The sequence below is a fragment of the Coregonus lavaretus genome (genome assembly GCF_964263955.1).
Source record: "Coregonus lavaretus genome assembly, chromosome: 21".
Classification (NCBI taxonomy): domain Eukaryota; kingdom Metazoa; phylum Chordata; class Actinopteri; order Salmoniformes; family Salmonidae; genus Coregonus; species Coregonus lavaretus.
The window spans coordinates 31,909,261-32,053,439 of NC_140008.1; the positions used below are offsets into that span (position 1 = coordinate 31,909,261).

Here is a 144,179-nt window from a genome sequence, read left to right on the forward strand (position 1 = left end):
CCTGTTTTAGCGTAATTCTGACTTTCAGACAGTACCTACCCTGATATGGGTCGCACTGCCATTTCTGGTAATTTCCTACTTTCACAATACTACACCTGTCCTTAAACTGTGTATGGAGATTGACCGGTAGTGTATACAGTGGGGGAAAAAAGTATTTAGTCAGCTACCAATTGTGCAAGTTCTCCCACCTAAAAAGATGAGAGAGGCCTGTAATTTTCATCATAGGTACACGTCAACTATGACAGACAAATTGAGGGAAAAAAATCCAGAAAATTCACATTGTAGGATTTTTAATGAATTTATTTCAAATTATGGTGGAAAATAAGTATTTGGTCACCTACAAACAAGCAAGATTTCTGGCTCTCACAGACCTGTAACTTTTTCTTTAAGAGGCTCCTCTGTCCTCCACTCGTTACCTGTATTAATGGCACCTGTTTGAACTTGTTATCAGTATAAAAGACACCTGTCCACAACCTCAAACAGTCACACTCCAAACTCCACTATGGCCAAGACCAAAGAGCTGTCAAAGGACACCAGAAACAAAATTGTAGACCTGCACCAGGCTGGGAAGACTGAATCTGCAGCTTGGTTTGAAGAAATCAACTGTGGGAGCAATTATTAGGAAATGGAAGACATACAACACTGATAATCTCCATCGATCTGGGGCTCCACGCAAGATCTCGCCCCGTGGGGTCAAAATGATCACAAGAACGGTGAGCAAAAATCCCAGAACCACACGGGGGGACCTAGTGAATGACCTGCAGAGAGCTGGGACCAAAGTAACAAAGCCTACCATCAGTAACACACTACGCCGCCAGGGACTCAAATCCTGCAGTGCCAGATGTGTCCCCCTGTTTAAGCCAGTACATGTCCAGGCCCGTCTGAAGTTTGCTAGAGTGCATTTGGATGATCCAGAAGAGGATTGGGAGAATGTCATATGGTCAGATGAAACCAAAATATAAGTTTTTGGTAAAAACTCAAAGAATGCTGAGTTGCATCCAAAGAACACCATACCTACTGTGAAGCATGGGGGTGGAAACATCATGCTTTGGGGCTGTTTTTCTGCAAAGGGACCAGGACGACTGATCCGTGTAAAGGAAAGAATGAATGGGGCCATGTGTTAAGTTGCGTCAATTCAAATCTGGTATTAGGAACAAAAGAGGTCAATACACGTCTTCTAAAATAGACTAGTATTTTAATTAATGCAAAACCTTCAATGGTAAATATGATGTTCGTATATACGGGTCCACTGAAATACCGCGCAGGGCACTCAGAGAACTGATCCATTGTTCTAAGTTCTTCTTCAAATACTCTGACAGAGATAGTTCCCGCTCCCTGCTGGCCAATCAGGGTAGAGACTGAGCGTGGTTTAGACTTACTCAGCCAATCGTTGGCGCACAGGCTGGTCCCAGACCCTTGGCACTTTACCGTTGCACACTGTTGCCAGGCATAAGTTGTTATCATCACACCCTGTCTCGAGTCAGCACCCATAGACACCGTTCCCCTGTACTCTTTGTACCTACGTCCTTGGACGGTTCACAGATCACAAAGAGGCAGTGTTCGTGTATGTGAGACACAAGTTCTTATCTCCCCATACTCCCTAAAACAGCTCCTCACATTAATCACAGCTTGTTAGGTTAAACAATTTATATCAGTACAGTACAAACCTTTTATGTTTAATCATTAATGCATTCTTTCTAAGCTAGGCATCACATCCAGTTACAAGAAAATAGATCCCCACAATCCCCCCTTTCACACCCACTGGGTGTGAACCCAAAATAAGAAAACCCAAAATAACACATTTCAGGGAGATTTAGGATTCCCCCTATTGACACCCTCTAGGGTGTCACTCATTAAAATACAATACAAACAAAAAGAATCACACTTTTATTAATAGGCAATAATGATAATAAAAAGGCCTTCAGTCCTTCCATCTACACCCAACTTGTACCAGGTTAGCAACCAGCCACCCAGGAACTTCAAACCTTCACATAAGGAAAGACAAACATTCACAATGGTTAACTTGATTAATAAAGCATAAAACACAGGATTAATAACACAAAACACATTATTAAAACATAAAACACATACAGGGAAGTACATTTTGGCCCCCTTTAGACACCCTCTAGGGTGTCACTCCACCAAGCCTGGTAGGTCATATCCGTCATTCCTTAGGTCGGAGTCCGGGATTGGGCCGTATCTCACCATCTGTTGGGAAACCGCCTTCTCCATCGCCTTTCTCACCAACCCTCGGACACAGGGAATAAGACAACATCCACAAAGAACAAGTATACCCATAGAAGCTATAACTTCACCCAGAATAGTTACAACAATAGTTTTCCATTTACCAAATATGTTATCAAACCAACCGTTTAGGGAGCTATCAATACCAGAGTTCTCAGCCAGTTTGTTTGCCGGCGTGGTGAGTCCCTGAAGCGCTTTGGTCACGGACCCGTCCGGTGCTGTATTGTTGGGGATGAAAGTATAGCACATAGATCCAAACAGAAAACAAACTCCGCCCCCCTCAGCCAAAAGCATATCTAAAGCTATTCTATTCGGCCATGCCATTAAGCTAGTTGCCGCTGTCTGCTCAGCCAATCCCTTTATTGCATCACGAGTGTGGTTTATAAATCTTTGCTGGTTATAGTAAATATAATTTATCCAATCTACGTTTTTATTAATTGTTGACCACCAGAAAAGACTTGATTCAAACCCAGCTGCGATCTGATTCCTAGCTTTGAATTCTTCTGGAACCCCTCGAGGTACTCCTATCCCATCAATATATATCCTTTCATCAAAGGATCCCGGGAGGAGGTCCCACTTTCTACGTGACAACTCACCAGTCTCTGACACGTTTGATTGTTTGCGTATGTAGGTGAGTTCACAATCTGTTATCACCACACAACCATCAGATGTAAGCACGGGCCTGGTTTTGGTTCCTAAAATCCTCTGGCTGCAACAAAGAGGAGAGATTAGTCATGGTCTATTTAGTTGTGACATTCTCTGTGTGGGAGCAGGAGTTAAGATGCCCTAACCTGTATCCTATCTTTTTAGTCCTAGAAAAACAATAATAAGAATCCCCTGAGACTTCAAACGGAGGCAACCTAGGTCGGGGTGACTTTGTTATCGGGGGATACAGATAGTGCAAGTTACTACAAGACTCCTTCACCACATTCCCAGGTGGCTTGAACAATTTAATCATGGAGGATAAACCTGACAGAGAGTTAAAGCCTGTCAAGGGGAACGGAGTAGTTGTTAACCTTGGTTTGCCTTCCCACAGGCATAACAGTCCTCTTTAGACATAGTTATTGCCATATACTGAATCCATTCCAACAACAGGTTAGGATCTCTATACCCCGTCTCCACCTGTACTAATTCCTTCAGGTCTATAGTTTGCACTATCTTCACCACAGCCCTGGTCTCACTACCTCCCTCAGAGAGGTTTACTCTATAGGGTGCACCAGTTGAAGATGATATCTCACTTGTCAGGTCTGTAACCTGTTTTAGTGTAATTCTGACTTTCAGACAGTACCTACCCTGATATGGGTCGCACTGCCATTTCTGGTAATTCCCTACTTTCACAATACTACACCTGTCCTTAAACTGTGTATGGAGATTGACATAACAAACTTCAGACGGGCCTGGACATGTACTGGCTTAAGGAGGGGGACACGTCTAGCACTGCAGGATTTGAGTCCCTGGCGGCGTAGTGTGTTACTGATGGTAGGCTTTGTTACTTTGGTCCCAGCTCTCTGCAGGTCATTCACTAGGTCCCCCCGTGTGGTTCTGGGATTTTTGCTCACCGTTCTTGTGATCATTTTGACCCCACAGGGTGAGATCTTGCGTGGAGCCCCAGATCGAGGGAGATTATCAGTGGTCTTGTATGTCTTCCATTTCCTAATAATTGCTCCCACAGTTGATTTCTTCAAACCAAGCTGCTTACCTATTGCAGATTCAGTCTTCCCAGCCTGGTGCAGGTCTACAATTTTGTTTCTGGTGTCCTTTGACAGCTCTTTGGTCTTGGCCATAGTGGAGTTTGGAGTGTGACTGTTTGAGGTTGTGGACAGGTGTATTTTATACTGATAACAAGTTCAAACAGGTGCCATTAATACAGGTAACGAGTGGAGGACCGAGGAGCCTCTTAAAGAAGAAGTTACAGGTCTGTGAGAGCCAGAAATCTTGCTTGTTTGTAGGTGACCAAATACTTATTTTCCACCATAATTTGCAAATAAATTCATAAAAAATCCTACAATGTGATTTTCTGGAAAAAAAATTCTCAATTTGTCTGTCATAGTTGACGTGTACCTATGATGAAAATTACAGGCCTCTCTCATCTTTTTAAGTGGGAGAACTTGCACAATTGGTGGCTGACTAAATACTTTTTTTCCCCACTGTAAATTACCCTCAACTTAGTAAAATAAACTATCTTAAAGTCCTCCTCTCATGCCTTTAGAATTTACTAGTGTGGATGATTAATTAACACCAGAAGGTTAAAACAGAGTTCAGAGGCAATTGAAATTATTCAACGAACTGTTCCATCCCATAGTATACCAAACATTACCATTATTCTAAATATTTCATAAATGTTACTTATCCCAAGTGTTCATTAAGTCCTCATGACATTCATTCTCATAAGAAATCATATATACCCCAAACTCAGCCAAAACCGAAAAACTCCATAAAATTCACTGTGCGTGCTCCTCTAAGACCTATCACCCTTGACCTGCTGAAAACCCCCCAAAATTGAAACAACAAGGCTTTATAAACATCATACTAGGTGTGTTGTTTTTTGTTTGAAAAACCCAATTTGAAAAACAACAACCACAAATAGCCAGGCCTCACTTAATTTGGTATCTCACTTTTATGACCTAAATACTGCCTAACTTCACTACTGCTCCCCCTAGCCCTGGGCAACATTCCAATGAGATAAGCTAATTCTCTTTCTCCTGGTTATAATTTTTGTTAACCTTCAATTACCATCAGTAATCTAAAGATGGTAGTACACACAAAACATGATACAGATATCCCCAGTCCTAACCCATCAATAATTGTTTGTATCAATCTAATTCCTCATAACTAATCCATAAAACCACTCAAAATTCCCAGAGTATACAATGATTATTTAATTGATTACCCTAACTCTGCTACATGTGATCTCATCTCAAATGATCCATTATCAATTATTTGATCAACCCCCTAGGAAAATCTGTCTCCCCTTCTATTGTTCCTGTCCCCCCTGTAAATGTAATTTCATTTTTTTAGCCAATACAATCACGGTTACATCAAATGTTCCCTCCTTTGTTACAGTTACTAACTTTCTGGTCCTTTTTCTCATTTGTTAGAGATATTACCAATATCTTCACTATTTTCTGGGAACCTTCTCTTCATGATTGCTACTGGTGATCCTGCCATCTCTACTTCTGGTGTGGTCTAATGTCTATATTAGGGTGTAAGGTAAATTATTCCTGTTGTGTTTTTCAGCTAAACATTTTATATCCCTCAGTTAATGGTATTTTCTCCATAATATATCTTCATACTCTTCTTCTTTCCCTAAATGAGATTTAATCCCTTGCCTTTCCTCTACTATCCTTCTATCATTACTGGATCAATGATAATAACTGTAATAACTATTATTAATAATTGTAATAACTATTTCACATTAAATTGTGCCTTTTTGTGATAATGTTATAATTGTAGCCTATTGCATTACTATAGTTTAAAATATAAGTTTGTTTATTTAACAAATCCAGAACCCACCACAGGCTGGCGCTATTCCCCCAGCACAACAGCCAAAGCCACTTGCATCCCCTGGTCCCCGTAATGAAAATAAATTATCGTTCTACAATTTACCAACTTATTTGTATACACCACTCGTGTTAAGCAACCTATCGAATAAAGTAATAACAATTAGAATTTATCAAAGCACTGCCTTCCAGTCCAGCATTCAGACCTCCACTTGAAATCCCATAGCTCAACCCAACTCGCTTGACTGTCTCTATTATATATTTTTTCCCGCTAACCAGAGCCATAAATTACTCTCCTTTGTCCTCAACTCAATTTTCACAGCTCTATCGCCATTTCAGTTCGCTATTCAATTTCTTTAACTGTTCTCTCTGGTTAGGCCCTAATTAATAAAACAAATACTTGCTATAATTTACCAGCACACATTTAATTCATATCCCTATCATTTTTTAACTACGGGGAAGGCGCGGGGACCTTGTAACATATTTTCATAGACCTTTCTAGAATACTTCTACTTAAGCTATCTAATTCAACCTTTCACATTTCTCAATCCACATAGTAATCTAGGTCTATAGCCCCAATGCGAAAGCTTTACCCACTGTCCCTACCTGTGTTCGAACCAGGGACCCTCTCCATACATTGCCAGTCACCCCACACATTCCGCGATGCTTTCAAAGTACGCCAAACAACCACTTCCATGTCGCACAACCAGCCACGTCATCACTCCCGACTAGCCAGCCCTTTCATCTCAAACACCCTAGTAGCAAAAATAAAACACACTCTAACAGCATTCTGCATTTACCTCTATCATCGGGTTTAAAAACTAACGTAACAACATTAACCATCCTCTATTGCTGTAGTAACGTCTTGTTTAGTTCAGTTTATTTATTACGGAGTGTCCATAATACTATAATAATACATAATCAAATTCCCCTCATACATACAGATTTCACCTTATGCCATTGAAATGCCAAATAAACCATAATAGTTCAATGGAGCCCCCTATTGGCTCTCCACTATTTATACATTACCCATTACACCTTATCACATGATCAAACAACGGCACAACCTTAAACTCATATGGGGCGGCAGGCAGCTTAGTGACCAATAGCGCCGCGCCAACAACCGAGAGGTCGCCGGTTCCAATCCCCGAGCCGACCAGGCGAAAAATCTGCCGATGTGCCCCTGAGCAAGGCACCCAATCCCAATTGCTCCTGCAAGTCGTTCTGGACAAGAGCGTCTGATAAATGACCAAAAATGCAAATGTAAATATTCTCTACTTTCTCACCCATGATGTACGTCTACGTTCGGGTGAGCAAGTTCATACGTATATATCGTTAGAAATTTATAGGTACCTCTCTAACAATCGCTTCGTGGTGTTTTTAGCCAATTCTCAATCGACACAAATCACCCCCCTGTCTCTCCTGACTCTCCAAAGCCACACTCTCGCTGTCTCCAGACCCTCCCCTCCTGTGTCCAGTCGGAACAGGCTTTGTCTGCTTTTCGTTTTAGCGTTTCCAATATTCTGCCGTTATTTAAAGTACGTTAGTCTATTTATTTAAATCAAATTATTCCCACCTAATTAGTTAAAGTCGGTGCATATTTATATTTCAACGATAAACCAAATTATTTCAGTCTAATTATTTAACCAATATTTTGCAGGGTCAAACATCAAACGTTAAATCAAATAATAAACCAAATTGCCTCAACATAATTATTTAAAACCAGTATTATGCTATGTTAAACATCAAACGTTAAATCAAATACTAAACCAAATTGCTTCAACATAATTATTTAAAACCAGTATTATGCTATGTCAAACATCAAACGTTACAGTTCAGTTATATCAGTTCAAACGTTTCAGTTTAGTCATACTAGTTATTCATTATTTTACCTTTATGTTCCCAATTGTTATTAACGGGTTATACGGTTTAAGCAACCACAAACCCAACAGTTATTCACAAATTATACAGTTTGGACAGCCACAGACGTCTTTAATTCCTAATTAGTTTTCTATCAAGGTATACAGGTTTATTAATTTTAATAACCCGCATTCCCTCTTTTATTTCGTCTGCAAACACTCTATTACACTGGGATCATTCACACGCTCATGCATACGACACCCTATACTTTAAAGTGCTCCTCCGATCTGGGTGGTACCCCCAAGTACAGCTCCCTGCCGAAGCGCAACACTATAGTGTACTTTAAAGTGCTCCTACGATCATAGCCGTACTAGTTACGGACCTTGCCATAGCGCAACACTATCTAAAATTTCCCGAACCTAGCCGTACCCTCGAAGTTACGGACCTTGCCGGTGTAATTCTTCGAACCTAGCCGCACCCACGTAGATACGAACCTTGCCGATAGCAATTACTTAAGTCAATTATTCCCTGTATCTTCGAACCTAGCCGTACCCTCGCAGTTACGGACCTTGCCGATAGATGTCAGTATTTTCTCCGAACCTAGCCGTACCCTCGTAGTTACGGACCTTGCCGGTAGAACAATACTCTATGGTACCATGGTTTAACATCACATTCACCAAAGGTTTGCATGCCACAATATGGTGCTTATCTACTCATAATAATTCCATAATTTAGTTACATCAAACAGGTGTTTCACAAAATTAATTTGGATAAAGCCAATGTGCAGAACTTTAGTTATATAACAATAGGTGTCTGCTTACCTGTTTTTAGTAGTCCGGACTCTTTGTGAAACACACCGTTCAATGACAGAGATGTCCAATGGGCCGGACAATACCCAGCGAAGTCCCTTCTACCAGATCACAGTCGGTGGTCACCAATTGTTAAGTTGCGTCAATTCAAATCTGGTATTAGGAACAAAAGAGGTCAATACACGTCTTCTAAAATAGACTAGTATTTTAATTAATGCAAAACCTTCAATGGTAAATATGATGTTCGTATATACGGGTCCACTGAAATACCGCGCAGGGCACTCAGAGAACTGATCCATTATTCGAAATTCTTCTTCAAATACTCTGACAGAGATAGTTCTCGCTCCCTGCTGGCCAATCAGAGTAGAGACTGAGCGGGGTTTAGACTTACTCAGCCAATCGTTGGCGCACAGGCTGGTCCCAGACCCTTGGCACTTCACTGTTGCACACTGTTGCCAGGCATAAGTTGTTATCATCACAACCTGTAGAGTCAGCACCCATAGACACTGTTCCCCTGTACTCTTTGTACCTACGTCCTTGGACGGTTCACAGATCACAAAGAGGCAGTGTTCGTGTATGTGAGACACAAGTTCTTATCTCCCCCTACTCCCTAAAACAGCTCCTCACATTAATCACAGCTTGTTATGTGAAACAATTTATATCAGTACAGTACAAACCTATTATATTTAATCATTAATGCATTCTTTCTAAGCTAGGCATCACATCTAGATCCCCACAATGGACATCATGAAAATGATCGGAGGAAGTTCAGGAGTAAAAACAAACAAAATATCATTACTGACTGTGTCCATAAAATGTATATAGTATGTATAAGCATGAAGTAGAGGCCTAAGCATTGTTGATCACTAGTGGTGGGGTTGAAAAGTAATAAAGGGAAATATATATATTTTTAAAGGATATGTATGTATGTATATATGTATGTATGTGTATATATTTATGTGTATATGTATATATGCAAGAAAAGAAAAAAATTACAATGATGGAAGTTACAATCTATCTGCAATATTTAAGCTGATCTACCCCCTAAAAATAAAAAAAATAAAAAAACATTACTCGCCATTTATTTACGGAGAGCAATTTCCGTTTTATAAAAGGTAGTGTCTATTTATTTAATTATTGCTTTCTTCAGTGGAAATACAGAATATGGATAAAAACGCCAAATATACCTAAATCTAAATCAAGCAGTGATTTACGACTATTTAACCATGGTAATCATTACTGAAACATGAAAACATTTAACCAGTTAAAGATAATGAATACATGACAACTAGATACACATATTTTAGAAAAAATAATTCATACAAAAGTCAAGAGTTGGTTATAACATGAGTAGAAACAAAGTGAGTGTGTGTATATGTGTGTAAGTGTGCGTGTGTGTATTTCCCATCATATAAATGTATCCCCATTCCCCAATCAAATACCTTCATCAATACCAACAACAACAACAGAAAATCTATATTGTTTTCTCCAATCTGGCAACCCTCATAAATTCGACATAGCCTTGTAAAAAATGCATTATGAAAGAAATGGTGTAATGTACATGAAAAAGTGGAGCCTTGTATTAAATGCATTATTTAGAAAATTGTGTAATGTATGCTCCACGAAATATGAAATGCGTCATGAAGAAAATTGTGTAGGCCTACTGTAGCCTACACGAAAAAAGGGCCTTTCTGAGTACAAGTGCACCAGTATCCCAAAGTATTAAGCGAAAACAAGCATAGAAAACAATATTGGCATTATTCTTTTTTTAAACAACATAAGGCTACTATTGTATTATAATTATTTAGGTGACAACCTGGTTGATTAACAATATTGGGTTGTTAAGATGTTTGTTTTTTATATAAATAAATGTGGCACACAAAACAAAAGGCAGTGTATAACGCCATTGCCCATCATGCATTGCTCTAATAACTTTCAAAATATTGTTCAGAAGTTTGCCCCCAAAAACTTTTAGAACTAGAAAAATTGCTATGAATGAAGTCACACAAATATGAGTGTATTTTCACACTAATTAAGCCACACAAAAATGCACGAAATCTGCTGAAATACTTTTGGACATATTTGCACGAATTGAGTGTGAGATTGTGTCGTTGAATTCAACAATGTTTTGCATTTACTTTTCCCATGACCTAATATGCTGGACTGGCCACGAATTCTGAAATTGTAGAAGCTACTCAAAACAAATGTAAATTACTGTAGGCTACATACAGTAGTGTCCTAGCATACATACGTCAAAGTAAAAGATAAACTGAATTGATGTTCACCAGTTTAATTCGTCTGTAGGCTATAAACCATGCTGCTTATGGGATCACACACAGCAAAACTTGAAATACATAGCCCATTTGTATTTACATAGCCCCAATTAAATGAGAGATGCGCATGGTTGTTTTCTGGCTGGCTACTTCAGGAATATGAACCCATCAAGGCCAGAAAAGGTGATGAATGTAGTATTCTGCAATGGTTATGAAAATAAAATAGGAAATATATTCCTGTCTAATTATTTTTGATTCCAAAATTAAAACAAACTCGATTTTCACTCATCTCAATAATGGCAAATGGCTGCACCTTATTTTGATTTGATGAATAAGCGTGTCGTCATATTTCCCATTTGCACAAAATACTTAGGCCTACTTGCAATACTTCAACCAATAGAAGATGTGGGTAAACATGGTCTAAATCAGTGGTCACCAACTTTATATGAGTCAAGATCACTCATGCACAAATTCATGTTTTTCCTATGACCAGAGAAAGTGAAATATTTCTCGATATTAAAATAGACACCATGAGCTGCTAATAATAAAAACACAGGGCTATCAATATACTTGGCTACTCATTCATTGCAGCGCGAGCGGAAGTACAGAGAAGCACGTTTTGTGTTGAGAAAAAACTGTGTTGACAGAGCTGAATAAAAACTTAAACCCACTCATAAAAACAGCAGCTCTGCTGTATTCTATGGACAGTCTCTCTGTGGTCATGGTTTTAAAAGTGATTAAATCTTACGTAGAATAGTAGCCTATCAAACATTGCTGTGGCCAGGTTCGTGGAAGCTCTGGAGGCAGTCCAGTGTTGCCAACTCTTCAGTAAGGAAAGTAGCTATTGGCTGTCCTAAAAGTCGCTAGATGTCGCTAAATGACGTCATCGCCTAATTTGCATAATTGGCCATGTGCATGTAATTGTGATGGACGTTGTAGGAGAGGAATAACGTTGTGGGAGAGACAAAAAGTTAGTAAAAAAACACCCTACATTTACATGCCGCCCTGAATGTAAGCCAGGGCGGGATCAGCCAGCGGCGGCTTCCCGCATGCGCGATTGATTTGCAGTCTGGACGCGGAGGGGTGAACATCTCCTGCTCTGACTGCTGCGCGAGGACTGGGCCGCCTGTGAGTGCTTTGGGATGGGGTGGGTCCCACGGCAGCACCCGCTGCTCATTGAGAAGAGTAAAAACGATATGTGCTTTCACGTCAGAGTCACCAAAAGTCTCCGTTATTCCTCTCTCATATAATCACAATTACATGCACATGGCCAATTATGCAAATTAGGTGATGGCGTCATTTAGCAACTTCTAGCGACTTTTAGGACAGCCAATAGCTACTTTCCTTACTGAGGAGTTGGCAACACTGGAGCGGAAGTCTTTGTCGTTGGCTTTTCTACAAAAAATGTTGGTGACCGACTAAGAATGCCTTGAGGATCGACCGGTTGGCGACCCCTGATCTAAAGCATTTTAACTTGGTGTGGCGGTATGCTTATTTAAGACCAGTTGTTGGAAAAAGTACCCAATTGTCATACTTGAGTAAAAGTAAAGATACCTTAATAGGAAATGACTCAAGTAAAAGTCACCCAGTAAAATTCTACTTGAGGAAAAGTCCAAAAGTATTTGGTTTTAAATATACTTAAGTATCTAAAGTAAAAGTATTAATAATTTAACATTTCTTATATTAAGCAAACCAGACGGCACAATTTTCTTGTTTTTTTAATTTACGGAAAGCCAGGGTCACACTCCAACAATTTACAAACAAAGCATGTGTTTAGTGAATCTGCCAGGTCAGAGGCAGTAGGGATGACCATGGATGTTCTCTTGATAAGTGTGAGAATTGGACAATTTTCTGTCCTGCTAAGCATTCAAAATGTAACGGGTACTTTTGGGTGTCAGGGAAAATGTATGGAGTAAAAAAGTACATTATTTTCTTTAGGAATGTAGTGAAGTAAAAGTAGTCAAAAATAAAAAATAGTAAAGTACAGATACCCAATAAAACTACTTTAGTACTTTACACCACTGTTTAAGACAGTGGCACTTTTTTTTAATCTAAAGATAGTTGGATGTGACACAGTTGCTGGTGTACAGTCACCTCTTAATAATACGTGCAATAGAGTTCCGTGTATATTTGTGACATCGTAGGCAGCTCTCAATGATTAGGTCAAATAGGGAGAGCTTATATTTGTCCTGTTTCACACATGTACAAGTATGGTGTGAAATGGAAAAGTGTTTTTTGCATATCCCACTACCCCTGAGATACCCTTGGAGAGTTAGGTCATAGCCAGGGATCAGCCATTATTGACGGCTACCCTGGAGCAATTAGGGTTAAGTGCCTTGCTCAAGGGCAGATCGACAGACTTACATGGTCAGTTCGGGGATTAGAACTAGCAACCTTTCGGTTAGTGGCCCAACAGTCTAACCGCTAGGCTACCTGCCACCTTTTTCCCAGCAACTATTAAAAACTACACAAACACACTTGACCATGTAGGCAACTATGATGGAATGCAATCAACAATAATTCTACAGCACGTTCGAACATCTAAACATTTTATTATGAAAATAAGACAGGTCCATTTAAACATATCTTTCCAGGCATGCGTTACAGCGGAGGGGTAGACCTGGGTGGGACAGTCAACACAGTTCTTTTCTGTCCCACCGCCTCTGCTCGTGTCTGGGGGGGGGGGGGGGTCCATGGCCCTTCACACGAATAAGACGACTGACGAGTGCGTGTGTTTGTGCTCACTTTGCTTCCTGGACTTTTTTGGCACTCTGCTTCTCCTTTGCCTGGGGAGAACACACAAATACATTAATTAGTTTAGTGCCAGTGAGCAGGTGTCTATGATAGGTTAATACTACCCTCTAGTGGACATCAGTTGAATATCAAACACTACACTCAAATTAGTTCAGAACAGGGGTTGGAACCGTAATTATTTACCGTTAAGGGGGTGTTCTGACATGGCAGAAAAAAACATTCTGAACCGGTTCGAACCACAAAAATGTTAAGGTTAATATATTTCCTTTTCGTTCATTTTTATTTACCTGTGAAAACATTGTTTTTACATTTTGCTCATTAATTTACTCCACCAATTAGCACAGATAGAGAAGCTTGCTGTCAAACAGGTAAGATAGCTTACATGTTTGATTGTTCAGAAAAGTACAGGCGCAAGATGCGACTGAAATTTCATGGATGGGGAGAAAGCGAGAGAGGGGGGGTGGACATGGAGGGGGCTTGGCTTGAAGCGCTGAACATCATGGCGTGAATTGGAAAGTGTTTAGACTACTCCTAGCATTATAACTTCACCGATTTACATACTAGACATTAGGAATATTTTTGGAACTAAAAATAACATTATTAACCGGTTCTCAAGACTGGAGTGGTGCCATGAAAATATCCTCTCCCTCAATGTCAACAAAACAAAGGAGCCGATTGTGGACTAAAGGATACATAGGGAGCACACCCCCCACCCACAGACAGGGCCATGGTGGAGAGGGTCAAATGCTTCAAGTTCCTTAGCTTGCACATCACTGAGGACCTGAATGGTCTCACCACACTGACACTGTGGTGAAGGTGCAACAGTGCCTCTTCAACCTCAGGCAGCTGAAGAAATTCGCCATGGTCCCTAATACCCAGTGTTAAAGGAAGCCCAAGAAGATCATTAAGGACTTTGGCCACTCGAGTCACGGTCTGTTCACTCTGTCTGCTAGATGGTAGCGGAGAAGGTACAGGCGCATCAGACTGTTGAATAGCCATCACTAACCGGCTACCCGCCCAGGACTCTGCCCTACACCTTTTGTATTTATTAGGGATCCCCATTAGCTGCAGCAGCTACTCTTCCTGGGGTCCAAACACATTAAGGCACTTACATTACACACAAAAAAGATTAAACAGTACATCATATAAACATTACACCACTACATATCTACAATACAAAATGTAAAAAACCACCATACAACAATATTACAATGCATGTGTGTGTAGATCTCCTCACAGTCCCCGTTGTTCCATGAGGTGTATTTTTATCTGTTTTTTAAAATCTGATTGTACTACTTGCATCAGTTACATGATGTGGAAGAGAGTTCCATGTAGTCATGGCTCTAGGTGGTACTGTGTGCCTCCCATAGTCTGTTCTTGCCTTGGGGATTGTGAAGAAACCTCTGGTGGCATGTCTTTTGGGGTATGCATGGGTGTCCGATCTATGTGCTAGTAGTTTAAAAAACAGACACTTCAGTGCATTCAGCATGTCAACACTTCTTACAAAAACAAGTAGTGATGAAGTCACTCTCCTCCACTTTGAGCCATGAGAGATTTACATGCATATTATGAATGTTAGCTCTCAGTGTACATTTAAAGGCCAGCCGTGCTGCCCTGTTCTGAGCCAATTTTCAGAGGTCCCTCTTTGTTGCACCTGACAACACGATTGAACAGTAGTCCAGGTGCAACAAAACTAGGGCCTGTTAAGGCAGGGCAGCGCTTTATTATAGACAGACTTCTCGCCATCTTAGCTACTGTTGTATCAACATGTTTTGACCATGACAGTTTACAATCCAGGGTTACTCCAAGCAGTTTAGTCACCTCAACTTGCTCAATTTCCACATTATTCATTACAATATTTAGTTGAGGTTTAGGGTTTAGTAAATGATTTGTCCCAAATACAATGATCTTAGTTTTAAATATTTATGACTAACATTCCTTGCCACCCATTCTGAAACTAACTGCAGCTCTATGTTAAGTGTTGCAGTCATTTCAGTCGCTGACGTGTATGGTGTTGAGTCATCCGCATACATAGACATACTGGCTTTACTCATGTCATTAGTCAATTTTGAAAAAGGTAAGGGGCCTAGACAGCTGCTATGGGTAATTCCTGATACTACCTGGATTATGTTGGAGAGGCTTCCATTAAAGAACACCCTCTGTGTTCTGTTAGAAATGTAACTCTTTATCCACAATATAGCAAGGAGTGTAAAGCCATAACACATACGTTTTTCCAGCAGCAGACTGATCGATAATGTCAAAAGACGCACTAACAAAACAGCTCCCACAATATTTTTATCATCAATTTCTCTCAGCCAATCAGTCATTTATGTAAGTGTCATGCTTGTTGAATGTCCTTCCCTATAAGCATGATGAAAGTCTGTTGTCAATTTGTTTACTGTAAAATAGCATTGTATCTGGTCAAACCATTTTTTCCAAAAGTTTACTAAGGGTTGGTAACAGGCTGATTGGTAAGCTATTTGAGCCAGTAAAGGAGACTTTACTATTCTTGGGTAGCAGAATGACTTTTGCTTCGGTCCAGGCCTGAGGGCACACACTTTCTAGTAGGCTTAGATTGAAGATATGGCAAATAGGAGGAGTGGCAATATCACCCCAGTGGCTTGTCATTGTTGGTAGACAATAATACATTCTCTTTCACCTCTTCCACAATCACTTTACAGAATTTAAAATTACAATGCTTGTCTTTCATTATTTGATCAGTTATACTTTGATGTGTAGTGTCAGAATCTGTTGCTGGCATGTCATGCTTTCGTTTGAGGCTAATGCCCCATGTACACTACCGGTCAAAAGTTTTAGAACACCTACTCATTCAAGGGTTTTTCTTTATTTTTTACATTGTAGAATAATAGTCAAGACATCAACTATGAAATAACACATATGGAATCATGTAGTAACCAAAAAAGTGTTAAACATATAAAAATATATTTTATATTTGAGATTCTTCAAATAGCCACCCTTTGCCTTGATGACAGCTTTGCACACTCTTGGCATTCTCTCAACCAGCTTAATGAGGTAGTCACCTGGAATGCATTTCAATTAACAGGTGTGCCTTCTTAAAAGTTAATTTGTGGAATGTATTTTCTTCTAAATGCATTTGAGACAATCAGATGTAAGGTGACAAGGTAGGGGGGTATACAGAAGATAGCCCTACTTGGTAAAAGACCAAGTCCATATTACGGCAAGAACAGCTCAAATAAGCAAAGAGAAACGACAGTCCATCATTATTTTAAGACATGAAAGTTCATTAGAGTTACCAGCCTCAGAAATTGCAGCCCAAATAAATGCTTCACAGAGTTCAAGTAACAGACACATCAACATCAACTGTTCAGAGGTGACTGTGTGAATCAGGCCCTCATAGTTGAATTGCTGCAAAGAAACCACTACTAAAGGACACCAATAAGAAGAAGAGACTTGCTTGGGCCAAGAAACACGAGCAAAGGAAATTAGACCAGTGGAAATGTGTCCTTTGGTCTGGAGTCCAAATTTGAGATTTTTGGTTCCAACCGCTGTGTCTTTGTGAGACGCGGTGTGGGTGAATGGATGATCTCTGCATGTGTATTTCCCACCGTAAAGCATGGAGGTGGTGGTGTTATGGTGTGGGGGTGCTTTGCTGGTGACACTGTCAGTGATTTATTTAGAATTCAAGGCACACTTAACCAGCATGGCTACCACAGCATTCTGCAGCGATACGCCATCCCATCTGGTTTGGGCTTAGTGGGACAATCATTTGTTTTTCAACAGGACAATGACCCAACACACCTCCAGGCTGTGTAAGAGCTATTTTACCAAGAAGGAGAGTGATGGAGTGCTGCATTAAATGACCTGGCCTCCACAATCCCCCGACCTCAACCAAATTGAGATGGTTTGGGATGAGTCTGACCGCAGAGTGAAGGAAAAGCAGCCAACAAGGGCTCAGCATATGTGGGAACTCCTTCAAGACTGTTGGTAAAGCATTCCATGTGAAGCTGGTTGAGAGAATGCCAAGAGTGTGCAAAGCGGTCATCAAGGCAAAGGGTGGCTATTTGAAGACTCTCAAATAAAACATACATTTTGATTAGTTTAACCCTTTTCTGGTTACTACATGATTCCATATGTCATTTCATAGTTTTGATGTCTTCACTATTATTCTACAATGTAGAAAATAGTAAAACTAAAGATTGACCCTTGAATGAGTAGGTGTTCTAAAACTTTTGACCGGTAGTGTATATAGAGACATTGAACACTGGTCACTTCATATACTGACTGTATGCATGTACAGTGCATTGGGAAACTATTTAGACCCCTTGACTTTGTTACGTTACAGCCTTATTCTAAAATTGATTAAAATGTTGTTTTCCAATCAATCTACACACAATACCCCATAATCACAAAGTAAAAACTGCTTTAGATATTTTTGCAAATGTATAAAAAAAGAAAACAGAAATACCTTATTTACATAAGTATTCAGCAAAGGGTCTATGAGACTTGAAATTGAGCTCAGGTGCATCCTGTTTCCATTGATCATCCTTGAGATGTTTCTCCAACTTGATTGGAGTCCACCTGTGGTAAATTCAATTGATTGGACATGATTTGGAAAGGCACACACCGGTCTATATAAGGTCCCACAGTTGACAGTGCATGTCAGAGCAAAAACCAAGCCATGAGGTTGAAGGAATTGTCCATAGAACTCAGAGACAGGATTGTGTCGAGGCACAGATCTGGGGAAGGGTACCAACACATTTCTGCAGCATTGAAGGTCCCCAAGAACAAAGTGGCCTCCATCATTCTTAAATGGAAGAAGTTTGGAAGCACCAAGACTTCCTAGAGCTGGCCGCCCGGCCAAACTGAGCAATCGGGGAAGAAGGGCCTTGGTCAGGGAGGTGACCAAGATCCCAATGGTCACTCTGACAGAGCTCCAGAGTTCCTCTGTGGAGATGGGAGAACCTTCCAGACGGAAGCCACTCCTCAGTAAAAGGCACATGACAGCCCGCTTGGAGTTTGCCAAAAGGCACCTAAAGGACTCTCAGACCATGAGAAACAAGATTCTCTGGTCTGATGAAACCAAGATTGAACTCTTTGGCCTGAAATGCCAAGCGTCACGTCTGGAGGAAACTGGCACCATCCCTACGGTGAAGCATGGTGGTGGCAGCATCATCATGCTGTGGGGATGTTTTTCAGCGGCAGGGACTGGGAGACTAGTCAGGATCGAGGGAAAGATGAACGGAGCAAAGTACAGAGAGATCCTTAATGAAAACCCACTCCAGAACACTCAGGACCTCAGACTGGGGCAAAGGTTCACCTTCCAACAGGACAATGACCCTGAGCACACACCCAAGACAAACGAAGAGTGGCTTCAGGACAAGTCTCTGAATGTCCTTGAGTAGCCCAGCCAGAGCACGGACTTGAACATCTCTGTAGAGACCTGAAAATAGCTGTGCAGCGACACTCCCCATCCCACCTGATAGAGCTTGAGAGGATCTGCAAAGAATGGGAACAACTCTCCAAATACAGGTGTACCAAGCTTGTAGCGTCATACCCAAGAAGAATCGAGGCTGTATTCGCTGACAAAGGTGCATCTACAAAGTACTGAGTATAAGGTCTGAATACTTATGTAAATGTGATATTTCAGTTTATTAAATTTTCAAAAAATTCTAGAAACCTGTTTTTGCTTTGTCATTATGGGGTATTGTGTGTAGATTGATGAGGGAAAGAAACTATTTAATCAATTTTAGAATAAGGCTGTAACGTAACAAAATGTGGCCTTAGCAGTTCCTCACCTTTTCCACCAACGGTATCAACTGCTGGTATTCTGCCAGTGTCTTCAGTAGTTCCATGATGAAGGGTAGGTAGTTATGCTTTCGTCTGATGTTTTCGATCTACAAAAAAAATTAAGGATACAATGTTCAAGAAAACCATCAAGCGTTATAATATGGTATTGAAATAACTACACATCTTCTAAAATGCCCATATTATATTATCTGACGGCTAGAGACCCACGGTCAGCGAGCACACCTTGTATCGTCTGAGTTTCTGATTCTCCTCATCGATCAGCAACTGATACTTGGCGATTTCTGATTGGATGGAGCTGAGGAGGGTGCTGCTCTGGTCTGTGTCCATTGGCTCTTCCTGGAGAAAGGGTGAGTCAGAGTTTCCGGTCGGTCAATTGTCCAACCAGAGTTTAGTTTGCCGGACAAATGCGAGATTTACCAGCCATATCAAATAGAAATCCATTTGAATCCCACCACGTGTAGGGAAATGTATATTAAATATATATACAGTGGGGGAAAAAAGTATTTAGTCAGCCACCAATTGTGCAAGTTCTCCCACTTAAAAAGATGAGAGAGGCCTGTAATTTTCATCATAGGTACACGTCAACTATGACAGACAAAATGAGAAAAAGAAATCCAGAAAATCACATTGTAGGATTTTTTATGAATTTATTTGCAAATTATGGTGGAAAATAAGTATTTGGTCAATAACAAAAAAGTTTCTCAATACTTTGTTATATACCCTTTGTTGGCAATGACACAGGTCAAACGTTTTCTGTAAGTCTTCACAAGGTTTTCACACACTGTTGCTGGTATTTTGGCCCATTCCTCCATGCAGATCTCCTCTAGAGCAGTGATGTTTTGGGGCTGTCGCTGGGCAACACGGACTTTCAACTCCCTCCAAAGATTTTCTATGGGGTTGAGATCTGGAGACTGGCTAGGCCACTCCAGGACCTTGAAATGCTTCTTACGAAGCCACTCCTTCGTTGCCCGGGCGGTGTGTTTGGGATCATTGTCATGCTGAAAGACCCAGCCACGTTTCATCTTCAATGCCCTTGCTGATGGAAGGAGGTTTTCACTCAAAATCTCACGATACATGGCCCCATTCATTCTTTCCTTTACACGGATCAGTCGTCCTGGTCCCTTTGCAGAAAAACAGCCCCAAAGCATGATGTTTCCACCCCCATGCTTCACAGTAGGTATGGTTTTCTTTGGATCCAACTCAGCATTCTTTGTCCTCCAAACACGACGAGTTGAGTTTTTACCAAATAGTTATATTTTGGTTTCATCTGACCATATGACATTCTCCCAATCCTCTTCTGGATCATCCAAATGCACTCTAGCAAACTTCAGACGGGCCTGGACATGTACTGGCTTAAGCAGGGGAACACGTCTGGCACTGCAGGATTTGAGTCCCTGATGGCGTAGTGTGTTACTGATGGTAGGCTTTGTTACTTTGGTCCCAGCTCTCTGCAGGTCATTCACTAGGTCCCCCCGTGTGGTTCTGGGATTTTTGCTCACCGTTCTTGTGATCATTTTGACCCCACGGGGTGAGATCTTGCGTGGAGCCCCAGATCGAGGGAGATTATCAGTGGTCTTCCATTTCCTAATAATTGCTCCCACAGTTGATTTCTTCAAACCAAGCTGCTTACCTATTGCAGATTCAGTCTTCCCAGCCTGGTGCAGGTCTACAATTTTGTTTCTGGTGTCCTTTGACAGCTCTTTGGTCTTGGCCATAGTGGAGTTTGGAGTGTGACTGTTTGAGGTTGTGGACAGGTGTCTTTTATACTGATAACATGTTCAAACAGGTGCCATTAATACAGGTAACGAGTGGAGGACAGAGGAGCCTCTTAAAGAAAAAGTTACAGGTCTGTGAGAGACAGAAATCTTGCTTGTTTGTAGGTGACCAAATACTTATTTTCCACCATAATTTGCAAATAAATTCATTAAAAATCCTACAATGTGATTTTCTGGATTTTTTTTTCTCAATTTGTTTGTCATAGTTGACGTGTACCTATGATGAAAATTACAGGCCTCATCTTTTTAAGTGGCAGAACTTGCACAATTGGTGGCTGACTAAATACTTTTTTTCCCCACTGTATATATATATATACACACACTTTTTTTAAGAGTGTCCACTGCCGACTGTCACCACATGGAAGTGACTGCAATAATTAGGTAAGGAAGAATGTTAGCCGACGAAGTAAATGGTGGCTCCTTGAACAATGCACGTCTCCCTCTGTCCATCTGGCTTGTAAAAACCCTCAGTTTCAGTGTCAATTTATCTTTCCACTTGTATGTGCCTTCATCCTTGGTACAGTTGCTAGTTAACTAGATAACTTGAGTTGTACTGTTTTTGGCATTTTTAAGATAGCTGCTCAACCAGATTTTAGATTAGAGGAAGAGAAGGAAGCAATATCACTCCATCTAAATACTCCTCGGTGGATATTTCTGTAAATTGTCTTTTAGGGAGATTAATCTAGCAAAATGTCACAGAATACCCGAAAATGTGTCCCCTGCCTGCATACAGCCATGTCTGTCACAGACTCACTGGTGCCGGGAAACTTTGCGGGCCGGCAGGCATAGTAGAGAGACGATGCGATTGAAATACAACCTGACCCAACACCCATGTATAGCCAATTAGATTTATAGAGGATATTTATTCATCCTAATTATTATTTGTCGGTTTTTATGTATTTATATCAGCCAAAAGCATAAATAACTGGCTAACGGAAATTCTGGGATGACAGTAACGTTACTTACCGCAGGTTGGATAGATGTTTCATCATAAGCAGACATTTTAAAGGACTTGATCAATGGCAGTGACATGGGTGGAAGTCTATCCATGGCCTTGGAGGGCAGGTAATTGTATAGTCCTGGCCTGAAGGCTGCCCCATGGATAACTGCGACACCACTTACCTCTGCTAGCTGGATCTGTAGCTCAGCTATCTTCCTCTCGTAAATCATCTTCCTGTCTGATACGATGGCCATCAGGTTGAAGCGGATCTCTCCCTCACTGTACCTGATAACAGGGACAGAAGACGCATTTTTTCTTCTTCTTGTAATCGATTCAGGTAGAAGTTGCGTAGCACAACGAGCAAGCATAAACACAAACTATATGGCACACTTATTTACCGTGGGAAAAATGTTATGGAAACAAAATATTTACTTTTGTATTCTTTTCTCAATCACTGGCCGAACTGCGTTGATCCAATCGTCCTGGTTGCATACACCTGAAACACAAAACAAGAGGGGAAGAAACAGTAAATAACGTTATCAAATAAATGTATATTTCATGCTAGAGGCGTGACTAGTCATACAACCAAAGACAAAATGTATAGATCAATAGCCAACAAGCATATAGTGTAAATCAGGGATCATCAACTAGATTCAGCCACGGGCCGATTTTTCTTGAGCGGATGGTCAGGGGGCCGGAACATAATGACAAATAATTTGTAGACTGCAAATTGACCGCAAGAAGCCCAAACAGATATCATATTTGGCTAAAACATCATTTCAAACCTTGCATTCATTTGTATATGATCATGTCTCATGTGTGGGAAAACTTTGGAACAGATTCCAAAATTAAAATCACTTGGAGCTGATTTGCTTGTGTTTTTATAGTATTTTATGTCCAACAATAAAATCCACCAGGTGGGGAACCCTAGTGTAGATAATCATCAAGGGTGTTTATGAAGCATGTGTCAGGTTCAACATGTGATTGACTGCACTACTGGCCACACACTCAATTTACTAGAAAGAAAAAATGCTTAATCATACAACTATATAAAAACTAAAATAATCTGAAACAGCTTATTTCGAATTCATGAGGCTAACTAAAACTGCTACGGTGAAACACTACAAACATTTAAACTGTGGTAAAATTATATGTAGGACAAAATAGCAACTTTACATCTCTATAAAGCTAAATATCTGAACGGTGTGTGCGTACCGAGGTCGATGGGTCCTTCACGTAGTCCGTCCAGCTCATAGAGCCTGCCGTTGACAGGGACGTAGCTCACAAAGTGGAACGCTTCCTCATCCTTCGCTGAAGACTTGGCGTCAAACTCAAACATCTGCTGTCTGAAAACAAACACAATAAAAATATGACAAATGACAGTTTTAGCTTTCATTAGCAGAGCAACTAACATGGTATTAAACCCAAAGCCTTTTTTCTCTTCATTTTGAGCTCTGTGGGTAATGTCTTATGAAAAACCACATTCAATCAAATGTGGCAGTTTGTCTGTTTAGAGCCAAGCCTTCGATTCATCTAGTGATGTTAGCGGTGATAAACTATCCCTCTGAAATGAAAAGTCAACTCACCTGGCAAAGCTGTTGTGAACTTGTCGAATAACTTCAGAGTTGCTGAGAGCCAGACCTTTCATCTTTATAGAAGAGAAGAAAGAATATCATCAATGTGTGAGTTTTATGTACTCTCCTGACTTTAAAGTCTGGAGAGGCTGTTTGATGTCTGCACGATGCGTCAATAATGAAGGGGGCTGTGATATTACTGTGGATGGTTCTCCTCTCTGTTTCTCTCACTCAAACACCTACATATACAGCCACACATCTCCCGAGGGTCACCCCTTCTAATACAACTGTTGCATTTTCAAATCCAAACAACTCGAGTTCTCAGACCCCAGGGGGGGGGGGGGGGGAAACTTTTGAGAGAACCAATCAATAGTCTCTCAATGTCTGGGCGAATATTACACCAACAAATGCCTCCTGTCCAGACCAGTAGGTCACAGCTCTTCTTCGCTGTATATCACGTGGGTCACGTCAACCAGGCTAGGTGTTATGCACATCCCAAGGACAAAATCTATAATTTTTTTAAAGCCTGCAAAAACTAAATGCTGCCAAAATAACCAGAATCAACTTACAGCTGCATCGAAGCTGAGTGAAAACTCTCTGAACTCTGTGAGTGTCTCTCCCAGTAGCATGTCAGAGTGGGTACAGTTCAGCAGCACACTCACAATGGCCTGGGTAGCACATGCATTGTTTATCACCTGAAACAGCACACACAGCAGGTTGACATTTATTTACGTTTATTGTCATGAGTCTTTCCCTAGAGGCAGAACTGAGCAGTTTCCACTAGATGGGCCAGCTGCAAAGTCAATATTGGCTTTATCGTAAAAAATCATGAAAATACAAATTTGCTTTTTGGTCTTAATTTAAGGTTAGGCATTCGAGTTAGCAGTGTTGTTAAGGTTCTGTTAAAATCTGTTCTTTATGACTTTGTGGCTGTGCCAGCTAGTGACCACTCTCCACAGCAGCCTCCAGTACATGAGTAATCTCAATAAATACCAACCTGCACACACATAAACAGGAGAGACATTAGACATCAAATGAGATCCTGTAATTTTACATTTTAGTCATTTAGCAGAAGCTCTTATCCAGAGCAGACAGAGTCAATGCATTGAACTTGAAGTTTTAAAAAACAACCACATCACAATAATAATGCACAAGTAGACTCTTCGAAATAGCCGCTATCAGCAGAATCTGTGCCAGGACGAAAAACAAGTGACTTCTGAGAATACTTCAGAGAGCAATTTGGATATGTGCTAGCTATCTGCAATACATACAATGAATAGAGATGTCAAACCAAACCATGTACCTGCTTGGCAAAGAAGATGTTGTCAAGCCTTGAATCCTGAACGATAGATCCTCCTGGCTCCTCACCTGGTTGCCACTTGAACAGGAAGATCAACCCATGAACTGGTCTTGAAGGAAGAAAGAGAAACCTAGTACCACTGCAATACTATGTACTTAAAAGTAAAGTGTTTAGAAGTAAAGAGATTAGGGCATGGGCCATGGCTTACTTCAGGTTTTCAAAGTTCTCTGGTTCCATACTCCATATTTCTTCCACCTGAGCTCCTTTACAACCTGGGTTAGTAGAAAGGAGAAAGCTGGGTTAACTACAACATAATTACATAAACCAGGGATGGGAAAACTGGCGGCACGCGGGCGCATGGCCCCCCTTTTGTAGGCCCACTAACCCCCCAAAAAATAATCAGTCATGGTCTCAAATTACTGTTGAGGGTTATATAACAGAATACACAAGGTGCAATTTCGAAATTTGGTTGTGCATCAGCAGTCACTAAAGTCAGCAAATGTTTTTTAGATTGGTACATTTGCTGGCAACTAGACAATCTAAACTTATAGTAAGCAAGGTTGAATGAATTACCGACCGGGGTGTGGCCCATTGATCATCAGTTGTCATTAAAAACTGCAAACATTTGCCTCCACCCTATGGCAAAATGTGAAGAATTGCAGGAAATTAGCTGTAAAACTGCAAATGTTTCTTAGCTGTCACGGGGGTATCTGGCTGTGGGTATGCAGACCCACGAGCCACTGCGGCCTCACATGATGAGGTCCGTTTTTGTTGTGGCCCCCACCTCCATCAAAGTTGCCCATCTATTACGTAAACCATTAGTTAGTGGACAGGATTATCCGTCTAACGTTTGTTAGCTAGACTAAATTTTCCATTTCAATTGGCAGAGGATTGCACAAACAAGCTATGTTTATCCATCTAGCTTATCGTATTGCGTACAATATTCAATAGAAAGGCATGCAGTAAAATGTATTTCAGTTTCTAAAGGAATTTCATTAGTGTCAGCTAGCTAAACTAGTAACCCCCGATACCTACACACCTAGTGAGTGTCGTGGTAGCATGCTAATTCTATCTCATCATTATCGCGCAATGGAATCAACGACGCCACCTGGCTAGCATGTTCGCTGCTGTAGCAGATAACTAGCGTGTGTTGAATCTGGTTCGCAAATAGAATCATGAAATTTGCTAGACTGCAAACTAGCACTAACAAAATGATATGCATAGCCAAGGCTGCACAGACTTGGCAAGAGCTTGTTGTTGGCAATCGAGCTAGCGACCACTAGTAGACTAGCTAACTAGTTAGCATAGAGCACACTCACCAAAACCTTTGATCAATTCTGTAAAAACACCAGGATCACTTTCCATAAGACACCATTCTCCTGCGCTTCCAGACATTTCTATGTTATGATTTTAAAAGAGACTGTAGGGCATGTGATTTTACTGCAGCCTTTTTATAGTAGTCTATCTAATATTCGTAGTGGTTAGTTAGCTTAGCTACCTATCTAACAAAATGAATCAATATGTGGTGTAAATTGAGGTATAATAAGAACTGGAGACTGCGTCCAAGATGTCCGCCCCTTGTTTGAAAGGTAATCTATTCACGTGCGCAGACGCCTATATCCGGGTTGCATCCGGTTATATGTACCAACAGCACATGCGCACTAGCACTCAGAGCGCAAAGGGAGCAGGACGACGTCATCACGTCATCCAGAAACAAGGCAGACATTGGTTGAATATAAAATGTTAATATCTTTGAATGTGAGCGATGAAAAAAAGAATTGGACTCAGCAACAATTATTTGAATAATTCAATTGATGTTTTGCAAGGGTGTGCCGAGTAGTTGGACAAAACATGAATCGTAACGGAAATGGGCAATTTTCTAGATATAATTATGATCTGAATATTTTTGTAATTATCCATGATCGGAAAAAATATATATTTGCAGGTGCCAGCAAGCATCTTTCTCATGTCAGTCAGTCACAGAGCTTCTAAACCATACTGTACTGTCTTTTAGTCAGTCATGTGCATGGTCTAAAAGAGTGTTTCCCAACCGGGGGTACCCCAGGGGATAGGTGGGAAGATTTTAAAAAATGTATTGAAGAAAAATATTGGCAAAAAATATTACCAAAAAAGTTGTTCCAATCTTAATATGCAGGAAAATATTTACTGAAGCCACTGGTGTGAAATCTCTAGTTATTTTATATTTATAGGCTTACTTTTTTACTTTAGTTTCGGTGTGTGCGCATTGCTCTGTCTACCTGGCCTCTACCCACCTGCCCGTTGGCGCAATGATTGATCCTCTGCTTGCGCCAAGTGCACGTGATCATTTGCTCCGCACGCTAGAGTGCCTGCTGCTGTTATACTCTCAGAAACTATGATTGTTAAGACAGCAGCTGATGCACAGAAGACTGTACCATTGTCAAATAACACGGTGTGCCGTAGGATCGACGACATGGGCGTTAATTTTCTCCATAGTTGGACGATTATACTGATGTCAGTGGGGAAGCCCAGTTGATTGCGTTTGTGTGATAGAGAGACATTTCGGAAATTAATTAGCACATTCTGTTCTGCAAGAAGCTAACGGGGAGGATGTGTTTCACATTATTGACAGCATTTTCTCAGAGCACAATCTGGATTGGAAATCATGTGTTCATGTGCGCATGGATCATGCTGCATCAATGCCTGGGAGAGTGAAAGGATTAATTGCCCACATAAAGAAGGTAAATCCCACTGTATCATTCACAGAGAGGCATTGGCCAGCAAGACAATGAGTCCTGAGTTACATTATGTTTTGAATGACGCAGTGAAAGTGATTCACTTATCCATCCAGTCAAGGCCTCTGAATCATCGACTGTTTGAAAGGCTCTGTGATGACAGTGGGACTGAGCACCAGCAGCTACCGCTTAACACTGATGTCCGTTGGGTATCTAGAGGGAAAACGCTACAGAGGCTTTTTGAGCTGCGAATTGAAGTAATGATTTTCTGTCTGAGCACTCACACCCCCTTGTGGCTGTGTTCGAGGACACAGACTGGGGAGCCCGCCTTGCCTATCTTGCTGATGTGTTCATCAAACTGAACAACCTGAATCTAACTCTGCAAGTTAAAGACAAACACATTCTAAACGTATGACAAAGTGTGTGGATTCATGAAGATCGAACTCTGGGAGAGGAAATGTGAAGGTGGGGATATACTGTAAGTTGTTTCCAGCAGCTTGACACCTACAGTACCTTTCTACAGGTGATGTTGATAGAGCTCCTATGGTCCAAATAGTAAGCTCACATTTATCCAAACTCAACAGTTGAGTTCAACTCCTACTTCCCTGACATTGAAAACAAGTCTGCCAAACTTGACTGGGTGCATAAAAAACAAACAATTTATAGCTAATTTAGGAATCATGCCTGTCGCACGTGCATGAGGGGGTACTTCAGGCAGGTCAAAGTGTTTTAGGGGTACAGTACCCAAAAAAGGTTGGGAACCACTGGTCTAAATAGCTCAACTGGCTAGTTTGCCTGTCTGTAAAGGTACGTTGATCCTGCTGCATTGAAACTGTATTTCTCCATCCACTCGCTTCATAATTTCAGCCGATCGCTTTTCCTCGCATGTTTTCATTCTAATCATTTAGATGTATTCTGCCTGCTACTATGATCAATCACATAGAGAGGAACTTTGCTATCAAGCTATCAATGTGCATAATATCTAACAAGTGGGGCAAGGGTAGGTTGTTCACACAAATTATGTTTAAAAAAAAATGTACCTACACACTGAAGGCTGCAAAGCCAAAACGTATGTGTACACTATCCCTGATGCAGTGAAAATAATGAAGTAAGCTTTATGCAACATATTTTTATCGCTTCATTTCAGTCATATTTCTCACACCAGACAGTCAGTTGACCCATCATACCTTTTGTTTAGGGAAAAAAGATGAAACGCTAATGCACATTCTGACTGAGTTACAGCAAACTTGGCTGCCTCCTGCAAGTTGAGGACACACAGACACACACACAGACACCCACCCCTCCGCAAGCTGCTCCTAATCTGCAGCTTTTTTGTAGTGAGAACGTGCATAGAGGTATTTTGCCAACACCTATTTAGGCATATTAAAACACTTCAGTTTTTCCGATCACGAGTATCATCAACTGTCAATTTACGGATACGATTACGAATACGAGTATGGCCATGTCGGCACACCCTTAATGATTTGTGCACAAAGGTGATGACTAAAGTGTCTTATTAGGAATTTTCTAACCTGACTTCTCTATGTGGCCATGTATAGAAATTGTATTTCTGTGCCGGGCGTCAGTTAAACTGCAGTACCGAAGCAAAACTGTAGGAGCAGTCAAAACCATGCTTCAAGACCGAAACCCTGGCCCCTTGAGGTTGTGTATGGGTTGGTACTAGTTACCACAGCCACAAAGTCATAAGGCCTGCCTACTTGACCAATCAGATGAGGGAGTGTGATGACACGTATGCTGGTTTACGGTTCTCGGGCAACGACCAATCAGACTAGGGGGTGTGATGATGCGTATGCCGGCTTGCGGTTTGTGGGAAATGACTAATCAGATGAGGGAGTGTGATGACGTGTATGCCGACCGGTTTACAGGGGCATACAAGAGATGCATTTCTTTCAAGACAACTGTGAACTCGAAAAAAAACTAGGTCAAATCACGACGTCAGTGATCTTCAGGTCGGAAAGTCGGAGCTCTAGAAAATTGCCAGAGTTTCCCACTTGGAATTCCGAGTGGATGACCTTTCAAAACGATTTTTCCCAGCTGGAGCTAGTTTTTTTTCTGAGTTCCCAGTTGTCTTGAATGCACTGAAGTCAGAGATTTCTGAGTTCCCAGTTGTTTTGAATGCAGCATTATTAGCTATAATAAAACCAAACGATCTAAATGCGAAGTGATAATCGGATGTCTTATTCAAACTCAGCTTGCAACCTTATCATGATGTTTGCCCTTCTTGTCAAAATAGGTTTACTCCAATAGCTGCATTGTTTTTAAAATGGCATGTAGACAAACACATTGACACACAAAATCCACAAGTAAAATGTACACAGCTTCACAGAAATGTAAAGTTCGGAAATTGGCTGATTTCCGGCTGATTTTAGATGAAAACTACAACCCTGTTACTTTATTTGGCACTTACTATAGTAATTTTTTTAACATATTGAATTGAGAAAACATGTTTTTATTAAGTTGAACAGAATGTTCAAATTAGGCCTTTAGTGGACGAAGTAGCCCATCTTGGAAGACCATTTATCAACCAGGGCCAGTGGAAGAGGTAAGGACTCGTTACATAGACATACACAACAATAAGACTATTCTTTCTGAATTATTAACGGAACTGACTAACTGTTCTGTCACTTAAATTTAGATTGACCAGGAAAATTTGAAGGAGCAGCAATGTTGGAGTCTCTTGTGCCCTCCTTGATCTTAAACATGACATTTCTTATGTCACTGTCAGTCGGGTAATACCGCCTGTGAGTAGGTGACTGCTCTCTATGGAAAAGCTACAACTACAAAGGTGTTTAGATGACGCTTCATTTCAGTCATCTTTCTCACACCAGACAGTCAGCGGCTGTATCTTCTCTCGGCCTTGCTTCTACAGCTTCCCTAACATCAGCTGCCTGTTGGATGTATACTGAACAAAAATATAAACGCAACATGCAACAATTTCAACGATTTTACTGAGTTACAGTTCATAAGGAAATCAGTCAATTGAAATAAATTCATTAGGCCCTAATCTATGGACTTCACATGACTGGGCAGGGGCGCAGCCATAGGCCCACCCACTTGGGAGCCAGGCCCACCCACTGGGCAGCCAGGCCAAGCCAATCAGAATTAGTTTTTCCCCACAAAGGGCTTTATTACAGACAGAAATACTCCTCAGTTTCATCAGCTGTCCGGGTGAAGAGCTGGATGTGGAGGTCCTGGGCTGGCGTGGTTACACGTGGTCTGTGGTTGTGAGGCCGGTTGGACGTACTGCCAAATTCTCTAAAACAACATTGGAGGCGGCTTATGGTAGAGAAATGAACATTACATTCTCTGGCAACAGCTCTGGTGGACATTCCTGCAGTCATCATGCCAATTGCACGCTTCCTCAAAACTTGAGACATCTGTGGCATTTGACAAAACTGCACATTTTAGAGTGGCCTTTTATTGTCCCCAGCACAAGGTCCCATAAGTGGGTAAGGGGTAACCTACTCAGCATTCATACACACATATATATATATATATATATATATATATATATATATATATATATATATATATATATATATATATATATATATATATATATATATATATATATATATATATACCAGGCCAGCAACTGCATGTGCGCTACAATCAGAGAGAGAGGGGAACCTGACGCAGTAGACAACCTCTGCCTTCACTAAGCAGGGTTTTTCACTTAGTGCTGACATCAGAGCTTGGGAGGTCTCCTTTTTAGAGCGAACTGTACTTTCCTCAATCTAGACATCAAATAATGTAGTATTTGTTACATGTGTACTGTTATTATGTACAGCGTTAGGCTGTGTTTACACAGACAGACCAATTCTGATATTTTTTTCACTAATTCATCTTTTGACCAATCAGCTCTTTTGCCCATAATTGAAATTGGGCTGCCTGTGTAAACAGAGCCTTAGACTTTGGCCAACATTAGGCCTAGACCTTTATATACTTTTTCATATTTACCTTAAAACCAGGATAACGTGGGAGATGTCTATTATAGCCTTGCAGTCCATCTTTTGTGGTATTTTGTACCAGTTTCCGTCTCTGTACAAAGGCATGGTCTTCAAGCTAGGGAAGATAGCAAAACATTTAATAATAATAATAATAATAATAATAATAATAATAATAATAATAATAACTGATTGGACTTACATGGCACTTTTCTAGGCATCCAAAGCTCTTTACAGTGTAGGGGAACCCGACCCCCTCTTGCAATAAGTGCCATGGGCTCTTTAGTGACCACATAGTTTGAACACCCATTTAAAGTCCCATCTTCAATTTTTATGAGGAACGTTCCATTGTTAGTTAGTAATTCAACTTTATTAAAATCAAATTAATGTCGTAAAAGTGTATGGTATAAATTACCAGTAGTGGTGCGTGGGTAAAAGCACTGGGTAAGCCAATCCAGAAAAAAAGCCATGTTACAACCTGTGTTGTGATAATGGCATTATTTGCTCTATAATTAGTTAATATGCCTTGCACTTGATGTCGTTATATATAGGCCTATGGCTGAGACAATAAGAAGACACAGTGGCAGAATAAATTCAACCACACATTTGTTTCATTACAAAAACCGGAGAGCAACATCTGTCCGGTGAAGTCCACAAAACATATTGCATGTAACAAACTGTTACGTGACCTACAGCATGGTCAAGCAAGGTAATGTTTCCGACATTTTCGGACTACTAAACAACTATTGATTTAGAACCACTGAGAGTTACCAAGTCGCAAAGAAAACAGGAGCTGCCTCCATTATTCCAGCACCATTATACGTCATCTAATCACCTATGCTTATTCTAATAAACTAAAAAATACAAAAAACTATATAGTCCAATCAAAGTAAGCTAAAAATGATGTGGCTGTCCATGGTACTCATTTCAGTCTGTCTGTGTGTGTGTGTGTGTGTGTGCATGCATGCGTGCAAGTAGAAAAAACATGTTGACTCACCCTACTTGTAGAGAAATGCCAATGCCATTCTCCTCTTTCATGTTGCTTAAATGGTCTATGACTCTGTCATACAGTACACGCTTTTATTTTTTGTTGTCCTAGGCTACGTGGCTAAAATGCTTGCTCGCTAGCCTAACTTCTATTCATGCGCAACGTTAGCTAATTAACATTAGCCTTCTACAGCTAGCTACATATTGAACTTCCATCCTCTCAGGCCAGGGGCACAACAATGTATGAATTAATGGTTGGATCAGAATCGCCTTCATAATCATTGGCAGTACGGATAATTAAGTAAAACCACAAGTCCAAATCCCTATCTCCACCCATAGCTAATTTAAGAAAGGGACAATTTTAGCTAGGAGGACCACAAAACAATGAGATGCAACAATACACGCTTTTCTGTCAATGACGTATGCTCTCAATGGGATTTCATAGTAGTGACACCAAATCCAAGATGGCTTCCCTTTACACTTTCTTTTGGTGCGCCAGGACCATTCACAGTTGAGCTCACTCAGTTTAGCTCAATGCTGATTGGCTAATTTGTTATACTTTTTTTTGTCAAGGGAGGCCTACACATAAAGAGACAGAGGGGCGCTGTTTTACTTGCTCGGATGCTTTCTCCTGTGAGATACATTCAGCCTCTTGCGAATTGAAAGAACTTTTTGAAACAGAGAGACAAAATATCAATTATTTTATGTTTTAAATATTTTTATTGGTCAATTCTTGGGGGAAACCCTGCTTCTCTTGGCATCCATTAATAAATGCCACCTAGTAGGCCTATGCTTTTTGCCATTTTCTTTAATAAAAGTTAGGCTTATGGCATACCCTCTCATTCCCCCTCAATTCGAGTCCTGGGTTTACCTTAACAGCCCTTCACTGACACGGAGATAGGCTTTTTAAAGAGTGCATGGCGTTTGGAGGAATTGTCCAAAAGATGTATGGATAGCAGCCTATAGCCTAATTTTGTCTGTCAAACAGGTAGGCACAGGGGTGCAACTTGGTTTTAGAAGTGTGGGGGACATCATTTTTTTTGTTAGTTTTTTTATCCAGTCCGATAAACAATACAACTGGTCCTAAAGCACACCGTTGCCGCGTTTTGTATCACATTCCAATGATAAAACTGGGGGGTACAAAAATGCTGTTTCAGAATGTGGGGGGGACATGTCCCCCCATCCCTAGTGAAAGTTGCACCCCTGGGTAGGCATACCTCTTATTTCTAAAATAGGAAGAAATATGCTCATAAAGCCCTCTTGTTGTTAGTAAAGTCAAATTAAAATGAAGACATTTTAAATGAATTATGCCTACTCGAATGTTCCTCCTTTCAGCACCATGATTGTTTCGATTGTGGCACAGCTTCCGCTTCAAATTTCAGCACCAAGTTACTTGAATCTGGCTTATTGTGAGGTCAATACCTCTGATAAATACATAAATGGGCAAGAAACATATTGTTTTTATTGAAATCAATTATGATGGTAGCAACCTATCAATGTTGACCTCCGGTCCTCCTGCTCATATTCATGCTCTCCTTCTCAAACTGAACAGAACGTATAGGCTTGTCTGCGAGCACGATATTGCATTTTTTTGGACAAGGCTTAATTAAAAATGATTTATTTACAGCATCCGAGCAGCGCAAAAGACTCAGGAAGGAAGTACATTTTCTTAGAAATATAACGTTGCTCTGTGCTTCTCCGAGCATGCTCTTCGTATAGCCTATAGGCTATGGATAATTGGATTGAGACTACACTAAATAGCCTATAGCGCACTTGATATTGCGCGCCCAGCAGAGAATGAGATGAGGGACGGCATCTGGAACACATCGATATATATAGCCTAATAAGCAACTAATTATAAAACACTGAGAAATATTGAAATGTAATCAATTACAAATTATTTGGCCCTCCCCTGGACTAGATTTTTTTAAAATCTGAACCCTTCCCCTGACTGAAATTTAAACAAGCATGACCCTCCCCCATTTTTCTTCAGGTAACCATTATGTAAATGTAAGGGCATAAAAACTACAATCTGTCTCCTGAATTAGCCTAGTGTGCATATGCGCTCAGCTGTCTAGCTGAACTATGCTAGTTTTCGTCCTCATTGCCAAACTTCATAAATACTGCAACCTCAACTTCAAAACTCCTTTGCTAGTTATACAATCATGTAACTAAGACATTAGCTGGAAAGAAACTTAAATTATGTATTGTTTTATTAAATAGTCATGACTGGGTCGAGATACACTACATTACCAAAAGTATGTGGACACCTGCTCGTCGAACATCTCCTTCCAAAACCATGGCCATTAATATGGAGTTGGTCCCCCCTTTGCTGGTATAACAGCCCCCACTCTTCTGGGAAGGCTTTCCACTAGATGGTGGAACATTGCTGCGGGGACTTGCTTCCATTCAGCCACAAGAGCATTAGTGAGGTCGGGCACTGATGTTGGGTGATTAGGCCTGGCTTGCAGTCTGCGTTCCAATTCATCCCGAAGGTGTTCGATGGGGTTGAGGTCAGAGCTCTGTTCAAGCCAGTCAAGTTCTTCCACACCGATCTCGACAAACCATTTCTGTATGGACTTTGCTTTGTGCACAGGGGCATTGTTATGCTGAAACAGGAAAGGGCCTTCTCCAAACTGTTGCCACAAAGTTGGAAGCACAGAATCATCTAGAATGTCATTGTATGCTGTAGCGTTAAGATTTCCTGTCACTGGAACTAAGGGGCCTAGCCCAAACCATGAAGAACAGCCCCAGACCATTATTCCTCATCTACCAAACTTGACAGTTGGCACTATGCATTCTCCTGGCATCTGCCAAACCCTGATTCGTCCGTAAGACTGTCAGATGGTGAAGCGTGATTCATCACTCCAGAAAACGTGTTTCCACTGCTTGAGTCCAATGGCGGAGAGCTATACCGAGGACAGACAATTTTTACACGCTATGCTCTTCAGCACTCGGTGGTCCCATTATGTGAGCTTGTGTGGTCTACCACTTCGCGGCTGAGCCGTTGTTGCTCCTAGACATTTCCACTTCACAATAACAGCACTTACAGTTGATCGGGGCAGCTCTAGCGGGGCAGAAATTTGACAAACTTACTTGTTGGAAAGGTGGCATCCTATGACGGTGCCACGTTGAAAGTCACTGAGCTCTTCAGTAAGGCCATTCTACCTCCAATGTGGAAATTGCATTGCTGTGTGCTCGATTCTATACACCTGTCAGCAACGGGTGTGGCTGAATCCACTAATTTGAAGTGGTGTCCACATACTTTTGTATAAAGAGTCTATCTGAAGTTCTATGTTTGGTACATTTACTCATTCATGCCACTTATTTATCAGGTAAAGGAATTCCAAATATTCTGGCCCAAGGGTGCAAGAACAGAATATCTGACTACCGGAGATGTAGCTTCATCCAACTCACTGTACTTCTCCACAACCCTGATCTGTACTTCTCCACAACTTTGTCCCTGACCTGTTTAGAGAGCTCCTTGGTCTTCATGGTGCCCCTTGCTTGGTGGTGCCCCTTGCTTAGTGGTGTTGCAGACTCTGGGGCCTTTCAGAACAGGTGTATATATACTGAGATCATGTGACAGATCATGTGACACTTAGCTTGCACACAGGTGGACTTTATTTAACTAATTCTGTGACTTCTGAAGGTAATTGGTTGCACCAGATCTTATTTAGGGGCTTCATAGCAAAGTGGGTGAATACATATGCACGCACCACTTTTCCGTTATTAATTTTTTAGAATTTTTTAAAACAAGTTATTTTTTTAATTTCACTTCACCAATTTGGACAATTTTATGTATGTCCATTACATGAAATCCAAATAAAAATCAATTTAAATTACAGGTTGTAATGCAACAAAATAGGAAAAACGCCAAGGGGGATGAATACTTTTGCAAGGCACTGTAGCTCTAGAAAGAGGTCCGAGTTCCGGATTTACAATTCCGAGTTGGATGAACGTTCAAAATGTATTTTCCCAGTCAGAGCTTGTTTTTTCCAGACTTCCCAGTTGTCTTGAACTCACTGAAGTCAAGTTTTCATAGTTCCGAGTTAACAGTTGTTTTTAGCATGGCACAAATCATGCTTCATTGACAGCATAGCCAATTTTGAATGTTTATCATTTTAAACTTGGAAAAGAGAGCCCAGATTTGGGACCACACAGCAACTCCACTGAATATCAGGCTAGTGATTGCTTTGCAATGCTTGCAGTTAGCCACTGTCACTGATTCCTTCCAAACCACTCATTGTTGAATTTGCGATTTCCAACTTGTTGTGTAATGTTTATGTCCAATGGCCGATGAGCACCGATACATTTAGTCTATAATTTCTCTTCATTATTTCTCTTCATATGACACGGATTAAAAAGGATTTGCTAGTAGATTGTCGACTTGTAGTCCCGTGTAGCTCAGTGTAGTCCCGTGTAGCTCAGTTGGTAGAGCATCGCACTTGCAACGCTAGAGTTGTGGGTTCGATTCCCACGGGGGGCCAGTATGAAAGAAAAATGAAAAAAAGTATGCACTCACTAACTGTAAGTCGCTCTGGATAAGAGAGTCTGCTAAATGACTCAAATGTAATTCATGATGACTACAAGCTAAGATTTTGAAAGTATGATGTTGACATGATCAGTCCAATCAAAGCTACTGTGTATAAATAATGTGATTTGATGTCATTTTATCTGTTGCCAATGACCTTGAGCCTTCTTGGATGGGCACTTCTAATGTAACTATGGCAGCACCCAAGGGGCTTGAATTTTCGAGCTCTACCCTGACGAACTGTCCCCACGAGTGACAGAACACTGAGTTAATCATGGCGCAACTGAAGAACATTACCAACACCTACGCTACGCATTTTCCGCTGGCTGCCCCCCCACCACAGAAATCACTGAGCTAGGCTGAAACAGCTGCATTTTGGAGCTGCCTTACTCAAGAAAGCAAAAAAGAGACCATGTTTGTGGCTTTATTAACTCAATGATATACTTTTTTTTTTTTTTTTTTTTACATTGTTTGCAAACTGATATGTGACATGTATTAATGCCAAAATAACATGCAAAACAGGCAAGCCCAGAAATGTGGGGCTCAAAACAGGTGGGGCCCATAGGTGATTCATTGAGAGCCCCATTATTGCAATAATTAATCAACATCAAATAAAGATTAATTGTTTGAAGAAATCACAGTCTCTCTCACTTGATTAGAATTTCCACAACGAGGATGGGATAGTTTTATTAACAGAACAGACCTGTATTGTCTCCCCTCATCTTTGCTTCTGTTCAACTTGGTCACACAGTCAAGAGAAAGAGCATCTGAGAGTGACCACAGTTTTTCAGTTCATCCTGTCTTTTACTATCTTCCAATGGCACAGATGTGTGGAGATATGAGGTGAAACGGAACTAACGTTATCACTTGTTTGTGTACTATGACCCGATACACATAGTCACATGAAGAAAACAAGGTAGCTCCCGGCCTGCCTATTGGTCTGCCTAAAGTCTTTATTTTGCTCCCACTCTCTTCTTCCCATGGGTTGAAGTTGGAGTCACTGTTGATACAGGCAAGGTGTCTAATGTTGACCCATAGCATCCTGTCCCCCTCTCTTGTACTTGTCCTGCCTGTGACTGAGCCCCACACAGGCAAGGTGTCTAATGTTGACCCGTAGAATCCTGTCGACCTTCCCTCTCCAACGTCCACGATGACAGAGGAAGATGTGGGTTGTATAACGCAACATTCTGGCTTCCCCACAGTCAGCCTGGATGTCAATGTGCTGTGCTATGTGACAACATGAGTAACATCATCATTTCCATTTCTGTCTTTCTCCCTCTCTCTTCTTCTAGGAACCTGAATACCACCTCAGTTCAACATCAGCCTTCTAATGTCACGCTGCCATCAACACACCTGTATCCACACCAGTCTTCCATGCAGTAAGTATTGTTGTTATCATATTGGTAATATGTGGTGTCATAATATGATTCAAAGCCTATGTTTTAAATTATGTGAGAACTTGAGTAACATCCTACTTTCTTTTTCTTTCTTTCTCCCTACCTCTTCCTCTAGGAACCTGAATACCACCTCAGTCCAACATCAGCCTTCTAATGTCATGCTGTCATCAACACCTGCATCCAGCCCTAAGCGGATTCCTGTCTGTCTGCTAGAGTAGATCTGTATCTGTCATTAGTTGGTTTTTTTTACACAGAGTTGTTCCTCCTCTGCCCATGTTTACTTCCCATTACTGAGCTGAGATAATTTGATAAGAGTAAGCAGCACTTTGGGCCTGTAACAAGACGTTGGGCTCCTTGAGCCTCCAAAATACCAAGCACTGCACGTCTCTGCTGCTGCCACCAAGCTTTCAGAGTGGAACTCGTTCATCCATAAAGAAATGTACAAAAATATCTACAATTATTTATTGTATTTCTAAATGTTATTTTTATTGCTATTGTATTTTAAATATAATTATTATGTGTACTGTGGCCACTAAGTGAAATGTGACAGACCCATGACAAAGTGATGTACCAGTATTGGTATAACATATATTTTCTATAACTTAATAAAAAGGTAAAAACATGCTTGAATTCTTTTTATGGTACTTGAAGCCCATAAAGGGCATGTTCTCCTAATTTGGGAACCTATTTATTATCCCATTAACTGCACACACTGGAATTGGCACATGGTTGTACTATCCCAGATAGCCCCAATTCCAGCTGATGAATTGCCTGAAGGCAACTGTCTGAACTTTTGAAAAAGAAAGGGAAAAAGTGTATTACTATTTGTAAGGGGAGTGGTTTAACATGATTTGATTTCATTATTGCATTAGATTTGTGAGGATTCTATTTATAGATTAACTAACTTGTGTTGAGTATGTACTGTCAGGTCCTTGGGCGTAGTCCTGCCGGTAGGTATTGTAGGCTGTGTGCAGCACATTGACATCCAGACAGACCGTGGGGAAGCCAGAATGTTGCTTTATACAACCCACTCCCTCCTCTGTCATCGTGGACCCGGTGTTCCTGACAGCACACAGACTCCATGGCTGTTGGCATGGCAATACACCTGCTGCACGAGCACCTACAACAAGTTATTTTTACATGACTCAGCCGTAGTTACGAAGGATGTGACATTATAGGATGTATTCTCAGCAGCAAACTAGCTAGCCATATTACCAATCAACATTCCCCACACGTGGAGCCACATTCTGCACTACAAGTCCAGCACCAGCGCGCTCTCGGTGCCTTGCTTCGGGATCAAATCGGGAAAGTAATCAATGACTCAGCTGCCTGCTTTAGCACTACCTTGACTTTATCAGATTCTCCAAAAAGGTCAGGCCCAGGGGAACAGAGTTCCTGCTATGCTCGGAGTCGCTGCTTTTGTCTGACATTTTGACATTTCATATCTGGCTGAAGTTTCCTCTGCAGTGATATGCTAGCTGGCAAGCCTAGTTAGCTGGCTAAAATAGCTAGGCTTCTCACAACAGAAGTGCCTCTCTCCCTGGCTCTTGCTTTATTTGGTAGCTAACTCAGCCTACAGTCCTTACCATGATGGGCCCCAGCCGTCAATATGTAAGTCTCCGCTCTCTCTTGGCATTTTTCTTTATCTGCTGGAGGCAGTTGTGTTCTGTGGGTTACTGCCTGTGTTCACTGATCTTCATTGATGTAACATTAGCTGGCTAGGCTAGCTATCTGGCTCAAATAGCTAACGTTAACTGGCTGGCTAATTTGCTGGCTAAGATAACATTAACTGCATATAACATTCTTTGATAACTGGTTAGATGTGGTTATTTATTTCAAAAACGTTGGTTTACTTTAATGTAGCTGTAAGCTAGGTGTTGATAGCAACTGGCCAACTCATGCAGTGCTAACATAATGTTAGCATGATGGTAGGGCTAATGTTAGCAGGCTGGTTGGGCTAAAGTTAGCAGGCTAGTTGGCTAGTAAACTTGCAAGCTGATTTGTAATAATATATTCATAATCTATTTGCTTGTAAATTGGCTGAACATTTTATTGAAACCAGTAGTCCAAACGATTTGGTTTAATTTGAAGTTATTTTTGTTGGAGTTTACATTATAGGGAATAGGCTGGCTTGCCGGGTCCTCCATATTACATCTCCCCCCCAGAAAAAAATGTCTGGCATGACTTAGGCATTCTTCTAAATTCTGATCAGTTTTATGTAATAACTCGGAAAATAGAAAAGTGAGGTGTAACTTTGCATTGGGACTTTTAATGCGTATACTAATGCAAATCAATATGTTACATGTGGTTAAGTTTATGCTACCTACACTTTAACGTTGATGCTTTACATGTTGTCACGGAATATAGCTAATTGTAAGGTATTTGTTGATATCTATCTCTCGCGCTCTCTCTCTGTGTGAGTGAATGAGTGAATATTCCGAATATTCTAGAAATACTCAGTACCACATTGGAGGGCAAAGCCATTGTGGCAAGCCCCGAGAGGTTTGGAGAAACGTGAGTGATCTAGTTACATCATTAATGACAGACTTATCTTCAAGGATGCTTGGTACACGCAAGGATGACGCCACCGTCCTTCTACTGGTTTCCTTGAGGAACGCCTCAGGAACCTGAGAAAGCGACTTTGGAGACCAGGACCAGCTTCAGCCGCCGAAGATGACAGACCAAGCAGGAGTCCTGACTTGCCTGGTAAATGTTTCAGTATATGGAGTGTGTATACAGACACACAACCTCCCGAGAGGGGAAGATATTAATAGACAGACCAGATCGGCTGTGTCAATTCTGTTATTATTTGTTGTTACCGAGAGCTTTAATTTATTCAAATAGATGTAATTATATTAGGGTTAGGGTTAGGGTTAGGATAAGATTATATGCATTTTTTCAACCACTTAATATTAAAGGTAATATTCATATCCACAAAATCCAATAATTGCTGAGGTCTTCGTTTTGTACAACATCCCTAATTTTTACGTCACCACCAACGACTTAATTGATGGCAGTCTGACTGAAGTACATAGCGAACGATAGAGAAGCGGAAGAACACAGTTTCAGGCAAATTCGCGTCAGTCAGTACATTCTTCATGCATCACAAACAGGAACCTTGAACTAACTACAGTACAGTCGTGGTCAAAAGTTTTGAGAATGACACAAATATTAATTTTCACAAAGTCTGCTGCCTCAGCTTTTATGATGGCAATTTGCATATACTCCAGAATATAATGAAGAGTGATCAGATGAATTGCAATTAATTGCAAAGTCCCTCTTTGCCATGAAAATGAACTTAATCCCCAAAAAACATTTCCACTGCATTTCAGCCCTGCCACAAAAGGACCAGCTGACATTATGTCAGTGATTCTCTCGTTAACACAGGTGAGAGTGTTGACGAGGACAAGGCTGGAGATCACTCTGTCATGCTGATTGAGTTAGAATAACAGACTGGAAGCTTTAAAAGCAGGGTGGTGCTTGAAATCATTGTTCTTCCTCTGTTATCCATGGTTACCTGCAAGGAAACACGTGCCGTCATTATTGCTTTGCACAAAAAGGGCTTCACAGGCAAGGATATTGCTGCTAGTAAGATTACACCTAAATCAACCAGGATCATCAAGAACTTCAAGGAGAGAGGTTCAATTGTTGTGAAGAAGGCTTCAGGGCGCCCAAGAAAGTCTAGCAAACGCCAGGACCGTCTCCTAAAGTTGATTCAGCTGCGGGATCAGGGCACCACCAGTGCAGAGCTTGCTCAGGAATGGCAGCAGGCAGGTGTGAGTGCATCTGCATGCACAGTGAGGTGAAGACTTTTGGAGGATGGCCTGGTGTCAAGAAGGGCATCGAGGAAGCCACTTCTCTCTAGGACAAACATCAGGGACAGACTGATATTCTGCAAAAGGTACAGGGATTGGACTGCTGAGGACTGGGGTAAAGTCATTTTCTCTGATTAATCCCCTTTCCGAATGTTTGGGGCATCCGGAAAAAAGCTTGTCCCGGAGAAGACAAGGTGAGCGCTACCATCAGTCCTGTGTCATGCCAACAGTAAAGCATCCTGAGACCATTCATGTGTGGGGTTGCTTCTTAGCCAAGGGAGTGGGCTCACTCACAATTTTGCCTAAGAACACAGCCATGAATAAAGAATGGTACCAACACATCCTCCGAGAGCAAATTCTCCCAACCATCCAAGAACAGTTTGGTGACGAACAATGCCTTTTCCAGCATGATGGAGCACCTTGCCATAAGGCAAAAGTGATAACTAAGTGGCTCGGGGAACAAAACATCGACATTTTGGGTCCATGGCCAAGAAACTCCCCAGACCTTAATCCCATTGAGAACTTGTGGTCGATCTTCAAGAGCCGGGTGGACAAACAAACCCCCACAAATTCTGACAAACTCCAAGCATTGATTATGCAAGATTGGGCTGCCATCAGTCAGGATGTGGCCCAGAAGTTAATTTACAGCATGCCAGGGCGGATTGTAGAGGTCTTGAAAAAGAAGGGTCAACACTGCAAATATTGACTCTTTGCATAAACTTAATGTAATTGTCAATAAAAGCCTTTGACACTTATGGAATGCTTGTAATTATACTTCAGTATACCATAGTAACATCTGACAAAAATATCTAAAAACACTGACGCAGCAAACTTTGTGAAGACCAATACTTGTGTCATTCTCAAAACTTTTGACCATGACCATAGATCGCAGTCAGAAATAATGGAAAGCCGAGGACCACACTAGGGATGCGTTCAGGTCGATTAAACGTTTTCTAGGTTGCTTTACGGTTTGCACTGAACGACACGTTTCCCCCAAATGTTCTTGAACAGACTTTAGGTACGTTTTCTCCATTTGGTAGGGGTCCATGCTATTTGGGATCCTTGGGACATCTCTACCCAATTGAAGTCGAAATGTACAATGGTTATGGTCAGGTAAGGTTTATGATTAGGGTTAGGATAGGGATTAAGGTTTAGGGTAGGGACGGCCAAAGGATAGCACTACCCGTTTGGTGGGTGTGGTGGGGTGTGGCTTGAAGGAATGAGTGACGTTTTTAAGGGCAGCTGCCATGCTGATAGTGTTCTCCAAGCCTCACGGTTTTTCATCTGATCGTTCAGAACAACACAGTTTACATTTAATTGAATGTTGCACACCGTTTTTTCGTAGGCCTATTGAACACCATGCACAGATCAACAAGGACATGATCGCCGCTGCACTAAAAAAAACACCCATCGACGTCTTCTATAGAACCTAGGCTTTCGGACGGACATCACTAGGGGTAAGGCACATTTTGTTATTGTATTATTGTATGATTGGTTGTAACGGTCCATGTTGTTTACGATATGCATTTCGTTACATTGTCTGTGACTGTATTTGGGTTTTACTGTAAATTGGCTCACACATTGTTGCCGGTAAGCGATCTAGATAACTTTCGCCTGTGTATAGCCCATGTAACGCGATCCTCCTGCATAGCTGGCACCGCTACTGAAGAGTGCTAATATTGAGTTGTAGCATACGCCACATACCGTTTTTTTTTTTGTACACACACAGCCTAGGTTTTATTATTTTGTTTAAAGACTAGAAATAGTGAAAGTGGTGGCGATTTCTCAAGTTTGGATAATGATATCACATATACCCCCATCTCCTCCCAAAAATAAAATAATAGAAAATGAGTTGTAAAATATTATTCTCCACCCCATGGCTTCACAGGCCATATGAATAACTTGTTAGCAGTAGGCTATGAGGGCCTATGTATGCAAGGCAGATCATTTACACCATAGATTAGCCTTATACTCTATAGCCTAATTCACTAATGGCTTTGAGTTTGTCAATATCCTGTCTAGAGGGGATGGTTTATGGTTGTTTTTTGGGAAAGTTTTGTGGCCTATTATGTGGTTTGAAGTTGAGCAAGGAGAAAAGTTGGCTCTAAGGTCAGCCAATAGGCTCAGCAGTTTGTATTATGCAGTTCAATAATATTTACCAGTAGTAGCCTATAAGATATGTTGGGTTTTCATTGTATAAGTTATTGTTAAAAGATGTCCTACGTAAGTCTGGCGTTATTGTTATAATTTAAGACCTATTGTTACAAGTTAACCACCCGATTCTCTCAAAGTGACCCTGGAGTCTAATATTTTCTGCAGTGTTTTTCCATGGTCCTTATGAATAACTAATCTTGTACAGGATGTGTTATCCTGGGGACTGGGTGTGAACTATCCAGATATGCATGTATGTCCCAAATGGCACCCTATTCCCTATATATTGTACTATTTTTGACCAGGGCACAACAGGGCTCTGGTCAAAAGTAGTGCTCTATATAGGGTGCCATTTGGGATGCAAACATAGTCTGTTTAGGGCAGTCCCAGTGACTCCAGTGTGTTTTAGAGATCTGCAGAGTTTCCTGTCAGGAAGAGCCAGGCATAGGATAAGACCCGGGCTGCCAGGCCAGCTCACTGTGGTGACAAGGAAAACGACTCATCTAGGCAAGGGAGGAACCGTTTTCTAAAAATAATCAAAAGCCCCAGCCTGTAGTTAAATTCAATCCTCATACAGTTCTTTCTTTGATAGAGTATACTGTTTGGTACAGTAGGCTACAGTTGCATTAATAAACCATCAGCCATTGAGACTTCATATAGAGTTGAAGTTATGAGGCAGAGTAATTTGTAAACATTCACCTATTGAACCTGAAGTGTCTGTCTTCCATCTTTCTTGCCAAGGTACATTCAATATTTCCATGAGACTCAGGAACTCCTCAAATAAACTATGTTGTGATGGACAATTAGAGATGTTAGTAGTACTGTATAGTGAAATTATGAGAATCTGTCGACTTTCAGACAAAGTTGTATGCTGACCAACCCTGGTTAAAGATGGTTGTTTGTTACTGGCACGGTGGTCTATTTAAAATGAAGTCCAAGTCAAAATCAAATTTTGTTTGGCACATGCGCCGAATACAACCGGTGTAGACTTACCGTGAAATGCTTACTTACAAGCCCTTAACCTACAATGCTGAAGTGTTTTATTTTTTTTAGTTAGAAAACATTGGCAAAAAAATTATAAAATTAACAAAAGTAACACAATAAAATAACAATAACGAGACTATATACAGAGGGTACCGAGTCAATGTGCGGGGGTACAGGTTAGTTGAGGTAATATGTACATGTAGATAGAGGTAAAGGTACTATGCATAGATGATAAACAGCGAGTAGCAGCAGCATATAAAAGGGGGTCAATCCAAATAGTCCGGGTAGCAATTTGATTAACTGTTTAGCAGTCAAATGGCTTGGGGGTAGAAGCTCTTAAGGAGCCTTCTGGACCTAGACTTGGCACTCTGGTACCACTTGCCGTGCGGTAGCAGAGAGAACGGTCTATGACTAGGGTGGCTGGAGTCTTTGAACATTTGTAGGGCCTTCCTCTGACACTGCCTGGTGTAGAGGTCCTGGATGGCAGGAAGCTTGGCCCCTGTGACGTAAAACAGTGCAGCTGTGTTATTGTAAGTGCTAAAATATTGAGACATGTTTTGATAGAGGTTGTTTAGTGCTGAAGACTGTGTATACACATTCATTAAGAGTGATTCCATCAAGGATCTGTAAAGATTCTGTATGGAGGAATGGTCTAAGATCCCTCCCAACATGTTCACCAATCTCATAAAACATTTTGGGAAAAAGGCGGATTCATTATCCTCTCAAGTGGAGGGTGCTAGAGTGTTAAACAGGGGTGACCATAATTTTGACCCCTATCTTTTTTAGATTTTTTGTTTATTACTTGTTAAACAGTCTCTTTCTCTGAGCTATTGTATTAGTATAAAATAATATAATTTCCCTATTATTTTGTTGTTGCATACAATATCTTAGTAATTGTATTATTTATTTTATACAGTCTTTTTTCCTCATCTTTTTCAAGGGTGCCAATAATTATGGACCTGACTGTTAACCATCTCATTGGATTTAGGGTAAAAAGACAATCACGAAATTCCTTTACATTGCTGGCCTTTTGCAAATCCAATCAGTTTTCCACATTGATTCAACATCATCACATTGAATTATATTGTTGAAAGACGTTGATTCAACCAGTTTGTGCCCAGTGGGTTCCCAGTTAGCAATGAGCAATCGGGAGGCCGGCGTCCCTCCACAGTGGTCGCGCGCCATGCAACTGCTTTTTTGCCCATTGCCTCACTCACGGGGCACCCGCGATATGCCACTTTGTCAAGCGGCAGCCATGCTCCTACCGTTCACGTGCAGTTTTCCTCACGCAGCCCGCCCGCCCTTCTCCTGACCGGAGACACTACAGCTGCCAGTCGGAAGCAAGACTCATTTTCAGAGTCAAGTCAGCGGCGTGCCTACTCCCTTTCACCACTTATTTTTATTATTTAAGATACATTGGATGCCATGGCCATTTGAAAAAAGGTTTGTGATTTCCTATAAGTATTTTAAAAGTACTGTAAATGATTGTGTGTGTGTGCAAAATATATCAGATAATGAGGGCCAGACATGGTTCCCTGGATCAACAGGTGACAAAAAATAAATCCTGTCAAATCAACAACAAAAAGTTATTGGAAGGCTTCTCACACAGTGAAATGGCAAAAGTGGCATAGTAATCAAAGTGACATATAAAAGGAATCAAATAAGTGACACATTGTAAATATACAAAAAATAACTACAGTGCATTAGCAGTGTTCTGCCCTCACAATGTTTAAGCTACAACGCTTGGCAGACAGCTTACACTCTTCCAATAAAGAATCAGGAGGCATTGGTACCATTAAGAATCTTTAGTAGAATATATTTTGTTTGTAAAACTGTAACAGATACAGAAAGGAGAAAATGTATGAGAAAATGTCACTATATACATTAACACAAATGGATACAAAAAAAGAACAGCGTCGCTATCATGAGTTAGCAACAAGACAACAAGCCTAGCTAGCCAACATGACCGTGCAGAAATGATGACAATTTATATATATTTATATATATTTATTTTTTTAACCTTTATTTAACTAGGAAAGTCAGTTAAGAACAAATTCTTATTTACAATGACAGCCTACCCTGGCCAAACCCTAACCCGGACGATGCTGGGCCAATTGTGCGCCGCCCTATGGGCTCCCAATCACGGCCGGTTGTGATACAGCCTGGAATCGAACCAGGGTCTGTAATCCAGCACTGAGATAGAGCTGATTGTTCTGACAGGAAATGGCTCTGAACCGAAAGTTAGCTAATTAAAAGCTACAGTACCCAAATTCGCCAGTAGATGACATCATAGGACAATATAATACTTTGTACAGCTGTCAGAACAAGCAGCATAGAATTATAATTAAAGTACAGTATCTCTACATAGTGCAGTAAGGTGACACAACTATTGCATTGGTCTGGTAGACTAAAGTGATTTTAAGTGTGTCTATGAATAAATGGTAAGTGTGTGTGGTAGGCTGCAGTAGTCAGCCCAGGGTTCAGCTGTTGGATCAGTCTTGTGGCTGGCTTTGAGATAGGTGATCCGAGACTTGATGTTGACCCTCACAGCAGTGGATCCCTCTCCCCTGTGCGCAGCCTTCTTCCACCTTCACAATCGGAGGCCCTTTTCAGGTAACTGGTGATCTGAATCTGGACCACTTAATCCATGGCATCCCGGGTTGCAGGGTTCTTCCGAATGGCTCCTATACACAAAGAAAGAACATTGAGTTACATTTAAATTGCACAAGGTCTTACACAACTATTTTTTTTAAATGACTTAAGTAACACATTGAATAATATAAACACTTACTGTGAATAATAGTTTTTAGAAACAAGCCATTGAAACAGTTCTTATCCCCTGCAGCAGTTCAGGTTGTGCCGATGGCAAGCCGGTTTGACAGAATGCAAGGTAGCATCCGCCACACTGTCGTCTTCAGGTCCTTGGCGCCCTTTACAAACAGACATTTAAAGTACAAATGTAAAAGTATTAGAAATGACACACTATGTTAACATAGTTCCCTCTCCAACCCCCTATATTTTAAATACATTTATTGTGAGCATCTGTAAAGACCGATGTCAGATTTCCAATAAGTATTTACATGTAATATAAATGCCTTATGTTAAAATTCTGAGCGGAGGTATTTAGAACATGCTGCTGTCACGTCAGGTTACAACAGTCGCAACAACCAGGTCAAAGTTGAATGTCTCTTGCTTCTTCCCGGAAAAAGCAATGGCTATATACAATTCTGAGCACACTTACAAGTCTCTTCTGGAGCTTGGTGTCCTGCTTCAGCCTGGTCTCCAGGAGCTCCAGGCCTTGCCGGTCCTTCATCAGGAGATTGAGATCATCAGGCAAGGACACATCTCCAACCGACCCATTGGCCTGTTGATAGGCTAACAAGGTATTCATGTTATCCATCTCAAGTGTCCGAAACCACCCGAACCTATAGGGGGGAAAAAAAAGTTGCAGTTAATCACTGTCACATTCCTGAAAACAATTATACACCAAAAATAGATGTGCAAGTTATGTTCTCACGTGCTTGCCCACTCCTTAGCGCCTTAACTTCTTCCCACAGGGCTCTGTTTTCTTGCTGGAGTCTTTGCATTTCTGCCCTGTCTTCCTTCAGTGATTTGTTGTCCTGCCAGTCATTGGATTTCTACCCTGAAAAATAAAACCACATTTTAAAAGGTTACAAGTTACCCTTGTGGAAAATTACAGGTTACTTTTCAATACAATAACATATTGTGCAAAACCGGACAGATAAGCATAGTCCCATTTTAGGCTAAGTGAATGTACTACATCCCTCCATGGCTGTCATCCACATGCTGCTGTGGTGAAAATGATGCTGGGGGTGTCCAGTGTCCTTTTTGAAAGACATATTACATTAATAAAGGGTCTTGTTTATTTAGCAGGATTGAATACATCCTACAAAATATTTTTATCATGAATAACGCTTCTCTTACTTGTATTCGGACTCTTGGCCCCTTGAAGTGGATCCGTGTTATAGGGAGACGACTAATTCTAAGAAGAAAAAAGACATTGCTGTTAGCTAGCATCTAACATTAGCAAGCTAGCTAGGTAGGTAACTCAGCTAGCAAGGACACAAGCAGATAGTAAGCTAGCCAACTTAACACAACAAAACCGTTTAGCAGCTAGCTAGCTAACATTAGGCTAGCAACGCCACACAAGCTGCTAGCTAGCAAGCTAACATACAACCACACTTACGTTAGCAACTTGTGTTAACGTTATTGTCCTTAAAAATAATGCGGTGAAAAATGCCAGCTAAATTAGCATGTACTTCATCGTCGAGCTTACTATAAAATAAAGGGGGTTGGAGAGGGAAATATGGTAACATAGTGTGTCATTTCTAATACTTTTACATTTGTAGCTTAGGTTTCTGCCTGTAAAGGGTGCCAAGGAATATAAGATGAGTGTGGCGGATGCTACAAGTGTGGTGGATGCTAGTTTAACACATTAAGGTTACTCTTTGAGCAAACATTATAGACAAACAAATGTCACTTGAGGCCGATACGTAAAGCTTATTAAAGAGCAGTGATCCTATCAAGAGCAGTGTGCGGGTTTCTTCTTTTTTTCTCATCTTATTCAACTTTTACCATGCACCTGCAAAAAAGATAGCTCAGATGTGTGAGTGCCTTTTTGAAGTTTGAAAAACAATTGTAGAGATCCTGGTTCGAATCCAGGCTCTGTCGCAGCCGGCCGCGACCGGGAGACTCATGGGCGGCGCACAATTGGCCCAGCGTCGTCCAGGGTAGGGGAGGGAATGGCTGGCAGGGATGTAGCTCAGTTGATAGAGCATGGCGTTTGCAACGCCAGGGTTGTGGGTTCGATTCCCACGGGGGGCCAGTATAAAAAATATGTATTCACTAACTGTAAGTCGCTCTGGATAAGAGCGTCTGCTAAATGACTAAAATGTAAAATGTAAATGTAATAAAAGTTTGCATTAGCTATGACAATAGTTTGATAACATGTAACACAAGAAGGAAAGCTGTAACGTTACTTACTTGAACAAACATGCTGAGTCGCAGTAAAAAATTACTTGTAGAGAAGGTATACAATGAAAATGAATGGATTGGCGTTGACGATAAAATGGACGCTACAGGCCCGCTAACCAATCCCAGTAGACCTTTTCCTTTCTGCACGGTAACATTGGTGGGGTTTTGCTCAAGGATCAATGCAATTTCCCAAATTAGCTTCAGTTGCAAAACGAATATAACTAGGTCATAAAAATATATTTGTGAAAAAGATACTCCATTATAAGGACAAATTATATATATTCAACAGACTTTGCATTCCAATCTGGTGCATGAACAGATTAGTAAACTAGAAACTTTTTTCTAATGAGTTGGTAAAAGAGGTCCATCTCCGGCAAGTTTTTACAAAGACAACATGAATCGCTCTCAATGATTCAAATTCCAGGCCAGCGAGTTGGTGCTCCATTTATATTTTGACAAAGTGTGCCACTAGTGTACCTTCGGTATTTTAAAACGTTCACTGGTGATAAATACAAACAATTTAAAGTTATTTTGTTCCAAAAGCCTACCATTGCCATTTTTCTATAGCTACTAACACGTTACTAAATACCTGTTGATGACATTGGGCTTTCCGGCTTCTTCGATGCGGTTTAATGGCGGTTGGCATCCAATAAATGTTGCGTGGCGGTAATGCCACAATAGCATTCTCACATTTTTTGTGAGAATGCTATTCATTGACTACAGCACTGCGTTCAACACCGTAGTGCCCTCAAAGCTCATCACTAAGCTAAGGACCCTGGGACTTAACTCCTCCCTCTGCAACTGGATCCTGGACTTCCTGATGGGCCGCCCCCAGGTGGTAAGGGTAGGTAACAACACATCCGCCACGCTGGTCCTCATCACGGGGGCCCCTCGGGTGCGTGCTCAGTCCCCTCCTGTACTCCCTGTTCACCCATGACTGCATGGCCAGGCACGACTCCAACACCATCATTAAGTTTGCCGACGACACAACATTGGTAGGTCTGATCCGACAACGACGAGACAGCCTATAGGGAGGAGGTCAGAGACTTGGCCGTGTGGTACCAGGACAACAACCTCTCCCTCAACGTGATCAAGAAAAAGGAGATGATTGTGGACTACAGGAAAAAGAAGAGGACCAAGCACGCCCCCATTCTCATCGACAGGGCTGTAGTGGAGCAGGTTGAGAGCTTCAAGTTCCTTGGTGTCCATATCACCAACAAACTAACATGGTCCAAGCACACCAAGACAGTCATGAAGAGGGCACGACAAAACCTATTCCCCCTCAGGAGACTGAAAAGATTTGGCATGGGTCCTCAGATCCTCAAAAGGTTCTACAGCTGCACCATCAAGAGCATCCTGACTGGTTGCATCACTGCCTGGTATGGCAACTGCTCGGCCTCCGATCGCAAGGCACTACAGAGGGTAGGGCGTACGGCCCAGTACATCACTGGGGCCAAGCATCCTGCCTTCCAGGACCTCTATACCAGGCGGTGTCAGAGGAAGGCCCTAAAAATTGTCAAAGACTCCAGCCACCCTAGTCATAGACTGTTCTCTCTGCTACCGCATGGCAAGCGGTACCGTAGCGCAAAGTCTAGGTCCAAGAGGCTCTAAACAGCTTCTACCCCCAAGCCATAAGACTCCTGAACATCTAATCAAATGGCTACCCAGACTATTTGCATTGCCCCCTCAATATTTTACGTTTATTATCTAGCCATATCTACCTACATGTACAAATTACCTCGACTAACCGGTGCCACCGCACATTGACTTGGTACCGGTACCCCCTGTATATAGCCTGGCTATTGTTATTTTACTGCTGCTCTTTTTAATTATTTGTAACTTTTATTTCTTATTATTTTTATGGGTATTCTTTCTTAAAACCGCATTGTTGGTTAAGGGCTTGTAAGTAAGCATTTCACTGTAAGGTCTACACCTGTTATATTCGGCACATGTGACAAATTACATTTTGATTTGACCTACTAGACTGGAGTACAACTCCCTTATACTTTGCTTGAAAATAATAATCATATATTTTTACAAATACCCTACCATCTAACACTACACTCACAAAAAAACATTATAATAAAATAACACCACCCTACTCCACTATTTAAATCTATTTAGTCCTACCTCAGGCCAACAACCTGAAAGGATGGTACACCACCACTTAACACACCCTGTCTCGCTCACCCAAATACCTCTCTGCAGCTGCCACCACAACCTCAATTTTCTGCGACTTACGTTCCATCCCTGCAGTACAGTTGATAACCATTGCTAAAAATCCAATCTTACTGAAACATATATCACTTGTTAGCCTATCCCTCTGTACTGGTACAGATCTACTACTCACATCACTCCTCTCAGGATCCCTTCATTGGACACTGTGTTAACAAACCTCCAAACGAGCTTCAATGCCATACAACACTCCTTCAGTAGCCTCCAACTGCTCTTAAACACTAGTAAAACTAAATGCATGCTCTTCAACCGAACGCTGCTTGCACCCGCCCACCCGACTAGAATCACTACTCTCGACGGGTCTGACCTAGAGTATGTGGACAACTACAAATATCTAGGTGTCTGGTTAGACTGTAAACTCTCCTTCCAGACTCACATTAAGAATCTCCAATCCAAAGTTAAATCTAGAATCGGTTTCCTATTTCGCAACAAAGCCTCCTTCACTCATGCTGCCAAACATGCCCTCGTAAAACTGACTATCCTACCGATCCTTGACTTCGGCGACGTCATTTACAAAATAGCCTCCAACACTCTACTCAGCAAATTGGATGTAGTCTATCACAGTGCCATCCGTTTTGTCTCCAAAGCCCCATATAATACCCACCACTGTGACCTGTATGCTCTTGTTGGCTGGTCCTCACTACATATTCGTCGCCAAACCCACTGGCTCCAGGCCATCTATAAATCACTGCTAGGCAAATCCCCACCTTATCTTAGCTCATTGGTCACCATAGCAACACCCACCCGTAGTCTGCGCTCCAGCAGGTATATCTCACTGGTCATCCCCAAAGCCAACACCTCCTTTGGCCGCAATTCCTTCCAGTTCTCTGCTGCCAATGACTGGAACAAATTGCAAAAATCTCTGAAGCTGGAAACACTTATCTCCCTCACTAACTTTAAGCATCAGTTGTCAGAGCACCTTACCGATCACTGCACCTGTACACAGCCCATCTGAAATTAGCCCGCCCAACTACCTCATCCCTATATTGTTATTTATTTTGCTCATTTGTACCCCAGTATCTCTATTTGCACATCATCTCTTGCACATCTATCATTCCAGTGTTAATACTAATTGTAATTATTTTGCACTATAGCCTATTTATTGCCTTACCTCCATAACTTGCTACATTTGCACACACTGTATATATATATGTATTTCTGTTGTATTTTTGACTTTGTTTTGTTTTACCCCATATGTAACTCTGTGTTGTTGTTTTTATCGCACTGCTTTGCTTTATCTTGGCCAGGTCGCAGTTGTAAATGAGAACTTGTTCTCAACTGGTTTACCTGGTTAAATAAAGGTGAAATAAAAAATAAAAAAATAAAATCCCTCCCCCTTGACCCATCTTCCTCTACTTTCTTCACTGCCTCAGCATATGACAACTTCTGCACTACTCTAATCCTGGAAACCTCAACCTGCCTCTCTCGCACGGGACATTTCTGATCCCCAGCCCCATGGGCACCCCTACAATTAACACATACCACTACTTTCCTCAATGCTACACATTCCTTTGTCTCATGCCTTTCTGCACACTTCTCACACCTAGGAACCTCCCTCCTACACACTGCTGCCACATGCCCATAAACTTGACACCTGTAACAACGTAATGTATTCGGCACAAAAGCTCTTACAGGATAACTTTTATATATCCTAACATCCCTTTGTCGGGCAAAGACTCAACATCAAAACTCAAAAGAACAGACAATGACTCTTCTGTTTCACCACTCATGCCACCCTGTCTGCGTCGCACCAAACGACGAGCATCACAAACACCGGGAATCTTCCCCTTCAGTTGGTCAACTTTTACATATACTGCTACCCCAGTAATCTCTCCTTTCAATGGCACCCTTTTCTTGAGCGCAAAACAATTCACATCCCTTGCCCTCATTCGTTTAATGCGGAGCGCCTGCTCCCTCTGACGAGCAGAAACACAAACAATTATCACAAGATCACTTCTGGTTACCCTCACTGATTCCACTGGATCAGCCAAAAGACAAGGTTCCACTTTTTCTAAAAACTTCACCCCTACTGTCACAGACTCATCTTTATCCTGACCCTCGGTCCAATCCTCGGCCTACAAGAACTTCACCACACCTACCACCTCCGATACTTCGCCCTCATTCACTTCCATTTCTCCTCCTGTCTTCAGCTCACTCTGATTATACTTTCTACCATTCTTCTTTAACAAACGTCTCCCTTTTTTCTGCCATTTTTTTACCAACTCAATCTCACCATCTTCCTCCCTCTCTCTCTTAGACCTCCTCTGCCTCTCTTTTTCCCTCCATTCTTCCTCCGTATTCCAAGTCTCCTTATGATAATACTGCGCTTCTCCTGACATACAGTGGGGAGAACAAGTATTTGATACACTGCTGATTTAGCAGGTTTTCCTACTTACAAAGCATGTAGAGGTCTGTAATTTTTATCATAGGTACACTTCAACTGTGAGAGACGGAATCTAAAACAAAAATCCATAAAATCACATTGTATGATTTTTAAGTAATTCATTTGCATTTTATTGCATGACATAAGTATTTGATACATCAGAAAAGCAGAACTTAATATTTGGTACAGAAACCTTTGTTTGCAATTACAGAGATCATACGTTTCCTGTAGGTCTTGACCAGGTTTGCACACACTGCAGCAGGGATTTTGGCCCACTCCTCCATACAGACCTTCTCCAGATCCTTCAGGTTTCGGGGCTGTCGCTAGGCAATACGGACTTTCAGCTCCCTCCAAAGATTTTCTATTGGGTTCAGGTCTGGAGACTGGCTAGGCCACTCCAGGACCTTGAGATGCTTCTTACGGAGCCACTCATTAGTTGCCCTGGCTGTGTGTTTCGGGTCGTTGTCCTGCTGGAAGACCCAGCCATGACCCATCTTCAATGCTCTTACTGAGGGAAGGAGGTTGTTGGCCAAGATCTCGCGATACATGGCCCCATCCATCCTCCCCTCAATACGGTGCAGTCGTCCTGTCCCCTTTGCAGAAAAGCATCCCCAAAGAATGATGTTTCCACCTCCATGCTTCACGGTTGGGATGGTGTTCTTGGGGTTGTACTCATCTTTCTTCTTCCTCCAAACACGGCGAGTGGAGTTTAGATCAAAAAGCTCTATTTATGTCTCATCAGACCACATGACCTTCTCCCATTCCTCCTCTGGATCATCCAGATGGTCATTGGCAAACTTCAGACGGGCCTGGACATGCGCTGGCTTGAGCAGGGGGACCTTGCGTGCGCTGCAGGATTTTAATCCATGACGGCGTAGTGTGTTGCTAATGGTTTTCTTTGAGACTGTGGTCCCAGCTCTCTTCAGGTCATTGACCAGGTCCTGCCGTGTAGTTCTGGGCTGATCCCTCACCTTCCTCATGATCATTGATGCCCCACGAGGTGTGATCTTGCATGAAGCCCCAGACCGAGGGTGATTGACCGTCATCTTGAACTTCTTCCATTTTCTAATAATTGCGCCAATTGTTGCCTTTTCACCAAGCTGCTTGCCTATTGTCCTGTAGCCCATCCCAGCCTTGTGCATGTCTACAATTTTATTCCTGATGTCCTTACACAGCTCTCTGGTCTTGGCCATTGTGGAGAGGTTGGAGTCTGTCTGATTGAGTGTGTGGACAGGTGTCTTTTATACAGGTAACGAGTTCAAACAGGTGCAGTTAATACAGGTAATGAGTAGAGAACAGGAGGGCTTCTTAAAGAAAAACTAACAGGTCTGTGAGAGCCGGAATTCTTCCTGGTTGGTAGGTGATCAAATACTTATGTCATGCAATAAAATGCAAATGAATTACTTAAAAATCATACAATGTGATTTTCTGGGTTTTTGTTTTAGATTCCGTCTCTCACAGTTGAAGTGTACCTATGATAAAAATTACAGAACTCTACATGCTTTGTAAGTAGGAAAACCTGCAAAATCGGCAGTGTATCAAATACTTGTTCTCCCCACTGTACATCTTGTTCTTGCCTTCTCAAGGGACACCATTTAACCGGCTGTCACAATCTCCGTACAATCAGCACGAACCCCTCGGGATGTAGCGCTCAACAGTGCATCCCACAGAGCGCATCTTGATGTTCTTCTTTATCAATAGCTACCGCGACGCTTTTCCATTTCAAATAAGTGCGCTCTTCCATCCACCATCACTCGGTACGCTCTGTGTCGCCCAGTACTCTCTCTCTCCTGAGCTGTCACTTCACTCTGCCTCTCACAAGCCTCAGTAGCCATGCACTCTCTGAGCTTTCCGGCTTCTTCTGTGAGGGTTTTAGAGGTCCCGCCACCTACTGTAAGTAGTGTGCATTTCTCTTTTTTGGCAAGGTTGTAGGAGAGTATAAATCATAGACTGTAGCAGCCTATCTGTGGCAGTCAGTGGCGTTTTATGATGAGGGAGGACCATTTTCTTTTTTTTTTCATGAGCATGGCCTTATTTCTATTACAGCATGTTGGATGACTGTCATTCATATTCCATTCACTCAGTTCAATGTAACATCAATAGTTTTAGGCTACTACATGATACTCTAATTTTCCCTGTACCCATCATGAGTTTGCTACAACCTAGCCTATGAATGAAAGTTTACAACGTAGGTGCACACAGGTCGCAAGAGAAATTTGAGATGACAGACATTGACACATGGACAGACAGTGACACATTCAATACCGTCTTGCACACTCTTCCCTGCATCTAGCTTATCTAGGGTGTAATCATTAGTCCAACAGTTGCAAACAAGGTTTTCTATTGGACAAATTCAGGTATTTTGATCCCTGTTTCGTTTGCTTCCATTTAATAATTTTTTTTCAACAGAATTGGTGGAATGAATACACTCCTGATCACGCATAACACAGTTCCTCCTCCATGCACTCTCCTCCTCTCACCTTAGCTGTATGTGACCAGTCGAAAAAACCTTTCCAAGCCACACCATGTCATAACCGCTACACACAGCCTACATCGTTGTCCCCATATTAGCTAAAGTAACGTCCTAGTCAACATAGCTAATAGAACTATTGCGTTAGTAAACCTGCTACAATCATACAGTAACGTTACAGTGTATAGTCAGTAAGCAGTTACTCCGGCGGGCCCCGGTGGCAATAAATTAATAAAACCAAAAGCGTACCTTGACTTGGAAGAGTTCCAGTGTTGTGTTGGATAGTCATCACTAGCTAGCTAACATAGCACCCCTCTGTTTGAGCCGGGTGTTTGAGTAACTAAACTAGCCAGCTGCATTTGCTAGCTAAGTAAGTGAAAGTGGGAAAAAAATGACAATCACGCTCTCTCTTGCTTCTCCTTCATTTTTTAAGAAATTAATTAGTTGACAACTGTTCAACTATTGTCTTTCTCTCTCTCTCTCTTTGAGTCAACTACTCACCACATGTTATGCATTACAGTGATAGCTAGCTGTAGCTTATGCTTTCAGTACTACATTCATTCTCTGATCCTTTGATTGGGTGGACATGTCAGTTCATGCTGCAAGAGCTTTGATAGGTTGGAGGACGTCCTCCGGAAGTTGTCATAATTACTGTGTAAGTCTATGGAAGGGGGTGAGAACCAAGAGCCTCCTAGGTTTTGTATTGAAGTCAATGTACCAAGAGGAGGACTGAAGCTAGCTGTCCTCCGGCTACACCATGGTACTACCCTACAGAGTGCTGTTGAGGCTACTATAGACCTTCATTGCAAAACAGTGTGTTTTAATCAATGATTTGGTGACGTGAATATATTTAGTATAGTTTGATCTAAAAATTATACCTTTTTCAATGTTTTACTATTTTTATTTTTATGAAATTCACTGAGGAGGATCGTCCTCCCCTTCCTCCTCTAAGGAGCCTCCACTGCAGCCTATGTATATCTAATTCAAATAAAATGACTTGGTAAAGGAGGGTAAAAAGGGAGTAGTTTGAGTTGACCCTCCACTATCTGTGGTCTCAGTTCAAAAGGCTGACATTCCTGCAATGAAATGGCTATGGGTTCCTAAAGTTTAGCAATGCAGGCTATTCATTTAAATTTACATTGCAAGTTGCAACATTGACTGTGGCTTCGATTTGAACATAGTTTTAAGCAATAAACAGGTCATGGAATTAAATGTACATTGGAATGTAGGCTATTTATTAATGGCCTCAATACAATAGACTAGAATTGGCTTCATGACCACAGACAATTGCACCCTTAATGACAGTGATCAACACTGTGTGAAGTGGTTTAGGGAGTGGCATCTCTTTAACAAAGCAACTGGAACAGTTGCTAGGCACAGTTGGTATTGCCTTTAAATATAGCCTAGTACATAAAACTCGTGAAGAAAAATGCTATAAACTGTAAATGATTAGTTGTATCACTTTTGTGTTATCCTCAATTATTTTGAATGCATTGTGTCCTCGTGTTTTTTTTGGGGGGGTTGTTTTGTTTAAATTGGCAAATAAATCAAATTGACATCACAAAAAATGTAGGCTAAGGTTTATAGATCACAACAAAAACCGCTTGTAGCCTCTGGCTGGCTGTGGTTAGCTGGAAGGTGGCAGGCCTAATTTGAGAGAAGAGAAATTCCTGGCTATTGTCTTTCAAATTAACTCATGGCTAGATGGCTTGCCTAGGGCGTATAGCTGTCCTCTGAGTGGAGGCTAAACGCCAGAGATTCAAAAGCGGCCTGCCAATGGCTTATAGCAATCCTCTGAATGGGGGCTACCCACCGGAGATGCAAATCATGTATTGAGCTGCAAACTCCACTTGCTCGCTGGTGGTAGGAATTTATAGCCATGGGCGTAGCGACAGTGGGAAATAGCAAGCAGGGGAACCGTTTTTGCTATCTGGGTTACTATTCTGAGTTGTATTGTTTTACATTTGCACTAAAGTGCAGACAGTATAGAATCATGCTCATGATGTAAGAACTTTCCAAATACATTCTCTTTGGAAAAACATTTGACATCCTTTTGTCTTGTTTTTTGAAGAATGTTCTTCTCCCACTGATAAGACCAGATGGATACCCAATAGAGGATATTTAAGGGGGCAATCCTTTGGTTGTGGATGGCACTCCTCAGAGAAATAGAATCACAATGGTGATCAGAATAGTGATTTATATTTCTATGGTATCCTCTCTAGAACACCAGTCAGTTACAGTGAGGGAAAAAAGTATTTGATCCCCTGCTGATTTTGTACGTTTGCCCACTGACAAAGAAATGATCAGTCTATAATTTTAATGGTAGGTTTATTTGAACAGTGAGAGACAGAATAACAACAACAAAATACAGAAAAACGCATGTAAAAAATTTTAGAAAGTGATTTGCATTTTAATGAGGGAAATAACTATTTGACCCCCTCTCAATCAGAAAGATTTCTGGCTCCCAGGTGTCTTTTATACAGGTAACGAGCTGAGATTAGGAGCACACTCTTAAAGGGAGTGCTCCTAATCTCAGCTTGTTACCTGTATAAAAGACACCTGTCCACAGAAGCAATCAATCAATCAGATTCCAAACTCTCCACCATAGCCAACACCAAAGAGCTCTCCAAGGATGTCAGGGACAAGATTGTAGACCTACACAAGGCTGGAATGGGCTACAAGTCCATCGCCAAGCAGCTTGGTGAGAAGGTGACAACAGTTGGTGCGATTATTCGCAAATGGAAGAAACACAAAAGAACTGTCAATCTCCCTCGGCCTGGGGCACCATGCAAGATCTCGCCTTGTGGAGTTGCAATGATCATGACAACGGTGAGGAATCAGCCCAGAACTACACGGGAGGATCTTGTCAATGATCTCAAGGCAGCTGGGACCATAGTCACCAAGAAAACAATTGGTAACACACTACGCCGTGAAGGACTGAAATCCTGCAGCACCCACAAGGTCCCCCTGCTCAAGAAAGCACATATACAGGGCCGTCTGAAGTTTGCCAATGAACATCTGAATGATTCAGAGGAGAACTGGGTGAAAGTGTTGTGGTCAGATGAGACCAAAATCGAGCTCTTTGCCATCAACTCAACTCGCAATGTTTGGAGGAGGAGGAATGCTGCCTATGACCCCAAGAACACCATCCCCACCGTCAAACATGGAGGTGGAAACATTATGCTTTGGGGGTGTTTATTTCTAAGGGGACAGGACAACTTCACCGCATCAAAGGGACGATGGACGGGGCCATGTACCGTCAAATCTTGGGTGAGAACCTCCTTCCCTCAGCCAGGGCATTGAAAATGGGTCGTGGATGGGTATTCCAGCATGACAATGACCCAAAACACACGGCCAAGGCAACAAAGGAGTCACTCAAGAAGAAGCACATTAAGGTCCTGGAGTGGCCTAGCCAGTCTCCAGACCTTAATCCCATAGAAAATCTGTGGAGGGAGCTGAAGGTTAGAGTTGCCAAACGTCAGCCTCGAAACCTTAATGACTTGGAGAAGATCTGCAAAGAAGAGTGGAACAAAATCCCTCCTGAGATGTGTGCAAACCTGGTGGCCAACTACAAGAAACGTCTGACCTCTGTGATTGCCAACAAGGGTTTTGCCACCAAGTACTGAGTCATGTTTTGCAGAGGGGTCAAATACTTATTTCCCTCATTAAAATGCAAATCAATTTCTAACATTTTTGACATGCGTTTTTCTGGATTTTTTTGTTGTTATTCTGTCTCTCACTGTTCAAATAAACATACCATTAATATTATAGACTGATCATGTCTTTGTCAGTGGGCAAACATACAAAATTAGCAGGGGATCAAATACTTTTTTCCCTCACTGTATGTATGGCATTTCCCGCAGTTAAGCTGAAACTTAGTACACTCTGACGTAATGGGCTTTATACAGTCAATTGTGAATTATATGGTAGGCCTATTTGTGTTTACAAAAGCATTGCTGTAATACTTCATCATTTTGGATAGAGTTCAGAGTGATACCCATAGTAAGCAGATTGCTAAAGCTGACCAGAGGGAGGGAGGGACAGAGACGAGCAACATCAGTGTAGAAAACCCTCTCTCTGGCCCTGGGACACAACTTTGGGATTTCTAACTGCACCAAGTAGGGGTCCCATCCCCACTAGAGCCTAAAGGGCCATAAGCTTGCATTTCACACCTCTGTTGCTAGGGGAGGTTGCTATGGTTGTCTTATCACACCATGGGGTCAGCCAATCACAGGCAGTCATCTGAGGTCACAGATCCCCAATTCCTGCCTTTTTCATCTTCAGAAAGCAATGGCAGAGTGAGGAACTCTGATAAACTTCTGCCCTGCACACCAACAGCTTGGCCACAACCAATGGACCTTTCTCCTGAAGCCCTGGACTATGACAACACACGCTAGTGTTAGTGCGTCCATGATATAGTAAGTGGACTTCACTGGGTTTGGGTGTATAGAAACCTGCTTGTTTATGTTTAGACCAGCCAGTACAGGCTCAGTCGTTGCTACTATAGGCCTCAAGATGGCCGCTGTGTTGTTATGTAACCTAAGATAGCTGCTCCCTTGCAGGGCTGTGCACAGACCTTTTGGGGGGCATGTGCTAAAACAAAACAAAAATACTCATTGGGAAATATTACAAGAAGAGGGGAAAGCAGCACAATCTGATGAGTAAAGTATTTAGCAAAGTATTTTGAACTTTAATAAATGCTCCACTTATTAACAATGACCAACAAAACTCCTGTTAAATATATACTGTAGCCTACCATTACTATATCCAACCCAACTCAATTTTTTGCTACTATCATGTATCCCAGTGGATGACCCCCAAAAAGGAGTGGCACAAAACATGTGACCACCCCCCAGCATGTGCGTGCAAATGCACGTGTGCACACACAATCGCTGTGCAAATGTAGCCTGTCATTACAGCCGGTGATGTATTTTAAAAACGCAAGATAGGCTACAGAAATAAACTGCGTTTTACACCTGCATTTGGAGCTGAAAGTCATTCATGTTAGCAGCCAAAATCAACTAGCGATATGCAGTGCCTTTCTTCACATTTTGTGTTACAAAGTGGGATTCACATTTATTTTCTCAACAATCTACACAAAATACTCTGTCAGTGGAATATATTCCACTCTGTCAGTGGAATATTCTTTGATATTGTTTTGATAAATACAATTTCATAACTAAAATATAGAGTTGAAGTCGGAAGTTTACATATACTTAGGTTGGAGTCATTAAAAATTGTTTTTCAACCACTCCACACATTTCTTGTGAACAAACTATAGTTTTGGCAAGTCGGTTAGGACATCTACTTTGTGCATGACACAAGTAATTTTTCCAACAATTGTTTACAGACCAGATTATTTCACTTAAAATTCATTGTATCACAATTCCAGTGGGTCAGAAGTTTACATACACTAAGTTGACTGTGCCTTTAAACAGCTTGGAAAATTCCAGAAAATTATGTCATGGCTTTTGAAGCTTCTGATAGGCTAATTGACATCATTTGAGTCAATTGGAGGTGTCCCTGTGGATGTATTTCAAGGCCTAATTTCAAACTCAATGCCTCTTTGCTTGACATCATGGGAAAATCAAAAGCAATCAGCAGAGACCTCAGAAGAAAAATTGTAGACCTCCACAAGTCTGGTTCATCCTTGGGAGCAATTTCCAAATGCCTGGAGGTACCACATTCATCTGTACAAACAATAGTACGCAAGTATAAACACCATGGGACCACGCAGCCGTCATACTGCTCAGGACGGAGATGCGTTCTGTCTCCTAGAGATGAACGTACTTTGGTACGAAAAGTGCAAATCAATCCCAGAACAACAGCAAAGGACCTTGTGAAGATGCTTGAGGAAACAGGTACAAAAGTATCTATATCCACAGTAAAGTGAGTCCTATATCCACATAACCAGAAGGGCCGCTCAGCAAGGAAGAAGCCACTGCTCCAAAACAGCCATAAAAAAGCCAGACTACGGTTTGCAACTGTACATGGGGACAAAGATTGTACTTTTTGGAGAAATGTCCTCTGGTCTGATGAAACAAAAATAGAACTGTTTGGCCATAATGACCATCGTTATGTTTGGAGGAAAAAGGGGGTAGCTTGCAAGCCAAAGAACACCATCCCAACCGTGAAGCATGGGGGTGGCAGCATCATGCTGTGGGGGTGCTTTGCTGCAGGAGGGATTGGTGCACTTCACAAAATAGATGGCATCATGAGGAAGGAAAATGATGTGGATATATTGAAGCAACATCTCAAGACATCAGTCAGGAAGTTAAAGCTTGGTCGCAAATGGGTCTTCCAAATGGACAATGACCCCAAGCATACTTCCAAAGTTGTGGCAAAATGGCTTAAGGACAACAAAGTCAAGGTATTGTAGTGGCCATCACAAAGCCCTGACCTAAATCCTATAGAACATTTGTGGGCAGAACTGAAAAAGCGTATGTGAGCAAGGAGGCCTACGAACCTGACTCAGTTACACCAGCTCGGTCAGGAGGAATGGGCCAAAATTCACCCAACTTATTGTGGGAAGCTTGTGGAAGGTTACCCGAAATGTTTGACCCAAGTTAAACAATTTAAAGGCAATGCTACCAAATGCTAATTGAGTGTATGTAAACTTTGACCCACTGGAAATGTGATGAAAGAAATAAAAGCTTAAATAAATCATTCTCTCTACTATTATTTTGACATTTCACATTCTTAAAATAAAGTGGTGATCCTAACTGACCTAAGACAGGGAATTTTTACTAGGATTAAATGTCAGGAATTGTGAAAAACGGACTTTAAATGTACACTGCTCAAAAAAATAAAGGGAACACTACAATAACACATCCTAGATCTGAATGAATGAAATAATCTTATTCAATACTTTTTTCTTTACATAGTTGAATGTGCTGACAACAAAATCACACAAAAATTATCAATGGAAATCAAATGTATCAACCCATGGAGGTCTGGATTCGGAGTCACCCTCAAAATTAAAGTGGAAAACCACACTACAGGCTGATCCAACTTTGATGTAATGTCCTTAAAACAAGTCAAAATGATGCTCAGTAGTGTGTTTGGCCTCCACGTGCCTGTATGACCTCCCTACAACGCCTGGGCATGCTCCTGATGAGGTGGCGGATGGTCTCCTGAGGGATCTCCTCCCAGACCTGGACTAAAGCATCCGCCAACTCCTGGACAGTCTGTGGTGCAACGTGGCATTGGTGGATGGAGCGAGACATGATGTCCCAGATGTGCTCAATTGGATTCAGGTCTGGGGAACGGGCGGGCCAGTCCATAGCTTCAATGCCTTCCTCTTGCAGGAACTGCTGACACACTCCAGCCACATGAGGTCTAGCATTGTCTTGCATTAGGAGGAACCCAGGGCCAACCGCACCAGCATATGGATATCACAAGGGGTCTGAGGATCTCATCTCGGTACCTAATGGCAGTCAGGCTACCTCTGGCGAGCACATGGAGGACATGGAGGCCCCCCAAAGAAATGCCACCCCACACCATGACTGACCCACCACCAAACCGGTCATGCTGGAGGATGTTGCAGGCAGCAGAACGTTCTCCACGGCGTCTCCAGACTCTGTCACGTCTGTCACGTGCTCAGTGTGAACCTGCTTTCATCTGTGAAGAGCACAGGGCGCCAGTGACGAATTTGCCAATATTGGTGTTCTCTGGCAAATGCCAAACGTCCTGCACGGTGTTGGGCTGTAAGCACAACCCCCACCTGTGGACATCGGACCCTCATGGAGTCTGTTTCTGACCGTTTGAGAAGACACATGCACATTTGTGGCCTGCTGGAGGTCATTTTGCAGGGCTCTGGCAGTGCTCCTCCTGCTCCTCCTTGCACAAAGGCGGAGGTAGCAGTCCTGCTGCTGGGTTGTTGCCCTCCTACGGCCTCCTCCATGTCTCCTGATGTACTGGCCTGTCTCCTGGTAGCGCCTCCATGCTCTGGACACTACGCTGACAGACACAGCAAACCTTCTTGCCACAGCTCGCATTGATGTGCCATCCTGGATGAGCTGCACTACCTGAGCCACTTGTGTGGGTTGTAGACTCCGTCTCATGCTACCACTAGAGTGAAAGCACCGCCAGCATTCAAAAGTGACCAAAACATCAGCCAGGAAGCATAGGAACTGAGAAGTGGTCTGTGGTCACCACCTGCAAAACCAGTCCTTTATTGTGGGTGTCTTGCTAATTGCCTATAATTTCCACTTGTTGTCTATTCCATTTGCACAACAGCATGTGAAATGTATTGTCAATCAGTGTTGCTTCCTAAGTGGACAGTTTGATTTCACAGAAGTGTGATTGACTTGGAGTTACATTGTGTTGTTTAAGTGTTCCCTTTATTTTTTTGAGCAGTGTATTTGGCTAAGGTGTATGTAAACTTCCGACTTCAACTGTAGTAATTGTTTAGTTATTCAGCCCCTTTGTTTAGGCAAGCCAAAATTAGTTCAGGAGTAACATTTGGCTTAACAAATCACAATAAGTTACATGGACTCACTCTGTGTGAAATAATAGGGGTTGACATACTTCATGAATGACTAACCCTTCCTCTGTCCCCCATACATATAACATCTCTTAGGTCCCTCAGTCAAATATTGAATTTCAAGCACAGATTCAACTATACTGAACAAAAATATGAACGCAACAATTTCATTGGTTTTACTGAGTTACAGTTCAAATGAGGAAATCAGTCAATTGAAATAAATTCATTAGGCCCTAATCTCTGGATTTCACATGACTGGGAATACAGATAACACCACCAACCCCCCCCCCCCCCCCCCCGAGAAAATGGGCCTCACAATGGGCTTCAGGAACTCGTCGCTTTATTTTTGGGCATTCAAATTGCAATCAATAAAATGCAACTGTGTTCATTGTCCGTAGTGTATACCTGCCCATACCATAACCTCACCGCCACCATGGGGCAATCTGTTCACAACGTTGATATCAGCAAACCACTTGCCAAACACGTAGTCTGCGGTTGTGAGGCCGGTTGGACGTACTGCCAAATTCTCTAAAATGACGGAGGCGGCATATGTTAGAGAAATTAACATTCAATTATCTGGCAACTGCTTTGGTGGATATTCTTGCAGTCAGCATGCCAATTTCACGCTCCTGCAAAACTTTGCACATCTGTGGCGTTGTGACAAAACTGCACATTTTTAGAGTGGCCTTTTATTGTCCCAGCACAAGGTGCACCTGTGTAATGATCATGCTGTTTAATCAGCCTCTTGATATGCCACACCTGTCAGGTGGATGGATTATCTTGGCAAAGGAGAAATGCTCACTAACAGGGATGTTAACAGATTTGTGCGCACAATTTTAGAGAAATAAGCTTTTTGTGCATTTTAACAATTTCTGGGATCTTTTATTTCAGCTCTTGAAACATGGGACCAACACTACTACTACTACTATGTTGTTTTATATTTTTGTTCAGTGTACAAAGACCAGGGAGCTTTTTGAAATCCTAATAAAGAAGGGTAGTAATTGGTAGATGGGTACAGTGGCGGCTCCTGAAAAAATTCTCAGGGGGGACAATTTTTCTGATGATTTAGGTGACCTACACACATTTTAAAAAAGATATGTCCAGCAACAACATGAAGACAGGGGCAGCATATAAGTCAATACCAGATGCATTTATTGACTGATCTCAAAAGTGTTGGCTTACAAAAGCAAAATAAGTTATCACAGTAAAAATAATCAAGGGTGTCCTTTCACATTCCTCAACACTGCATAAACAATATGCATTTCCATAAAACACCTCATCTAATTGTGCCACAAAGTTGACAAGTCCAATAAAAATACCAGGGTTGGTGGAGCCCTCAGTTTCATCTTTGCCTCGCAAAGCTAACTCAAACACTCCGCAAAACTTCACACACTGGATTAGCCGGCTGAGGATGTGGCGGTTCTTGCTAACCTCATCGTTGTGGCGGCGGACAGCTAGCCTGTATCCCTCATCCAGTTGAGTGGCAATGTTCACTCTCCCCAAAGCAGACAATCTCAAACAGCTATCCATGTGGGTCTTTGACAGCTCATGTTTCTTAATCTTTTCTGAAAGATGGTGCATGTCCGTTACACCAGTCGCTGTCCAAGCGGTGCTGTCTGCCGTGCCGCCTTCAGGGTGAAAGAGTAAGCAGGGGTAGCAGAAGACTGCATTAGCTACATCGCAGCCTGCTAGCCAGGTTTTTCGTTCGTACCAATTTTTGGAAAATCCTCGGGTGTAGGACTTTCCCCCTTTAGTAGAAACCTGTTGAATTATTACATTTGGTCTGGGAGGTCCTAATTGTTTCGTTGCCAATTTATCTTGATTTGTTCGCCGACAAAAAGGAACTTCTTTCAAAGAGACAATCGAGTTGCACTGAACGCTAGCCATCTTGACAGTAGTACGTGAATTGATTGAAGCTGCTACCCGCTCTTTTCTTAGTTACGTTCATGGTTATGTTACGTATGACCTAGACACATAAAATATGCAGTCGTCCTTCTGAACTGAGCTGCAGGACAGGAATGAAACTGCCCAGGGATGTTACCATGAGGTCACAGCTACAGAGTTTATTGGCTGTAATGGAAGAGCTGAGGATGGATCAACATTGTAGTGACTCGGCAATAATGACCTAAATGACAGAGTGAAAAGAAGAATATAAATATAATTTACATCATTAAAATATTCCATAACATGCATCTTTGGGGCAAATCCAACAGATCATTGAGTAACTGCCACCTTATATTCAAGCATGGTGAGGCTGCATCATGGTATGGGTATGCTTGACAAATACTGGGTATGGGTATGGGTATGCTTGACAAATAATCGGCAAATACTGGGGAGTTTTTCAGGATAAAAATAAACGTGATGGAGCTAAGCACAGGCTAAATCCTAGAGGAAAACCTTCTTCAGTCTGCTTTACACAAGAGACTGGGAGAGGAATACACCTTTCAGCAGGACAATAACCTACAACACAAGGCCAGATCTACACTGGAGTTGCTTACCAAGAAGACAGTGAATGTTCCTGAGTGGCCAAGTTATAATTTTGATTTAAGTCTGCTTGAAAACCTATGGCAAGACAAGAATTTTGAAAAGAATAATGGGCAAATATTGCACAATCCAGGTTTGCAAAGCTTTTATAGACTTACCCAAGAAGACTCACAACTGTAATCGATGCCAAAGGTGTTTCTAACATGTATTGACTCAGGGAGCTGAATACTTATGCAATTATTTTTTAGTTATTTAAAGATGAACTATGCAGAAATTGCTTCGCCATTTCCTGGTGGCTAAAATTCTAATAGTTTGCCTAATTTCAGTTTGTGACAAAACAAGCAAGGATAGTGTTGAGAATCAGCATACCATCGAAACCGCTGTGAAATATATTTTCCATAACCAAAAATATCTTATTTTCAGCTGTTTGATGCTGGTGTACAAAACCGAAAGTAAAAGATGCAAAAATGATACTTAAGAGCGGGAAGTATAGAAATGGTGCACATAGAACAGATCTTGCTTCTTAGAAATGTTTTCAATGAGAATGACATATCTTTGACACACATTTCTATGAATTCGGTCGGGTCACCAAAAATGTAACATATTGCAGCTTTAATTTGTATTAATAATTTTTTTATAGAGATTTTTCCCCCCACTTTGACATTAGAGTATTTTGTGTAGATTGTTGATGAAAAAAGACAAATATATTTTTATCCCACTATGTAACACAATAACATGTGAAGAAATCTGAATACTTGGAGTCCAAAGAAAGCAAAATCATACGGCCTACTTGTAGGGGAGGTTGCAGGATCAGATGGAAAGCATGTTCTGTCTGCATCGTGCCATCACTTTGGAGGGCAGCCTGCCTGCAGAGTGCTCATTGCCAGCCGGGTAGCCCTGTTCTTCCTCACAAATATCGTAACATATTCTGGTGAATTTATTACATCTTCATCCCATAATATTGAAGGCAGTGTGATTATTACAGTTGCTTATCTTTAAACGTATTATATTGCCAGTAGGCACCCAAACTAGGCCTATCTGAAATATGAAAATGATCAATCAAATTGCAAGGTAGCCTATTGTTCTGGCAAAGATGAGTCAGTAGTAGATGCTAAACTGTATTTATATGGATGATAAACATCGGCCTACTCTGTTTTTGCCAGGCAAAACTGGAGAAAATGAAACCAATTATTTTTGGTCAGTAATCTGGATAGGTGCGTCCGCCTTTGCGTGCCAATGCCGATGACTGGTCATTGGTCAACAATCAAGACGCGCAAGTATTTGGTTCTGAAGCATAGATGAGAATTTAACAACGACTTGCGGGCAGTGGGTTCAGAATAACAACGACAAATGTCGATGACTGGTCATTGGTAGGATTTTTAATGAATTTATTTGCAAATGATGGTGGAAAATAAGTATTTGGTCAATAACAAAAGTTTCTCAATACTTTGTTATATACCCTTTGTTGGCAATGACACAGGTCAAACGTTTTCTGTAAGTCTTCACAAGGTTTTCACACACTGTTGCTGGTATTTTGGCCCATTCCTCCATGCAGATCTCCTCTAGAGCAGTGATGTTTTGGGGCTGTCACTGGGCAACACGGACTTTCAACTCCCTCCAAAGATTTTCTATGGGGTTGAGATCTGGAGACTGGCTAGGCCACTCCAGGACCTTGAAATGCTTCTTACGAAGCCACTCCTTCGTTGCCCGGGCGGTGTGTTTGGGATCATTGTCATGCTGAAAGACCCAGACACGTTTCATCTTCAATGCCCTTGCTGATGGAAGGAGGTTTTCACTCAAAATCTCACGATACATGGCCCCATTCATTCTTTGCTTTACACGGATCAGTCGTCCTGGTCCCGTTTAATACTTATTTTTCACCATAATTTGAAAAATAAATTCATAAAAAATCCTACAATGTGATTATCTGGATTTTTTTTCTTTTCACTTTGTCTGTCATAGTTGACGTGTACCTATGATGAAAATTACAGGCCTCTCTCATCTTTTTAAGTGGGAGAACTTGCACAATTGGTGGCTGACTAAATACTTTTTTCCCCACTGTATACTGTGTGCAGTGTTAGTCCTTTTGGTCACTGTACATTGCCCTGCTAGCCATCACTGTTAGCCTTGCAAATTCTAACTTCCCTGTATGCCTTGTACTGTGCCCCTAGCCTAGCGTACTAGCCCACTGCTATGTTTATATTGAGTACTATGTTTATCCTATTCTACATGCATATCTTCTGTTTTATTACAGAAACCACTATCACTTCTACTAGTCCCCTCTTGCTACTTTGGGGGGGGTGTCTTTTAAAGTGGCAATATGTAACATTTTGGGCGACCTGACCAAATTCACATAGAAATGTGAGTTAGATCTGTCATTCTCATTGAAAGCAAGTCTAAGAATGTTCTATGTGCACTATTTCTATGTTTCCTGCTAAGTTTTGTATTTGCGTCTTTTTCTTTCGGTTTTTTACACCAGCAACAGTTGGAAATACTATATTTTTGGTTATGGAAAAAATTCACAGCGGTTTAGATGGTATGCTGATTCTCTACACTGTATTTGCATTCTTTGTCACAAACTGAAATTAGGCGAACTATTAGAATTTAGGCAACCAGGAAATGGTGGAGCGATTTCTGCATAGTGCATCTTTTAAGTGTGTGCAATAAAGAGTTTTCTGTACATCCGTCTCCTATTAGTCATTACCACACCTTCTAACGGAGGTGCCGGGACGATTGTACCTAAATCTGGGATAGTAAAATCATTGTAGACATGACAGGCATATGCTTATAAGGCCTTGATAATGCTACAAGCATGGCTCCATTTACATTCTCTCGTGGCCAGATCCATATAAAATAATTGGGACCATGGGATAACGAGCAGCAGTAATTCCAGTGTTGGGTTTTTCGTCAATCGTTATTTGGACAAATCACGATTTTACAGGTGTTAGCATCTTTCAAATTTCGGAAGGGGAGGGTACATTCGGACATTAACTTGCAAATAGAGAGGATGGAGCTCCTCGTGCCGGTTCCACTCCTCGTTCTAGCGTCTCTTTATCTCTTCTCTCACGTATGGACCAAGAGCTTAATCAAGCAGCTGACTAATCACCTGAGACTTAAGTCTGGGTTAACCGCGATTACTCAATATACAGTTGAAGTCGGAGGTTTACATACACCTTAGCCAAATACATTTAAACTCAGTTTTTCACAATTCCTGACATTTAATCCTAGTAAAAATTCCCTGTCTTAGGTCAGTTAGGATCACCACTTTATTTTAAGAATGTGAAATGTCAGAATTAAAGTAGAGTGATTTATTTCAGCTTTTATTTCTTTCATCACATTCCCAGTGGGTATTAGTATTTGGTTGCATTGCCTTTAAATTGTATAACTTGGGTCAAACGTTTCGGGTAGCCTCTTCCACAAGCTTCCCACAATAAGTTAGGTGAATTTTGGCCCATTCCTCCTGACCGAGCTGGTGTAACTGAGTCAGGTTTGTAGGCCTCCTTGCTCGCACACGCCTTTTCAGTTCTGCCCACAAATGTTCTACAGTATTGAGGTCAGTGCTTTGTGATGGCCACTCCAATACCATGACTTTGTCCTTAAGTCATTTTGCCACAACTTTGGAAGTATGCTTGGGGTCATTGTCCATTTGGAAGACCCATTTGCGACCAAGCTTTAACTTCCTGACTCATGTCTTGAGATGTTACTTCAATATATCCACATAATCTTCCTTCCTCATGATGCCATCTATTTTGTGAAGTTTACCAGTCCCTCCTGCAGCAAAGCACCCCCACAGCATGATGCTGCCACCCCCGTGCTTCACGGTTGGGATGGTGTTCTTCGGCTTGCAAGCTGCACCCTTTTTCCTCCAAATATAACGATGGTCATTATGGCTAAACAGTTCTATTTTTGTTTCATCAGACCAGAGGACATTTCTCCAAAAAGTACAATCTTTGTCCCCATGTTTAGTTGCAAACCGTAGTCTGGCGGTTTTGGAGCAGTGGCTTCTTCCTTGCTGAGTGGCCTTTCAGGATATGTCGATATAGGACTCGTTTTACTGTGGATATAGATACTTTTGTACCTGTTTCCTCCAGCATCTTTACAAGGTCCTTTGCTGTTGTTCTTGGATTGATTTGCACTTTTTGTACATTCATCTCTAGGAGACAGAACGCGTTTCCTTCCTGAGCGGTATGACGGCTGCGTGGTCCCATGGTGTTTATACTTGCATACTATTGTTTGTACAGATGAACGTGGTACATTCAGGCGTTTGGAAATTGCTCCCAAGTATAAACCTGACTTGTGGAGGTCTACAATATTTTTTCTGAGGTCTTGGCTGATTTCCCATGATTTCAAGCAAAGAGGCACTGAGTTTGAAGGTAGGCCTTGAAATACATCAACAGGTACTCTTCCAATTGACTCAAATGATGTCAATTAGCCTATTAGAAGCTTCTAAAGCCATGACATCATTTTCTGGAATTTTCCAAGCTGTTTAAAGGCACAGTCAACTTAGTGTATGTACACTTCTGACCCACTGGAATTGTAATACAGTGAAATAATCTGTCTGTAAACGATTGTTGGAAAAATTACTTGTGTAACGCACAAGGTAGATGTCCTAACCGACTTGCCAAAACTATAGTTTGTTAACAAGATATTTGTGAAGTGGTTGAAAATTTTTGTTTTAATGACTCCAACCTAAGTGTGTATATATATGTAAACTTCCGACTTCAACTGTATTATGCTGCTTTAGACTCTGTGATTGTTTTCCATCCTAACAGGCAGATTGTTTAGTCTATGCTAGCCACAAAATTGTGGTCTTAACCAACTGCCAAAAGTGAGGTTTTCCTCAGTTCATTGGTACATCAAACCAGCGTGAGTTTTGTTGTACATTCAAATCTTTAACAGTATCACCAAGGGATTTATACACCCTTACAGTTACAACAGAGTTGTTTTGTCATGTTTGACAGCATGATAGGAAGCAGAGTTTAATTCCATCAAACCCCACACCGAAAGGAAACTTTATGATTCACAGTTCCTGCGAAAGGTATTTTGTATGATCCTAATTGAATGTAAAACAAACATGGGCATATTGTGTCCTGCTGTATTTTGGCAGGGCTAGTTTGTTTGACAAACAAGATACAGACTGGTTGTACGGAAGGTAATGCTTAATGTTATGGATATGATTCTGGAGACAGTGAAGTGTATGATTGGGTTGTCAGTGTGTGTACCCCAATTTCGTTCCAAGTGTCATCTTGTGAAGGCTAGCTACATTTCCCTCTACATTTCCCCCTGCATTGTCAACTAGTGTGGAAGCTGGCCATATTGAACCTATAGGTCAGCATCCTCCAGGAAAGTGACAAGGGGATTTAAATGGAGGCTTGAAGGCACAGTCCTTCATTTATTATTTCAACCAAAAGGCAGCCCTGCCACTTGCTCTAAAGCTAAGGGATGGGGATGGAGAAATATCACCACTCTTAAATTCATAAATGGAGCTATGGTTGGAATAACTGGCACATATAAGGACTAAACATATTTTGAAGCTATACATTGTTTGTTTACTAATACATTGTTTACAAACAATCCCTACATTTAATCTCTGTCCCAGCAGGAGCCATGATTCCTGTGACGGAGTTCCGACAGTTCTCGGAACAGCAGGCACAGTTCCGGGTCCTGAAGCCCTGGTGGGATGTGTTCACAGACTACCTCTCTGTGGTCATGCTAATGATCGGAGTGTTCGGATGCACCCTACAGGTCAGTAGCATCAAACCGCTTCAAAACCTGTTCCATAAAAAGACTGACTATCTATGAACAAACAATTGTTTCCAAGAGGTGCATACATATTCTAAACATTTTGTAGCATAAGCCTATACCCAGAGGGCAAAACTGGGTGAAATGATTGTCATGTTTCTGGTTGTAATTTTATTTACATTTTATTTAGCAGACGCTCTTATCCAGAGCGACTTACAGTTAGTTAGTGCATACATTATTTTTTATTTTTTCATACTGGCCCCTGTGGGAATCGAACTCACAACCCTGGCGTTGCAAACGCCATGCTCTACCAACTGAGCTACATCCCTGCCGGCCATTCCCTCCCCTAACCTGGACGACGCTGGGCCAATTGTGCACCGCCCCATGGGTCTCCTGGTCACTACATGACCAAAATTTTATGTTTTACTCTTGTAGTCCCTTGGCTGATTTCCCATGATTTCAAGCAAAGAGGCACTGAGTTTGAAGGAAGGCCTTGAAATACATCCACAGGGACACCTCCAATTGACTCAAATGATGTCAATTAGCGTATCAGAAGCTTCTAAAGCCATTTTCCAAACTGTTTAAAGGCACTGTCAACTTAGTGTATGTAAACTTCTGACCCACTGGAATTGTGATACAGTGAATGATAAGTGAAATAATCTGTCTGTAAACAATTGTTGGAAAAATTACTTGTGTCATGCACAAAGTAGATGTCCTAACCGACTTGCCAAAACTATAGTTTGTTAACAAGAAATTTGTGGAGTGGTTGAAAAACAAATTTTAATGACTCCAACCTAAGTATATGTAAACTTCCGACTTCAACTGTATATATATATATATATATATATATATATAACTCTACTGTGTCCTGTCCTGCAGTGACAAACAGCCCAGTGTTGGGTTCATGTAAGTTGCAGTCTGGCGGGAGTATACAAAGGGAAAGAAATTCCTGCACTTCACACACACACTGCACCGTGCACCAAAAATGTCCTCTCGCCTGCCCCACCCCCTCTTTATAAACACATGGGATTTGTCCCATGTGGGGGTGGCAGGTAGTTTAGTGGTTAAGAGCTTTGTGCCAGTAACCAAAAGGTCGCTGGTTCTAATCCCAGAGCCGACTAGGTGAAAAATCTGTCTGTGCCCTTGAGCAAGGCACTTAACCCTAATTGCTCCTGTAAGTCGCTCTGGATAAGACCGTCTGCTAAATGACTAAAATGTATTGTCCCAAATGGCACCCTATTTCCTATAGTGCACTCGTCAAAATTAATGCACTAAATAGGGAATAGGATGCCATTTGGGACGTAGTCATGTTTCCAGTGGCCCATGGCCTGTCACTTCAATGCTCTTCACCACTCTGACCAACTGGAGAGGGTGGAGCTCGATCTGCTGATTCTGAACATGCGGCCCAAATTAACCCTATTCCCTACATTGTGCACTACTTTTGACCAGGGCGCATAGGGGCTCCATCTCAGTATAAACCCATGTAGATTATGACTAATCATTTTTTGAAACCCCCAAACACCATTGGCAGGAAATATTTATTAAGGTGGGAATATACCCTGTTGTCCCTTGAGCTGAGGGAGGGATCTCTACGAAAAGACAGAATGAGGGTTTTAGAAATTGTGGGCAATTTCAAAACCAGTCTGGCCTCAGAAATACAAAACATATTATACATACACTACATGACCAAAAGTATGTGGACACCTGCTCGTCAAACATCTCATTCCAAAATCATTGGCATTAATATGGAGTTGGTCCCCTTTGCTGCTATAACAGCCTCCACTCTTCTGGGAAGGCTTTCCACTCAAGTTCTTCCACACCGATCTCGACAAACCATTTCTGTATGGACCTCGCTTTCATGCTGAAACAGGAAAGGGCCTTCCCCAATCTGTTGCCACTAAGTTGGAAGCACAGAATCGTCTAGAATGTCATTGTATGCTGTAGCGTTAAAATTTCCCGTGACTGGAACTAAGGGGCCTAGCCCGAACCATGAAAAACAGCCCCAGACCATTATTGCTCCTCCACCAAACATTACAGTTGGCACTATGCATTCGGGCCGGTAGCGTTCTCCTGCCATCCTCCAAACCCAGATTCGTCCGTCGGACTGCCAGATGGTGAAGCGTGATTCATCACTCCAGAGAACGTGTTTCCACTGCTCTAGAGTCCAATAGTGGAGAGCTTTACACCACTCTAGCCGATGCTTGGCATTGCGCATGGTGATGTTAGGCTTGTGTGCGGCTGCTCGGCCATGGAAACCCATTTCATGAAGCTCCCTATGAACAGTTATTGTGCTGAAGTTGCTTCCAGAGGCAGTTTGGAACTCTGTAGTGAGTTTTGCAACCGAGGACAGACAATGTTTATGCGCTAAGCGCTTCAGCACACGGCGGTCCCGTTCTGTGAGCTTGTGTGGCCTACCACTTCGCGGTTGAGCAGTTGTTGCTCCTAGACGTTTCCACTTTACAATAAGAGCACTTACAGTTCACCAAGGCAGCTCTATCAGGGCATACATTTGACTAACTGACTTTTTGGAAAGGTGGCATGTTGAACGTCACTGAGCTCTTCAGTAAAACCATTCTACTGCCAATGTTTGTCTATGGAGATTGCTTGGGTGTGTGCTAAAGTGTATACACCTTTCAGCAACAGGTTTGGCTGAAATAGCCAAATCCACTCATTTGAAGGGGTGTCCACATACTTTCGTGTGTATACATAGTGTATTTCTGAGCACCTCCAAGATATGATATCTACTAATGGTCTAGTTACTGTACTTTAGACAGAAACTACAGTAGGGTGATTGGGCATATTCCGCGAAATATATACGTCCTGTAATTTCTATGATATTGTATGACCGCTATTCCATTCATAATGTAATGTAATATAATCTATCATACTAAATGAAGGGAACAGATTTACTTACCAAATCCTAATAATTTCCCTGAGACAAGGTTGACAAAACACCACCCATCTGATGACTTCCATTTAGTTTATATGGGTGAACTGCAGCCATGTCAAAGCAGACTGTTTACTGGCCCTAATTATTAAATTTCCTGGCTTTATGGGACCGTGTGTCTCAGTTTAGAGTAGTGGGGGTAAACACTGGCTCTGCCAAAGGGACATTTTTTTTTTTTAAAGTGAGAAGCCAATTAATAGCTCTACATACAGTGAGGGGAAAAAACTTTTTGATCCCCTGCTGATTTTGTACGTTTGCCCACTGACAAAGACATGATCAGTCAATAATTTGAATGGTAGGTTTATTTGAACAGTGAGAGACAGAATAACAACAACAAAATCCAGAAAAACGCATGTCAAAAATGTCATAAATTGATTTTCATTTTAATGAGGGAAATAAGTATTTGACCCCTCTGCAAAACATGACTATTACTTGGTGGCAAAACCCAAACCAAAGGTCAGACGTTTCTTGTAGTTGGCCACCAGGTTTGCACACATCTCAGGAGGGATTTTGTCCCACTCCTCTTTGCAGATCTTCTCCAAGTCATTAAGGTTTCGAGGCTGACGTTTGGCAACTCGAACCTTCAGCTCCTTCCACAGATTTTCTATGGGATTAAGGTCTGGAGACTGGCTAGGCCACTCCAGGACCTTTAATGTGCTTCTTCTTGAGCCACTCCTTTGTTGCCTTGGCCGTGTGTTTTGGGTCATTGTCATGCTGGAATACCCATCCACGACCCATTTTCAATGCCCTGGCTGAGGGAAGGCGGTTCTCACCCAAGATTTGACGGTACATGGCCCTGTCCATCGTCCCTTTGATGCGGTGAAGTTGTCCTGTCCCCTTAGCAGAAAAACACCCCCAAAGCATAATGTTTCCACCTCCATGTTTGACGGTGGGGATGGTGTTCTTGGGGTCATAGGCAGCATTCCTCCTCCTCCAAACCTAGCAAGTTGAGTTGATGCCAAAGAGCTCCATTTTGGTCTCATCTGACCACAACACTTTCACCCAGTTCTCCTCTGAATCATTCAGATGTTCATTGGCAAACTTCAGACGGGCCTGTATATGTGCTTTCTTGAGCAGGGGGACCTTGCGGGCGCTGCAGGATTTCAGTCCTTCACGGAGTAGTGTGTTACCAATAGTTTTCTTGGTGACTATGGTCCCAGCTGCCTTGAGATCATTGACAAGATCCTCCCGTGTAGTTCTGGGCTGATTCCTCACCGTTCTCATGATCATTGCAACTCCACGAGGTGAGATCTTGCATGGAGCCCCAGGCCGAGGGAGATTGACAGTTATTTTGTGTTTCTTCCATTTGCGAATACTCGCACCAACTGTTGTCACCTTCTCACCAAGCTGCTTGGCGATGGTCCTGTAGCCCATCCCAGCCTTGTGTAGGTTTACAATCTTGTCCCTGACATCCTTGGAGAGCTCTTTGGTCTTGGCCATGGTGGAGAGTTTGGAATCTGATTGATTGCTTCTGTTGACAGGTGTCTTTTAAACAGGTAACAAGCTGAGATTAGGAGCATTCCCTTTAAGAGTGTGCTCCTAATCTCAGCTCGTTACCTGTATAAAAGACACCTGGGAGCCAGAAATCTTTCTGATTGAGAGGGGGTCAAATACTTATTTCCCTCATTAACATGCAAATCAATTTATAACATTTTTGACATGCGTCTTTCTGGATTTTGTTGTTGTTATTCTGTCTCTCACTGTTCAAATAAACCTACCATTAAAATTATAGACTGATAATTTCTTTGTCAGTGGGCAAATGTACAAAATCAGCAGGGGATCAAATAAATGTTTCCCTCACTGTACCAGCTACTGCATATAGGGAAAGAGGGGGTTGGGGGTGGGGGGGGGATAAAGAGAGAGCACTGAGGGGCATGGAGAAAGAGGAGTGAGAAACGGAGAACATGAGAGAGTAAGAGGGTGAGGGAAAGGAGTGTGTAGGATTCTGCTAATCCTCTCTAGAGACTGTATTTCGTGAGTTAACGTTATTTCTAATAAGGGTTACATGAAGAAAATTTGACCTCTCTGAAATGTAAATGGTTGGCCCCCCCTTAAGCAAAATATATTTGACCTAAACCCTCCCTTTAATGCAAACAAGTGACCCTCCCCTATACCCAAAATAATAACATGTTTACCCTCACTTCTTGGACAGACCAGAGCCTTAGATATGCAGTTTTAGAAACTGTTCTTTATCCTGTAAGCATTACATGATGACAAAGGAATTTTAATAGCGCACAGGGCTACATGCCAGAAGGTTCGCAGATCACCGTGGTTGGACAAACGTTGGGGTGTAAAGATCTCCTTTTATAGTATGAATCTATCATCGTATTTGCAGGTCAGAGGAAAAAATTGCCTTTTGTAAAAATGTCATGCAATTCCACGTAGTTCTGCATATTAGCAGAATATGTTTTTTATACCACACAAATTAGATACATTACAGGTGAAGAATGGACAGAGAAATAGGTCTATGTGTTCATCTTGTCATATTTCTCCAATGCCAAATCTTGTTCGCAACGAAACTGTCCCTGTTTGCAAATAATTAAATCTGAGACTTCATTAGGAATCTGAGCATGGTACTTTCAAAAGTTAGGCCTACCTTTCCACCCCAGACAGAGTAGGCCTACCAACACAGAAAAATATTAGCTTTAACTGCTGGCTAGTCATCTTCCGTGGTTTAACCAAATGAGAAGTGTTTCCCTAAAAACTGTCTGGGTTTAAACATCTTCTATTGTAGGCCTACAGAAAGTGAATAGCTTAATCAGTTGATAGTGACAATTAGATTACTTCCCAAGCAAAGACATCCTCTGTATGTCAAAGAAATGAAACAATGATCTCCCCCATATGCATCGGAGTCAAGTCTTTCCCAGGTATTTTACAGCTTATTTCTACCGTAAAGCATCACGGACCAAAGGGCTGTTATAGATCACTTTAAATAATCGGATCAGTTTTATTTTCTTAAATCTTAAGCCATTAAGGGGTAGGCCTGTGCTTTTTGCCACTTTCTTTAATAAAAGGTAATCCTATGACATACCCCCTCAATTCGAGTCTGTTTTAAGTTAACAGCCCTTCACTGACATGGAGGTTGGCTATTTAAAGAGTGCATGGTGGGTGGCGGAATGGACTAACAAATCTATGGATATATCAACCTATAACCTAATTTTGTCAACAGGTAGGCCTACCTCTTATTTCTTAAATAGGAAGAAATAGGCTCCAACACAAAGCCCTCTTGTTGTTTAGTAAAGTGTAAATAAAATTAAGATAAAAATGAATTATGCCTACTCGAACTTGCCTACTTTCAGCACAATGAGCTGTCCATTTCCAATTTGATTGTGCTGTTGCTTCAAGTTTCAGTACCACAATGCAAGTTACTCAAGTCTTATTGTGAGGTCAATAACTCTGATAAGTTCATCATGGACAATATTTTTTTATATTTTTATAAAATCAATTATTGTAGTAACAAGCTATCAAAGTTGATCTCCGGTCCTCCTTCCGATCTTCGCGCTCTCCTTCTCAAACTGAACAGGCTATAGGCTAGTCCAAGAGTTTTTGGGACTAGGTCTAATAAATACATAAGATGAGGGGCAGCATCGGGCACACTGTATGTATGTATGTATGTATGTATGTATGTATGTATGTATGTATGTATGTATGTATGTATGTATGTATGTATGTATGTATGTATGTATGTATGTATGTATGTATGTATGTATGTATGTATGTATGTATGTATGTATGTATGTATGTATGTATGTATGTATGTATGTATGTATGTATGTATGTATGTATGTATGTATGTATGTATGTATGTATGTATGTATGTATGTATGTATGTATGTATGTATGTATGTATGTATGTATGTATGTATGTATGTATGTATGTATGTATGTATGTATGTATGTATGTATGTATGTATGTATGTATGTATGTATGTATGTATGTATGTATGTATGTATGTATGTATGTATGTATGTATGTATGTATGTATGTATGTATGTATGTATGTATGTATGTATGTATGTATGTATGTATGTATGTATGTATGTATGTATGTATGTATGTATGTATGTATGTATGTATGTATGTATGTATGTATGTATGTATGTATGTATGTATGTATGTATGTATGTATGTATGTATGTATGTATGTATGTATGTATGTATGTATGTATGTATGTATGTATGTATGTATGTATGTATGTATGTATGTATGTATGTATGTATGTATGTATGTATGTATGTATGTATGTATGTATGTATGTATGTATGTATGTATGTATGTATGTATGTATGTATGTATGTATGTATGTATGTATGTATGTATGTATGTATGTATGTATGTATGTATGTATGTATGTATGTATGTATGTATGTATGTATGTATGTATGTATGTATGTATGTATGTATGTATGTATGTATGTATGTATGTATGTATGTATGTATGTATGTATGTATGTATGTATGTATGTATGTATGTATGTATGTATGTATGTATGTATGTATGTATGTATGTATGTATGTATGTATGTATGTATGTATGTATGTATGTATGTATGTATGTATGTATGTATGTATGTATGTATGTATGTATGTATGTATGTATGTATGTATGTATGTATGTATGTATGTATGTATGTATGTATGTATGTATGTATGTATGTATGTATGTATGTATGTATGTATGTATGTATGTATGTATGTATGTATGTATGTATGTATGTATGTATGTATGTATGTATGTATGTATGTATGTATGTATGTATGTATGTATGTATGTATGTATGTATGTATGTATGTATGTATGTATGTATGTATGTATGTATGTATGTATGTATGTATGTATGTATGTATGTATGTATGTATGTATGTATGTATGTATGTATGTATGTATGTATGTATGTATGTATGTATGTATGTATGTATGTATGTATGTATGTATGTCACACACAACCTGTCAAAAGTTTTGATATGTCTACTCATTCAAGGGTTTTTCTTTATTTTTACTATTTTTTACATTGTAGAATAATAGTGAAGACATCAACTATGAAATAACACATATATCATGTAGGAAACAAAAGAGTGTAAAATCAAAATTTGTTTTATATTTGAGATTCTTCAAATAGCCACCCTTTGCCTTGATGACAGCTTTGCACACTCTTGGCATTCTCTCAACCAGCTTCACCTTTCAAAGTTCTTGAAAAGTTCCGTATTGGCTGACCTTCATGTCTTAAAGTAATGATGGACTGTCGTTTCTCTTTGCTTAAGACATGAAAGTCGGTCAATCCAAAAAAATGTCAAGAACTTTGAAAGTTTCTTCATTTGCAGTTGCAAAAACCATCAAGCGCTATGATGAAACTGGCTCTCATAAGAACCGCCACAGGAATGGAAGACCCAGAGTTACCTCTGCTGCAGAGGATAAGTTCATTAGAGTTATCAGCCTCAGAAATTGCAGCACAAATAAATGCTTCACAGAGTTCAAGTAACAGACACATCTCAACATCAACTGTTCAGAGGAGACCGTATGAATCAGGCCTTCATGGTCGAATTGCTGCAAGAAACCACTACTAAAGGACACCAATAAGAAGAGACTTGATTGGGCCAAGAAACACGAGCAATGGACATTAGACCGGTGGAAATGTGTCCTTTGGTCTGGAGTCCAAATTGGAGATTTTTGGTAGGTGAACGGATGATCTCCGCATGTGTGGTTCCCACCGTGAAGCATGGAGGAGATGGTGTGTGGGTGCTTTGCTGGTGACACTGTCTGTGATTTATTTAGAATTCAAGGCACACTTAAACAGCATGGCTACCACAGCATTCTGCAGCGATACACCATCCCATCTGGTTTGGGCTTTGTTTTTCAACAGGACAATGACCAAAAACACACCTCCAGGCTGTGTAAGGGCTATTTGACGAAGAAGGAGAGTGATGGAGTGCTGCATCATATGACCTGGCCTCCCCAATCCCCCGACCTCAACCAAATTGAGATGGTTTTGGATGAGTCGGACCGCTGAGTGAAGGAAAAGCAGCCACAAGTGCTCAGCATATGTGGGAACTCCTTCAAGACTGTTGGAAAAGCATTCCAGGTGAAGCTGGTTGAGAGAATGCCAAGAGTGTGCAAAGCTGTCATCCAGGCAAAGGGTGGCTATTTGAAGAATCTCAAATATAAAATACTTTTTTGGTTACTACATGATTACATATGTGTTATTTCATAGTTTTGATGTCTTCACTGTTATTCTACAATGTAGAAAATAGTAAAAATAAAGAAAAACCCTTGAATGAGTAGGTGTTCTAAAACTTTTGACCGGTAGTGTATACCCTAACAAGCAAACCAAAATGGAATCTGGAAATATTTTTTTTGCCTCTAGTGTAGGAGCTTTTTTTTGCCTCTAGTGTAGATTTTAAAAAATCCTTTGCATTGGACTCATTAAAGAAAAAATCTTTGTCCAGTTCGAGGTGAGTAATCGCTGTTCTGATATCCAGAAGCTCTTTTCGGTCATAAGAGACGGTAGCAGCAACATTATGTACAAAATAAGTTACAAACAATGCGAAAAAACTATCAAAATAGCACAGTTGATCCTTTTATAACTATTCATTAACTATTCTCAAATTGCTTTAAACCAAAACACAGAGTGGTAGAGTTTGTGTGTGTGATTGACATGCATTGTAGTGTTCAATGCTATTATACTTTGCATTCAACAACATTTTTCTCTGAGGCTCCTTCTACGCTGACTAAGTAGCATCTGATAATGTGAGAAGTCTCTCTACATCCACTGAGGTAGTGGAGAGGCACAGACGTATCATCGCAATGTGAGCCAAGGCTGGCATCCTGTCCTGCCTAGCTGCCCACCAGTCCACTGCACTCACTTCCATAGTGTCTGCTTTGCCGATGGCCATGTATCTGTGCCCCTCCTCTGCAGACACCTGACTCAGAGCAGGGATGGCATGGACATACTCCTTAATGTCCTTTCTTGCGCCTACTACTTGGGCTGGATCTAGAACAGTTAGTGACTTGAACAGGTGAAGGCAGGGGTGCTTCTCCAGCACAGTCTGCAGCTTGATTGAACATGCTGCCATGGTAGACTGGAACAACTCTGTGCAGGAGAGCCTGTCTTCCTCTGGAAGCTACCCCAGCAGTTCAGTTGTATGAGGGTGCCAGTCATCAGCCCCAGCTGTTCTACCATACTCAAACTGCATTTGCAGGTCCTCCAGCTTGCTGGATGTTGTTGTGGGCTGTTGGTACAGAGGTCTCCTCCAGCTTTGTCAGGTTAGCCACTATCTCCAGACTATGCTCCACAATGAACACTGCCTGGGTCTTTAGCTGGGCCTTGTGTTCCCTCAGCAGCTCACAAAGGTCCTGGAGACACTTTGCTGTTTCTGGGAAGGTTGTAGTGAAGTCTGTGAGCACATCCATGTACTCTGTCAGGTACTCCACAGCATGTATCCAGGAGACCCACCTGGTCTGCACAGCATACACAGGCATCACAGGAGAATGGCCATTTTCCAGAATGAATTATCTCCGCTCCAGACAATGCTGGGGTGCCTGACAGAACACCTTCTTCACCAGAGCAAATGAATTATCTCCGCTCCAGACAATGCTGGGGTGCCTGACAGAACACCTTCTTCACCAGAGCACACAGCCTGTTCACGTCCTCAAACACCTCTGGAAAAACATTCAGCACCAGGCTCAGGAGATGGGCAAAGCAGGTGACGTGTCCAGAGTTGGAAGAGGCCCTTCAAGATGCTGGTGAAAGCCTTCTTCATGTAGCTAGCTGAGTCGCTTACAAAAGCCCACACATTGTTAAAGTCAACCCCATTGTTGTTGAGACAGGAAATGGCAGCTTGAGACACAGTGGAAAAGTTGACTTTATCCAAGAAAGCCAGGTCTACTACAACAGGTCGCTCACCCACTGGCTGGAGTAGGATGGCGAGTGCACATCTTCCAAAGGCATTGGTCGTCTCATCAAGGATGACATAAATGTCCTTTCCCTCTACAGCATCTTTGATGTCCTGCTCATGTTGTGGATAAAGCTCTGGCAGGTACTCTGTACGCGGATGGGATGACGCTGGGTAGGCCCTCCCTGCTTGCAGTGTTTCTTCAGAAATGTGGAGAACTTGGGCCCCTTCTCAAGAGGTATATATGCTTAGATTAATGTTCTTGTGAAGTCCAAGCTGGACTCCTGTGAAGGGGGTCTTTGACAGACAGGAGGCCAGTGTAGCGAATAATAGTTAAATTCTGGTAAATGTAAGAATTCTCAGGGAGTTCAATAGCAGGCCTACAGTGGATCTCAAGCTTTGAAGCTAAGCACACTCTCTCCTGAAGCGACACACACACACACACACACAGCGCATAAACCTGACACAGAGGCCTGGAACACACAGACAGCCCATAAACCTGACAGTATGTCTCTCTCACAAAGACATTTTCAAACAATGACCAAAAAAAGTAACATGTCTGTGACTTGCTGCTTTTGTAATTCTTAACTTGTCTCTTGTTTTGATAGCTCCACCACGTCACTTTGGTTAACTTGTTAGCTACCTATCATTACCTCAGCTAAGTTAGCTAGCTAGCGTAAATGACGTGATGTAGCTGGAGTGACAACATGGGAAGCTTGCCAGACTAACGTTAGCTAGCAAGCTAACTTGCCACTATGTAGATACAGACAAAAATGTAATTGTCAAGAACAGATATTAGCTAACTAGAACAAACCTATTAGCTAGTTAATATATATGTAGCTAGCTAAAGCATCAGATTTTCGTCGGAATTCTGCGTGCGTGGATTCCGTGCGGTTCTACTAATAAGCAACTAAGTCTAAAACACTGAAATATTTAAATGTCATAAAATACAAATTACATGACCCTCGCCCTGACTAGATTTAAAAAATACTAAACCCTCCCCTTGACTGAAATTGGAAAGCATGACCCTCCCCCATTTTCCTCCAGGTAACCATTCTGTAAATTTGTATCCCTCCCTTAGCAGGTTTGACTTTGTATATCTTCTGTTCTGCCCTGTACTGCTGCAGCACAACCCTGAGACTAATTTCCTCTGGCCCTTAAACCACATGGTCTTTAGGCTATGTCACTGGTCTGATCATAGCAAGAAAAGTACATATTTACGAAGCTGAAGAAGAAAAAGGGATCATTTTTTGTTTTTTCTCTCATTGTAAATACAACACCACAACTTGGATCCATGATTCATCTATGATTTCAATAGAAAGAAAAATAATTTTAATGTTGTAACTAATCTATATGAATAGTAAAAAAATATTGTTTTAAGTGTTATAGCAGGTCAAAGCATAACAAATAATTTGGTGGGACAGTATTGCATTGCATTAGTGAGTCTGTCTCCCTCTTCAGTCTGCCGTGGATAAAACATTAACTGGTTAGTTCCTTTCTGAGTCACATCCTCTACCAGTGAGGTCAGTGTAGGAAATGAGACTGATCATCAGATATTCCCCTCTGTTCGTATTATCACTGTAACAGACTGATTTCAAGTCGCAAGTTTCGATGTTGCTGTGTTGCTTGCTTGATTCTTCTTATTTGTTTTTTGTTTTATTTCAGGTGATGCAGGACAAAATCATCTGCCTTCCCCAGAGAATGTCCATGCCGAACCAAACAATACTCTTACCAAATAAAACCGAGCTGGTCTCACCCGTTGTGTCACAGGATGTGCATGAGATGATGGGCCTGAAAACCAACCTGGACCTCCAGCAGTACAGCTTCATCAACCAGATGTGCTACGAGAAGGCTCTGCACTGGTACGCCAAGTACTTCCCTTACCTGGTCCTTATTCACACCCTGATCTTCATGGTGTGTAGCAACTTCTGGTTCAAGTTCCCAGGCTCTAGCTCTAAGATAGAGCATTTCATCTCCATCTTGGGAAAGTGCTTTGACTCCCCCTGGACTACCAGAGCTCTGTCTGAGGTGTCTGGAGAGAACCCAGAGGAGAAGGTATTGTTTGAATATGTGTGTGTACATGCCTAAAATAATTTTTATTCCAGGACTAGGCTCAATCTGTGTCAGAGAAACCGGACATGTACTGTATATATTTTAAATATGTCAAATAAAGTGCATTAATTCATTGAAGGACAAGAAGAGCAGTGCCAGCAGAGCGATCCTCAACTTGTCTGTAGAGGGGAAGCTGGACAACCTGGAGAAGACCCAGTCCCTCAAATCCATCCCAGAGAAGATCGTAGTGGACAAGCCCACAGCCAGCGCCCTGGAAAAGAAGGAAGGAGAGCAAGCCAAAGCTCTGTTTGAGAAGGTGAAGAAGTTTCGCCTGCACGTCGAGGAGGGGGACATCCTCTATATTATGTATGTTCGCCAGACTGTTCTCAAAGTGATGAAGTTCCTCCTCATCATCGCGTATAACAGTGCGTTAGTCTCTGAGGTACAGATCACAGTGAAGTGCAGTGTGGACATACAGGACATGACGGGATATAAGCATTTCTCCTGTAATCACACCATGGCCCACCTGTTCTCCAAGCTGTCATACTGTTACCTATGCTTCGTGGCTGTGTATGGATTCACCTGCCTCTACACTTCCTACTGGCTCTTCTACCGCTCGCTGAAGGAGTACTCCTTTGAATACGTACGGCAGGAAACGGGAATCGATGACATCCCAGACGTGAAGAATGACTTTGCCTTCATGCTGCATATGATCGACCAGTATGACCCACTGTACTCCAAGAGGTGCGTTGTCTTTTTAATTGTACAAGTAATTTAGCTCTTCATTGCTATTGATAAGTATGCAATGCCTCCAATTGTAAAAGTTTCCTTTGCCCATCCATGGACAATAAAGTCATCTTTGTCTTCATCTTCTTCTCTCTTTCGCTCTCCCTCTCAGATTCGCAGTGTTCCTGTCGGAGGTCAGTGAAAACAAACTAAAACAGCTGAACCTGAACCATGAGTGGACGCCAGAGAAGCTGCGTCAGAGACTGCTGACCAACCACAACAACAGACTGGAGCTGCAGCTCTTCATGCTGTCTGGGCTTCCGGACACCATCTTCGAGGTGACAGAGCTCCAGTCCCTAAAGCTAGAGATCATCAACAACGTAACCATCCCAGCCTCCATCGCCCAGCTTGAAGACCTTCAGGAGCTTTCTCTGTATCAGTGTTATTTAAAGATCCACGCCACAGCCACCTCCTTCCTCAAGGAGAACCTCAAGGTATGCTATTCTACCGTATGCTATTTTCGTAGTCTTTTGGTATGGCATGTTTTTAGTTTTTTTTATGGCTGCTGGCGCTGTATTCTGTTTTTGTCTCGTACAATATGTGTATTTTGTCTGTATTTGTTATTGACATGACATTTCCCCTCAGGGATTAATAGGTGAGGAGTATTTCTGTCTGTAATTAAGCCCTTTTGTGGGGAGAAACTCATTCTTTGGCTGCCCAGTCATGTGAAATCCATAAATTAGGGCCTAATTAATTTATTTCAATTGACTGAAATTCCTTCTATGAACTGTAACTCAGTAAAATCTTTGAAGTTGTTGCATGTTGCGTTTTATATTTTTGTATATCTATCTATCTAAGGTGCTCAGGGTGAAGTTCGACGATAGCAGGGAGCTGCCTCATTGGCTGTACCATCTGCGGAATCTAGAGGAGCTCTACCTCATTGGCTCACTGAGTCCTGACGCTTCTAAAAATGTGGTTCTGGAGTCCCTGAGGGAGCTGAAGAATCTGAAGACCCTATCGCTCAAAAGTAACTTTACAAAGATCCCCCAGTCCGTCGTGGACGTGTCCAGCCACCTGCAGAGGCTGTACGTCTACAACGACGGCACTAAGCTGGTGATGCTCAACAATTTGAAGAAGATGGTGAACCTGACTGAACTGGAGCTGGTGCACTGTGACCTGGAACGCATCCCACATGCTGTCTTCAGCCTCACGAACCTACAGGTATGATATGCTGTACTTTGACTGTCTGCTACCTGAGTGGTCCACAATGGGGTTTTTAAATGTGTAATGAGTTATTCCTTTCAGCTCCTAGTGGCGCAAATGGCTTCAATGGTGCATCTCCAGTTAACTCTGTTCTGGGTGGTTTTCTTGACCTCAAATATGCTAAATGTATTGCCAATTGCTGTAATATTGTGGAGTGACACTTAAAATAAAATGTTCTAACTCTACAGGAGTTGGACCTGAAAGAAAACAACCTGCACTCCATCGAGGAGATAGTCAGCTGCCAGCACCTCCGCAAACTGACGTGCCTGAAACTCTGGCACAACAGTATCTGCTACATCCCAGAACACATCAAGAAGCTGGGCAGCCTAGAGCGCCTCTACTTTAGCCACAACAAGATTGAGATCTTGCCCTCGCACCTGTTCTTATGCAACAAGCTTCGTTACCTGGACCTGTCCAACAACGACATCCGGTTCATTCCGCCGGAGATCGGCGTCCTACAGAGTCTTCAGTACTTCTCTGTCACATGCAACAAGATCGAGAACCTCCCAGACGAGCTGTTCTTTTGCAAGAAGCTCACAACCCTCAAGCTGGGCAAGAATACGCTGTCGTTGCTCTCACCAAAGATCTCATACCTGGTTCTATTGACACACCTAGAACTGAAGGGCAACCATTTTGAGCTCCTGCCTCCAGAGCTTGGGTTCTGCCGGGCATTGAAGCGCAGCGGCCTAATTGTGGAGGATGCCCTGTTTGAAACCTTGCCTTCGGAAATCAGAGACAAAATGAAGGCTGAGTGAAATGCCTTACAGTATCTGTGCAAAAGGCCCTGGGATAGACTAGCGTCCTTTCCAGGGGGTGTACTTCAAGCTGCATTACACTACATAAACAGGTGATTGGCTCCTGCCGTACGGGCCATTCTGGCTCAGACAAGCCAAGTTACTTATCTGTTCAAAAAGAAAATGCCAATTTTGTCTGACAATCCTAGTCTACCAAAATTGTAGATTTACTGTATTATTAGCACATCATGATCAAACTCTAAGCACTGTACCCTAAGTTTGTTATAGGGGGAAGATGTGATATTCATGGGTGAATGTTTTAGTATTATGTCTGTTTTACTTCATGACAGAAGGGAATATGGCTTTGTTTTAATTTTTAAATGGTTCTTAACAATATAATTAGTCACAGGCAAGGTACAGTATACTTAGCCTGGGTACCAGTCTGTTTGTGCTAACATTCGACTCATTGTACTCCGTCATATGCCAAACATAATGTTTGGCATGACATGGAGTGGCAAGGAATGGAAGGATAGCACAAACAGATATGTTTTCTTCTGTAGTTGCTAATTGACACATGTTAATTAACATAAGCATTTTGCTAATGTTATGCTAATTAAGGCCTGCTTTTTTTATGGCTATTGCATTGCTGCTTGAATACTTTTCATGAGTTTTATATTGTTTGTTTGCCTGCCATATGCTATGCTATGTAGCTGCTAGCCTAGCCTGCTCTAGCTTTGGCCTTCTGTGCCACATGCTATTGCACCCCCTTTTCCATTTGATTTGTTGTATTGCTGCTATATTTATGTATAGCTTTACTCATTTATTTTGCATTTGTATATTACCTTTGATATTCATACAAATTAAGTCAATTAGTTATGCACATTATTGCATGCTATTTGTACCATTCTTTGTCTCCTTTGTAGATAAACCATACATGCATACATGCATACATGCATACATGCATACATACATACAGCCCTGACCTCAACCCCATCGAACACCTTAAGCATGAATTGGAACGCCGACTGCGAGCCAGGCCTAATCGTCCAACATCAGTGCCCGACCTCACTAATGCTCTTGTGGCTGAATGGAAGCAAGTCCCCGAAGCAATGTTCCAACATCAAGTGGAAAGCCTTCCCAGAAGAGTGGAGGCTGTTATAGCAGCAAAGGAGGGACCAACTCCATATTAATGCCCATGATTTTGCAATGAGATGTTCGACGAGCAGGTGTCCACATACTTTTGGTCATGTAGTGTACCTACGTACAAATAATTGTTGAAGACTGGCAACAACTATCAACTGTTCACCTAACTGAACTTGTGCTGATATTAAACTAATCTGAACCTATTCCATGCCATGAACCATCTTCATGTGAATATATATAGACTCATAACTTCATCTCTGCCTCTGTCTGCTCCCTCACCACAGCCCCACAGTAGTTGAGCATCATCCATTCACCAGTCCTACATCTATTCTTTACAGAGAGATTTAATGTTTTATCCTGAAGCGCCTCATATTTGGACTTAATATACTGTTCAAAGATAGATACTGTATACTCCAATGGTTTCTGAAATAACAATGAAGGTAACCAATCACTTGTCTGTGTGAGCCCCAGTTGCAGCACATACTTATTACCCTATTCATTATATTACATTTTTATACTCCATACCCATATCAAAGGCCAAATTATAACCTATACTACAACACTTAATTTGCACTGGAAACTTGTTCCTACATCCATATTTTAAATGAATGCTCTATACCGATTTGATTCTTGAAGAATACAGTGGGGAAAAAAGTATTTAGTCAGCCACCAATTGTGCAAGTTCTCCCACTTAAAAAGATGAGAGAGGCCTGTAATTTTCATCATAGGTACATGTCAACTATGACAGACAAATTGAGATTTTTTTTCTCCAGAAAATCACATTGTAGGATTTTTAATGAATTTATTTGCAAATTATGGTGGAAAATAAGTATTTGGTCACCTACAAACAAGCAAGATTTCTGTCTCTCACAGACCTGTAACTTCTTCTTTAAGAGGCTCCTCTGTCCTCCACTGGTTACCTGTGTTAATGGCACCTGTTTGAACTTGTTATCAGTATAAAAGACACCTGTCCACAACCTCAAACAGTCACACTCCAAACTCCACTATGGCCAAGACCAAAGAGCTGTCAAAGGACACCAGAAACAAAATTGTAGACCTGCACCAGGCTGGGAAGACTGAATCTGCAATAGGTAAGCAGCTTGGTTTGAAGAAATCAACTGTGGGAGCAATTATTAGGAAATGGAAGACATACTAAGACCACTGATAATCTCCCTCGATCTGGGGCTCCACGCAAGATCTCACCCTGTGGGGTCAAAATGATCACAAGAACGGTGAGCAAAAATCCCAGAACCACACGGGGGGACCTAGTGAATGACCTGCAGAGAGCTGGGACCAAAGTAACAAAGCCTACCATCAGTAACACACTACGCCGCCAGGGACTCAAACCTGCAGTGCCAGACGTGTCCCCCTGCTTAAGCCAGTACATGTCCAGGCCCGTCTGAAGTTTGCTAGATGCATTTGGATGATCCAGAAGAGGATTGGGAGAATGTCATATGGTCAGATGAAACCAAAATAGAACTTTTTGGTAAAAACTCAACTCGTCGTGTTTGGAGGACAAAGAATGCTGAGTTGCATCCAAAGAACACCATACCTACTGTGAAGCATGGGGGTGGAAACATCATGCTTTGGGGCTGTTTTTCTGCAAAGGGACCAGGACGACTGATCCGTGTAAAGGAAAGAATGAATGGGGCCATGTATCGTGAGATTTTGAGTGAAAACCTCCTTCCATCAGCAAGGGCATTGAAGATGAAACGTGGCTGGGTTTTTCAGCATGACAATGATCCCAAACACACCGCCCGGGCAACGAAGGAGTGGCTTCGTAAGAAGCATTTCAAGGTCCTGGAGTGGCCTAGCCAGTCTCCAGATCTCAACCCCATAGAAAATCTTTGGAGGGAGTTGAAAGTCCGTGTTGCCCAGCGACAGCCCCAAAACATCACTGCTCTAGAGGAGATCTGCATGGAGGAATGGGCCAAAATACCAGCAACAGTGTGTGAAAACCTTGTGAAGACTTACAGAAAATGTTTGACCTGTGTCATTGCCAACAAAGGGTATATAACAAAGTATTGAGAAACTTTTGTTATTGACCAAATACTTATTTTCCACCATAATTTGCAAATAAATTCATTAAAAATCCTACAATGTGATTTTCTGGATTTTTTTTCCTAATTTTGTCTGTCATAGTTGACGTGTACCTATGATGAAAATTACAGGCCTCTCTCATCTTTTTAAGTGGGAGAACTTGCACAATTGGTGGCTGACTAAATACTTTTTTTCCCCCACTGTATAACTTATAGATGACTCATGAGCTTAGTTCAACTGTAGTACCCCATCAGAACCCAACATAAAAGCGTGTTTTACTCCTTTGTTTGTAAACAATGTAAATGTAAACAAACACTATAGCCTCAACATGTTAAAACTATAATGTTGATATTATGGATGATTAGTTCTTGTATCCATAGCTCTGTCCTAGCTTCAAGAACCCAAGTGGGGTATGCCCAATTTACAGCCGACGCTCTGTCTAAACGCAAATACGCCTCACTTTCGATACGATTTTGGAAACCTTTGGAATGTAACGTTCATATAAGTGAGAAATAATCTTTAAAGTACCAAAGATACACTTAGTGTGCACAGTTTAGCAAAGCTGCACCCAGCTGTTTTCACATGCCACCTCGGGCACGACACATCCTCTCACCTTTTGCTCGCATTTCCATTCAACCATTCCATTCAACATTTCCTGTGTTTCTCAAAATACAGCCGGGGGCAGCTTTCCTAAATTGCGTACAGTACGTGTCGTTTATTTTTCTATTTAATTTTGTTTATTTCTCGCTTATATGAGCATTAAATTACAAATGTTTTCAAAACTGTATCGCGTGCGAGGTGTATTTGCGTTTAGACAGAGCATTTGGGTGAAAATCCCCTGAAGCTGCAGACAACTTGTGAATAGACAGTATAATGTTTTAATAACATTTACCATCTATTTGAATGGGCTAGCTCTGTCCATGAGTTTGAGGGTGGTTACATTCTCCATCCCTCTGCTGTTTACCAAATCAGTGGCGGGGTGTCACTTTGTTTGAACTGCAGATTGACCCTTTTAAGCTCAAAGCTTAAACAACATTATTTGATCAGGTCAATAACCACATGCTTGATCATTTCAACCCATGGCTGTTACCTTTTGAGATTATAGAAACACTAAAAAGGGAAATATTGAATCTGAACCACTGTTACTTCTCTACTCAGGTAGTCTCTATATTATATTGAATATTTATAGAACGGTGTAATCGGCCACAAGTGAAATGTGGACTCACTCAGCTGTAGCTGTTCGTCAGTAGCCTGTGGCAATACTATATTTATAAGGAGGGCTAGTTTATTTCAGTTAAGCAACAGTTTACACAAGCTAAAAAAGAGTAAGGAACATATCTTTATTACAATCCACAAAACACCTTGCACATGCCTTTATAGACAGATTTATACTTTTTGGTCCTCAGAGAGGTAAATAAAGTCCATGCCTTAGACATTACAGTGTATCATCAGAGCTGCAGATCACTGCAAAGGTGCCATGGTCAGCTAATATCTTAAAGTATAAAAACAGTACCGTATCTACAGTATTTACGGGTTTATAGTCTAATGCTAAATATTCCCCCCAAATTACTATAGATGGTGATGAAAGATAATAAAAAAGTAAACTACCGGTTAGGGGTGTAACGATTCGTTTTAACAACGATTCGATTTGTATCACGATTCGTGGTTGTCGATACGATTCAAGGACGATATTGGTTCATTTAGAACGATACGATCCGAAACGATTCAGTGACTTGAAATCGATTCAGAAACCTTTTAGCCAAAAATTCAACCAGTGTGACTGAAATAAATACCTGGATACTGGACAGTGCAGGTGAAGTTTCCTAGATTCCTGTTTCTTGTAAGGACCGCAATGGTGGCTTGATAATTTCTCGCTCGTCGGCTTCTCCTCTGTCATCCACCATGCTATGTTTTGTTGTCTTGGCGCCTTTGCGCTGCTGCTGCCGCGATGATGTCACGAATAGGCAGACTGAATCGAGTAATGTTTAAAGCCTTTATCATTAAAAGTGCTAAGAAAAAACATCCATATAAAGTCTGACGTGCTTAAATCCAATGGGTTATTTCCTAGTATCGATACAATCGATTTATTACATTTTAAAACGATGTTAGATCGATATGTTGTCCAAAAGGCCAACTCGCCGAGCACAGATCGATGTAGTTGGATCATAGGAATATAAATCGATACATCGATGTAGTAGATGGATCGTTACACCCCTACTACCGGTCAAAAGTTTTAGAACACCTACTCATTCAAAGTAGGTGTTCTGGGGGGGGAACAGCTCAAATAAGCAAAGAGAAACGACAGTCCATCATTACTTTAAGACATTAAGATCAGTCAATATGGAATATTTCAATAACTTTTAAAGTTTCTTCAAGTGCAGTCGCAAAAACCATCAAGCTCTATGATGAAACTGGCTCTCATGAGGACCGCCAAAGGAATGGAAGACCCAGAGTTATCTCTGCTGCAGAGGATAAGTTCATTAGAGTTACCAGTCTAAGAAATTGCAGCCCAAATAAAAGCTTCACAGTGTTCAAGTAACAGACACATCTCAACATCAACTGTTCAGAGGAGACTGTGTGAATCAGGCCTTCATGGTCGAATTGCTGCAAATAAACCACTACTAAAGGACACCAATAATAAGAAGAGACTTGCTTGGGCCAAGAAACACGAGCAATGGACAGTAGACCGGTGGAAATGTGTATTTTGGTCTGTAGTCCAAATTGGAGGTTTTTGCTTCCAATCGCCGTGTCTTTGTTAGACGCGGTGTGAGTGAACGGATGATCTCTGCATGTTTATTTCACACCGTAAAGCATGGTGGAGGAGGTGTTATGGTGTGGGGGTGCTTTGCTGGTGACACTGTCTGTGATTTATTTAGAATTCAAGGCACACTTAACCAGCATGGCTACCACAGCATTCTGCAGCGATACGCCATCCCATCTGGTTTGGGCTTAGTGGAAAGCATTCCAGGTGAAGCTGGTTGAGAGAATGCCAAGAGTGTTCAAAGCTGTCATCAAGGCAAAGGGTGGCTATTTGAAGAATCTCAAATATAAAATATATTTTCATTTGTGTAACACTTTTTCGGTTACTACCATATGTCATATTTCATAGTTTTGAGGTCTTCACTATTATTCTACAATGTAGAAAATAGTAAAAATAAATAAAAACCCTTGAATGAGTAGGTGTTCTAAAACTTTTGACTGGTAGTGTATACATTTTGTACATGCTTTTTAACAGATCATATTTGCTGTGTTTGGTTATTGATGATGATGATGATGAATAAAAACAACCAGCTGCTTTAAATGAGACGTACTGTTTGTGGCATAAACATTTTGTAGTCTGTGTTATCCCATCCCTGTATAGCATGTTGCATCCCATTTCATATACAGCTGCAGTTCTGTTTCCCTCAGAGAAAGTAAACCAAGTGTTGTGTGTGGAATCAAAGTTGCACCCTAGGTGGCAGTGGTGTGCTTTGAATACGGCCATGTTCAAGTGTCTGAGGGAAACTCTCTATAGTCACCCCATCCTACTTGTTTAGATCAATGGAGCAGACTTTGGTCTATACTTTACTAGCCTTGGATGCCCAGGCTTTGCTGTGAGGTGAAACCTGCTTTCAATATACTTCGTATCCCTCATTTAATCAAGTGTTTCCATTATTTTGGCAGTTACCTGTATATCACCCACACGCCATGGGAAGATCTCAATTGCGTACTCCACACGTCCTCTCTCCTCGCCTCCTTCTCAAAACCCATTGGATGAGAAAGCCAGAGATCCTGCTCCTCTGTCCTTCTCCTCCAATGACTTTGAGAAGAGTGAGGACATGGGGAGTATGCAATTGAGATCTTCCCAATCTCTCATGCCTCCTCTCCGGGGTGATAAGCATGTTGGTGTGCCCTTGTGCCTGATACTGGAGATAAGTCAAGGTGACCTATTGAGAGGAGGAGAGAGAGGGGAAAATAGATGGGGGAGAAGGCAAGTTTATTTGGTTAGTTAGGGCAGGTGAAAGATGTGGCTGTTATTCTCAGGAGGAGATGTGGTCATAGGTATAGAATTACAAGATTCTATTTCTACGGCTGTGTTACTGTATAGTCCCCGTCTAGGGCTATTTGATCAGCCTCATCTGACAAGACCATAGACATATATCCTTGACAAGACAGACTATTTTAAGTCAGAGGGGCATGATGGAGGAGACAAAGAACTGATCGGTGCAGTGGCTACATGGCTACTGCACCTAACATAAATAAATAGAACCGTCATTATACTGAATACTTTTAATGATCATCCAACATAAAATAATAATTCATAACTTTGGCCTTTGTTTATTCAACAGAAGTGCTCCAACATCTCTCTGTTCCATGTTCCTGGCAAGCTGCCCAGTCCAAGACAATGGCTATATTTGTGTTATGTAGCATTTGTTTGGCTCACAAACACAGGGCTTGTTCTATGAAGGGCAATTTACAGAGAACATAATGGCATTCTGAATAGCACATAGGTACAATATTGAGGATCATCATCCAGAGAATAGATAGCTAATGTACTTTATTATCCATTTGATGAGAAATAGAAATGTCTTCTTAACACCACCCCTCCCACATTTTGAGAGTCACCAAATTCCAATCTCCTAACATATATTTAAATAATTTCAAAGCACATTTAGAGAGCTGTTTCAGTAGAGGTCACAGTCATTCATTGTAACATGAGACTGATGTAAGAGAAGAATGCCTTGAAATGTCATGGCTTGTCATGGACTGATCGTAGCTAATTAGGCTACTGGATCTGTACAGGCCACTCATTTTCAAGGCTAAACTTGTGAAAGCATACAGCTGCCTATGTTTTAGCACGATATTCTCTAGTAGCCTACAATCTTGAAATTCCTCTTTCCATGTCAAAACATGTACTAACCATAACACTACCTGCTGCAGGTGTTTTAAGAATAGCTCTATATTTCCCTGTAACTTTTCTGAGACTACTGTGGAGTGGTTGGGGTCTGTGCATTATTTCATGTGTTTAACGGCTTGGTAAACATGGCAGCAGTGAACCAGGTCCTCTGTAGATAGGGTAAAAGGCAGATGCCATGGCTCCTAGGGACAGTGCATTTGATCTTGAGGAATCAACCTACTCTGCAGCACAGGGGAGCGTCTGTGTGTGTATAAGATCTGCCTGAAGTGCACTTTTTATTTTGAGTGGGGTACCAAAATAATCCAGTGGAGTAAGCTACTTTACCTGTATAGGACTAAAATAAATTAACAAAGTCTCCTATGAAGACCAAAACATAAACAATGCAGCAAGAAGAGGACCGAGCACGCCCCCATTCTCATCGACGGGGCTGTAGTGGAGCAGGTTGAGAGCTTCAAGTTCCTTGGTATCCACATCACCAACAAACTAACATGGTCCAAGAACACCAAGACAGTCGTGAAGAGGGCACGACAAAACCTATTCCCCCTAAGGAGATTTGGCATGGGTCCTCAGATCCTCAAAAGATTCTACAGCTGCACCATCGAGAGCATCCTGACTGGTTGCATCACTGCCTGGTATGGCAACTGCTCGGCATCTGACCGCAAGGCACTACAGAGGGTAGTGCGTACGGCCCAGTACATCACTGGGGCCAAGCCTCCTGCCATTCAGGACCTCTACACTAGGCGGTGTCAGAGGAAGGCCCTAAAAATTGTCAAAGACTCCAGCCACCCTAGTCATAGACTGTTCTCTCTGCTACCACACGGCAAGCGGTACCGGAGCGCCAAGTCTAGGTCAAAGAGGCTTCTAAACAGCTTCTACCTCCAAGCCATAAAACTCCTGAACATGTAATCAAATGGCTACCCAGACTATTTGCATTGCCCAACCCCCCCCCCCCCCCCCCCCACCTCTTTTACGCTGCTGCTACTCTCTGTTTATTATGTATGCATAGTCACTTTAATAACTCTACCTACATGTACATATTACCTCAATTACCTCGACTAACCGGTGCCCCTGCACATTGACTCAGTACCGGTACCCCTTGTATATAGCCTCGCTATTGTTATTTTTACTGCTGCTCTTTAATTATCTTACTTTTATTTCATATTATTTTATATTGTATTTTTTTGTGTTCTTTCTTAAAACTGCATTGTTGGTTAAGGCCTTGTAAGTAAGCATTTCACTGTAAGGTCTTACACCTGTTGTATTCGGCGCATGTGACAAATAACATTTGATTTGATTTGGAATAGCTTTTCTGTAAAAATAACATTTAAAAAATGTTATGACAATGTAATACAACCAAGCTTTTATAAGTCGTTTACAATCAATGGGTGGATTTGCAGAAGGATATTTTATAGATTGTGTGTGAGAGTGAGCGTGTGTGTGCGCGTGCGAACGTGTGAGTGAGAGAGCCTGTGTGTATGCGTCCGCCCTACAGGCTTCAGTTCACACTTCACACCTTTGCCTGACTGGCAGCAGAGTTGAGACTTGTCTTGTTTTTGAGACATGATTGGTTGATACAGTGATGCCAAAGATGGTTCGGTAAAGCTATTGGACTAGCCTAGGATACATTTAATATTTATTTCCTGTGCACTCCGTGTCCCATGCTGCAATCGACTTTAATGGCCGCAGCATGTCGCTATGGAGGAAGCAGAACCAAAGCAATCTTCTAATCAGCTTAGTGTTGGTCCAGCAATACGGTTGACTAGATGTTAAGGATTTCGTCTTTGTTTACCTGATCGAATCATGGGACGTACCAAGACTTATCATTTTTCGGCTGAAGTATCGAGGCAGCGGGACCCATACATTAATTGAAGGTGCGTATGCGTAGCCCATCTCCTCTCAGAAACCGGCACCAAGAACGTTATGCAATGCCTTTATATATAAATAGCGGCACCATATGTATATATATATATATATATAATGTTGTCACAAAAGGAGATGTACATTAAGAAAAGTCGTACTGTAAGAGGCTACAATAAGTCTGCTATAGAGTAGCCTAGGCCAGGCTACATTCGCTGAAACCGAAGCTGCTATTTCAATATGTAACATGGTGTCCAGAAATCAAGAGTAGGCTAGGCCTACTGTAGCCTATAAATGTTTTGGTTTTGTATAGCCTACTAAATCCAGGCCTTAACTCATACCCTTATCCTATCCATAACCCTTACCTAACCCTAACCGTGTTAAATTGCAACTTCAATGGGGTGACGTCAGAGTTGGACATATCAAGGATCCAGTTGAGACTTTCCCGAGCAGAAATGCTGTGTCACATTTAGAGCCCATTCACGCGCGTCCTGTGCCATCGCGCAGTCGGTAATGTTGTGGGATAGCAGTTTGGCCTACTACATAAAACGGCGATTTCTTTATCGCGCTGTGTTCACATCTTTTTAATGCGACACAAGTTTATGTTCAACCTAGGAGGTGGTGGGTAGCCTATGAAATTTCAGATGAAGTGTAGGCTACTTAATCATTTTTGGAACACAGTAATAGTTGAAACTGTTCATAATATAAGGTCCAAATGAGCTATAGCGTAGCTGATGTGTAGATATCTCAGTTTTTAGCCTTTTCTGTGATATGGCAATGTAAACCAGGCATATATATTTTTTTTTATCTCTGACTAGCCTACTGCATTTGCATGTGGTTCATCAGTTTGGTAATACAGTAGCCTACTAGGCTATCTACCTACCAAAAACATGGTCACTTTTGATTGTGTGCAGTGTTGCCAGGTCCAGCTAAAATTTCTAGCCCAATGACCTCAGAAAATCTGCCCACAAGGCCTGAAAACTAGTCCAAAAAAGTGTTTCGCAGCAAGAGAGGAGTTGCCACGTTTATCCATTAAACCCTTTTTCCATAACATTATCGATCGAATTAAGTCTAAGTTTCTGCTCGCTCAGGAGTTCAGTTCCATCTAAAAGCAAGGCTAGGTCCGCGTCCCAAATAGCCCCTTATATCCTATGTGCGTCCCAAATAGCCCCTTATATCTTATGTAGTGTGTAGAGAATAGGGTGACATTTTGAATGCACACTAGATCCCCAACTTGCACTTCCTCTGAAATACAGAAACGTGTACCAGTTGATTTCCATTGTATTCAATATTTTGTCTGAGCAGATTTGTCTGGAGAATACTGACGTTTGTATCCACATGAATTTTACACCAACACCCTTAAACACATTTGATTGAAACTGTACCACAGTCTAGTCTGCTTGCAAATGCAACATTCATAAAAACACACTGACATTGTGCTAGTCACTAGTGGTCTCTGGCATGGTGGCAGTGGGCTCTGCTTTTGTATTTTAAACATTTAAATGCAGTGGGAGAAAGGCTAGCTAGAGCAAATAGACACAGATGGGCCCAAAGGGCTCTGGTCAAAAGTAGTGCACTTGTATAGGGAATATGGTGCCATTTGATACACATCCCATCTCTTGTGGTAAACAGAAGGACATATAGGGCATGGGTCATCTGTTGGTAGGATGAAGTCACTAGGGAATATGTGACATGGTATTTCTGTAGGCTGTGTCGATAGGTTAGCCGACCCTCTGGACGAATGAATGATGAACCACTGAAGGTGATAACATGGGCCCAGAGTGCATCACTCTGGACAGCAGGTCTCAGAGGAATGTAATATGAATGAGAGTATATTCAGTTCACTTTCAAGACTACTGCCATCTTGTACAGGTTTCTCTTACAAAATAGATTGTATCTCCATGGGACCTTATAAAGGTTAAAATATGATGGTACCCAATAAATGACATTTGAGAATGAATGTTGAATTATCATATAGGGTATCATAATTTAAGGATCTTAGATGATATAGCCAAATTATTGAAGTATTTATTTGTTTGAAGACAATGTACCCTAATGCATATAATTTTGAATTAGACAAGATGTTTGAGACTGCAATTAACTTAATTGCACATCATTACAAATGAGCTACATAATTCTATATCGTGGAGCTCCGCCCCATAGGGGAGCTCTGCTCCTAGTGGTTTACCCTCTGCCCTAAGGCAGCAACAGCCTGAGACAAAATTATGCACACACCTGCAGCCAATAGGAGCACAGATGTCCCTATAAGAGGGGATGCCTCCCCTCAATCAGCCTCCCTTTATCTTCAGCGACTGGATGACTAGACTGAAGAGCCAAGAAGAGACGAAGCACAAAGACTCAGGACGAAAACGCCGTTGATATTCCAGTCATCAACGTCGTCTAAATGAGCACACCGGGAGATTTCCCACCCCCAAAAGCTATTTTCAGAGCTCAGTGCAGATGCACTTCTATGGCGGCCGGTGACCACCACGACCTGTGTTTCGTGTGTTTGGGATCCCAGCATGCCAAGGAAGGCGTCTGCAGTCCCCCGAATTGCGCCTCCTGCGCCCTCCTTTCTTTAAAGGAGAGGAAGCAGCGTTGGGCGTTTTTTAGGGAGGACATCCCCCTTGAGGACGTGCTGTCAATACTAGCCTCTGCTTCAGAGGCGTCGTCCAACGGCGCAGACTCGGGGGAGGATAGGGATTTTGAGGAGGAGTCCGGCGTTCCGATGGAACAGTCAGACCCCATCCCTCATATTTTCAAGCCCCCCTTTCCCTTGGAAAGCGAGAGGGCTTGTAGTCCCTATAGCGAAGGGGACACGAGCTCTGAGAGATCAGAAGCCCTGTCCTTCGCTGCAGCCTCTCTGAGAGCGGATTTTCCGGGTCTTATTGAGAGAGCTGCGCAACGTCTGGAGATAAGGCTGCCCCCTCTTCCCTCCGCACCGGAGGTTGATATGATGGAGGGCGGTCCTTATTCCAGGCCGAGGAAGGCGACAGAGCCAGTGGCTCCTGCCATGCCTTCTTTGGCCAGGTACGTTGAGGGCTCGTGGGAGGCACCTTTAGCGGCGCGTTCGCCAGTAAAAGCGTACCTCCCATTCACGACAGTGGAAGGAAGGTTCCAGGGCAAGGGAATCCCCAGGTTAGAGAGCGCCATGGCGGCGTATCTTGTACCGGGTTCGAGCCCTTGGCCCTCTTCCAAGAAGGCCACATTGCCATCCCAGAAGGACCGACTCACAGCGTCGCTGTTAGAGAAGTCCTTTGGGCTGGGAGCCCAAGCTGTAGCAGCAGCTAATAACATTGCCCTCTTGGCGGCCGCTCTGTCCCGTTTAACCACGGGCAAGACAGAGCTGGCACCGGAGGAGGTGGAGGAGGCGTCCAGAATTTCTGGCGCCATACTCCACCTAACACAGGCGTCCGCAGTCTGCGCGGGGAGGTCCATGGCCACTTCGGTGGTCGGGGAGCGACACCTCTGGTTGTCATTGACTTCCATGAAAGAGGCAGACAGGACGTCTCTCTTGAACGCCCCCCTCTCTGACGACGGCCTCTTTGGGGTCGCAGTCAAGGAGGCGACGGAGCGTTTTTCTAAACTGGAGGAGGAGAAGAAACAGCTGGCCAAGCACCTGCCGTTGGCAGGACGACTCGGCCCCGCTCCGTCCCAGAGGCCATCTACCTCCGCCCCTCTAAGTAGACCTGGGTCTACAGCGAGGCGGCGTAATCGGCGTCATCCGGCGGCAGCGAGCAGCAAGGGAACGGGCCCCGCCCTTCCAGCAGCTACAGTAGCCCCACTTCAGCCGGCGAGGGAGGTGACGAGGACGCCGACCTGGCCCTCCAAGGGAGGCAAAAGGAGGCGTACGTGACGGGATGCGGGGGAGTGGATGGAGGACGCGTTGATGGTGTCGAACGTGCCCACTGTTCCCCCCCACCCTTCGGTTGAAGGGATGGGTGTTGATGTAAATGCCTTTGTTGATGTGTTTAATAAAGAGTTGGCTCCACCTGACTTTGTCAAAAAAGAGCCTCTTTTCCATAATACGTCCGAGAGCGTTCAAATCTCACCCTCTCTTCCTTACCACTCTAAGAGCCGTTCAGCCCACCGAGGGTGCGTTGCTGAACAGGCACTTAGAGTAGGTATCCATAAGACCTCAATCAGGTCGTCACATCACACTTCACGTATAAGAAGTGCTTTACATAGCAGGCAGCAGTCTCTGTCAGATTCTGACATGAGGACGCAGCCGCTATTTGGGGATGGCGCACTAGCACAGACTAAGGTCTCTGCTAGTACGAGCCAGACCCATGCTGCGTTCACGGAGGGCCCGATTACCGCGGTCACGAAGGTGTCCAGAGTATCGGCGCCCCCAGGCATTGTAACACAGCAGCTATCTGGGGACGGCGCATTATCGCAGACCAAGGTCTCGGTTAATGCGATTCAGACCCATGCTACGTTCACGGAGGGCCGGATTACTAGGGTTATGGGTATAACCAACGTATCGGCTCCCCTGACAGAACGAGCTAGTACTCACCACACTGAGTGTGAATCAACCCACCAGGGGTGCAGAGTTGAACACACACAGAAGGTGAAAGTTAAGAAGGTATCAAGGCGCCGCCTTGTTTTACCTCATAGAGACCTCATACTACAGACTTCTAGGAGTACTGTAGTGAAGGGCTCTGATAGCGAATTGCAGTCACCTAAGATGACGCAATCGCTTGCTGGGGATGGTGCCCTGCCGCAGGCTGTGACCTCGGTCAGCGCAATTCAGACCCGCGATGCGTTCAAGGAGGGCAGGAATACGACGGTTACGAGTTTAACCGACATCCCTGCTCCTCTTTCTCTCTCAGAACGCATTGATGGTTCCTCTCCCTTTCACGGGAGGCCCACCTTGGGCTGTTCCACCACTTCAATGTTGGGGAACAGTGGCGGTAAGGGCCATAGAGGAATACAGGTCCTTCCTACTGGATGCACCACAGCTTCGTGCTCAGCCGCTTTCTCTGCATTGCTGGCAGTGGCGAAGAAGCTGCACCCTCTCACGCCGGCTAGAACAGACGTTGCAGAAGGGTTATGCTCTCCAATTCCACCGGACCCCACCCCCGTTCAGGGGAGTGGTGGAGACGGTGATGAAAACGGCAGACAAAGTGGCCGCTCTGATGACAGAGATTACAGAACTTTTGGCGAAGGAGGCGGTGACAGTAGTTCCCCGGGAGCAAAGGAACAAAGGGCTATATTCGCCTTATTTCCTAGTACCCAAAAAGACGGGGGGAGTGAGGCCGATTTTGGACTTACGCATTCTCAACGAGAGCATAACCAAACGGCCCTTCCGAATGCTAACGACAAAACGTCTGCTGGAATGTGTCCAGAGAGGGGACTTTTGTACGAGCATAGACCTAAAGGACGCGTACTTTCATGTGCCTGTTCAGCCGCGTCACAGGAAGTTTCTGCGGTTCGCCTTTCAAGGGGTGGCGTACGAATACACGAGGATGCCATTTGGGTATGCCCTGGCACCTCGCACATTTTCCAAGTGTGTGGAGGCGGCATTGGAACCGTTGCGTCGTCAGGGAATACGGCTACTAGCCTACCTGGACGACCTACTGGTTCTCGCCCCGTCAGCAGAGCTGGCGATCACTCACACAACACAGACAGTGATGCATCTCACAAGTCTGGGGTTTGCTGTGAATTGGAAAAAGAGCGCGCCCTGGCCCACTCATCAGATTGTCTACCTGGGGATACAGCTAGACACTGTGAGGATGAGGGCTCGAATTTCGGACCCCCGAAGGGTAGCCTTGTTGCTAGCCCTGAGGAAGTGTCGTCCGAATCACACGGTGACGGCGCTGTCGATCATGTCACTTTTGGGTCTCATGTCGTCAGCCCACTCTGTGGTTCCGCTGGGACTCCTGCATATGCGCAGGATGCAGCGATGGTTCGCCCAACTAAGACTAGACCCATTGCGTCAACGTCATCGGTTGGTGGTGGTTCCCCTCTCGCTCAGTGCAGATCTGAACTATTGGAGAAACCCGCGGGTTCTCACGCACGGAGTCCCGATAGGAAAGGTGTCCTCTCACATCCCATTATTCACGGATGCGTCCCTGACGGGATGGGGAGGGACATGTCAGACCCAAGCGATAGGAGGTGTGTGGCCTCAATCAGGTCGTCATATCAACCTCTTGGAGTTGGAAACGGTTCGACTGGTTCTGACCCACTTCGCGTCTACCCTTCGGGGTCGCGATGTGCTGGTCTGGTCAGACAACCGGACCACAGTAGCTCACATAAATCGCCAGGGAGGAGTCAGGTCTCCTGCTCTCCATCGGGCGGCAGAGGAATTGTGGCTGTGGGCTCACGAGCACCTTCGCTCATTGAGAGCAGCACACATTCCGGGCTACTTGAACGTAGGAGCAGACCTCATGTCAAGAGGGGGTCCTCGAGACGACGAGTGGTGTCTGCATCCGGACATTGTTCTTCAGATTTGGGAACAATTCGGGAGAGCCGAGGTGGACCTATTCGCTTCACGCGTGAACGCGCAATGTCCTCTGTGGTTCTCTCTGAGGGAACAGGACGAACCGCCACTGGGAAGGGACGCCTTTGCGCACCAACCGTGGCCGAAAGTTCTCCAGTATGCATTCCCTCCGCTGTCCTGCATTCTCCCACTGCTAGCCAGGGTGAGGTCAGGGGGGCTGTCAGTGATACTGATAGCGCCCGATCGCCCAGGGGCTCCTTGGTTTGCGGAGATGAGTCAGATGTTGATTGCGCCACCTTGGCCAATTCCACATCGACGGGACGCGTTGTCTCAGGCGGGAGGCACGATAGGGAAATTGCCCATAATCGGCCAACCACTGAAGGCCTGGCTGCTGAGAGGGACAGGCTAGAGCGCCGTGGGTTATCTGATGCAGTGATCAGGACCATACAGGGTTCACGTGCCAGTTCCACTTCTAAGATGTATGCCAGTAGATGGAACGTGTTTTCACGATGGTGTGTCACACAAGGTGTAGACCCCATGAGCTGTCAGGTGGAGAGTATTCTCTCTTTTCTACAGCTCATGTTTGATAAGCAAAAATCGCCGGCCACTATTAGGGTGTTTGCAGCAGCGATTTCAGCTTGTCATGAGGGGTTTGGCAGAGACAATGTCTTTAGCCACCCTCTAGTGAAACGCTTCCTATTAGGAACGCGGCGACTTAGGCCAACACCTAGAGTCACGCTTCCTCAGTGGGATTTGGCTTTGGTACTCGAAGCGCTATGTAAGTCGCCGTTCGAGCCATTGAATCAAATACCCCTCAAGATGCTGTCTATGAAGACAGCACTGTTGCTCGCTTTGACTACAGCTAAGCGGGTCAGTGATTTGTGTGCTCTTTCGACGAGACCTGACTGCCTGGCCATCAATGGTGACCTGAGCAGAGCAGTGTTACGTCCTAACCCGGCATTTTTGCCGAAGGTTATTAAGAGTTCATATAGGTCACAGACCGTGGAGCTGTGGGCTTTTTCTCCTCCTCCTCATAGAGAGAGGAGTGAGGAAAAGCTCCATCGCTTGTGCCCGGTACGCGCTTTGGCGTGTTACGTAGAGCGCACAGCAGCGATTAGGTCATCGCCTCAGTTGTTTGTGTGTCACGGTGCGGCTGCATTAGGTAGACCACTTTCAAAACAGCGGTTGTCTCACTGGCTTTGTGAAGGCATTGAGACAGCTTATGAGGCAGCGGGGCGGCAATTGCCTCAGGGTATCAGAGCTCATTCCACTCGTGGAGTAGCGGCTTCTACTGCCATTTTCAGAGGAACAGGGGTAGAGGATATCTGTAGAGCAGTATCCTGGTCGACGCCGTCTCCATTTATCAGTTTCTATCTCTTAGATATGTCTTCTAACTCTCTGGCTCGATCTGTACTCAGCGTGGCTGAAGGGAGATCTTGAGCAAGAAAGAGAGGAGAAGCAGGACTGTGGACACAGGTTTCCATCAGGTCCGCTTTGGTTAGGAAGACGTGTTTTTGACAGATGTGTTTTCTAACTCTTTGGCTCGGTCTGTACTCAGCATAGCTGAAGGGAGATCTTGAGCTAGGAAGAGAGGAAAAAGCAGGACTATGGACAAGGTTTCCATCAGGTCCGCTTTGGATAAGAAAACATATTTTGTGGCATGACTCCTGACTGACAGGTTCAGTACAGTAGAGGCATGTGTTGATTGACAGAATGTGAGGTCATCTATCTGCTTGTTCAGTTTAGTATGACCCATGTTTTGTTCCTGCCCACTAATCTCTGGGATTCCATTGAGTGAGTGAGGCGGTCTACCGCGTTCACAATGTAGAGTGACACTTGGTGTCATTCCATTAGTGGTCGGTAGTGTTTTCACAGGATATTGAGGCACATCTATCTGCTAGTACAGATTAGTATGGCTTCTATTCTGGTGATCTGCCCACTAGTCATTGGCATTGCCATTGGACTAGGTGGGGCGGGTCTTTAACCGATGACGCGGTATATTGTGACGCCCGTAGGGGTTTTTAGTTGCAGTACTGCGGGACTTGGTTGCAGCCATTGCTAGGCCTGACCTTTTCGTTTCGATGGGAAGTGTTAGGCTCGGCAGGGAGTACATTTTGGAGCGCTACGCTCCGCCTTAAACCACTAGGAGCAGAGCTCCCCTATGGGGCGGAGCTCCACGATATAGAACGATTAGTTACCGGAGTGTAACTCCAGTTCTATGAGTGGAGCGGAGCCCCATAGGACTTAAGGCCCTGCCGACCCTCTCTAGTCTCGCTGAAGATAAATATCTCGGGAGGCTGATTGAGGGGAGGCATCCCCTCTTATAGGGACACCTGTGCTCCTATTGGCTGCAGGTGTGTGCATAATTTTGTCTCAGGCTGTTGCTGCCTTAGGGCATAGGGTAAACCACTAGGAGCAGAGCTCCCCTATGGGGCTCCGCTCCACTCATAGAACTGGAGTTACACTCCGGTAACTAATCGTTATGTCTGTAGCAAACATGTGACTGATTGTCTGGCTGTCCACTTGACTTTCCAAGTCTCTATTCAAAGGACAAAATTAGTGACAACCTTTTTTTTTATTTCTCTTTGTATAGGCAGACATTTTTAAAGGAAAATACCATTCATCTATCTTTTGTTGTTTGTTTCATTGGTCCACTGTTGATACAGTCCCAAAATGTTTAGCATGTCAGCAATCAAAATGCATCATACTGTGACACTGTATTTTTTAAGTTCTATATCTTGAAAACTTGATTGCTGACATGCAAAACATTTTGGGACTGCATCAACAGTGGACTAATGAAACAAATACCAAAAGGTGGTATTTTCCTTGAACTCTCCTGCCATCTTTTCTGTCTGGCTGTGAGGTTTTAGTAAAGCTTTGGTTTAGTCACATCAAAGCCAAATACATTTAGATGAAGGATAGAAAGCTAAAAAGGAAGACCACCAAGACAAAGAACAAAGACAGCAATGACTTAAACCGTTTTTGATTATGAGACGAATGAGTGAAAGGGAAGAATTCAATGGAGTTTTAGGTGGAGCATGTCAAGATTTTCAGTGCCTCACAAAAGTATTCAGGTACGCTACATACAGTGCCTATAGAAAGTCTACACCCCCTGTGACGAGGTGTGAATGAAGGAGTCAGGCACTGGAAGTAAAATACCGAAGTCAACCGAGCTACACGCTCTCACAACAAACAATCACTCACAAAGACAAGGGGAACAGAGGGAACACTTATACACATACTAATTAGGGGAATGAGCACCAGGTCTGTGTGATTGACAAGACATGACAAGTGGAGTGATGAGAATGGGATCGGCAGTAGCTAGTACTCCGGTGACGACGAACGCCGAAGCCTGCCCGAGCCAGGAGGGGGGGCAGCCTCGGTGGAAGTCGTGACAGTACCCCCCCCCCCCCGACGCGCGGCTCCAGCAGTGCGTCGACCCCTGCCTCGGGGACGGCCAGGAGGACGCGGAGCAGGGCGAGTCAGATGGCGACGGTGGAAATCCCTCAACAGGGAGGGATTGAGGATGTCCCGCCTTGGGACCCAGCACCATTCCTCCGGACCGTACCCCTCCCACTCCACAAGATACTGAAGGCCCCCCACCCGACGCCTCGAATCCAGGATGGAACGGACCGAGTACGCTGGGGCCCCCTCAATGTCCAGAGGAGGTGGAGGAACCTCCCGTACCTCAGACTCTTGGAGCGGACCAGCTACCACCGGCCTGAGGAGAGACACATGAAACGAGGGGTTAATACTGTAATCAGGGTGTGAGTGATTCTGTGTTGAGGTGTGAATGAAGGAGTCAGGCGCAGGAGGTAAAACACCGAAGTCCAGAGTTTACATAAATCAAACGCCCCAAGCGAAACTATACATTTTAGTCATTTAGCAGACGCTCTTACCCAGAGCGACTTACAGTTAGTGAGTGCATACATTTTCATACTGGCCCCCGTGGGAATCGAACCCACAACCCTGGCGTTGCAAACGCCATGCTCTACCGACTGAGCTACACGGGCCTAGCCCATATAAGGGAAAACATCCACCTTGGCAATAACACAGTGAAATGTAGCTCAACCGAGCTACACGCTCTCACAACAAACAATCACTCACAAAGACAAGGGGAACAGAGGGAACACTTATACACATACTGATTAGGGGAATGAGCACCAGGTCTGTGTGATTGACAAGACATGACAAGTGGAGTGATGAGAATGGGATCGGCAGTAGCTAGTACTCCGGTGACGACGAACGCCGAAGCCTGCCTGAACCAGGAGGGGGGGCAGCCTCGGCGGAAGTCGTGACAGTACCCCCCTTGGATTTCTTTACATTTTATTGTTACAAAGTGGGATTAAAATGGATTTAGTTGTCATATTTTGTCAACAATCTACACAAAATACCCTAATGTCAAAGTGGAAGAAAAATTCTAACATTTTCTAAAGATAAATCAAAATGAAATAAATATAATTGCATAAGTATTCAGCTCCTTGAGTCCATACATATTAGAAACACCTTTGGCAGCAATTACAGCTGTGAGTCTTCTTGGGTAAGTCTCTAAGAACTTTGCACACCTGGATTGTGCAATATTTGCCTGTTATACAACCGGTGGGTCTAATCCTGAATGCTGGTTGGTTAAAACTGCATTCCATAAATATAATTGCATAAGTATTCAGCTCCTTGAGTCCATACATATTAGAAAAACCTTTGGCAGCAATTACAGCTGTGAGTCTTCTTGGGTAAGTCTCTAAGAACTTTGCACACCTGGATTGTGCAATATTTGCCTGTTATACAACCGGTGGGTCTAATCCTGAATGCTGGTTGGTTAAAACTGCATTCCATAAATATAATTGCATAAGTATTCAGCTCCTTGAGTCCATACATATTAGAAAAACCTTTGGCAGCAATTACAGCTGTGAGTCTTCTTGGGTAAGTCTCTAAGAACTTTGCACACCTGGATTGTGCAATATTTGCCTGTTATACAACCGGTGGGTCTAATCCTGAATGCTGGTTGGTTAAAACTGCATTCCAGCCGGTGTCTATTCCACAAGTTACCACCGGTTAAATTTATGACGTTAAAATGCTTATATACTCTGTTCCATCTGACTGTGCAATCTACTGTCTCATCAGCACAGCAAGGCAATTTATAAACTTGATCTCCACTCTAAAAAGCATCTATACATTATCTCACATTTCTTTTAGACTAACATTTAGTTTTCAACAGCGGAGATTTGTATAAACCTTGCCGTCTGTCTCTCCGACATTTGCAACATTGTTTCAATATTCAAATTCAATCTCCAGCTGTCCCATAGTAATGAACGTGTCGGGACGAGACAGGCAGGCAGCGTTTCTCAGCCAGTCGAAATCATGAATCAGCATAATTTTGATGGATATATACAAAGAAATATCAATAGAAAATAGGTAAAACAAAACTAAGTGCAGCTAGTTTGCACTCTTTCCAGCTTCAGTTTGAAGTGATTGTGTTAGCTAACTCCTCTGAACAACGGTGTCCTGACGAGAGAGCACATTCTCTATGCCAGATGAAATCGTGCATCATTAGCTCATTGTTATGTATGTATCCAAATAAATGTCACTAGAAAATAGCTGAAACAAATGCAAATGCAACTACTTTGTTGTTATTCCTGCTGCACTATTTGATGTGACTAAGTTAGCCGTAGCTGGCTAGCTAGCAAGCAAGGGATAATAACGTTGCCAGCCAGTATGGCAATGGAACATTTAGAATGAGCGACTGAGTCGCATCCATAGATACAGAACAAAAAGACTTAACAACTGGGTCGCGTCTCTGGCAACCGTACCGATAGACCGAATGACCAGCAGGCTTGGGTAGCAACCCTAGATTTGTGTTGGGACTATATATTGTGGAATGGATGAAATAGCATGAATAAATTCGTCAAAATAATGTTTTTATTGAAAATATGTAAATCATTATTTTGGTAACCATTGTTGAACATATTATACTCTATGGCATATTAAAGTGCTGGTGATTTGCGGGATGTGCAATGATACAACTGAAAGGAGGGCTGTGATTGGTTACATTGTCTACTATGCCAATTTCTCTGTATAACATGGGCCATAACTTTAAAGAGTACCTTTAATGAAAAAAAAAAAATGTTTTTCTCATTGAAAACCAAATGTTTTAGGCTTAGTTATAGTGAAACACGTAAATTCTGGTCTTCATTTCGTTCGTTGCAAAAGTGATATATTCTGGTATTTTTGTAGTAAATCTAGCTCTTTTTGCCCCTAGCGGTTCAACTCTACCATTAAAATCATGATGTAGTCATCTCAAGGGAGGGGTTCAGTATGAAATACACTCTCTTCTTGATGAGCTGGGTGGTACCACCTCAAGGCTTACTATTAAAGCATGTGGCAGTGCGCTTTATTTGGCAATGGTCTTGGTAAGTGGAGTGTGCCAATATACAGTGCTTCGGAAAGTATTCAGAGCCCTTGACTTTTTCCCCATTTTGTTACGTTACAGCCTTATTCTAAAATTGATTAAATTGTTTTTTTCCCCTCAGCAATCTACACACAATACCCCATAATGACAAAGCAAAATCAGTATATTTTTTGAGGGGGCAAATGTATTAACAATATCACATTCAAATAAGTATTAAGACCCTTTCTTTAATCAGTACTTTGTTGAAGCACCTTTGGCAGCGATTACAGCCTCGAGTCTTCTTGGGTATGATGCTACAAGCTTGGCAGACCTGTATATGGGGAGTTTCTCCCATTCTACTCTGCAGATCCTCTCAAGCTCTGTCAGGTTGGATGGGGAGCGTCACTGCACAGCTATTTTCAGGTCTGTCCAGAGATGTTAGATTGGGTTCAAGTCCGGGCTCTGGCTGGGTCACTCAAGGACATTCAGTCCTGAATCCACTCCTGCGTTGTCTTGGTTGTGTGCTTAGGGATGTTGTCCTTTTGGAAGGATAACCTTCGCCCCGGTCTGAGGGCTCTGGAGCAGGTTTTCATCAAGGATCTCTCTGTACTTTGCTCCGTTCATCTTTCCCTCAATCCTGACTAGTCTCCCAGCCCCTGCCGCTGATAAACATCCTCACAGCATGATGCTGCCACCACCATGCTTCACCGTAGGGAGGGTGCCAGGTTTCCTCCAGGCGTGACGCTTGGCATTCAGGCCAAAGTGTTCAATCTTGGTTTCATCAGACCAGAGAATCTTTTGGCAAACTCCAAATGGGCTGTCATGTGCCTTTTACTGAGGAGCGGCTTCCGTCTGGCCACTCTACCATAAAGGCCTGATTGGTGGAGTGCTGCAGAGATGGTTGTCCTTCTGGAAGGTTCTTCCATCTCCACAGAGGAACTCTGGAGCTCTGTCAGAGTGACCATCGGGTTCTTGGTCACCTCCCTGACCAAGGCCCTTCTCCCTCGATTGTTCAGTTTGAGTCCACATTTCAACCCCAAAAATTTGTGATTCTAATTTACGCCGCAAGTGGCAGTAGATGTCAGGACCTCGGCTCCTTACCACTGTGAGCTAACTGTCCAGAGCCATATTTTCTCGTGATGCACATCATTGTATTATCAGCCCATGCCAGTGGACTTCTGGTAAGTATGCTTTAGTCAATAAGGGTTGGGATCAGGTACAACTGCTTACCCACCACCAAAATGAATATTTATGAGTAATTTCCACCATCCACAACTTCTCACCTGAATATCTTTTTTTTGTTCTAAGGGGTTGGGCGAAGGCGGAAATTGGGATTGAGAATTACCTTTAAAACTAGCAGAGATCCCACTCTTGAACTTTGATATTCCCATACTATAGTATATTATGTTCAACAATATATAGAAACATTTCCAAATCAAAAATGGGATATTTTCAATATTCATGTATATATATGTGACGTGCTCTATCAAAATCAGTTGCATGTCACGCTAGCTAATTAGCATAAACAATTTCAAATTTTGTCAAAAATATTGGTATGGTCTGTTTTTGGATTAAAACTGAATTCAGTTGATCAATGTTTACTAACCAACCCAATTATATATATACACTGCTCAAAAAAATAAAGGGAACACTTAAACAACACAATGTAACTCCAAGTCAATCACACTTCTGTGAAATCAAACTGTCCACTTAGGAAGCAACACTGATTGACAATACATTTCACATGCTGTTGTGCAAATGAAATAGACAACAGGTGGAAATTATAGGCAATTAGCAAGACACCCCCAATAAAGGACTGGTTTTGCAGGTGGTGACCACAGACCACTTCTCAGTTCCTATGCTTCCTGGCTGATGTTTTGGTCACTTTTGAATGCTGGCGGTGCTTTTACTCTAGTGGTAGCATGAGACAGAGTCTACAACCCACACAAGTGGCTCAGGTAGTGCAGCTCATCCAGGATGGCACATCAATGCGAGCTGTGGCAAGAAGGTTTGCTGTGTCTGTCAGCGTAGTGTCCAGAGCATGGAGGCGCTACCAGGAGACAGGCCAGTACATCAGGAGACGTGGAGGAGGCCGTAGGATGGCAACAACCCAGCAGCAGGACTGCTACCTCCGCCTTTGTGCAAGGAGGAGCAGGAGGAGCACTGCCAGAGCCCTGCAAAATGACCTCCAGCAGGCCACAAATGTGCATGTCTCTGCTCAAACGGTCAGAAACAGACTCCATGAGGGTGGTATGAGGGCCCAACGTCCAAAGGTGGGGGTTGTGCTTACAGCCCAACACCGTGCAGGACGTTTGGCATTTGCCAGAGAACACCAAGATTGGCAAATTCGCCACTGGCGCCCTGTGCTCTTCAAAGATGAAGGCAGGTTCACACTGAGCACATGTGACAGACGTGACAGAGTCTGGAGACGCCGTGGAGAACGTTCTGCTGCCTGCAACATCCTCCAGCATGACCGGTTTGGCGGTGGGTCAGTCATGGTGTGGGGTGGCATTTCTTTGGGGGGCCGCAGAGCCCTCCATGTGCTCGCCAGAGGTAGCCTGACTGCCATTAGGTACCGAGATGAGATCGTCAGACCCCTTGTGAGACCATATGCTGGTGCGGTTGGCCCTGGGTTCCTCCTAATGCAAGACAATGCTAGACCTCATGTGGCTGGAGTGTGTCAGCAGTTCCTGCAAGAGGAAGGCATTGATGCTATGGACTGGCCCACCCGTTCCCCAGACCTGAATCCAATTGAGCACATCTGGGACATCATGTCTCGCTCCATCCACCAACGCCACGTTGCACCACAGACTGTCCAGGAGTTGGCGGATGCTTTAGTCCAGGTCTGGGAGGAGATCCCTCAGGAGACCATCCGCCACCTCATCAGGAGCATGCCCAGGTGTTGTAGGGAGGTCATACAGACACGTGGAGGCCACACACACTACTGATCCTCATTTTGACTTGTTTTAAGGACATTACATCAAAGTTGGATCAGCCTGTAGTGTGGTTTTCCACTTTAATTTTGAGGGTGACTCCAAATCCAGACCTCCATGGGTTGATAAATTTGATTTCCATTGATAATTTTTGTGTGATTTTGTTGTCAGCACATTCAAATATGTAAAGAAAAAAGTATTTAATAAGATTATTTCATTCATTCAGATCTAGGATGTGTTACAGTGGGGAAAAAAAGTATTTAGTCAGCCACCAATTGTGCAAGTTCTCCCACTTAAAAAGATGAGAGAGGCCTGTAATTTTCATCATAGGTACACGTCAACTATGACAGACAAAATGAGGAAAAAAAATCCAGAAAATCACATTGTAGGATTTTTTATGAATTTATTGGCATATGATGGTGGAAAATAAGTATTTGGCCAATAACAAAAGTTTCTCAATACTTTGTTATATACCCTTTGTTGGCAATGACACAGGTCAAACGTTTTCTGTAAGTCTTCACAAGGTTTTCACACACTGTTGCTGGTATTTTGGCCCATTCCTCCATGCAAATCTCCTCTAGAGCAGTGATGTTTTGGGGCTGTCGCTGGGCAACACAGACTTTCAACTCCCTCCAAAGATTTTCTATGGGGTTGAGATCTGGAGACTGGCTAGGCCACTCCAGGACCTTAAAATGCTTCTTACGAAGCCACTCCTTCGTTGCCCGGGCGGTGTGTTTGGGATCATTGTCATGCTGAAAGACCCAGCCACGTTTCATCTTCAATGCCCTTGCTGATGGAAGGAGGGTTTCACTCAAAATCTCACGATACATGGCCCCATTCATTCTTTCCTTTACACGGATCAGTCGTCCTGGTCCCTTTGCAGAAAAACAGCCCCAAAGCATGATGTTTCCAACCCCATGCTTCACAGTAGGTATGGTGTTCTTTGGATGCAACTCAGCATTCTTTGTCCTCCAAACATGACGAGTTGAGTTTTTACCAAAAAGTTATATTTTGGTTTCATCTGACCATATGACATTCTCCCAATCCTCTTCTGGATCATCCAAATGCACTTCAGACGGGCCTGGACATGTACTGGCTTAAGCAGGGGGACACGTCTCGCACTGCAGGATTTGAGTCCCTGGCGGCGTAGTGTGTTACTGATGGTTGGCTTTGTTACTTTGGTCCCAGCTCTCTGCAGGTCATTCACTAGGTCCCCCCGTGTGGTTCTGGGATTTTTGCTCACCGTTCTTGTGATCATTTTGACCCCACGGGGTGAGATCTTGCGTGGAGTCCCAGATCGAGGGAGCTTATCAGTGGTCTTGTATGTCTTCCATTTCCTAATAATTGCTCCCACAGTTGATTTCTTCAAACCAAGCTGCTTACCTATTGCAGATTCAGTCTTCCCAGCCTGGTGCAGGTCTACAATTTTGTTTTTGGTGTCCTTTGACAGCTCTTTGGTCTTGGCCATTGTGAAGTTTGGAGTGTGACTGTTTGAGGTTGTGGACAGGTGTCTTTTATACTGATAACAAGTTCAAACAGGTGCCATTAATACAGGTAACGAGTGGAGGACAGAGGAGCCTCTTAAAGAGGAAGTTACAGGTCTGTGAGAGCCAGAAATCTTGCTTGTTTGTAGGTGACCAAATACTTATTTTCCACCATAATTTGCAAATAAATTCATTAAAAATCCTACAATTGGATTTTCTGGATTTTTTTTTCTCAATTTGTCTGTCATAGTTGACGTGTACCTATGATGAAAATTACAGGCCTCTCTCATCTTTTTAAGTGGGAGAACTTGCACAATTGGTGGCTGACTAAATACTTTTTTTCCCCACTGTATGTTAGTGTTCCCTAAAAATTTTTGAGCAGTGTATATTGGTACACTCCACTTACCAAGATCATTGCCAAATAAGGTGTGCTTTTATAGTAAGCCTTGAGGTGGTACCACCCAGCATATCTAGAAGGGAGTGTATTTCATACCGAACCCCTCCTTTGAGATGACGTACGATTTCAATGCTAGAGTTGAACCGCTAGGGGCAAAAAGCTAGATTTACTAATAAAATACCAAAATATATCACTTTTGCAATGAACTCTCAAAATGAAGACCAGAATTGATATGTTTCGCTATTATAGGACTAAAACATCTAGTTTTCGATGAAAAAAAAAAAGTTTTTCATGAAAGTTACTCTTTAAATCTGGAATCCTTAATGGTAAAACTGCCACGTCCGTTTGGGATTTTACAACAATAAGGAAGTTACTGCAAACAACAAACACTGGTTTTTTGCCTCTGACATCATTGCTTGCGCGATAGAACAGCAGAATATGTATTGCTTTTTTTTTTAACCACGCTGCTTGAAGCACCTCACCTCCGTTTCGTCCACAAAGCAAAAACAATAACAAAGGTACTGGGGCGGACACTGGCGTTGTTTCCCCTTTAATTTTTTTAAAATTTATTTTTACCTTTATTTAACCAGGTAAGCCAGTTGAGAACAAGTTCTCATTTACAACTGCGACCTGGCCAAGATAAAGCAAAGCAGTGCGATAAAAACAACAACACAGAGTTACATATGGGGTAAAACAAAACATAAAGTCAAAAATACAACAGAAAATATATATATACAGTGTGTGCAAATGTAGCAAGTTATGGAGGTAAGGCAATAAATAGGCTATAGTGCAAAATAATTACAATTAGTATTAACACTGGAATGATAGATGTGCAAGAGATGATGTGCAAATAGAGATACTGGGGTGCAAATGAGCAAAATAAATAATATGGGGATGAGGTAGTTGGGTGGGCTAATTTCAGATGGGCTGTGTACAGGTGCAGTGATCGGTAAGCTGCTCTGACAACTGACGCCTAAAGTTAGTGAGGGAGATACAGTGGGGAAAAAAAGTATTTAGTCAGCCACCAATTGTGCAAGTTCTCCCACTTAAAAAGATGAGAGGGGCCTGTAATTTTCATCATAGGTACACGTCAACTATGACAGACAAATTGAGAAAAAAAAATCCAGAAAATCACATTGTAGGATTTTTTAATGAATTTATTTGCAAATTATGGTGGAAAATAAGTATTTGGTCACCTACAAACAAGCAAGATTTCTGGCTCTCACAGACCTGTAACTTCTTCTTTAAGAGGCTCCTCTGTCCTCCACTCGTTACCTGTATTATTGGCACCTGTTTGAACTTGTTATCAGTATAAAAGACACCTGTCCACAACCTCAAACAGTCACACTCCAAACTCCACTATGGCCAAGACCAAAGAGCTGTCAAAGGACACCAGAAACAAAATTGTAGACCTGCACCAGGCTGGGAAGACTGAATCTGAAATAGGTAAGCAGCTTGGTTTGAAGAAATCAACTGTGGGAGCAATTATTAGGAAATGGAAGACATACAAGACCACTGATAATCTCCCTCGATCTGGGGCTCCACGCAAGATCTCACCCCGTGGGGTCAAAATGATCACAAGAACGGTGAGCAAAAATCCCAGAACCACACGGGGGGACCTAGTGAATGACCTGCAGAGAGCTGGGACCAAAGTAACAAAGCCTACCATCAGTAACACACTACTCCGCCAGGGACTCAAATCCTGCAGTGCAAGACGTGTCCCCCTGCTTAAGCCAGTACATGTCCAGGCCCGTCTGAAGTTTGCTAGAGTACATTTGGATGATCCAGAAGAGGATTGGGAGAATGTCATATGGTCAGATGAAACCAAAATATAACTTTTTGGTAAAAACTCAACTCGTCGTGTTTGGAGGACAAAGAATGCTGAGTTGCATCCAAAGAACACCATACCTACTGTGAAGCATGGGGGTGGAAACATCATGCTTTGGGGCTGTTTTTCTGCAAAGGGACCAGGACGACTGATCCGTGTAAAGGAAAGAATGAATGGGGCCATGTATCGTGAGATTTTGAGTGAAAACCTCCTTCCATCAGCAAGGGCATTGAAGATGAAACGTGGCTGGGTCTTTCAGCATGACAATGATCCCAAACACACCGCCCGGGCAACGAAGGAGTGGCTTCGTAAGAAGCATTTCAAGGTCTTGGAGTGGCCTAGCCAGTCTCCAGATCTCAACCCCATAGAAAATCTTTGGAGGGAGTTGAAAGTCCGTGTTGCCCAGCGACAGCCCCAAAACATCACTGCTCTAGAGGAGATCTACATGGAGGAATGGGCCAAAATACCAGCAACAGTGTGTGAAAACCTTGTGAAGACTTACAGAAAACGTTTGACCTGTGTCATTGCCAACAAAGGGTATATAACAAAGTATTGAGAAACTTTTGTTATTGACCAAATACTTATTTTCCACCATAATTTGCAAATAAATTCATAAAAAATCCTACAATGTGATTTTCTGGATTTTTTTTCCTCATTTTGTCTGTCATAGTTGACGTGCACCTATGATGAAAATTACAGGCCTCTCTCATCTTTTTAAGTGGGAGAACTTGCACAATTGGTGGCTGACTAAATACTTTTTTTCCCCACTGTAAGAGTCTCCAGCTTCAGAGATTTTTGCAGTTCGTTCCAGTCATTGACAGCAGATAACTGGAAGGAATGGTGGCCAAAGGAGGTGTTGGCTTTGGGGATGACCAGTGAGATATACTTGCTGGAGCGCAGACTACGGGTGGGTGTTGCTATGGTGACCAGTGAGTTAAGATAAGACAGGGATTTGCCTAGCAGTGATTTTATAGATGACCTGGAGCCAGTGGGTTTGGCGACGAATATGTAGTGAGGGCCAGCCAACAAGAGCGTACAGGTCACAATGGTGGGTAGTATATGGGGCTTTGGTGACAAAACGGATGGCACTGTGATAGACTACATCCAATTTGCTGAGTAGAGTGTTGGAGGCTATTTTGTAAATGACATCGCCGAAGTCAAGGATCGGTAGGATAGTCAGTTTTATGAGGGCATGTTTGGCAGCATGAGTGAAGGAGGCTTTGTTGCGAAATAGGAAGCCGATTCTAGATCTAACTTTTGATTGGAGATGCTTAATGTGAGTCTGGAAGGAGAGTTTATAGTCTAACCAGACACCTAGGTATTTGTAGTTGTCCACATACTCTAGGTCAGACCCGCCGAGAGTAGTGATTCTAGTCGGGTGGGCGGGTGCAAGCAGCGTTCGGTTGAAGAGCATGCATTTAGTTTTACTAGTGTTTAAGAGCAGTTGGAGGCTACGGAAGGAGTGTTGTCTGGCGTTGAAGCTCGTTTGGAGGTTTGTTAACACAGTGTCCAATGAAGGGCCAGATGTATACAAAATGGTGTCGTCCGCATAGAGGTGGATCCGAGCGTCACCAGCAGAAGAGCAACATCATTGATATACACAGTGAATAGAGTCGGCCCGAGAATTGAACCCTGTGGCACCCCCATAGAGACTGCCAGAGGTCCAGACAACAGGCCCTCCGATTTGACACACTGAACTCTATCTGAGAAGTAGTTGGTGAACCAGGAGAGGCAGTCATTTGAGAAACCAAGGCTATTTAGTCTGCCAATAAGAATGCAGTGGTTGACAGAGTCGAAAGCCTTGGCCAGGTCGATGAAGACGGCTGTGCAGTACTGTATTTTATCGATCGTGGTTATAATATCGTTTAGGACCTTGAGCGTGGCTGAGGTGCACCCATGACCAACTCGGAAACCGGATTGCATAGCGGAGAAGGTACGGTGGGATTCGAAATGGTCGGTGATCTGTTTGTTAACTTGGCTTTCAAAAACTTTCGAAAGGCAGGGCAGGATGGATATAGGTCTGTAACAGTTTGGATCTAGAGTGTCACCCCCTTTGAAGAGGGGGATGACCGCGGAAGCTTTCCAATCTCTGGAGATCTCAGACGTTACGAAAGAGAGGTTGAACAGGCTAGTAATAGGGGTTGCGACAATTTCGGCGGCTAATTTTAGAAAGAAAGGGTCCAGATTGTATAGCCCAGCTGATTTGTAGGGGTCCAGATTTTTCAGCTCTTTCAGAACATCAGCTGTCTGAATTTGTGTAAAGGAGAAGCGGGGGGGGGCATGGGCAAGTTGCAGCGGAGGGTGCAGAGCTAGTGGCTGGGGTAGTGGTAGCCAGGTGGAAAGCATGGCCAGCCGTAGCAAAATGCTTGTTGAAATTCTCGATTATTGTAGATTTATCAGTGGTGACAGTGTTTCCTAGCCTCAGTGCAGTGGGCAGTTGGGAGGAGGTGCTCTTATTCTCCATGGACTTTACAGTGTCCCAAAACTTTTTGGAGTTAGTGCCACAGGATGAAAATGATTGTGTATATTGGTTCCCGACTTCCCTGAAAAGTTGCATATCGCGGGTGCTGTTCGATGCTAATGCAGTACGCCACTGGATGTTTTTGTGCTGTTCAAGGGCAGTTAAGTCTGAGGAGAACCAGGGGCTATAGCTGTTCTTAGTTCTGACTTTTTTGAATGGGGCATGCTTTTTTAAGATTGAGAGGAAAGCACTTTTAAAGAACAACAAGGCATCCTCTACTGACAGAATGAGGTCAATATCCATCCAGGATAGCCGGGCCAGGTCAATTAGAAAGGCCTTCTCGCTAAAGTGTTTTAGGGAGCGTTTGACAGTGATTAGGGGTGGTCGTTTGACCACGGACCCATTACGGACGCAGGCAATAAGGCTGTGATCGCTGAGATCCTGGTTGAAGACAGCGGAGGTGTATTTTAGAGGGTAGATTTGTCAGGATGATATCTATGAGGGTGCCCATGTTTACAGATTTTGGGTTGTACCTGGTAGGTTCGTTGATAATTTGTGTGAGATTGAGGGCATCTAGTTTAGATTGTAGGTTGGCCGGGGTGTTAAGCATATCCCAGTTTAGGTCACCAAGCAGTACGAACTCTGAGGATAGATGGGGGGCAATCAGTTCACATATGGCCCCCCTAATGCAGATTCCATCTTTAATTCACTGTTTAATTAATATGCATGTTTCTGTTTCCGTTGCAGTGATGTTTACTCTCACAGAGGTAGCCGCCCTGAATGACATCCAGCCGACCTATCGGATCCTGAAACCATGGTGGGACGTCTTTATGGACTACCTGGGCGTCGTCATGCTAATGCTGGCCATATTTTCTGGAACCATGCAGTTAACCAAAGACCAGGTGGTTTGCCTTCCCGTCCTGGAACCAGCTCCAGAGGACCCCAGCGGCTTCACGACACCGCAGCCAGCGGAGGGGTCTGGTTCTGGGTCAGGGAACGGAGGAAGCAGGGTGACGCTAGCTGCTGCGCCCCTAATGATTAAGGATCTACCGGATAGTGTCGTTCATGAGATCCACTTCACACAGTTTGGTGATGTTGGACAGCAGCCTCCGCCAACAGGCATCAGGACTAACCTGGACTTTCAGCAGTATGTTTTTGTCAATCAGATGTGCTACCACGTCGCCCTGCCGTGGTACTCAAAATACTTCCCATACCTTGCTCTCATACACACCATCGTCCTCATGGTCAGCAGTAACTTTTGGTTCAAATATCCAAAGACTAGTTCGAAAATAGAGCATTTTGTGGGGATTCTGGGGAAGTGTTTTGAGTCTCCTTGGACGACCAAGGCGTTGTCCGAGACTGCATGTGAGGACTCAGAGGAGAATAAGCAAAGGCTCACTGGTGCCCATTCCCTACCAAAACATTTCTCAACCAGCAGTGAAGAGGGAAGTCCTAACCAGTCCACCCCAATGCTGGCTAAATCTGGGGTCAAGTTTACTGCTGATAAGCCTGTTATTGAAGTCCCGTGCATGACCATACTAGACAAGAAAGATGGAGAGCAGGCTAAGGCCTTGTTTGAAAAGGTTAGGAAGTTCCGTGCCCACGTGGAAGACAGTGATTTGATCTACAAGCTCTACGTTGCTCAAACTGTGATCAAAACCGTGAAGTTCATTTTGATCTTGTGTTACACGATGACGTTTGTTGCTTCAATTGACTTTGACCATGTGTGTGAGCCTGACATAAAACATTTAACTGGATACTCTAAATTCCAATGCACACATAACATGGCATTCATGTTAAGGAAGCTGCTTGTCAGCTATATTTCCCTCGTCTGTATATATGGCCTCATCTGTATATACACTCTCTTCTGGCTGTTTCGACGACCTCTCAAGGAGTACTCTTTCGAGAAAGTCAGAGAAGAGAGTAGCTTCAGTGATATTCCTGACGTGAAGAACGACTTTGCGTTTCTCTTGCACATGGTCGATCAGTACGACCAGCTGTACTCCAAGCGTTTCGGCGTCTTCCTCTCTGAAGTCAGCGAGAATAAACTGCGGGAGATCAGCTTGAATCACGAGTGGACCTTTGAGAAACTGAGACAGCACGTAACCCGCAACACTCAGGACAAACTGGAGCTCCATCTCTTCATGCTGTCAGGTCTGCCAGATGCTGTCTTTGATCTGACTGATCTGGAGATCCTAAAGCTGGAGCTGATCCCAGAGGCCAGGATAACAGCCAAGATCTCCCAGATGATCAACCTTCAGGAACTTCACTTCTATCACTGTCCTGCCAAAGTTGAGCAGACCGCGTTCAGTTTCCTTCGCGACCACCTCCGGTGCCTTCATGTCAAGTTTACAGACGTAGCTGAGATCCCCACCTGGGTGTACCTGTTGAAAAGTCTGAGGGAGCTGTATTTGGTTGGGAATCTCAATTCTGAAAACAACAAGATGATCGGCTTAGAATCTCTCAGAGACTTGAGGCATCTGAAGATTCTGCATCTAAAAAGCAACTTGATGAAGGTCCCGACCAACATAACAGATCTCTCTCCACACTTGATCAAGTTGGTGGTACATAATGACGGTACTAAACTCCTGGTACTGAACAGTTTGAAAAAAATGATGAACCTAGCTGAACTGGAGCTTCACAACTGTGAACTGGAGAGGATACCCCATGCTATTTTCAGTTTGACCAACCTGCAGGAGCTAGACCTGAAATCCAACAATATTCGCACCATTGAGGAGGTCATCAGCTTCCAGCACCTCAATAGGCTGATCTGCCTCAAACTGTGGCACAATAAAATCATCACCATTCCATTATCCATAAGCCATGTCAAAAACCTTGAGTCCCTCTACCTTTCGCACAATAAACTTGAATCTCTGCCCGTACCTTTGTTTAACCTGCTCAAGCTGAGGTATCTTGACGTTAGCCACAACTCCATAGTGGTGATCCCGCTGGAGATCGGCTTCATGCAGAACCTCCAGCACTTTGCCATTACAGGAAACAAGGTGGAGGTGTTACCCAAGCAGCTGTTCAAGTGCACCAAGCTGAAGACACTATGTCTGGGACAGAACTGCATCTCTGTCCTTCCAGAGAAGATTAGCAATCTGGTGCAGCTAACAAACCTGGAGCTTAAGGGAAACTGTCTGGACCGCCTGCCAGCCCAGCTAGGCCAGTGTCGTCTCCTCCGCAGGAACTGCCTGGTAGTGGAGGACCACCTCTTTGACTCACTCCCGCTAGACGTCAAGGAGAGTATCAATCAGGAAGCCAACATTCCCTTTGCTAATGGGTTGTGAGTGTGGGAGGACAGTCACTTTACCCATACAGGAATGATATTACAAAAATGCGGCAATAACTGTCCATACACAGCCAGCTAGTCAACCTTTTTAATTACAGCATGTGAACTGGAATAAAGGTTTTTGCTCAGGGCTGACTCATCTTGAAAGAACAGAGGATGTTTTAAACTTATAGAAAATGGCACTTTGCTAACTAGTTAGGAGAGTTGATTCCAGGTACTGTGGAAAATGCCAGAATGATGGTCTAGTTCCAGAATGGTAGGTTAGTTCCATATTGATGGGCTAATTCCAGAATAACAGAATGATGGGCTGGTTCCAGAATGAGGGACTGGTTCCAGAGTGAGTTAGTTGTAGAATGACAGCAATGTTCGTGTTAGACCACTAAATGATTAGTCAATGTTCTGAGGAAAAGGGATGCTCCTCTTAACGGAACAGAGAATGGTGGTGTTGAATTCATAGATGCCTCCAAAATCATTGGCACCCTTGATAAAGATGAGCAAAAAAGAATGTATAAAATAAAGAATACAAATACTGAGCTATATTGTATGCAAAAAAAAATTTATATAGAAAATTTGATTTGATACTAATACAATTGCTCAGAGAAGTAGATTTGATTTAACAAGTAAAACAAAACAAATCTAAAAAATATAGGTGTCAAAATTATTATTTTACCCAAAGGTTCTTATTTTACTTTTTTAAATTAATCTTAGTTTAAGGAACTGTATTGTGGCCTTCCATGCCTTCCTGTTTCACTGGGGTATAAAAATGAGGTAACACACATGCGAAATCACTTTGTCATCCTTCACCATGGGGAAAGTCAAAGAACTCACAAATGAAAAGAGACAAATGGTTGTTGACTTTTATAGATTAGGCAATGGGTACAAAAAACAACAGAAAAACCAAATATGCCACTTACCGCTATTAGGGCAAGAATTAAAACGTTTAAAACCACTGGAATAGTAGTAAACTTGCCTGGTAGAGGATACAAGTGTATCTTGTTGTCCCCACGCACAGTGAGGAAGATGGTTCGAGAGGCAAAGAAAGTCCAAGGGCAACAGTTGGAGAACTACAGGTTCACCAAGTCTCCAAATCTACAATTAGACGCCACCTCCATGCCAATAGGCTATTTGTAAGGGTTGCCATAAAAAAGCCTTTATTGAGAGCAACCAACAAATGTAACCACCTGGAGTTTGCTAAACGCCATTGGCACTGGTCAGATGAGACTAAAATAGAGCTCTTTTGCCACGCACACCAGTGGTGGGTTTGGCCTCGGAAGAAAGATGCATATGCAGGAAATAACCTAATACCTACTGTAAAATATGATGGTGGATCTTTGATGATATGGGGCTGTGTTAAGGTCAACGGCATCATGAACTCTACCAAGTACTAGGACATTTAGCCAAAAACCTGGTTGCCTCTGCCAAGAGGCTGAAACTTGGCTGCAAGTGGATCTTCCAGCAAAACAATGACCCAAAGCATGCATCAAAATTCACAAAGAACTAGTTAATTGACAACAAAATCAACATTTTGTAATGGCCATCTTAGTCCCTGGACTTGAACCCCAGCACAGACCGAAGGATATCAAGGATCTGGAAAGGTTCTGTGTGGAGGAATGGTCTAGGATCCCTCCCAATGTGTTCTCCAGTCTCATAAAACATTATAGAAAAAGGATAAGTGCCCTTATCCTTGCAAGGGGAGGGTGCACAAAGTATTGAAAACGGGTGCCAATAATTTGTACGTATCTTTTTGGGGATTGTTTTTATTACTTGTTCAACAAAATATTTTTCTCTGAGCAATTGTATTATTATAAAATAATATAATTTTCCAATTGTTTTGAATAGGCTATACAATATTGCTCAGTATTTGTATTACTTACTTTATACTGTATTTTTTGCTCATCTTTATTAAGGGTGCCAACAATTTTGGAGGTGACTGTATCAGGGTTGGGCTCATTTCAGAATTGAATTGAGAATGCCTCATAAATTCCAATTGAATTTTAATTGAAGTAGCAAACAGGATAAGAATTGAAATTCGAATTTGAATGAAAGGAAATATAATTGAATTAAGTGAAATTCAATGAAATTCAAATGCCTCTTCTATTCTATGCTGAACAAAAATATAAACGCAACATGCAACAATGTCAATGATTTTACTGAGTTTCATTTCATATAAGGAAATCAGTCAATTGAAATAAAATAATTAGGCCCTAATCTATGGATTTTACATGACTGGGCAGGGGTGTACCCATACGCCCACCCACTGGGGAGCCAGGCCCAGCCAATCAGAATGAGTTTTCCCCCACAAAAGGGCTTTATTACAGACAGAAATACTACTCAGTTTCATCAGCTGTCCGGGTGGCTGGTCTCAGATGATCCCGCAGGTGAAGAAGCCGGATGTGGAGGTCCTGGGCTAGCGTGGTTACACGTGGTCTGCGGTTGTGAGGCCAGTTGGACGTACTGCCAAATTCTCTAAAACGACATTGGAGGAGGCTTATAAATTAACATTACATTTTCTGGCAACAGCTCTGGTGGACATTCCTGAAGTCAGCATGTCAATTGCACGCTCCCTCAAAACTTGAGACATCTGTGGCATTGTGTTGTGCGACAAAACTGCACATTTTAGAGTGGCCTTTTATTGTCCCCAGCACAAGTTGCACCTGTGTAATGATCATGCTGTTTAATCAGCTTTTTGATATGCCACACCTGTCAGGTAGATTGATTATCTTGGCAAAGGAGAAATGCTCACTAACAGGGATGTAAACAAATGTGTGCACAAAATATGAGAGAAATAAGCTTTTTGTGCATATGGAAAATGTATGGGATCTTTTGTTTCAGCTCATGAAATATGGGACCAACACTTTACATGTTGCGTTTATATTTTTGTTCATTATATATTAGGTTTGGTTTATACATCTTATACATAAAACATCAAACATGTAATTATATACATGCATATAAAATATTGCTGAAACAATAGATTTTAAGGACAAACTCTTAAAATGAACGATCAAGGAAAACAAAACCTGTATGTGAATATTCTAAGTTATTACATTTCATTAATCGCTTACATTTTGTTCAATATGGGGAAAATACTACATTTCCCAGAATGTATTAGTTTAACCAAGTTTAACATGAGGCCTTCAAAAAGAAGCCAAACAAATGAAATAGCTGGTGGAAATATAATTGGCTATTCTAAGCACTAAGGTTAAAACAGTATATGAAATACATTTCCTGGGAAAAGTTACAGTATATATTATTTGGTATCTGGAAGTGTGACCTGTCAGATTCAATGAAACTCATGTTCTATGACTGAGTGGAATTTATTTGAATTGCACTGAATTTAATTATACTTCCTGTCACTCAAACACTAATTCTACATCCTGTGGGGTGTGGCTAAATTCAATTAGAATTTCAACTCACGAGTTGAATGGCAGTCAATTCCAAAATTCTGAATTGAGCCCAACCCTGGAATGTCTATGAGCTTGATGAGCTTTTATCTTTTGTTATTTTGTTTTATTTACTGTATGTTTTATAGCAACATTTCTCTACTTTTTACCTGAATCCAGGATGTAGCAGCTTAGGGATTCCTCTAAATATTTTTACTTCAATATTTTGTTATGTCATTTTTCAGAGTATATTACCTGTAGTTGTGTGAAAGGAACCTCCAAACTTACCGACAAGTGTGACAACCCAGTCAACAAGCATGCCTATGCCCATTCTGTATCTGTTGTGGTAATACTATACTGTTGTCAGAACCACATGTTATAATCAGACTAAAGCAAGGAAGAGTCAATCAATAAGGATAATTATAAAACACTATTGTATGTGGCAACCGCTCTGCATCATTGATGTGCATCTACAATATGGTCTTGACTGCTCACTTAATGACATTGTGCATGTCTGTGTTTACTACCCTATCGTTTTACTCATACAGTTGAAGTCTGAAGTTTACATACACTTAGGTTGGAGTCATTAAAACTTGTTTTTCAACAACTTTTTCAAAGTCGGTTAGGACATCTACTTTGTGCATGACACAAGTAATTTTTCCAACAATTGTTTACAGACAGATTATTTAACTTATAATTCACTGTATCACAATTCCAGTGGGTCAGAAGTTTACATACACTAAGTTGACTGTGCCTTTAAACAGCTTGGAACATTCCAGAAAATGATGTCATGGCTTTAGAAGCTTCTGATAGGCTAATTGACATACTTTGAGTCAATTGGAGGTGTACCTGTGGATGTATTTCAAGGCCTACCTTCAAACTCAGCGCCTCTTTGCTTGACATCATGGAAAAATCAAAAGTAATCAGCCAAGACCTCAGAAAAAAATGGTAGACCTCCAAAACTTTGGTTCATCCTTGGGAGCAATTTCCAAACGCCTGAAGGTACCACGTTCATCTGTACAAACAATAGTACGCAAGTATAAACACCATGGGACCACGCAGCCGTCATACCGCTCAGGAAGGAGACGCGTTCTGTCTCCTAGAGATGAACGTACTTTGGTGCGAAAAGTGCAAATCAATCCCAGAACAACAGCAAAGGACATTGTGAAGATGCTGGAAACAGGTACAAAAGTATCTATATCCACAGTCAAATGAGTCCTATATCGACATAACCTGAAAGGCCGCTCAGCAAGGAAGAAGCCACTGCTCTAAAACCGCCATAAAAACTACGGTTTGCAACTGCACATGGGGACAAAGATCGTACTTTTTGGAGAAATATCCTCTGGTCTGATGAACCAAAAACTATTTGGCCATAATGACCATTGTTATATTTGGAGGAAAAAGGGTGTTGCTTGCAAGCCGAAGAACACCATCCCAACCGTGAAGCACGGGGGTGGCAGCATCATGCTGTGGGGGTGCTTTGCTGCAGGAGGAACTGGTGCACTTCACAAAATAGATGGAATCATGAGGAAGGAAAAGTATGTGGATATATTGAAGCAACATCTCAAGACATCAGTCAGGAAGTTAAAGCTTGGTCGCAAATGGGTCTTCCAAATGGACAATGACCCCAAGCATACTTCCAAAGTTGTGGCAAAATGGCTTAAGGACAACAAAGTCAAGGTATTGGAGTGGCCATCACAAAGCCCTGACCTCAATTCTATAGAACATTTGTGGGCAGAACTGAAAAAGTGTGTGCGAACACTAATTGAGTGTATGTAAACTTCTGACCCACTGGGAATGTGATGAAAGAAATAAAAGCTAAAATAAATCATTCTCTCTACTATTATTCTGATATTTCACATTCTTAAAATAAAGTGGTGATCCTAACTTACCTAAGACAGGGAATTTTTACAAGGATTAAATGTCAGGAATTGTGAAAAACTGAGTTTAAATGTATTTGGCTAAGGTGTATGTAAACTTCCGACTTCAACTGTAAATGTGTCAGTAAAGTATTTAACTCTTTCAACAGACATTTTCAACACGTCCGTTTCCCTATGATGCATTCAGAATGAAATATACCAGAGGTTCCTCTGTTATTGGATTTCCCCTATGTCTCTAGCAATTTCACAATATGTTTGAAGCATTTTCAACTTCACTGGTATGGTTGTAGGCTATCAGAGCACGTGATGCAGGCCATGCCAGGTCAGTTTGAATTGTTTTGCACCTTTCAATCAGTTAGAAGTCTCTTATTCCTGCCTTCCATTGGTGGCACACATCTAATTATGTTAGTTATATAGTGGCTATATTTTCCATTCATTTGGGATTCAGACCTGCAGATATCTCCTAATGCATATAGGCTGATCTGCACAACAGATGCTGTTGAATATGGATTCACCTCAACCTGAGACCATGTTTTTGTTGCATGGAATCATCTGACAAACTTAGATTTTTGGGTAAACTTTCTCTTTAATTTGAATTTTTGTTCAACCAATGAAAAATGCTACCATCTGAAATGCTACAGTGTTCAGTCTCGAATAGTTAAAATATTATGAATGTTAAAGTATGACAATTGTAACTCAATAAAGGAGTTGTGTTGACTTGCACAGTAAACCAGTTGTGTCATGTCTTGCATGGATTTGATGACAAGGTCATTGGGGTCATCAGTAGTAGATTGCACTTGCAAGGTATAGATTTTCATTCTTTGAACCCCAAAATCAAAGTGTAACACTTTGGTCTCCAAAACTATCACAATGTGGACCATCAAAGATTAGAATGATAAAATAAAAGCATGCAAATATTTGATGCATTATTGATAGAATGCAATACATTTTAAGAGTGTTAATATATCACATAAACTTCTGACATTATTACCATTTCCAAATGATGACTATTTTCTCACCATGATTGTGTTTAGAAAATTATTTGAGAGAAATTTATGTTTCTTATTTTATATTCATTTGTATATAATTTTGTAGAACATGTTTTTACCAATGTATTGGTATTTAAAGTAATGAGAATAATGTGTAGAGAGACTGTCTAACCAAAATATTACTATGAGGGATACATGTTTTAATGCGCCCTCACCACCATTTCTAGTCAAAGCATGATTTCTGACTGATAATGCTTGACAAGCCATAAATTGTGTGCGTGTGTGGCAGAGAATTACTACTTAATAATAAGTAGGGTCTCATATGAAGCCATTGTCCTTTTGTTTTTGTTTAGTACGGTATAAAGTGTTTTTAAAAAAGAGTATTTCCACAGTTTCTAAATAACAAGAACAACCTGATTTTCGTTTTTTAAATTATTATTTTTAACATTTGAATATAATATTTTTATCTTTTAACCATCTGATATTCTAGTGTTTCTCTTCTATATCTACTAAACTAACACAAGATACATTTGAGTCGACTTACACTACCACCAAAAATAAATGTAGGTTCACTACATTAAGTGGCAATAAAAAGTCTACACTCCCCTTGGATTTCTTCACATTTTTTGTTACAAAGTGGGATTAAAATTGATTTAATTGTCATTTTTTGTCAACGATCTACACAAAATACTCTGTAATGTCAAAGTGGAAGAAAAATTCTAACATTGTTTAGAGATTAATGAAAAATAAAACACTAATGAGTCAATAGATGTTATGTTAGGCCTACTGCTGCTAGGTAGCTCTCTCTGCTCTCTCCCTTCCCTCTGTCTGTCCTTGATTGCAGGAGTGAAGTCTGGTGTGCGGGAGTCAGGGTTCCAGCTGCAGCTCATTCACCATAATCACCTCAGCCTTTAAGACCCGGTCAAACTTACCACTCATCGTCAGATCATAGTCAAGACGACCATGTTAGTCTCGCTGCCGACTCAACCTGTTTGTTTTCGCTCTTTGTGTTTTTGGCCTGTTCTATTTACTTTTCTCCTGTGCCACAGATTATTGGAACCTGACTCCTGCCTCCGCTTCACTCCTGCCACCACCATCCTGCTCTCCACTACCGGACCTCCCTTTTGGACTCACCACGGACACTAGGACATTACGGTACCACACCTGCCCTGACCTGGATCTGTTACCCTCCCTGTAACCTGGACTTGCTCTTCCCCTATTATTGGAAACCTGGACTATTGAACATTGTAAATAAACCTGTTAAACCTTCTCTGGCTTGGTGTACTTGTCTGCATTTGGGTTCTATCCAGTTAAATCATGACAGTATGATCTGACCAACATGAACCCAGCAGACAGTAGCTCGGATACCACCCCAGAGTGCACTCAAATTTGGACTGCCATAGCCAATCAGGGCATTTTACTTGGCCAACATGATACCCTGTTTAAGACTATAGCTGAGAACAGTCAGGTGCTGCTTAATCAGGTTCAATTACTCACCAATCAAGTGTCTGCCCTTACTACCCAAGTTAATAATGCACCCCTCGGGCATGGCATACAAACTGCTCCTTCTCCTGCTCCACCTGTTTTTCCTACCCCTTCAGCCCAGATCAGAGAGCCTTTTGTTCCTGCTCCAGAGCGCTATGACGGGAACATGGGAACCTGTGGCGATTTTTTGACTCAATGCTCGTTAGTGTTTGAACAACAGCCCCTCACCTACGCCTCAGAAAAAGCCCGTATTGCCTACCTTATCAACTCTACTAGCGGTTCCGCTCGTGCCTGGGGATCCGCGGTCTGGGAGAGTCAGTCGGACATTTGCAACGCTTACGTTGCCTTCACCACTGAGATGAGGAAGGTTTTTGACCACCCCGTACGGGATAAGGAGGCTGCGAAACGGTTGTTTTCTCTTCGGCAGGGGGCTCGCAGTGTGGCGGAGATGGCAGTGGAGTTTCGGACTTTAGCGGCAGTGAGTGGTTGGAATGACGAGGCATTACAAGGAGTGTTCATCAATGCTTTGTCTGAGACTTTAAAAGCTGAATTGGTGTCATATGATGAATCGCCTACGCTGGATAATCTTATTTCACTCACCATCAGGGTGGATAATCGGATTCGGGAGCGCCGCCGGGAGAGGAGTGTTAGTTCCAAGCAACCTGTCTGTCGTCAACAAACTCCTCCCCGCATCTTCCCTACGGAGAAAGCCGTGTCTTCCCGAGTTGATACGAGGAGCACTGAACCCGAAGCCATGGAGGTGGGTCGTGCACGGTTGTCCTCAGAGGAGCGTGCACGTCGTATTCAGGCTCGGGTCTGCCTTTATTGTGGAGAAGCTGGTCATTTCGTGCCTTCCTGCCCAGTTCGTCCGGGAAAAGGGCCGGCTCATCATTATTGGGAGAAGTTTTGGTGAGCCGAGCAGCGGATTCTTCCTCTTCTCCCCGCATTCTGCTCCAGGCATCCCTCCAGTGGCAGTCCCAGAATTTCTCTGTTAGTGCGCTGGTTGACTCTGGTGCCGACGAAAGCTTTTTGGATAGAGAGTGGGCTCAACAAATGGATTTGGAGACTGTTCCTATGGACTGTCCGCTGCAGGCTAAGGGTCTAAATGGACAATTGTTGACCCGTATTACCCATCAGACTGTTCCTGTTTGTCTCAGAGTGTCGGGAAATCATCAGGAGAACATTCAATTCCATATAATCGACTGCCCACAGACCCCCCTGGTCCTTGGTATCCCCTGGCTCATAAAACACAATCCACACATTGATTGGGTGACAGGTAGAATTGTTTCATGGAGCACATTTTGTCATGTGAATTGTTTGTGTTCTGCTCAGACCCCTGCCAGCACTGTGCCTCAACCTCCACTGGAGTCCATGGATCTTTCTGCTGTTCCTGACGTGTATCATGACCTGGCATCCGTTTTCTGCAAACACAGAGCTACTTCTCTTCCTCCTCACCGGCCTTACGACTGCGCCATTGACCTCCAGCCAGGAGCCCCGCTCCCCAGCAGTCGCCTGTACAATCTCTCTCGCCCGGAGACGGAGGCTATGGAGAACTACATTCGGGACTCCTTGGCGGCAGGTATTATTCGTCCTTCCTCGTCACCTGTAGGAGCGGGATTCTTTTTTGTTGCTAAGAAGGATAAGACCCTCAGACCCTGTATTGATTTCCGTGGACTTAACAACATCACCATTAAAAACAAATATTCTCTGCCATTAATTAATTCTGCTTTTCCCCTCCTTCATGGTGCAACTATCTTTACCAAACTGGATCTACGAAATGCGTATCACCTGGTGCGCATTCGTAAAGGTGATGAATGGAAGACTGCCTTCAACACACCCTTGGGACATTTTGAGTATCTTGTTATGCCTTTTGGGTTGTCCAATGCCCCTGCTGTTTTTCAGGCACTAGTCAATGATGTCCTTCGGGACATGTTGAATCGGTTTGTTTTTGTCTATCTGGATGATATCTTGATTTTCTCAGAGTCCTCCCAGGAACATGAACTGCATGTGCGCCAGGTGTTGCAAAGGTTGTTGGAGAACAAACTGTTTGTGAAGATGGAGAAATGTGAATTTCATGTGTCTGAGACCTCTTTTTTGGGTTACATCATAGCTCAGGGGGAGTTGCGGATGGACCCAGCTAAGATCTCTGCTGTCACGGACTGGCCAGCCCCCTCCACCCGCAAACAACTTAAACGATTCCTGGGGTTTGCGAACTTCTATAGGAGGTTCATCAAGGACTACAGCCGCATTGCGGCGCCACTCACCGCTCTCACCTCCATCTCACGACCGTTCGCTTGGAATGAAGGGGCCGGATCAGCGTTCGAAGAACTGAAACATTGCTTCGCCTCGGCTCCCATTCTGATGCAGCCGGACCCCGACCGCCAGTTTGTCGTGGAGGTGGATGCATCCGACACTGGGGTAGGTGCGGTGTTGTCACAACGTTCTCCTGAAGATAACAAACTGCATCCCTGTGCTTTTCTCTCAAGGAAACTTTCTCAGGCAGAGAGGAATTATGATGTTGGCAATCGTGAACTGCTCGCCGTTAAGCTGGCTCTCGAGGAGTGGCGACATTGGTTGGAGGGGGCGGAACAACCCTTCATCGTTTGGACGGATCATAAGAATCTGGCTTACCTCCAGTCAGCGAAGCAGCTCAACCCCCGTCAAGCCAGGTGGGCACTATTTTTTGGGAGATTCAATTTTTCTCTGTCTTACCGTCCTGGGTCACGCAACGTCAAGCCTGACGCCCTGTCTCGTGTTCATTCGGCTGTTGATACTGGTAGTAACCCTGAACCCATCTTGCGTCCTACCTGCAGTATTGCGGCCATCACGTGTGACATCGAAGGGATTGTTAGACAGGCTCAACATCATCAAGCTGACCCTGGGAGGGGTCCTCCTAACCGGATGTTTGTCCCTGAGTCTGCTCGCTCCCAGGTACTTCAGTGGGCTCACTCGTCTCCCCTTACCTGTCACCCTGGAGTTTCGCGGACCCTTGACTTTGTGCGACGGAAGTTCTGGTGGCCCACGATGGAGGCGGACACTCGAGCCTTCATTGCTGCTTGTACGGTATGTGCACATAGTAAGAACTCCACCCAGGCCAGCGCTGTTCATCTACGACCTCTACCTATACCCAGCCGGCCCTGGTCGCACATTGCTATGGATTTTGTCACTGGACTTCCCCCCTCGTCTGGAAAGACTGTCATTCTTACTGTGATTGATCGTTTTTCTACGTTCGCTCATTTTTTGGCCCTACCTAAACTGCCCACTGCCAGAGAGACGGCTGATATTTTGGTTGAACATGTGTTCCGCTCTCATGGTCTACCCACGGATATTGTCTCTGACAGGGGTCCCCAGTTTGTCTCCCAGGTGTGGAAAGCTTTCTGTAAAGCTTTGGGCATCACATCCAGCCTGTCCTCTGGATATCACCCCCAGACCAACGGGCAAGCCGAGAGAGCGAACCAGGAGATGGAGACCGCTCTCCGCTGTGTCACAGGGTCTAACCCTGGGTCATGGAGCTCCATGCTCCCCTGGGTGGAATATGCTCATAACACCTTGACTAACGCTTCCTCTGGTTTGTCTCCCTTTCTGTGTGCTCTGGGTTATCAACATCCCCTGTTCCCTTCTCAAGAGAGGGAACTGGCGGTACCCTCGGTGCAGTCCCACATGCGCCGCTGCTTCAAGGTCTGGAGGAAGGCCAGGGTAGCTCTGTCCCGAGCTTCGGCGTACATGCAGAGGCAAGCCAACCGTCACCGGTCCCAGGCTCCCGGTTACTCTCCTGGTCAAGAGGTATGGCTTAAGTCACGTGACCTTCCATTGAAAGTGGAGTCTAAGAAGATGGCGCCTCGTTTTATAGGACCGTTCAAGATACTGTCTATTGTTAACCCCTGCGCGGTTAAGCTACAGCTTCCTGCCTCCCTACGGGTTCATTCCACCTTTCATGTTTCCCAGATTAAGCCTGTGTCGGTTAGCCCTCTGTGCCCGCCCTCTCGTCCCCCTCCTCCGCCCAGGATCGTGGGTGGGGGTCCGGTCTACACTGTCCTTCTGAATGTTCGCCGCCGGGGTCGTGGTTTCCAGTACCTGGTGGATTGGGAGGGTTATGGTCCTGAGGAACGTTCCTCGGTGCCCAGGAGCTTCATTGTGGATCCTGCTCTGGTCCGAGAGTTTCATAGGTTACATCCCGATAAACCCTGTCGGCCGCCAGGTGGCGTCCGTAGAGGGGGGGTACTGTTAGGCCTGCTGCTGCTAGGTAGCTCTCTCTACTCTCTCCCTTCCCTCTGTCTGTCCTTGATTGCAGGAGTGAAGTCTGGTGTGCGGGAGTCAGGGTTCCAGCTGCAGCTCATTCACCATAATCACCTCAGCCTTTAAGACCCGGTCAAACTTACCACTCATCGTCAGATCATAGTCAAGACGACCATGTTAGTCTCGCTGCCGACTCAACCTGTTTGTTTTCGCTCTTTGTGTTTTTGGCCTGTTCTATTTACTTTTCTCCTGTGCCACAGATTATTGGAACCTGACTCCTGCCTCCGCTTCACTCCTGCCACCACCATCCTGCTCTCCACTACCGGACCTCCCTTTTGGACTCACCACGGACACTAGGACATTACGGTACCACACCTGCCCTGACCTGGATCTGTTACCCTCCCTGTAACCTGGACTTGCTCTTCCCCTATTATTGGAAACCTGGACTATTGAACATTGTAAATACACCTGTTAAACCTTCTCTGGCTTGGTGTACTTGTCTGCATTTGGGTTCTATCCAGTTAAATCATGACATGTTAGAAACACCTTTGGCCACAATTACAGGTATTAGTCTTATTGGGTAAATCTCATCAGAGCTTTGCACACCTGGATTGTGCAATATTTGCCCATTATTCTTTTCAAAATTCAATTTCTGTCAAGGTGTTGGGGATCATGGCTAGACAGCAATTTTCAAGTCTTGCCATAGATTTTCAAGCAGATTTAAGTCAATACTGTTAACTTGGCCACTCAGGAACATTCACTGTCTTCTTGGTAAGCAACTCTAGTGTAGATCTGGCTTTGTGTTGTAGGTTATTGTCCTGCTGAAAGGTGAATTCCTCTCCCAGTGTCTGGTGTAAAGCAGACTGAAGCAGGTCCTGAAAAACTCCCCAGTCTTTGCCGATGTCAAGAATACCCATGCCATGATCCAGCCACCACCATGCTTGAAAATAAGGAGGCAGTTAATCAGTGATGTGTTGTGTTGGATTTGCCCCAAACATAAGGCTTTGCATGTAGGCAGAAAAGTGTATTCCTTTTCCGTGTTTTTTTGCAGTATGACTTTAGTGCCTTGTTGCATACATACAGTGAGGGAAAAAAGTATTTGATCCCCTGCTGATTTTGTACATTTGCCCACTGACAAAGAAATTATCAGTCTATAATTTTAATGGTAGGTTTATTTGAACAGTGAGAGACAGAATAACAACAACAAAAACGGAAAAACGCATGTCAAAAATGTTATAAATTGATTTGCATTTTAATTAGGGAAATAAGTATTTGACCCCTCTCAATCAGAAAGATTTCTGGCTCCCAGGTGTCTTTTATACAGGTAACGAGCTGAGATTAGGAGCACACTCTTAAAGGGAGTGCTCCTAATCTCAGTTTGTTACCTGTATAAAAGACACCTGTCCACAGAAGAAATCAATCAATCAGATTCCAAACTCTCCACCATGGCCAAGACCAAAGAGCTCTCCAAGGATGTCCGGGACAAGATTGTAGACCTACACAAGGCTGGAATGGGCTACAAGACCATCGCCAAGCAGCTTGGTGAGAAGGTGACAACAGTTGGTGCGATTATTCGCAAATGGAAGAAACACAAAATAACTGTCAATCTCCCTCGGCCTGGGGCTCCATGCAAGATCTCACCTCGTGGAGTTGCAATGATCATGAGAACGGCGAGGAATCAGCCCAGAACTACACGGGAGGATCTTGTCAATGATCTCAAGGCAGCTGGGACCATAGTCACCAAGAAAACAATTGGTAACACACTACGCCGTGAAGGACTGAAATCCTGCAGCGCCCGCAAGGTCCCCCTGCTCAAGAAAGCACATATACAGGCCCGTCTGAAGTTTCCAATGAACATCTGAATGATTCAGAGGAGAACTGGGTGAAAGTGTTGTGGTCAGATGAGACCAAAATCGAGCTCTTTGGCATCAACTCAACTCGCCGTGTTTGGAGGAGAAGGAATGCTGCCTATGACCCCAAGAACACCATCCCCACCATCAAACATTATGCTTTGGGGGTGTTTGTCTGCTAAGGGGACAGGACAACTTCACCGCATCAAAGGGACGATGGACGGGGCCATGTACCGTCAAATCTTGGGTGAGAACCTCCTTCCCTCAGCCAGGGCATTGAAAATGGGTCGTGGATGGGTAGTCCAGCATGACAATGACGCAAAACACACTGCCAAGGCAACAAAGGAGTGGCTCAAGAAGAAGCACATCAAGGTCATGGAGTGGCCTAGCCTGTCTCCAGACCTTAATCCCATAGAAAATCTGTGGAGGGAGCTGAAGGTTCGAGTTGCCAAACGTCAGCCTCGAAACCTTAAGGACTTGGAGAAGATCTGCAAAGAGGAGTGGGACAAAATCCCTCCTGAGATGTGTGCAAACCTGGTGGCCAACTACAAGAAACGTCTGACCTCTGTGATTGCCAACAAGGGTTTTGCCACCAAGTACTAAATCATGTTTTGCAGAGGGGTCAAATTCTTATTTCCCTCATTAAAATGCTAATCAATTTGTATGCACTCACTAACAGTAAGTCGCTCTGGATAAGAGCGTCTGCTAAATGACAAAAAAAATGACAATTTTTTGTTGTTGTTATTCTGTCTCTCACTGTTAAAATAAACCTACCATTAAAATTATAGACTAATCATGTCTTTGTCAGTGGGCAAACATACAAAATCAGCAGGGGATCAAATACTTTTTTCCCTCACTGTATACATGTTTTGGAAAAAAAAATAATATTCTGTACATTTTTATTCTTCTTTTCACTCTGTCATTTAGGTCATTATTGTGGAGTCACTACAATGTTGTTGATCCATCCTCAGTTCTCCCATCACAGCCATTTTACTCTGTAGCTGTTTTGAAATCAACAATGGCCTCATGGTGACATCCCTAAGCAGTTTCCTTCCTGTCCTGCAGCTCAGTTCAGAAGGACGACTGAATCTTTGATGTGTCTGGGTGGTTTATCATCCACAGCATAATTGTTAACTTGACCATGCTTAAAGATATACTCAATGTCAGATTTTTATTGTTACCCATCTACCAATCACTGCCCTTCTTTATGAGGCTTTAGAAAAGCTCCCTGGTCTTTGTAGTTGAATCTGTGCTTGAAATTCAATACTTTACTGAGGGACCTTACATATGTTGTATGTATAGGAGACAGAGGAAGGGGTAGTCATTCAAAAATCATGTCAACCCCTATTATTTCACACAAAGTGAGTTCATATAACTTTTGCAACAACTATATTTTAGTTGTTAAATTATTATTTTGTAAACATATTAGAATTTTCTTTTCACTTTGACATTATGGAGTTTTTTGTATAGATCAATGACAAAAAAACAACGCAACAAAATGTGAAAAAAAGTTCAAGGAAGTGTAGACTTTCTAGAGGCACTGTACTTCCTAACAGACCATCCCAGCTTATGCATTCACAAATCCTGTTTGTGTTGACAACTGTACATTGTGTAATATTGTTATTATACAAACCACACTGTTTACCTAACAATGATTGATGCCATTAGGATGGTTGATAACAATGATCCCTGCAGCACTTTCAAACCACTCCTGATCAAATTCCTCTTACCTGTAAATTTAAATATTCAAATCATATATTATAGGCAAGTTATCTTTTTTTGATTAACAATAAAGACAATGATATCCATTTTGGACCTGTTTTATCTTTGACAGTTACCAATATTATGTTTTATTATTTCAGAATCTGTTTAAATGGGGTTCTCAGATGTGCTCTTCTGGGCCATGTTCAGTACGAAAACGTTCTTAAACGTTGCAGATAGAAATACCACAAATAGAGCCAACGGGAGTCCACATTCTACATGTCAGTGATGCATGTTTGTTCTACATAGCATATTTCTATCTGAATGTTCCCAAACATTGCGTCTTGCTGAACGCGCCCCCTCCTTTCTCTTGGGAATGGGGATGCAACATATGAATATCCTATTGGAGGCTGTGATGTCACCTGACAGCCTCAGGACCAGATGGTAGGTCTAGTGGTGAACTGTCTTGGAGTGCCATCGTGTGGGAAGATAGTGTTACTATAGTTTTTTCCTCATAGATAGGCCTGCTTACATAGCAAAACCACTTACTTTCTAATAATGAAATGGATCTTACTTCACACTGGTACTACTGCGAGACATTATTTAGATACTCTTTCTGGTAAAATAAATAACATTCCAGATATATTAGAAAATATTGCAGTCAAAGGAGGGGACGTTAAAGTAGCTATCCAGTGTTTCCAGATTTCTATGAAATATGACCTATAATTACTTACAATATGAGTGAAATTGATTTCCTTCCAAAAGATGGTAATTAAGTATGTTAAAAAGCAGCTTTTCTGGGTTGGAATAGTGTGGGCGTACCGCAACAATGGTGTGGGCGTAAACCGGTCATAAAACATATTAATGCGAGTTGACCACTGATTGGCCTGCTCATCCTCAGGTGTAAGCCCACGGCTAAATTGGCTCAAAACAAAAGTGACATAATTAAGCATGTGTAGTAATTACTTACGATTCTGTGTTTTCCCATGCAAAAAGGGATTGGGCTTGATAAAAACACTATCTGCCTTCCCAATGAAAAATAGTTATATTCAAACATCTATTTTATGGAAAAGAGTATGTTTCTGGACAATATACCATTCTGCCTTGTTGGCAAAATGACAGAGCGGCGCAGATTACTGTTCGATTTGAGAAAGGCGCTCCTCCCTCCATAGACCGGTGCACGGCTTAGCATAATCGGATCCGCCCAATAAAAAGTCTACTTGAGATACAACTTTGAGATGAGGTTTTGGAAGTTTTTTCTCCAATTTATGCTTTGGCCACAAATACGATATAGAACGAGTCAACATTATTTGGGTATGACCGAGTTAACAGAATATGAACTTTTAAAACTGAGTTTTCATTGGACAACTGGACATACCGAGGGGTCCCACCCTCCCCCACAGGTGTTGAGGTGTGTCGAGGTGTGTCAATCAGCCGGTTGCTGGCCAAAGATGGTGGATAAATGAAGATTTTCCACTCAGGCCATTTACCATAGAAAAATAATGGTCAGTTCCGGTCTGCTTAAGGGGGTGGCTATCCCATAGGCACATTACATTTACATTTTAGTCATTTAGCAGACGCTCTTATCCAGAGCGACTTACAGTTAGTGCATACATTCTTTTTTTTTCATACCCCCTGTGGGAATCGAACCCACAACCCTGGCGTTGCAAACGCCATGCTCTATCAACTGAGCTACATCCACCAATGCATTAGCAGCTGGGTCTGGTCTGCTTAGTTCATTGACTGTGTATGAACAAGAAAAGAAATAGCGAGTGGGATGTCTGGCTTCCGCTTGCATCTCTGTTGCTGGCTACGCAGGTAGACAGGTAGGCTTAAGTGAGGAAAGTAGCAAGTTTGCATCGTAAATAGACTATTTGAATGGCAGCCTACTTTTCAAATCATCAGTCGATCAGAAAATTATGAAAATTATATAGCATATAATGGCCACTGTCTTTGATATTAGATCGGTTGGTCAACTTCTGAAAGCCTAAAGAACCTTAGCAAACTCAAACAATTGCAGTACCATTTTGGCAGAAGTAACTCCTTTGGCGCATTAGAGCAGATCACTTCAATGTGTTACATTATAGTTATAAAAATTGTCCGACTTGTGACTACATGTCAACTGAATGAACTTTACAGAAATAATGTGATTTTAACTTTTATTGTAAACATTTTAGTCATTTAGCAGATGCAGAGCGACTTAGTGCATTCATCTTAAGATAGCGAAGTGGGACAACCACATCACCGTTGTAGTAAGTACATTTTCCCTCAATAAAGAAGGTATCAGCAAAGTCAGTGCTAGCAGGAAAAGTCGTGCAAGTTACAAAAAACAGATGTCTTATTTTAGATACTCTTTGAAGAGGTAGGGTTCCAGATATTTTCGGAAGACTGTCAGGGACTCTGTCTTATCATCGTGGGGACGCTGGTTCCACCATTGGGGTGCCAGGACAAAGAAGAGCTTTGACTGGGCTGAGTGGGAGCTGACCTCCTGTACGGGTGGGACGGCCAAGAGACCAGAGGAGGCAGAATGGAGTGCTCGGTTTGGGATGTAGGGTTTGAGCATAGCCTGAAGGTAGGGAGGGACAGTTCCCCTTGCTGCTCTGTAGGCAGGCACCATGGTCTTGTAGTGGATGTGAGCTTCAACTGGAAGCCAGTGGAATGTACAGAGGAGGATGGGAGAACTTCGGAGGGTTGAACTCCAGACGGGCTGCGGCATTCTGGATAAGTTACAGGGGTTTGATGGCACTAGCGGGGAGCCCAGCCAACAGAGAGTTTCAGTAGTCCAGATGGGATATGACAAGTGCCTACGCCGCTTCCTAAGCGAGGAAAGGTTGTACTCTATGGATGTTGTAGAGCATGAACCTGCAGGAGCGAGTCATACTAGTCAGATGACGAGAGAGAAGCTGGAGTACAGTGTTCTCTGGGGTAATCCATGTCTCCGTCAGGTCCAAAAAGTGTAGGGACTGAAAGGCAACATAGGCTGAGTCTTCTTGACCACAGATTGGCAGTTCCAAAGCCTGCCAGAGACTAGGAAGTCCACATGAGTTGTGCACGCAGGTTACACTAGATTAGAATGGTAGCAACCACGGGGTGGGGAGCATCTGTAAAACCTACAGGGATAGAAATCATACACATACTTCCCAAAGCTACAAAAGAGCAAAATTAGATAATCGGAAAATAACTAGGCAAGCGAATGAGCGAGTGGTGTGAAGCCTTCCTCGAATAACTCCGCAGAACATCTTTGCGGCCGCTGCTGAAGAACTAGGGGATACTGAAGTACTAATACTAATTGCTGATTTTCTAGCAGAGGTGAAGAACACACCTCCCGGCACTAATTACTAATTGGCTGGACAGGTGAGACCACTCTGCCTCCAATACAGGCACTGACAACCAAAACAACAACAATCACAAATTGCTCAGAGGGGTATACTATGTACCGGGTTTGAGGAGTTAACGAGGTAACTTTGGTCAACTCTGAGTTCAACTCGGGATAATCAGTCATACCTTTTAGCCAGGTACATTTCTATGGCAACATGTCCTCTAAAACTAACCTGCTTCGGTGCAGGATAACTTGAGGCTAATTACTGAATCTCAAGTGAGCGTGTATAAGCTCTACTTCCCGACCAATCAAATGCACTCTCAAACATGGCATGTATTTTTTTGGACGAGAACCCAGTGGATATCGGCGCTCAGATTGAAAGAGGAACTTTGCGCTCAGC

At 42.6% G+C, this 144,179-nt stretch overlaps 3 protein-coding genes and 1 long non-coding RNA gene across 4 annotated transcripts; 3 read left to right on the forward strand and 1 right to left on the reverse strand.

The window, feature by feature from the left end:
• Positions 1-12,406: 12,406 nt before the first annotated feature.
• Positions 12,407-26,410, reverse strand: LOC311148541 (ubiquitin carboxyl-terminal hydrolase isozyme L5). Its single transcript, XM_084185524.1, has 11 exons — positions 26,139-26,410; positions 25,028-25,091; positions 24,823-24,928; positions 24,089-24,214; positions 23,532-23,593; positions 23,161-23,291; positions 22,378-22,441; positions 22,128-22,230; positions 19,453-19,566; positions 19,218-19,316; positions 12,407-13,472 (listed from the first exon to the last, which is right to left on the reverse strand). Exons 1-11 carry the CDS (start codon positions 26,212-26,214, stop codon positions 13,428-13,430), a joined length of 990 nt encoding a protein of 329 aa, XP_084041650.1. The 5' UTR covers positions 26,215-26,410; the 3' UTR covers positions 12,407-13,427.
• A 17,135-nt stretch (positions 26,411-43,545) lies between these two features.
• On the forward strand, positions 43,546-91,124 carry LOC311148563 (volume-regulated anion channel subunit LRRC8C-like). The gene is made up of 7 exons (XM_084185548.1): positions 43,546-43,691; positions 74,024-74,166; positions 86,668-87,057; positions 87,194-87,798; positions 87,953-88,274; positions 88,639-89,001; positions 89,232-91,124. The coding sequence occupies exons 2-7, from the start codon at positions 74,029-74,031 to the stop codon at positions 89,796-89,798; spliced, it is 2,385 nt and encodes a 794-aa protein (XP_084041674.1). The 5' UTR covers positions 43,546-43,691; positions 74,024-74,028; the 3' UTR covers positions 89,799-91,124.
• Positions 91,125-99,517: 8,393 nt separating this feature from the next.
• On the forward strand, positions 99,518-125,483 carry LOC311148562 (volume-regulated anion channel subunit LRRC8D-like). Its single transcript, XM_084185547.1, has 2 exons — positions 99,518-99,728; positions 122,392-125,483. Exon 2 carries the CDS (start codon positions 122,394-122,396, stop codon positions 124,932-124,934), a length of 2,541 nt encoding a protein of 846 aa, XP_084041673.1. The 5' UTR covers positions 99,518-99,728; positions 122,392-122,393; the 3' UTR covers positions 124,935-125,483.
• A 6,626-nt stretch (positions 125,484-132,109) lies between these two features.
• Positions 132,110-132,457, forward strand: LOC311148433. The gene is made up of 2 exons (XR_014614901.1): positions 132,110-132,153; positions 132,238-132,457. It is a non-coding gene; the product is annotated as an uncharacterized lncRNA (long non-coding RNA).
• Positions 132,458-144,179: the final 11,722 nt, after the last annotated feature.

What these genes read in the sequence shown, in the direction of transcription:
- LOC311148541 (XM_084185524.1), bottom strand. Translation starts at nt 26,214, where the DNA reads ATGTCTGGAAGCGCAGGAGAATGGTGTCTTATGGAAAGTGATCCTGGT. An exon ending in GAGAACTTTGAAAACCTGAA is followed by an intron (nt 24,929 to 25,027) that starts GTAAGCCATGGC and finishes TCTTCCTTCAAG; the next exon opens with ACCAGTTCATGGGTTGATCT. An exon ending in ATTGAGAAAAGAATACAAAA is followed by an intron (nt 22,231 to 22,377) that starts GTAAATATTTTG and finishes CCCTGTTATCAG; the next exon opens with GTACAGTGAGGGAGAGATCC.
- LOC311148563 (XM_084185548.1), top strand. Translation starts at nt 74,029, where the DNA reads ATGATTCCTGTGACGGAGTTCCGACAGTTCTCGGAACAGCAGGCACAG. An exon ending in GAGAGAACCCAGAGGAGAAG is followed by an intron (nt 87,058 to 87,193) that starts GTATTGTTTGAA and finishes AATTCATTGAAG; the next exon opens with GACAAGAAGAGCAGTGCCAG. An exon ending in TCAGCCTCACGAACCTACAG is followed by an intron (nt 89,002 to 89,231) that starts GTATGATATGCT and finishes CTAACTCTACAG; the next exon opens with GAGTTGGACCTGAAAGAAAA.
- LOC311148562 (XM_084185547.1), top strand. Translation starts at nt 122,394, where the DNA reads ATGTTTACTCTCACAGAGGTAGCCGCCCTGAATGACATCCAGCCGACC.